Raw genomic sequence first — 143611 nt, forward strand, 5'->3', positions numbered from 1 at the left:
AAAGTGCAAGCATCTGTCCTACTGATGACATTCTAGGGAAGCACATTAGCATAAAATTTAACGATGTCAAATAAGTGGATGTGAAATAGGGACTGCGTAAAGACACTATTTCCAAGCCTGACAGAAACATCACTGTTTAGAAATGCAAATGAAACCATTATGTTCAATAATTATATGAAAATATGAACAGTTCAGCATGTTTTCCAGCCCTGATGGCGGTTAATGGGATGTACGCTTATGTAAATAACTACTATTAAAGCTAATGCTGAAAAAAACTAATAAATTCATACTAAAGCAACTGATTTAGTACGCTTTTAAACCCCAGCAGTGCTCACTTATTAGAAAGGAGTGCATTCTTATGTTTAGAACTCATTACTGTTACAAGTCACTGCAACTCCATCAATTACCATGCATTAATGAAAATGGGACACATACAAAAAAAAAAAATTATTGCCTCTCAGCAGTTTTCTCTAAAGACAAAATATAGGGGTATTACCATCATGGGGCCTTGAGGGGAACTTATCAGCAACATAATCTTTATTACTACAACTGTACTCCCTGTGCTATAACCCCGGGGTATTTTTTGTCCAAAGGGGCTAGCCTGTACATGAAGCTCTTGATACATACTTGATGAAAGTGACCATAATAAAGTGCCATCAATAAAAACTTAGCTTTTTCACAATTAAAAATGCATTTAAATAAACATATTAGTACATGAACTGAAAAATGTAGATGCGAAATGAAAAACTACAATTCCTGAAACTAGAGCAGGGAGGTGTAATGCACATAGAACTAAGGACAAAAGGTACAGGTGGAAGTCTTCCATGATGATGTTGTATCTGGATAAATTCCATCCAGTCTCACACTTACATTTTTAATGACCTCCTAGAAAGCCATGGAATTAAGACTTCAAGGATGCTATTCATTCCCCTTTGGATGTTTTCTCCAATTCCTAAGCATTACTTGAAAAATTCTTAGCCCTGGTTAAACACCACAATTGATAGAGGAAGCAAAACCAACACAGCGCTGTTATAGCAACGAATCCCTAAAGAAATTAAAGATGAGATTTATTGAATGTCTATAGCTTTACAAGTTACCCACTTTCATTTTCTAAGCAGCCTCTGAAATAAGATATTAACATAACACCTACTAGATCCTAAGAAGTTTAGCAAGGCTGAAAATACTTGTTTATTTGACTGGAAGTTTAAAATTGAGGGTGGGTTTGAACTGCCTTACAGACAAAGAACTGATGCCAAATGGAGAAGATTCACATAGGATAGTTATCTGTTTAGCCTCAGTTGCTGTAAAACTTCAGGACGGCATTCTACTATTAGAAGTCACAGCACAGACTTGGAACTCATCTGGCAACAAAAGCATTGTCAATAAAAACTATGAAACCTTATAACAATAGAAAGGAATAAATAGTTTAAAGTTTTAAAACATGCATGAACAGTGACATAATTCAAATAGACCAATTACCAGTGTAATAGACAATATTAAGTTAATTCTATGCTTAAGTGCAATGTACTTTCCACAGCAAATAATGCAAAAATAAAGGCTATCCCAATCTGAAAAAAATTACAGTCTAAAAGCTAGACTTTCAGAGGGCCAGCAGCTGACAGCATACAACAGCAAACACATGATGACAGTCACCATGACAAATGTTTGATGGAGAGAGGGGTGGTAGAAGAGGAAAAACCACAAAACTATCTGATTGCTTTCACTAATCTCTGTTGAAAGAGAGGTATGAAGTGTTTTGCTATCTAGACCATTAAAATTATTTCATGAGCAAAGGCCACTCTAAGGTTAAAAACAGTAAGACAAATTTGGTACTGATTAATAATAAAGCCATTTATTTTATTCCTCAAATCTAAAGTAATTACAAGCCAGAGCATGGCAAATGGATTTAGCAGAAGCCATTACGTCAGAAGAATCCTTTAAAGAAGAACAGTAATTTAAAAGACTAAACTGAATAATGAACTCTCCTGAACAACAATTATTATGAGATTGATTTATTGAAAGTGTATTTAATCATACGAGAAATGTTTAAACTTTCCAAAATAGTTCAGGAAGACAGAAAAACCAATAGCAGAGTCAGCCCAACGTCCTCATTATAGTTGAGAAGCTGAAGCAGATGGAGAATTCATTTATTTTGGAAGGATAAAGTACATCAATTTCTCTGAATCCACATTTCTAGTCAATTTGTTACAGTACCAGCTTCAACAATTAATGATCTCATTTTCCCATTTGTGCCTCCTTTTAAGAGATCTCAGTCTTTGTTTCCAAATGAGCCAAATGTCATAAAGGAAAATTTAACTCAAAACATCATTCTGAAAGCTCAGATGTCTAAAGCTAAATGTCTCCACAATTGCCAGAAAACCACAGGCTAGGTTCAGTCAGGTACCTAGCCTGATCAGTCTAAGTGCCTGAAAAAAGATCTGCCTTTCACATGCGACACATTTCCTTTTCATGAGCCTCATTTCTACAGAGGAATACCTTTTACCTGAGCTGTTTCAGTTTTTTTCCCCCAATGTCAATATATAAGATTATCATGGCTGAAGCTGCATTTCTAATGACAGGTCTCTCCCATTCAGAGAGGCAGCTCATCATCATAACTGGTTCAGAGATCAACACCAGTTAGTTAGTATAGAGAGTATCACTTCTGTGATTAAGATACCTTTCCTCCTCCAGAGACAGAAGACAGGCTGTTGGTAAAGCATATACCTACCAACAGCTATCAATAACCTGGCAAAGCATAGCTCTAGCTCTTTAGCTAAACTGAAGCTCAGAAACATGACATCATTAGTACCATGAAGAGATGACTGCATCACAACAATTTCATGAAACAGATAGGAGAATTCTGCTAGCACTCAACATGCAACTCAATGATCCTCCAAAATTCTGCATCAGAGATGCTGGGTGGGAAAGCCTTCTCCTCTTCAATCAGCCACATGCAGAACAACTTCATTCTATGCTTCACAGTATAAATTACAAAGCAGCTCTGCTTCTCTGACCCCACAGCTATACTTCTGTATTGACAGTACCATCTCACAGACAATCCTGCACCACTGAATTTGAAGCTGTAGGGCAAAAAGCCTACCTAGATCGCATTTTGCAGAGGCTAAGGTTGACTGTTTAGATGCTGCCTGTTGATTCTGGATAATTTCATAACACGGACAAAAATGCTAGCTTGTGCTCTAAAGGCACAAGCTAGGAAAAACCACAGAAAGCTGAGCTTTAAATGAATCTCCAGTCATTGATCCATTTGAACACTCAACACTACAATATGTTTCACCTTGTTTTAGTTTAAAAGTTCATAAAAAATTCAAAATATCTTATTTACCCAATAGTCCTTGACTGATTCTTCTACATTTAAGAAGTTCTTAAATACATACATTATTTAGCCAATACTGCCGTTACAGAATAGCATATAAATATTCAGAGACTTTTTAATAAGTTCAGCTTTTATTCAATCAGCCATAATGGTTGCTTAGAAACATTTACCAGTAGGATACCTATAAAAACAGTAAGGGAAACACCTTCAAAGAGTGAAGCAGTTGGATAAATTGGAAAAAAAGAGCCAAATACTCATTTTTTATTCTCCTCACATGCATTCAAGCAAATTATGATGCAGAGAAAGATATATAGTATGCATTTACATATGAAAAACGGGAAAAGAAAATATTAAAACAATAAGCTGAGGGAGTCAAGTTGAGAAATAAAAAGAAAAACAATTATGGTCATTCCAGTCCCTCAGTTTGTAACTTCTCAGAAACTATACTACCAGGAACCGCACTTCAGAAACTGTAAGAAAAGCAAAAATCACCCTCAGACTTAGCCCAAGTTAGACCTAAAACTGATACTGAGTTTTAAATAAATAGCCTGACCTTCAAAAGTACTAGGCATGAGTTTCCTGCAAATGGCAATTTTTGTCCTTCTACAGGATTTTTTTTCTTGCCTTTGATTAATTTCACGGACAGGGACAACAAGGCAGGGATCCAACTTTCATACATACTTGATTATCTATACTGTTAATTTCAATTTTCTTAAGACACTCCATGTTGTCATTCCGAGTTCAGGCTAACTGTCCTTTTCCAAAGGGCAGCCCTGGGGAGGTACACACACACCCCCCTATCTTAAGCAGGACACAAAGACCACACACTGAACTAAGTACATTGCCAAAGGCTTTCTATGCAAAGCCTTCTGGTTTGTGTCTTCACCTATAACAACAACCTGGTGGGTCAGAATAAAAAAAAGAGAGGAAATGGATGAAGTGCCTATTTCTCTCCCCATTTTCAGAAAAGAAAACACTACAGAGAAAAGTATGACAGAAAAAAAGGTATATTTTGTACTCCAATACCTGCTTTGTATCAGTTTGTTCTTTAGTATAAAGCAAGTCAACAACTATTTTTCTTCTGAAAAATATTAATTCTACATTCTACCAACACAGAAAGATAGGAAAAGGAGAAAATACATAAATAGCACTAATTTATGAGCATATACAAGTGTAATGTAATGAACAGTACTATGGCAAAACTAAAAGCATTTTATTAAAGACTCTAGATACTGCTTATAAAAAGCCCATTATTCTTCCAGCAAATTAATACTCTCTTACTAACAATATCAGCAAATGAACTGTTTTAGTTAAATTAATATTCATGTTAACTGCTTGCAAAATCAACTAATTGAGTAGTCCTAAGTTACAATATTAAAAGCATATGCAAACAGACTCTGTGATCAATTTTAAGACTAGCCAAGTAAATCAGATGGGATTTGTTGTATGAACACGACTGGGTCTTCAAATCGACAGATTGCGTACAGTCAGAAAATAATCCCAACAAAAAAATTAAGTAATGCAGGTACATTGTTAATACAAACCAAAACAGCTCTTTAGTAGGGCTGATGAGTTTAAATTTAAAGACAAAAAAGTTTGCAATGAAGAGAATCTCTTCATCCCTTTACCTCCCCATTCGCTGTGTCCAAAATTACAGTTTCAGCATGGCTTAGAATTCAGTAACCATCTTTTATAATTTAAAGAAATTTCCTCTCCCTCAGTTAATAAATCTTCACAGAAATGTTAAGGCTGCTTTTGCTTCTTCATTTAGTCAACATCATCAAACTTACATTAAAAAAAATCCCTAATGGTGGTAACAAGAAAAGCTAAAGACCATAACATAGTTTCTTTGGGCTCTGAAATAACAGTAGTATTTGTTTCTTAATAATCTCATTATTATAATTTCCTTTCCTAAGACATTTATCATAACAGTACTGGGGCATCTTACAAAAGCTATTTTCCTGTTTCTTAAATTAAATCATATTTGGGACCTAAATTAATAATAGGTGGTTGAAACTATGCCAGGGAAAAAGGAAAGCCAGAAGCTTTTCTCTTAACAGCTCCCAGCAGAAGTGGAGGAAGGGGCAGCACATGCAGCCTAAGAGCATAACGTGGTACACGCTGCTCATTCCTTATTCTGAAAAAGTAAATGGAACAACAAAACTAAGAACATTGAAGTTTCAAGTCAAATACTCCAAAGGCACTGCCAGAATTCAGATTGCTGCTAGAAGCATAGTTCCATCACCCAGTGTGTATTCATCATGATCTGGGAATACAGAAGCAAAGAGATGGCAAATACTAAGAGTGGATGCTGAGGAAGACGCAGAGGTAGGTTACATATAGCGAGCCTTCTCTGGAGTCACTGAGCATAGCCCCACACTCTGCTTCAAGGTTTGGAGGGTGCTTGAATACACTGAGCAGACACATCCCTGCTTTCATCTGGTGTCTCACAATCATCTGACTGATCACAGTCCACCTGCCTTTATCCTGGATCTTCCTTAACTTTGTCTGCTTAACTCGTGAAAGAAGTAAAGCCTGTGACTGACATCAGCCATGCCCATCCCAACCTCCTTTTCCAAGTCTCTCCTTCCAGCCAGGTCCTAGTTCTCACTTCCCCAGTATAGCTTCTGTATGTTTTCCCCTCTACTTCATGTTTAATCTTCCCTTTCAGGAAATTAAATCTACCCCCCGTATTCTCATACTTACAGCTAAGATGCTTTCATTGTGGAGAGTACCAAAAGAATGGGAGCACCTGTTACTGGATTTTCCTGCTCTGCCCAATTGGGTAAATCTTAGTAAGAACAGCCAAAGATGTCATCACAGCATGCACACCTTAAACCTCTAAGCATCACATCTCCAACGAACAGCAGCACTAGAATTTTTTGGATAAAAGGCTACAAGAGTTTTATATAGGCAAAATAAAGATTTGATCCTCTTTTGGGTTTGGAACTGGTTGAAACACTTTAGATCATGTTCCTTTTGAAAGAAGTTCAAACAGGCTTCAAACAGGAAGGCCCTATAAGAAGCTAAGCCAACTAAGGCTGGCTTTCATAAGCCAACCAAGCTCCATCAAAATACCTACCTCTGGCCAAATTATAAGAGAATGACAGATGTAACTGAGTCAGGGAAAAGGCCAGACAACTACTTTAAATCCCTAATTTTCCTTAGTTCTCTGATAACAAATATTGGGCAACCCTGACAACAAGCTGGCCTATTTATGATTTAGAGCGAGGTGTCCCTGCCCATGGCAGGGGGGTTGGAACTTGATGATCTTAAGGTCCTTTCCAACCCTAACTATTCTATGATTCTATGATTCACAGTGTGCTCATCAGGGTTGTCCTCCATTAGCTGCACACCCTAGTAAGAACTACTCAAATGCAATGGAAGGATAGAACAGACTTTCAAATTTGCATGAAATTTCAGCTGTTCTATATCCAGACAGCACTGATCGATCCCAAAGCAAATGCAAGCTTAGGCTGCAGACACTGTTTTATCAATATTATTAAGTTATTACAGTGAGATCACTGCATTCCACCAATCCCCTTAGCCCCCGGTGCTTTTGTCATAGTCCATCAGCACTTAATTCAAATAGATGGGTCCACATAGCTTCTCAAAAAAAGAAAAAACAAGAAAACAAAAAAACCCACCAAACACAACAAAATGAAGGAAAATCTGTCTTTAAAGCAGGGAATTCAAGCACATGAAGTGTACCTTCACTGCAAGATACTCAATAAGAAGAAACTCAAACAACAAAACGCATGTTGCTGAGGAAAAAAAACAAAACAACTCTCGTCCCCTGTGCTATTCAATTTAAACCTTCGCCAAGCTGAAACTGCACTTCACCAGATAGCTGCTGTTATATCAGAAGCACCAATTTATTATTGTAGGATAATTTTAAACACTGGTCTAGATAAAGTAATTTTACAGAGAATAAATTAGCTTTGGGAAACCGGGGGGGGGGGGAGGGGGGAGAGGAGGGGAAAGTAAATAAAATTGATTTTACCAGACTAGGTTTTTTCTTGTGTTATTATATTCCTGCTATCTTATTTGCAAGTGAACTCTGCATTTCAGAAGAACGTGAAGAATTTCAAGTTGGCTGTACTTGAAAATAACCAGAATCTGTATTCAACTTCGGTAAGTCATTTTTACCATTTCTTGTCTCTGCAACAAGTTTTAAGATAAAAAATTAACTGATCGGAGGTCCATTGAGGATCTTGAATCATCCATGTATGATAGGCAAGTATTGCAGTAGTTAAAATTATATTGTTTAAAATTATAACCTTGTTTTATATTTCTAGGTTTGCAGTTTTATGAAGTGTAAAATTGCATGCATTAACCTTCTGCCATGTCTACGAGACTTCTGAAAAAGTACTCATGCTTATGCAATCTATTTCTAGTAAAGATGGAAAAAAAGGGGGGGGGGGGCAAAAAAAACAAACCATGCAAAAAAAACAAGCAAGCATGCCAACTTCCCAGTAGCCAAATAAACCTCAGATGAATTACTGAAAGCTTTATGTGCATATATTAAAAAATATTAATCTGGAACATACATCCCACCCACATTCATGAGCCGACTGAATGCACAAGATGTAATACATGACAAAATACTGGCTTTAGTGAAATCAGTGTAAAAGAGCTGTAGCCACATTTAATGGCTCTTAAATACATCAGATTTAGTATTTTCCAGGAATTGTTCCACGGCTGGCTAAGCTTGTTGATGTGTATATTATTTAGTACAAACAGATCAAATTCTTTCTATCAATGTAAGTGCCGTTGCGCTACAAGAGATCTTCTGGGTCATCAAGGGCGAGACAAAGTATCACTGAATTCCTTTCATAAGCCAACCAAGCTCCATCATAAAAGCTGTTTCTGTGTTAAGTTTTCACATGTTGACTGTGAAATATGATTGCTCCAAATTCTCAAGACCCCACCTCTAACTTCATGGTTATCTCCATATATATTTCTGTTTTAAGCCAGGCCTATACCTTGAACAGCTCCTTTCTGTCTCAGCGTTGTCTCTCCCCCTATTCACCTTACCATGATCTCAACTTAAGTCCATATGGCCAGTCACTATTCATAAGCATACATACAAACACACTTAAGTGTCTTCCCATAAAATAGCTTCAGCAGGCTTTCTCCATCTTATGTGCCGTTCTTCACAACTGTTCTCACTAACTTCATTTTTTACTTGAACAAGGAATTACTCAGGACTGAAAATGTTATTAACACTAGGTTTCATCTATGCTTTTTTAAATGGCATTAGTATCCTCCCTACTTGAAATAAAATTACTGATGAACCACATACTATTTGCAGCACTGCCTCTTCCATGTCCCACTGTAGTCAACCATTAGCCTTATGAGGAATTAAACAAGGAAGCACCAACATCAAAGATGTAGAAGAAAAGTGAACAGGAGGATTTTGCAAAGGTTTATCACACCAAACTGAGGGAAAATTGCAGTTCCTGCTACACTGACTTTGCATGTAATATTCCAGGACTGGAACTAAGTGTATGCATCTTAATAAAATGGAAGTCACAGCCTGTAAGAAACTATACTTGCCTAACTTTATATAAAAAAACCCATCAAACAAAAACTACACCAAAAAAGTCTGAACTGGCTAAATTCCCTAGTATATGTATACAGTTTATATGTTTTCATATAAGTTATCTTTCTGTGGACATGGAGAACACTGGAATACCATGCAAGTTTTAGAACTCAATCACAACAACTTAACAGGATTAAGTAAATTAATAAATAAATCTATAACCATATTTTAATGCACAAATTACTTATTGTCAGTTTTAGTTGACAAATACCTATTTCATAGCAAAACAACATCACAGGAACAGCTGGATGGCAGTTTTAAGCTCAAATGAACTAGCATCACAGGCTGACAAGTCATCTCTTTGATTGCTTTTGAATGGCAGCACATGCAGATTTATTCTCTGCCATAAATTAGAACAATTATTTCTCTGCAGTTCACTTTTTATTTCAGACAGTGAGCCCCCGCACATATTTTTAAAGGATATCTTCCCTTTCCTTGATGATAAGTTCATTCTGCTCCTCTAGCTGTCTGATCTTCTTCTCGAATGACTCCTGTTCAGCTTTCAGCCGTTCTTCTGTCACCTCCTTTTCTTCACTTACCCTGAAAAGAATATGAGAAAAATAAAATATACGCCCATAACCACAGTGCCTGACTTACAACTCCTCTGCTTCCCAGGTAAATGGATGTCACCCTCTCCACCTTTAAACAGGTGAGTTCCTCATAATGTTTATTTTATTGTATTACATTGGAAGATGCATATGACTTTATGCAATACATTATTTTTCTGAAATCAGTGGTCTCACTAGAGTACATGCACATTAATGGGCTCCATGGAACAGCAAAGTAAGGACCTAAACCCACAACAAGATTTGTGCAATTTGGTTCCCTGCAGCATAATGAAGAATCACTGGGATCTTTGCAAGCCTAGGGCACGTAGACAAGCAACCCAAATGGGAGAGTTTAGCTACCAAGACAGGAAGAAAACTGGAGCACTCTTCCATTTCCTAGTGCATAAACTAATTCTTTCATATTTACCGGTCAAATATAAGTCCAGGAAAAGAATAATTATTTTTTTTAGATTTCTACAAAAGAAAAAGTCTGTCCTCTTCCAAGAATTTTTAAATATCAAGCTGCAGGAGTAAATTTTCCCTTATCTCTGGGCCATGGCACCCTGTATCTTGCTGCTCAGTGTAAATAATTGGATCAAGATTAAAAGATGACAGTGTGAGAAAGGTTTACAATGATCATTTATTCTGCACCTCAACAGCAGGCTGCAAAAATAATTGTTCTGGTACCACGTAGGCAAGACGACCATTATGCACAAATGATCCTGTAACTATGCTAAAAAACAAGGCTTAGAAATCATGGTTCTATAAAACCTCTACAAAAATATTAAGTAATGAGCTTAGACTAATAAATATTATTGCTCTGCACTCAGGCAATTTCTGTTGCTGAAGGCTCTTAAAGTTCAGTCTCTTATGATGAAACAGCTGCTACAACACAGGTGACATGAGACCAAACTAGTACAACTCTTGGCAAACTTCAACTTTAACTTCTTTTAAGTGGAATAATCCTTTAGGTAGAGTAAGGGAGGGAAAGTATAATACATATCTATATAATACATACATACTAAGCCTTCTACTCACTCATTATACTCATTAACATTCTTAACAGAGAATTTCCATTCAAAGTCTGAGCCATCCATTTGACATCATCACATTTCCCTTAGGAGGACACAGATTTGTTTTGATAACCCAGTAGAAAAGCCATAAATACCACAATTGGGTCACCCCTCTGGGGGTGAACTATAAACAGGCAATATTCCCCAACTGTAAGATCAGCTCACAGCCCTTCCCACAACAGTTGAAGCAGATTACATGAAGTTGGAAATAATAATAGCAAAACTCACACCTTTTCTCTACAACCCTGGAGGCAGAAAAGTAACATAAAGCATACAACCAAATTCTGTCAATTAGGACAGTTGGAAAGTTTGGAACAAACTATTAATTGGAAAGTTTCTAAATTACATAAAAAGAGACACGGATTTAGCATAAAAACATTACACTGTTCATGTGCCCATGGTCTCATTTACAATCCTGTCCCTGGAAGTATTCATCAACTCATTCTTAGGCCCCTTTCCCTTCACTCAAAGGTTGTCAAAAGTGGTGTGGACACATCAGAAAAACAACAAAAAGGGAACCAGCTGTATTAACTCTGGATCCATCCTAACACCTACATACTCCTTAGTTAAGCAGGCAACAAACTTCTGAAGACTATCTATTATCCATCTGTGCTCCCTGATGCATTTACAACAATACATATGCCACAGGCTGCAGGCTCAGGCTTTTGCATCTAACCACAACCAGTTTGATTTCTCTGAATCTACAGCAATCATATAAGTGACTATAGCATATATTACTTTCCTTCATGTAACCAGTGAAAGATGAAAGAATGTCTTCTGTTTCTTAGGGTAAAAAAAAAAAATAAATTAAGAAAAAAGTAGAGAACAGAGAATAAACCACATCATTTGAAAAAGACAATGAAGACAGCAATGACCATGTAAGATGAGACAGGAAGGAAACAAGAACAGTGGAAAATAAAATCAGAAGGGAAAGGCAGAACAAGCACCATCTCCAGGACACTATATAAGGAAGGAAACTTGCTTCCTAACTGCTGGAGTGATGCTGCACTATAAAAAGGGACAACTGAAACACCAGGCACCAAAGAATATTAAAATCCAACAACAGTATAAGAAAATCACAGACTAGTTTGAATGTGAAGGGATCTTAAAGCTCATATAGTTCCAATACCCCTGCCATGGGCAGCGACACCCTCCACTAGACCAGTTTGCTCAAAGCCCTATCTAACCTGGCCTAAAATAAGGTAAGAAAGAACAGAGCACTAGCGAAATTAGACTAAACCTAGCAGATTTTACCCATGTCCACATTCTCCGATTTGCGCCTTGAATCAGTCTGCATCACATGCACGTGCTGTGTTTGTATTTAACACAGATCACAGCAAGCTGCCATACTCCCAGACACATGAATATATTGTGCCACATATCTTATGCAGTAAATGACTGAGAACAGTAAGTGATCTTAGAAGAAATGTGGCAGTATGTGTTTATGTATCACAAAGCAGGAGACGGCCCATAAAGGGCAGGCAAGATACAGAAGACAGTTACTCACAGGAGGTGGCAAAAGGAAGTTAGAGAAAAGGAATACAAGAATGTCATCAGATTATGTTGGATTTGTGACACATCCTATACATAGATCAGTGAGATTTTTTTATATACTTATTTCTTTGCCTTCTGGCAGAAAAAAAAAAAAAAGAAGATTTTTAGCAGAATTAGGAAAAACGTCACTGATGCCAAAAAGAAACATTACAAGGCTCCTTAGAAGGATATTTTTACCTGCTTTTCATCTGCCGGTGGTCAGAAAAGAGCAGTGAAAGAATAAAGACATTACAATTACAAAGGGCACAACTGCTCCCCTGGGCAACACACTGATGTCCAGCTCCATTATCGTTGTTTGCAGGAACAAATAGAGGACCAATAGCAGAAGCAAAGATGACAAATCAGTAGAATTATTCCAGCTGTTCAGAATTATTCTAGCACCATTTTCTTACTTGCAATTTACATGCACCTATCTTACTTACACACCAACTTTGTTTGAGATTTGGTCTAAATTCAACACTTCAAAGCTTATGTAATTCTAGACATCCAAATAAAGATATTATTTTTATTTTACAGAAAAAAACCTCCTCTGTAGGAAATAAAAAATCATAATGCAGAGATATTGACAAAAAAAAGAATCCTCCTAGGGCATCAGCTTTAGGCTTCAAATTAATCCTAACTCACCAATTCCAGCTATTACAGTGTTCTCCCAAGTCCACCCCTGATACTAATAGTTGTTCTGTGTTATCTGAAGAAGGAATTGATCAACAAGCTTGCTGATGACACTGATTCATTCCACTGAGTAACACAGGATTGATGCTCTCAAGGTGGAATTCTTCAAGTACTGCACAGGTCAACAGCACTTCAAGTTTCACTTGTCTATTGAATAACTGGCATGCACAAGAAAGAGACGTAACACATTAACACTACGCTAGGGACAAAACTCAAGAGAACTCTTCCTGACTGAAGGCTCTTACAGTCTTTACAAAAGAAAAGAGCTGAAAAGGCAGATTAAAAATAGTGTTTCCTATTTTTTAAAAGTGCTAGAAAAAAATGAGCTTTTACAAAGGGAAGTCTAAATGCATTAAGAGCTGCAACCGAGCAAATTAAGCGAGAAGACAACATAAACAAAAAGCAGACACACTACACTGGGAAGTTCACTGATAGTCCTAGAGTTGTTGGGAACACTTATTTTTTAGGGAATATTCACCTGGTATTAGTCTGCCAACTAACTAGTAAAGATGGAAAAATTTTGGTGAACATTCTCAAAAATCAGAAATTTTAAATTCCAAGCAAAGAATGGCAACTGGAATAGGCATGGCCACAGGGGAAGGAAAAACGGAGCAAGGACTAAGATAAGAGCATCATCCAAAGTCCAGCACACACAGAAATCATGGAATGCAATCAGGTATTCCAAGGGAAAGATGCATTGCAGAAAGATGAAACAAGAAGTTTCATGCCAGAGTTGATCACAACATGCCTCTGGCAGAAGTGAGCACCAAGTGACTTTTAATACAAGCACTGCAGGAAGAAATAATGGCAGCAGTTTTGTCTAAGGACACTCCACAAATCTGATATATTTCACCCAAGTATCATGGGCACTTTGTGTAAATTAAAAAAATAAAATAACAAAACCCCTAACAATTCAAAGACATAATTAAAATTGCTACAGAATTGATCAATCTTATTATATGCAACTTGCAAAATACAAAACTAGATCTCACAGCATGAATTTATAGCTACAAATGACTTTTTAAGCACAAAAGGTAAGTGTGATTGGTGATACAATAATCCAAGGCATGCTTTCCCTATCAAGAAGAAGCAATTTCCAGACAAGCTTAGGGATATCTCATTTGCAGTCTCACTGCCTGACCAATTAAGAGAACGGCAGCACAATATTGCTCTTAAAGTAGCACAAAGAAAACAGAATAAAAGATCTTGACACTGAAGTTAAAGCCAGGTTAAATATGAGGTAGTATAACCCAGGAGAGAAGGTAACTCAAGAGGCTACACACTGCAGATCTGTAATACGGGCTTCCACAGGCAAGTTGTCCTTCAAAGATCCTAACTGCTGAAAGAAAAACACTTAAACAGCAGATATACGCTACAATAGTTTTACTGTCCTCCTCTGTAATGCTTTCAGTTCTGTAACCAAATTAACCTTCTGTTTTGATTCCTATTTTCACCTTTTGCTGAAAAATTTCAATTGCAGTTGGTCAATTTCATATCAGGATGAAAAGCAATGCTGGTAAAAAAAGACTAGCATCCCAGACTGCCAGCACCCTACAAAGGGCTTAGGAATCCAAGGACTTGGGAAGGAGGAAGCATTTTCTCTGTAAGAGACACAGGGCTATCTGAAGGCTGTTTAACAAGCTGCTGGGGGTGCAAGTCATTCTGGGCATGCCAGTGGTCTTTGCCAGACAGACACTAATCTTGACAGCAAAAACCACCTTGTATCTCATTTGAAAAGGGCAATCACTCCCTCCCTTGGGTGGATAAGGGCATTATGATACCTTTCTATCTAAATTGCTTTCAAAGATTTGTTTGCAAAGACAACAGGGAGCCAGCTTTCTCTGTGTTTATCTTATCTGAAGAAAGAAAGAATATAAAGTAGATAGATACCAATTCTCACCACTAAAAACAAAAATTAAAATTTCATGAACCATTCCACCTCACCTAGTCAATGCTTCTGTTCATTCAAAAGCAAACTGAATATGTGAGCTGTACAGGCACATGTGAACTGTGCAGCAGGGAAGAAGTATTTATAATGTACGTGTCATAGTGGGAGCTAGAAAATCACAGTACTACGGCTGTATATCAGTCAGGAGTGAAGTGAATGCTTGCAAGCACGCACACATTCACTCTCTCTGCAAAGGGAGTTATGACCCCCTCCATTCAGCCAAATGCTATGACAGAGAGCGCTCTCAACATCTGCATATTACTTCAAATATTTCATTCCACAATACTTCATACCCGTTCCTGGTATGGTGTCTAGCAAGTCCTTAATGCTTAAGAGCCAAATGGCTGGGTCTTAGAGGACCTTGTGCCGCTCCCTCTTGGAAGAGGCTAATGTGTGCTGACACTGGTGCAGAGTACAAGGGTAGGAATCCTTCAGCGTCTTCACCATGTCACTGCTCATTTCATTAAATAAGCTAATGACTGCTTCAGGAGTAGCCTGCAGTAATAAAAGCTCAGAGAAAGTATTTTTTTGCCTCTTAAAAGGACTCTGCTTGTAGGAAGAGCTAAAATTTGGTCTTACCATGCCTGACACTTCACCACCATGCCAGCAGCACCTTGGTGAAAACACGAAGGTGCCATGCCAGTTGTTTTTGACAGTAACGGCTCAATTTCCCATTTACCACAAAGCACTTTAGCACTCATAAGCCTGGCTCATTATACTCAGAAATTCATCTACAAAAACAATTCAGAAAGAATCTGCTAGCACAATTAAAACAAAGTTCAAATTTACAACAATCGAGCCTTTTACAGTTCGGATCCAGTTTGTCTCTCTTTTCACGTAAAGATAAACTGGATATAGAATTATAGAATACTTTGGGTTGGAAGGGACCGTTACAGGTCATCTAGTCCAACCCCCCTGCAATCAGCAGTGACACCTTCAATTAGATCAGGTTACACAGAACCACATCAAACTTGGCTTGAATGTCTCCAGGGATGGCGCATCCACTACCTCTCTGAGCAGCCTGTGCCAGGATTTTACCACCCTCATTGTAAAAAATCTCTTCCACGCATGCAGCCTGAATCTCCCCTCTTTCAGTTTAAAACCATCACCCCTCCTCCTGTTCAAAGAAAAGCAAAATAATGGTTACATTTACAGGTGGCAGCACAGAGCAGAAACTAAGATTATTTAGCCTAGACAGCAGGATTAGAAAGGATCAGCTGAGTTCATTCTTTCAACCCTGTCTCAAAATTGAATTCCATAAAGTCCCTAACAGCTAACACTGATGTCAGCTACCAGAAACCGCAGCACAGCATTACAGAACAGTAACTGATTTTTTTTCCAAGTGAAAGGTTAATAATATAGCCAGTATTGTAATTCACTCACATCAAGACAAAATCTAACACAGCAGCATATTAGCTAATGCACAGGCACACACCTTCCCAACGTTCAAAAGTATAAGAGGAATGAGAGTGGGAAGAAGAGAAGAAGAAAAAGGGAGAGAAAGTACATTAGGTCTCCTTCAGCAGTCACAGAAGCCAGAAGAAAGACCAATATCCTGAGCTGCTTAAGCAAGGGGTTAATCGTATTTTGCTACTGGTTTCCACAGAATTTTACAACTGTCTTCATGCAGGCATTTACTGACCAATCTATTTCTGCCCAGTATCCTGCAAAAAACATGCAGGAATTAGTCAGAACTACCCTCATTTTCATCATAAAAGTTAACAGCTTCAGGAAGAGTGAAGTATAGATCTGGTCAAGAGAGGTCTTTATTATTCCAAGTATTTACTGCATGACAGTCTTCCTGGAAAACTTTCAGCATCCTGCTGGTTCCTTTTCTTCTCCAAAACAGCAAAGAATGTTTTACTGCATGTAAAAACCCTCCATCATTGCACAACTAGGGATGAAAATTACGGAGAGTTTTAAAAATGTGACGAGGTGAGCGGAATTAAAGTTCAACTTCCCTATTACTCTGCAAAGGACTTCTAATAACACCCAATAAAAATAAGATTAAGTTTAAAAATAAAAGAGAACTAAGTATAAAATAATAGTGTTCCACTAATTTTACTTTTCAAAATTAATGTTGCTGCACTTTCTATTTTTCTTCGAAGAAATGTCAGGCAGAAATATCAAACTGTCCTCAGGGAAAAATCACAGCATCTGAGATTTAAGAAGAATCCCATGCTCAAATGAGTTAGTGTACTACTATTCACCAGGGAGCAGTGTATTATGAGGAACAATGTAATAAAAGGCTTTTTTTAATATGAGAATATACCTCTATATATCAACAGTGGCAACAGTGTCCGAATAGCTCCAACATCTGACAATTTGTAACCAGCCTTCCCAGCAATCTACTCTTTATGACAGCCTTAACTAGACACTTTCTAACACATAAGGCAGGATAAAATAGCGTTGCAAGCATGAAGAACTTCAGAAATTACTATAATACTGTACAGCAAGAAATTCTATATTGGTAAAAATTATTAGCAGGCAAAATGGTCCACTTGATGAGGATAATCAGAGAGAAAATATTCCTAGCTGCACCCAAGACTTATTGCATGACCTTGAGCAAGTAACTTAATTTCACTGCCCAATTTTTCCAATATAAAAAGGACAGTAACGCTTGCCAATTATTGCAGACATGAAATCTATGGCAAAATGCATTTCATTAATACCTGAGAACCTACATTTTGTTCTAGAAAAACTGTGCCTTTATAAGTTTTCAGAATTCTTTATAAATTCTTAGTATGGACACTAACTTTTAGACCAAAAGACCCAAGATAAGCTCACAAGACGCTCCCCCCTTAACGTGCGAAAGCCTGCTAAAGTCCCTGCTAAAAACTGAGAAGTGCTCCTTACAGCTCCTACGTAAAAAGTAGATTTCCACAAATTCTTAAGTGTTAGGGGCACACGAGGGAGAGGCAAAATCTCCTCTCTCAAATTCAATCTGTCTTTCACATCATTTATCTTTGTGAATGCAACTAGCACTGGAATGAAACGTCAAAAAAATGTTTGCTAAAACTGTGAAATTCGCACTGTTTCAGCCACTCCTTTCATAGTATAGGGAGAACTTTAATGAATTAATCAGAGCAAAAGAAAATTTGGCTAGATGAATTCAAATTATACTTCACTCTTTATTGCTCTACACGTGCAAGCACTTCAAATACTGATTAACATGTCTCAGCCACAAGATCACCAATCCACCTTTAACATGGCATGCCATTTAAGAGGTTACCCTGACAAATAAGCACTACAAATTTTCATATCAACAAAGCCTGTCATTTACAAAAGACAATATGTGTTTATTTAAAGCACATGATACAGCAGCAAACAAAACCCTAGCCCTGTGACATGTTTTTTATGGATGAACTACTGCAGGTCACAAAACTTTGGCTTTTGTACTCCATGCATTTAGAGGGGGGCTGGGTCAAGAAGCAAGGAAAAATGGATCAGGCTGCTTCATTACTCATATCTCTTCCAGCAAGAAAAATTACCTTATGCAAATATTCAGTTCCATAAAGCAGTTCTACATTGCTTAATGTTAATTACAGGAACGACTCTCCTTAAACATAATGCATTTTCAGGTGATGCATATTCTTACCTGGCAAGTTCTCTAATTAAGTTTGCAATGCGCCTCTTGTCCTCAGGACACAAATCCTTTAAAGAAGCACTCTTCACTCCTCCTTCATTAGTGACCTGAAAATTTAAAGTGACATTTTAGAAAGTACTCTTTAAAGGAGAACAAATATTTCATAAGATATTAAAGCATTTCAAAACCTAGTAACTAGAAGCAGACAAATTCCAACTGGAAATAAAACATGATTTTTTTTTTAATGTAAGTACAGTTCAGTGAAACAAATTACCAAATTGTGAAGAATTCTTTTAATAAACTCGTAATTCAAATGCAAGCTGCTAACTTTACAATTAAACATTTGGGTAAAGTTTTAAGACATACACTACCCATTGGTTCATACTAGAAAAAGGGCAGCAAGTTCTCCTGACTTGGAAATCTAGTGTAGCAATATCCAGATCTGAGTTCACACTTCATTATATTAGCAGCCTGAAAAAATTTAAAAAGAAAAAAAAATTTTTTAATAAAAAAAAATAAAATTCTGCCTCAGCATTTATGACCAAAACATTAAAAACAGCAAAAAAAGATATACAATATATCATTAGTAGATTGTGTAAGTCCTTATTTGGAAAGATTTTTTTAATACACGCTTTTTCACATGATTTTTCTTTTTTTTTTTAAGCACTTATTTGCTACCTTCGTACCTGCTACTTTTCAAACCGAACCTTTAACAGATTCCAGTACTTCAGGTCTTTTCATGCATTCCTTTAGCACACTGGTATTTGCTACCAATGTCCACCAGAGGGCACATTGCTGCTCGTGTTTGCAGCAGCTCCTGGGATTACCGAGGTTACTGACGTTACGTACTCAGGTGTTTCCAAACAGAAACAGTTCTAAACTCTAAACTGTTCTTCTTTATCAAACACTTTAGACACCAGTGACTCGGTTCTCCAGTGCTAGCGCTAACAAAAATCCCAACGTGAAAGCTGCAGTAAAAACTGCTATTTTGTCCAAAATAGTTTAAGCATTTCCACTTAATATGATTTACTTAATTCTCAGTTTAGATTTTCACAAATCTTCAAATATTACAAACCTTCTTGAAGGCATACTGTGCTTAATATGAGATCCAAGAATGCTATCAAATGCCTTGCAGGTTATTGCCCAGGTTATTCACGACTGTGAAACATGCTGCAATTAGGGAAGCATGCTGCTCTGGCTGGTATTCTTCGGTGTCTACCCAGTCATCTGGCCCACTATTTCTTTAATAGTTATTCATCAAAATGCTGATTTATTGGCTCTCAAAGTTGTTGCTCTTGATCTCACAGTTTCAGCATGTCGTACCTTACTTACAGCCAGTATTTGCTGGTTTAGTGTTTATCTGCTGGGGGGCCTGGGCTAAGGTTCTTGTTTCACTGTACTTCATGGCAATGACTTGTAATACAATAGACTCATTGATCATGAATCTGGGCTGGTATTTGCTCTCAGTGTGGTCATCACCTCTATACTTTGGGAGGTATATAATGGAAGCGTTTTAGCAATTACACATCTTTTTTTCCCTCCTCAGGTGGTCAGCCTATGAAGAAGACATTCCCTCACACCCTCCTCGCCGTGGGGCTGCCAGCATAGCTGCTCTGCCTCTGCAGGCATGGAAGGGATTTGAACCCACGTTTACAAGACTGATGCCTTATCACTTGGCCACCGCACCCGAGCCTGATTAGTTTCCCAGATCAGACGAGATCGGGCGTTTTCAGGGTGGTGTGGCCACAGGCTGAGTACGTGCACAACTAAGCAAAGCAAAACAAAGCAGAGGTGTCCAGGCTCCAAAAACAAGGTCTCACCAATGTGCTGGCCAGATGCACTGGGAGTCTTAGGAACCTGGAGATAAATGCTGCAAAGGTCCAGCTCCTTTAAATCCAAGGTGATTACATTCTGCTCGTCTTTTATCATCTTTGCAAGTCTTTGAGGCTGGTAACACCCCTGCCATCTTCAGTGAGTGGCTTTCAAGCTCTGGCATGATGTTCCCTTCTCTTTACTTCCAAAGACACAGTCCAGTAACTAAGGTGTAACACAAACCCACCACTGCTACCACCAGTAATAATATGGGAAATAACAAGGGAAGAGAATAGCTAACACAAGTTAACACAACACATCACTGAACCACCTCTGAGCATACAAAGCAAACACTGGGTAGCTCTCCCCTCATTAGCAGTAATGGCAGCTGATCTACACACATCAGGAAGGAAGTGCCCCCTTCCATTCTTTGCTAATTGCTTATTGGACAATAGTTTGAAATAATTAAAGAACTACATCACTTTTGAAAGAGATTTTGATTTTACACAGATTCATGTTACACCCGACTCTTCAGTACACTCTTATTTTAACTTAAGTGGATTTCCCAAAAGGATGGGGAGTGGTAAAGTAAAAGACTAGATTTTCCTAAGTCAAATCGTTTTTCAGGGCTTTTCTTGAGGACATTTGATTTCACAGTTTCCTCCCCAAAACATATGCTATTTACAGTCATACAAATGATGAGATATTAAAGTTAACTGAATTCAACTAAACATAAGGTTGAAGGATCTGCATTTCACATGCTAAAAATATCTGATTTATTTTTATTTTTAGCAGCCTGATGATGGAACTTCTTTAAGAAAAATCAGAAGTAACAGGACATTTTTCACCCACAAAACAGGCACAAGCTTGATCACATTAGTGAAGGAGATTTAAACAGAAGGTACTCAAAGCTATTACTCAAACTTATGTACATACTGTCAGACAAACATCAGTGGTATGAAAATTAAAATCTAAAAAGGCAGGCTTGTACCATAACACATGTCAAAATGAAGCTGTGGAATTATACACAGCAACAGCTCCACCATCAAAATAAGATGAAAAATGATACAGAGGCCAAGACTACTGTCTCCTTCCAGATTTCTGTCCTTTCTACGCAGCTCAGGGTAGAACTCACATTTCATAACTCAGTATTTTCTGGACGAAACACTATACATAAATGGGAGATTCTCTCATTTGATAAACCATGCCTTGGAAGATCACAATTTGCATGAAAGAAGCAGACAACTTCTGTCAAAAGGAAGTAGGAAGACAGAAAATTTTGGCCAAGACCAGTACAGCAAACCACTGATTCATTAAAATCACCAGAAAAGCTCCATAGCTAACAAGACCTTTTTGAAATCTTCTCCAAAATTCTAATTCACCTTTCTGGTACTCAAGTCCACCTGAATGAAGAAAAGGTAAATCAGTTCTGCCAAGATTCATACTAAAGCAAAACTCAGTCCATTCTCTTCAAAAGAGGATTCTGGTAAATCATAACGCTGAGCTACCTAGCAGTACAACAGTGTAAAGTGTGTTAAAAGTAAAGCAGCTCTCCCTAGACACAAACACACAACACCTTTAAGAGAATTAGTTGTGTGCTAACGAGAACTCCTAGCAAAAAGAATTTTGTGAAACGTTCTTCTTCCACAATAAGTAAAATGTACTTGCTCTGTTTGTTTCAAGTAATTCAGAGCTTATCTTCAAAGTCAGAATACAAAGTTTCCAGGAGGATTTGGCAAGATAAAAAAAAAAAAAAAAGGTTAAAAGAAATGGAAAAGAGAAAAAGCTTCAAACATATTTTATTGTCAAAAATATAAAAACATGTTTGAGTCTTCAATCAAGACTTCACATATGAGGCATTCTATTACAAAAAAAAATAAAAAAAAAAAAAAACCAAACCAAAACACAAAGACCATTGCTGTCCTAACAGCTCTCAGAGAAAGGGGAGTAAAATTTCTCTAAACAATGCTATCAACACACCATACAACAAAACAGATTTTAATGTGACATATGAAGGCATCTGACTTGTAGATACTTAGTAGAAAGAGATACTTCTACATGAAGATACTGCATAATGGGGGCTATTTGTGAAATTCCTCTGCATGTTACTTAACAGTATCATTTGCAAAGTGGGTCTATATACCAGTCTACTAAAAGCAAGTACTGATAAACAGAGGAATGGAAACAGGTAAGTCCAAGAAGGACCCTAAAAATGAATAATAGTTATGAAGATGTCATGCTAAAGGATGCGAAGGGCAGTGACACTGGCAGAGCAGTGACAGCTGAGTGATCTGTCTTCACATCAGTTTTGAACTCACATGTAAGGCACACAGCATTTACTCAGCACACAGAAGACACAAACAAGGACATCTTAGCCCAAACAACAAGATTTAACTGCATGATAATGCAACAGTGATTCAGAAGCAGTCAGAAGTTTTATATCCAGCCTGTAAAGTGAAAGCATACCAAATCCTAGTGAGTAACAGACTTGCCCAAGATGACTACAACACAAGGGAATTAACAGTACTCAAATGACTTATATAGTCCCTGTACTATACGAATCAGGTTAGAAAAATGGCACCTCTCAACAGATTTATGAGTATCACAGTACAGAACAGACTTCCAAAGGAAACCCCACTGCTCTGAAACTTATAATGCAATAAACTGTAGAAAAAGCATCAACTACTGCAGGAGTATACCAGAAAATTCAAAGCAAAGACAAAGACAATATCATCTGATAAAGGTATTTCTACTACTCAGAGTTATTTTTAAATTTTACTATCAAAAACAGAAAGTGATTTTATATACCTAACATAAGCAGACACACCAAAAAAGTCTCTAAAAAGAATCTTGCAAGTCTTGTTCCTAAGAATTATGATTACTTCAATGAAACTGAATAGACTGAAACAACCTCTTGTGTGTTTGGCCAGTAACATATAGATAGATATGGGGCTACTGAAAGCTACACTCTCTGTACATATACATACATAGAGAGATACATACTGTCTGCCTTACATAGCCCCAGTTATGTACCACTTACATAAATTTGCACGTTCAGCTTTTGTTCTGTAGGTGGGCAAGCGATTTCAGTGGAAAAGTAATTTTTGCCAGCAAGCCACCATGTAGGTAGGCGAAAAGTGTAAGAGATTGTAAAAATAATAGCACATTGAAACTGTTTAAGTTTTCAATCTAAAGATGTTCTGCCATTTTTCTACTATGCACACTCTTAAGAGCAAGAAAAATTTGCCTTTACTGACCTGCTGCCCTGTCAGATCTCCTGTGCTTCTAACGGGATCCATGGGAATGGAAGCAGCAGCCGCAGGCACCTTTAGTTCAGTTTCAGTTTTCTGATTTTTTGGCAAACACCTTGTTCTTAAATTTCCTTTTGTAGCCACTCCTGCAGGTGAAAGACAAGCAGAACACAGCGATTAGAAAGTCAAAATGGTCCTGTCTCTTGCCTCTCACAACAGGACTTCCACAAAGGCATCCGTGCCTTTAGCAGCATTTTTTCAGAATAATAAGCATTTCAGGTATATGTTTGCAATATTCCCCAGCCCTTCACTCCACACAAAATTTCTTTAAGATGAATATGAGCACAGCACTGAAGTGCACTCAGCCACATGAACATCAAAGTAAATTCTGAAACACACATGTTGTCTCTGACTGACCTTCAGTGCTAAAACCTGTGTTTAAGATGCAAAAGCATAAATTTGAGCTTCTGCTTATAGGCTTTAGCATGCCTATGTTCATACACAAGGGAGAATAACATTTCTGAAAGTCTTCCATGGAAGTGGAAGAATATCTCCCAGAATGAATTTTCTTTTCTATCACTTAGTATTGCTGCTTTCTTTCCAGGACAGAGCATAATGATCTGACATCACCTGGCTTGAGCTATGCTATCTACAAAACATAGGCAGAGATTTTTTTTTAATAGAACTGTTTGGCCAGTAATTTTGAACAGTAAACATGCTACTCCAAACCTAGACAGCTGAATTCCTTAAAATTTATAATTGCTAGACATAGTCGTGACACATACACCGTTTTACTAATCATCCCACATTATGTTTCAGGACCTGGTGTCACTGCAAAAGCTGTGTTTGAAAACAATTAGAAAATTCCTAAAGGGGACTAGTAATACCCATCTTTTCCCCAGAGATGTGCATAAGCATGCACTCAGTAAATCAAGGTCAAGAGAACGAATTAAAAAAAATAATAATAAAATTCTTTCTTTATACAATAGATCTTCATTTTAATTGACCTCTTCAAAATCTACAAAAGATCTGAACATCTACAATGCTTCAACATTCTTTAGAAACCACATTAAAAATTCAGCTTACCTTGTAGACTGGATAAAACTATGCTGTACCTGCAATTGAAACAACTCCCCTGAAACTGTTCATCTTACACTGGTACGCTTATCTAAGCAGCAGAGTATAAATCTACTATAGGCCTGTATGTCCTGTTACAAGTTGTGATGACTCTAAGGTACTCTCTGTACTTTAAATACTTAGGTACACAAACCAGGTACCTGAAAAGACATTGCAAAGTTTAGCATTCACAGGAAAAACCTTTTGTTTATGATTAGCAGGTCATACCTGAAACAGATACCATTCGCTGTTCTCCATCAGAAACTGCATGTGGCTTTGTTAAAGGTAATAAACAAAGAGAGCAAGCTTGGCCCATTAAAGGGAACTACAAAAGTAAGTATTTTGTCTTAATTTTAAAAGGTTGTTGATAAGAAAGCAAACTGGCAACACACTGGGAGCACCAAAAGCAAACAAAACTTGACAGGAGAAAACAAACACCACAGATGGCTAAACCAAAAAGCATTATTATTTCTTCACTGTGCATTAACTTTTAGTCTGTAATTTTAGAGGTCACCTTAACAAAAGATCCCACAGACCAGGCACAGTTACAAGTGCAATTAATAAGGTAATGAAGTAATACTATTTATTTAAATTAAGCAGGAGCCTCTTGATATGTAGGGAAGACAGATTTTGAAATAGTGTAAATTCATACTGCAATGAAATACATTTTGTATAAGATATTCTAAAAAACATAAACAAGGAAAAATGCAAAAGGTTTCAAAGGAAGTTGGTCATTCTCATCTGACCATCACATGGTGAGTAACAGATGAAAGCCTTAGGACTGTTTGTCTTTATGAAGTTTCAGGAACTTTCAAATAGCCCAGAGCTTTAACTGTTACATTACTTGACTGCAGAAAGCACTAAAATAAATAAATAAGTAAAATAAAATAAGTAAATAAATAAATACATACATACATAAATAAATCGCAAAGGACTGGGCACCATATTATTTGTGCTGTTAACAGCTACTGAACTTGAATCCTCGCCTCCTAGAAGTCACTAAAAGTAAGACTCAACACAATTCAGGGAAGAGTGTAAACTACAGCCTTTTCCTTCAAGCAACAGTTTCATTTAGCTGAGCATAAAGATTTTTATTCCCACATAAGTAATTAACATTATACTAAAGTGGAAAACAAAAAGAGAGGGCACAAAATATCTTTAAACCCCTTCACTTTCCTCAACCTGCTAAGGTTGGCAAGTTAACTCAATTACCTAATTCCTGTACTGTTTACAGTAAAATGTATTTAAGTTGTAGTTGTCTTCATGCAAGAAAGTCAAATTGTGGAAATAACCTTAACTAAAATTTGATTTTGATAGTACAATTTCAAAAACTTGATTTAATAAATTACCACATGGTGCAGAAAATTAGCAACAGCCTAGATATTTCCTTCTGTAGACAGCAACTTTAAACTCAATCAATACCCACTATGTTGGCACTGATCACAGGCTCACTTGTGATCTTGTTGATCCACTTTATCACTTGTAAACAAGTATCACCCATCAGTCTCACACCAGTTTGAGAATATGTTCACTTAGTACCACTAGCAGTCACCTCTTTCTCCACAAATGCCAAAAGCACTTTGGTTTTTATCGTGCGATGAACAAGGTGAGGAGCTAAATAAGCTTTGAAAGTAAAGCACTACATTCCTTCTTTCCAAAAACACCAAGGTAAATCAAAAGTCCAAGTCTGGGTCACAGCCCAGTCCAAATAGCTGTAAGAGCACAACTGCAACAGCAATCTCCAGGACACTGAGGAGACTATCTTCAACTCATTCTACTACGGGAAGTAACAAACTTCAGCACACGCGATTGCATTGTCAACTGACATACAGTTAACATGTGTGTCAACACGATGTTATGTAGGAAATAAAACAGATTTGCCTAAATAACTGTATTGAGTTTGCATGCCAATGTTTTAATAGCAGGGGAGCCACAGGGGTGGTTTCTGTGAGAAGCTGCTAGAAGCTTCCCGTGTCCAGTGGAACCAAGGTCAGCCAGCTCCAAGACACACGCTACTGGCCAAAGCCAAGCCCATCAGCAATGGTGGTGGCACCTCTGGATATCATGGTCTAAGATAGCAAGAAAATTGCTGTGCAGCAGCAACTGCACCTAAATAGAGTGAGAATATGTGAGAGCAACATCCCTTCATACACCAAGGTCAGTGGTGAAGGAATAGAAGAGAGGCTTCAGGCACTGGAGCAGAGATTCCTCTGCAGCCTGTGATGCAGACCAGGGTGAGGCAGGCTATGCCCCTGCAGCCCAGGGAGGTCCATGGTGGAGCAGATATCCACCTGCAGTCCATGGAGGAGCCTACACTGGAGCAGGGGGATACCTGAAGGAGGCTGTGACCCCATGGGAAGTCTGCACTTCCCCCAGGAACAGGCTCCTAGCAGGATCTGTGGCCCATGGAGAGAGGAGCCCATGCTGGAACGGGTTTGCTGAAGTAGCTGTGACCCCATGGAAGGGATGCATGCTGGAGCAGTCTGCTCCTGCAGGACTGCACCCATGGAAGGGAGCAGTTCATGAAGAACTGCAGTCTGTTCATGGAAGACCGTCTCCCATAGGAGTGACCCCACGCTGAAGCAGGGGAATAGTGTTAGGAGTTCTCTCCTGAGAAGGAAGGAGCAGCAGAAACATGTGATGAACTGAGTTGGACCCACATTCCTTATCCCCCTGTGCCACACTGATGGAGGAGGTAGAGAAATCTGGAGTAAAGTTAAGCCTGGGAAGAAGAGGTGGGTGAGGGGAAGTTGTTTTTAAGGTTTGGGTTTACTTCTCATTTTCCTATTCTGACTCGATTGGTAATAAATTAAACTGATTTCCCCAAGTTGAATCTGTTTTGCCTGTGATGGTAACTGGTGAGTGATCTCTCGCTGTCCTTATCTCGACCTGTAAGCCTCCCAGTTCCACCCATTAGACTCCTCTAGGTTGGAAAAGACCTTTAAGATCATCAAGTCCAACCACTAGTCTGGCCAATGGCTGGACTGCCACCCTAATGTCTTCAAGTAGCTGAGCCTCTAACTCAGCCACATGATCCTAAACATCAATGCCAACTCCTCCTGGTTCTCTGAAAATGCAAACACATCTCTATAGCCAGGCTTTTACAGGCTGAATCCCCACCACCACTAAACCACCACCTACTCCATCTACATGTCCAGCCCCACATAGTGTCTCACACCTGGAGCTTGCACATCTTCCACAGAGGAAGCCACCGCAACTTCTCACTTGTCCCTCACAGACCGAATCATGGATTCATAAAATAGTTTGGGTTAGAAGGGACCTTCACAGGGCACCTAGCCCAGCCACCCTGTAATGAGCAGAGACATCTTCAACTAGATGAGATAGAAGCCTCCAGCCTTCATGTCCCTCCCGGAGTTACCCTAAATCATAGAATCACAGAATAGTAAGGGTTGGAAAGGACCTTAAGATCATCCAGTTCCAAGCCCCCTGCCATGGACATGGACACCTCCCACTAAACCATGTCATGCAAGGCTCTGTCCAACTTGGCCTTGAACACCGCCAGGGATGAAGCATTCATGACTTCCTTGGGCAACCCGTTCCACTGCCTCACCACCCTCACAGAAAAGAACTTCTTCCTTATACCCAATGTCATGCTTTCAGTCAAGTTTTGACACCCGTCACAAAAGACATATTTTTTCTTGCTGCCTATTCAGTCTCCAGCCTCAGTTTCTCTCAACTCCCTTGCAAGTTTCCATAAGCTAAACCCAGTTTCCTCATTTCCTACATATATACCTCCCCACAGGACCTTATACCTAGGTCACAGAGGCAGTGGATACGCAGTCTTCTCTCCTCTCGGAGGCCACCTTTGCTTTTAAATCCTACATAACCCTCCCTTCACACAGATTCACACCCAACCCCTCTCCACGGACCGACCTCCCCACGCTCATAGGCGGGTCCCCCAAACGCCATGTACCACAGCCGCCATACCCTAGCCGCCCCACAGCCACAGTCCTTCCCACACCAAAGCCCCAACGCAGATACTCCCATCGCCTGCCCCACACAGCTCACAGGGCTCCCCACAACCACAGTCCTTCCCGCTCCTATCCATACCGCCCCCGCCCCCCCACGCAGCGTCCCAGCAAGTCACAGCCCCGTCGCGCCCGCCCCGGCCCGCAGAAGGATACTGCCCTGACTCCAGTAAACACCACCGCCCGGCCCACCGCCCGCCTCCGCCATCTTGAAACAACCGCCACTCCCAGAGTGCCCCCCGTCACCCCCCCATTGGCTGCCCGTGCCGAGGGAGCGGAGCATGCCGGGAGTTGTAGTCCTAGTGGCAGGTTTAGTCCGCCATTAGGGTGGACGAGCTTCTGCTGACAGGACTACAGCTTCCGGTGCACAACTCAGCACCGCCCTGGCTAAGGAGTGCGAGGAAGGACAAAAAGGATCCTCGTCGCACACGCCCCCATTGGTGTCCCTTGTGTGCCGGGGTGCTGGCTGTGAAGGCAGCCGGGTCCATCCGGGAGGATGGAGGAGAAGCCGTCCGCCAGCCTTAAGCCCTACCTGGACAAGCTCACCCTGGGGGTCACACGGATACTGGGTGAGTGGCGGCGTGCTGGAGCGGTGTGGGGTAGGCCGGGGGCGGGCGGGGTGGGGCGGGGCGGGGTGTGGTGTGGTGGTCACTTGGTTGTCACAGAAACCGCCCGCGGGCGGGAAGGGCGCCTCCCTCAGCGCCGCCCGCCATGGCCCCGCCGTCCCCGCCCCGTCCCGTCCCGGGCCGTGTGTGCCCGAACCCCCAGAGCCGCGGGGTGTGAGCCCTGGTGGGACCCCGGGCACGGGGGCGGCGAGGGCCCTCCTCTGGGATCACATGCACACACATCCTCCCTGTTTCTGTTATTTGAATAAACAGCAGAAGTCCTGATACTTAGAGCCCCGCAGTGTCAGAGAAAGCACAGAAAGTGGTGTTTTATTCAAAATCATGCATAATTCTTAGTTTCTGTTTCAGTGTATGGTAAGCAGGTAGCGCACCGAATGGAAGGGAGTTCAGCCTAGTGCACAGCTCTGGTAGGTTAATTTGTGGATCTGCTCAGGACCAGCGCCCCATAATCTGTAGCTATTCCCATACCATGGCACTTTCTCCACAGAATGCCCTGCTTGCTGTCTCCGGGTTTTGCTCAGATCTCGAGGCTTCTTGCATCCCTGTGGTTCGCTCTGAAGATCAGCTGCAGTGCAAGGCATTCAACACCTACAGGAAAGCTTTTCAGGCAAAACTTTGCTTGTGGCAGTAGAATCACAAGAGCTGGTGAAAGGATCTAAAGCCTACGGCCACACCACCCTGAAAACGCCCGATCTCATCTGATCTCGGAAGCTAAGCAGGGTCGGGCTCGGTTAGTACTTGGATGGGAGACCGCCTGGGATATCCCAGGTGCTGTAGGCTTTAGATCTGGACTCAGTAAAAGAGAAGCTGGTGGTGGGAGAGCCGGCAAGCACAGCAGCTACACCAGCCCCAGTGACAAGTACAGCAGCATCGTTTGAGAGTTCTGAAGGTTCTGAACGGCCTTTGGATACCCTTGGGACATGTCTGCTGATTGTGATGGGGATCAGCATGTTGGCACACATACAGAGTGTGTTTTACCCACCACCATTTTGTCTGATCCCGAAATTTAAGCAGAGTCAGGTTTGGGTCTTGTCTGGGGTTAGACAACAATATGGGAGGACCAAGAGGTTTCCCCCAAGGGTGGACAGCCATCAGTGGCAGGGCATGTGGGACAGTAAGGGCAAGTATCTAGTCCGCTGGGCCCCTCCAGTGCTTTGGAAGCATTGGAGATGGAAGGACAGTGAATTATTTTGAACCTGGTGGGCCCATGACCCTTAAGGCCAACAGAGCAGAGATGCAACATAGAGATGGACTCATGATCAAGGGGTGGGACCTAACAATGGACACTACTGCCCAGGTTATTCATGTGTGTGAACACTGCACACAGCCTCTCCTGCTCTGAAAGACTGTTACAAGAGATGGAGCCTGACATCATGGACCAGATGGACTCAGCAGCTTTATAGGGACTAGTCTTTGCACTAAGATAGAAGTGCACTGAGATCAGAGTGATGGTATATTGAAAATGTAGGATCTGAGCATGACGTGAATGGTATGGAATAAGGGGTGGATAATGTCCTGGGTTTAGCAGTAGCAGTCATTTTTCTCCTTGGTAGCTGGTGCAGTGCTGTGTTTTAACTTTCAGCTGGGAACAGAGCTGATAAAAATGATGTTTTGGTTTGGCCAAGGACTTTGTGGGCATCATGCTCTGCCAGGGAGGAGGGAAGCTGGGAGGAAGCAGAGACAGGACACCTGACCCAAACTGACCAAAGAGGTATTCCATACCACAGCACGTCATGTCCAGGATGTAACTGGGGAGGGACCCGGAAGGGGCTAGAGTGGACTGCAGGGTTGGAGGAGGTATCAGTCGGTGCTTGGTCTGGCTGGGGGGGCGAGTTATCGGTTGCCTGGTGATGAGGTGTTGTATTCTCTTCTCTTGTTATTTCCTTTATCATTACTATTATTGGTGGTAGCAGTAGTGATTTGTGTTATACCTTAGTTACTAAACTGTTCTTATCTCAACCCGGGGGAGTTGCATTCTTTCTGATTCTCCTCTCCGTCCCTCCGAGAGTAGGGGGAGGGCAAGAAGTGGGGGGGGAGTGAGTGAAAGCTGTCTGGTTGGGTTCAAACCACGACACATGTGTAAAGGATTTTAGCATCAGACCTTTCATCTCTCAGCAGCTTGGGGCACAGAGCTGTCATGTTTATATGGCTGGAAAGCAATACATCTCTGCCAATTCCAGTGTTGTAGGGTAGACAGCATCACAGATTGCAGCTCCAGAACTTCTTCCTATGAATTTTAAAGCCAGAAGTGACTGCTGTAATGCCCTCACCTAGCTGCTGTATTGCAGGACAGTGAGTTTCATTTGGTAACCGAAGAGTATTGCCAGTTGCACGTGTTTTTAGATAGCTGCTAAGGCAGACAAGATTAAAAGATCAAAGGAAAATTCTTCCTGGGGGCTTCAGTGAGGACAGGATTTCATCCTTAGTATCTGTTAAGCATTCTCTTACTGACTTACTATTGGACATCTTGGAGGTCCTTGTTTGTTTTTTCTTGTTTTCCAGTTGGGAGGTCAAGACAACAGTATCACTCTACTCTGTGAGGGTTAAAAAAGTGAAACTACTGATGATGAACCATCATGGCACATTCTTCTTTGAAGTATCTCTTTTTGAAAACTTACTAGCCCTGCCCACATTTTCACCACCCAGGCTGAGAAGTATGCAGTCTACATGATGTTATCTATGTCCAAACGTAATGTCACCATATAAACTGTTTTGGGTAGGTGTGTTATTTACACCAGCAAGGCTTGGCAATGCCAGCTGGACTCTGAAACTCCTGTAACATCCCTTTCACATGGAAGGTGTTTCCTGGTTTGTGTTTTTTTTCTTTGACTTTCTATCTATATCTCTGATTGCTTGTATTGTGCAATATAGCAATGCACACCCCAGTCTGTTGCAGTGATGTTTTACTCTGCTTCTTTTCTCTGTCTATTCACTCCCTCAGGGAATTTTGCACATTTTTTCCCAGTGAAGTAGTCCAAAGCATGTAAATTGTACCACCCTATTAATTAAAATTATTGAGCTAATTGGGAAGCATTACCCATCTGTTCAGTGTTTGCTTCTTCCAAATTACAAAGGGTATTTAATTCAGAAAGATGCCTTACTTGGTAGTTTGTGGCACTAGAAACTATCTTACTTTAAATCTTCTTTTGGGAGCTCTCATGAAGCCAGTAGATACTTTTCTAGCTGATATAACACAAAAGCAGTAATAAGCTTTTAACTCTGTTGTGGAACTTTTTTATCAGGAGATACCATTAAGTATGCAATGAAACTCAATATACTCTTCTTAAGCAAGAAAGTTTTGCATGTGTTGGTATATGGGAGCTTGAGGCCCCATTTTCCGGTACCTTTATAAACAAATGTTCATGGTACCATTTCAAAAACCCTCCTTTAAACAAATTCCATACATGAGGTTGTGGGGGAAGGAGGTTGTTTTGTTCTTTTTAACTTCTAGTCCCTGTGAAAGGCCCTACAAAGTGTCAGTTTTCTCACAAGCATTATGGAGGTTCTAATTTGAGGAGAAAAGAGAGGCATATTTCCCATTGCCACTAGGATTAATTTTGCTGTTGTTCTATGAGTAACAGCAAACTTCAGAAACACTGATTGCTCACAGCTAAATCTGAACAGGAGGTGTTAGCTGTTCTGGGCTGCCCAGAGCAGGACCATGCTTCACTATTTACAGTCTTTTATTAAATAAGAATGTAACTATTCACACATTTTTAAAAGATGCTGAGAGTTTATCCAACTTATAGACAGTATTAGCAGTACTGTAAGGACTAATAATGCTACGATGATTTCCCCTTCAGCTTTGTGTTATACCATTACATCAACTCTTTGCAATTAACACTGCAGAGCATTTTTGGGAGCTTCCATAGGAAATGTCCTAAAAGTAGCACAGAGTTTACTGTGATCTTGATTCAGGATAGTTACAGGGAGGAGTCACCTGAACTACTTAAGCTTCATCCTTTTGTCTAACCTAAGTGACTTATTTCTTCCATCTGAAAGAAAAAGCAACTCATGGCAGGCTTATTTTCCTCATTAATGTTTAATGGAGCTCTCACCCATACCTACACACATCTGTTAAACATGGTCATCAGTTTACTCACAGCATGGATATTTTTAATACAACATTCAGGCTTTTAAGACTGAATTTATCTTTCTTTTGATCTTGGATTTGGATCAGGCCTCTTCAGAAGTCGCAGTTTTTGCATTCCTAGACATCTTCTTTGACTGATATGATATATAATTTTCCATCATCCCAGCCAAGCTGTTGTTCATGGTGAATTAAACATCCTTGCAGTTTTCTTTGATCACAGAAATAACAATTACTCTGTTGCTGTAATTAGCTTGCATAGCTTAAATGGAAGAGACCAGTTAGAGTTCTTCAGAAGCAGAATACTTCTTTAGAAGCAGAATACACATGGATGGGTTATATTTCAGCAAGCGACAGATTCCCCCACATTGAACCCACCTCTTGGAAGTCCCACTTGGCCAAACATCAGAATCTTCTGTATGTTGGGACAACTCTTGGACAGACGGATTACCTAGGTGACTCACTGTGATTTTTCTTCTTTTTCTTTTTTTCTTTCTTCAACTTGGAGTTTGGTTTCTAGTGCCATATTTTGTCTTCTAAATTGTCTGACAACATACCCATCAATACTTCCAGTTAAGTGAAGTTTAGACTTCCTGAAACCGAGCGCTGCTTCTCCACCAACAGAACAGATAACACAGAAGGACAACGCTACTGCTTGAATTAAGAGCCCAGCACTAGAGATAAAAACAAACCAAAGCTCTCTAGTGCCTGTCTTTCCTGTCTAGTGCGCTGGGTATGTTTTACCAGAAAGCAATTATAATACATGTGACCGCTTTGAGAAGCTAATACTTTCACAGCAGAGCTGGTCTTGAAAGCCCTGCATAGGGATCACTTCTATTTCACGGTGGCCCTGTGTGCTGGGCTTGCACTTCCCACAACAAGAAGTTAGTAGTCTTTCTGGACCTGATCCAAAGTGAATGAAGTCAGTGGCAACTGTGTCAGTTGGCTGCAGATGAAGTAAAACATCATAAAATAATAAGTGCAAAGGAGACTGTCCTGCCATACACACACCCACAAGGATAGCACCTTGTAGATTAGTATTTGCATTTACATATCATTCTTTCCCATAAAATATTCAGATGACTTTTATAAATTGAGCTTAGCGCTCGTACCAAATTCATGCATGTCCAGCTGGGATCTGCATGAGCTGATGTTTGCTCATGCGCATCCCCTCCTCAGGATCAGACTCTGCTTCTGTTCAAGCCCACCGAATCCAGTGCTGAAGTGTGCAATCTTTGTGAAATACAGTTGTTAGCAATTCACAGCAACGCTTCTACATCTTATGTCAAACTAAGAATATCCTACACAACTGAAACCACAGGACACACTTACAAAGAAAGTGTTGCAGTTTGCTAGGAACCCATGGTTTATTTTCCCATGAATCCTCTGCAGAAGATCATGCCTTGAATATGAATTGTGTGTGTGTGTGTGTGTGTCTGTGTGTGTGTGTGTGTGTGTGTGTGTGTATGTCTATAAAAAACATCAAAGGATGACATCTTGTGCAGCCCTAGGCATCCTTATGCCAAGACTTGCCAAGTACAGTTACAGACAAAAGAAAGTGGCTGCTCAGTCACTAGCACAATGCTTGCAGTCATTAATGCCTTTTCCCCAGCTGTCACTCACAATCACTTGCAAGGTTGTCTGGCTCACAGTGCCAGCTGCAAACATGCTCTTCTTTTCCTTTTAGAGACTTCCCCAGGAGTTGCTGAGGTGAAGTTTGTGGAAAAGGAGCCAGCTGAACACCACACAATCATTTCATGGGAGCAAGTGAGTATTTTTGTGGTAATATTGCAGTGAGGTCTGTCTGAATGTACAGCAGCCCATGGAGAGTATCAAATGCAATGGCTGCCCTTTCTTTTATTGTGATACAGCCTGCTACCAAGTTTGAGGAACAGAGGAACCTAAAGAGATGTTATTTGTTTGTTTTCATGAGGTATTACCAATAGTCTTTTAGGCTATTGCATGTGCCCGATCTGTTAGAAAAACTTCTGCAGTGTTGGTATATTCAGAATGACAACTCCAAAAAGAAATGACATAGCTGTAGTAGGCAACAACAGTGGTGACTCAGTGAAGAACAAACATTGTTCTGACTCAGGTCTGAAACCATTTTCTTACTCCCTTTCAAACAAAATGGAGCAGCTCTTCATTATTCATGTCCATTAAAGGTAAAGTCCTCAAGCTGGAAAGTACGACTGAGCCACTCAGTTCATTCCAGTTATCTATTTATCTTTTCAGTCTCAACTGTTCACCTCCATTTCTCACAGCCCTTTCTTCCACCTCCTCTCCATCTAACCAACCCAGTCTTTTGGCCAAAGCATGTCCCATTGCCTGTTCTATAAGACTGTGAAAGACACATGCTACCTTCACATTAGCTGACCTCACTGCAACAAATGGTGTGACCAGAGGGCTCCTGAATAGTGTTCTGTGACTCTGCTGGGCAGAGATGGCATTTTTGGTCCTTTTTTCAAATACACATATGCTTATCAATCCCATGACAATGGCAGATGTCATGGTTTAACTCCAGCCATCAACTAAGTGCCATGCAGCTGCTCACTCACTCCCCTTCCTCTGCAGTGGGACTGGGAGGAGAATCGGAAAAAAAGGTAAAAACCTGTGGGTTGAGGTAAGAACAGTTTAATAATTGAAATAGAAGTACAATATAATAATACAACAATAATAATAGTAATATTTTTTCTTAAGGAAATAGAGGAAGGAATAAACCCTGTTGCCTCTACACCCTCTCTCTAAACCCCCCCCCCCCCCCAAAAAAAAACAAAGCACAACAACCAAGTGATGCACAATGCAAGCTATGGGATGGAATACCCCTTTGGCTAATTCAGGTCTGCACCCTCTGGGCTTCTTGTGCCCCTTCTCACTGGCAGAGCATGAGAGACTGAAAAGTCCTTGATCAGAGTAAGTGCTACTTAGCAACAACTAAAATACGGGTGTTCTGTTAGCATTGTTTTAAGGCAAAAGCCAAATACAGCACTGTACAAGCTATTAGGAATAAAATTTCAGCTGGGATAACAGTACGGTGGAATAAATACTTTAATGGTGTTACTCAGATGTAGTGAAGGAACAGCTCAGAAGCTCACTCGCCTTTGCATGGCAGAGGATGGAGATAAGCAAATCATCCTCCTCCTGCTCCAGCCCTGGCTATGCAGTAGTGCACATGCTGTCATGGACTGCACATTACCACTGCTTAAAATAACTTCCCCCTTTGATGACACCTTGCCCTTTACAGTTTTTCTTAAACAGTAGCAAAGAATCTTGCACTAGTTTTGGTAAAGCCCTATCCCAGTTAGTGATATGTATCAAGAATTTGTAAACCTGTCAGAATGCATATGATATAAACCTATGGTATTTACTGAAACTTGTACAGTAGCCAGCAACTCTGCTCAGGCAGAAGTGTCTGGTTTTTCAGGTTCATGTGAATTGTTTCCTGATCTTCTCCTGTAACTGTTGTTCAAGTGTCAGATTAACTGGTCTGGAAAGTCTGAGGCCTCTGACTGTGAGCCAGCCCAGGCCTGGTGGCAGCAAGAATTACATTTGTTTGTTCTTCTGTTGAGTGGAGAGGACTGCTTCTCCTGAGCACAGTACTGCTCTCATATCAGGTGCTCGTACTCCTCTGAACTAAACCGGGCTTGTTTCAAAATTGAGCTGTTCTTGTAAAGCCAAACTCTGAAATGCGGTAGCCAAATCAGTTGGCTCCAAAGATGTCAAAACAAAGCTTCAGCTCCATCCCCAACCCACCAGTGATGGACTAAGTTCATTGTGAAAGTAAATGGTGAAGATTAAGTAGACCAGTTGAGTAGACTGCTAATGGTGCAGGACTTTACAATCTATTTCTTTGTGTTTGCTCCCAGTTGCATTGACAAAACTCAAATCTACTTCTTGAATTAACAGGTAACTATTTTTTCCTATTTTTTCTTGCACTTTGGAGGTGAAGTCTGATATCTAACAGTCCATACAATTGCAGTACGTCCTGCAATGAAGATTAAAGGCAAAGCATTCAGCACCTCCCAAGGTCCTTCTAGGATAAACTGGTACCCCGCTTTTCCTCAAATTCATCCTGCTTGAATGTGAATACAAGTTTAAGTGTATCCAGCTTTCACTTTTATCACTGGGTTTTTTCATAGCCACTAGGTGGCAATACTTATGCACACACTTGTCACAGCCTGTTTGTAACTCACCTCTACGTTTTTTGTTACGCAAGTATTTGCAGGGGGTTTTGTATGATGTAGGGGAAAGTGGTTTCATTGACAGCAAATAAAAGCTCCACTTTTTAATTTTTTTTCTAGAAGCAATTTTTCCAGTCCTACTTCAGTTTTGCAGTGGAATACTATTCCTGCTAAGAGAAAATACATGGTATTCAGGAATTCTTAAAAGAAAGTCAACATTTCTTATGAATCTGAATCTTTCCAACCTTAACCATTCTATGATTAAAATCATGTTCTGATAGTGCTCGCAGTGTGCAAATTTTTTGCCTCTGTCAGCTGTGCTTGTTAAATTGGGCTGTGCTTGATTTGTGCTAGTATTTAAGTGAATGCTGTGATGGAGGTTTTAAAGTCCTAGATCAGCTAGTTGAATGTCCGTTAGCTGCTATGAGGCTTTGCAGAGGAAGGTGGGCTTCGTGACAGGAGACAAAGCAGTAAGACAGTAAGAGAGCTGAAGAGATTTTTTTCTCAGGCTTTGTGTAGAGGCAGAAAGAGCTGCTCAAGAAATCAAACTTGAAATTAATCATCAATATTTTATTGGAAATCAGCACACTCTCTAAGATACGTAAGGTATATAATTGTTACATATATACATCACTTCCCCAAAACTTTAAAGCAGTTCAAAATATTTAAATAAAAATTTAGGACTAGCAAGATGATATCTTTTCCTCAAGAAAGTAAGACAAGCAACAGAAGGGAGTAGAGACAGTTTCCAGGTCACTGGAACACCAGTGCTAATAACTACATTATCCTATGAACCCATTCCCACTCCTAAAATTAGGCTGGCAACTGCCCTGCTCCCTTCCATGTGCAGTTTTTAAAAGTAGGTGTTACACTAGAATAGTGATAGGAGGCATTCTGGTATCAGCTGTGGCTGTGTCTGAACCACATTTTCTTTTCTGCCTCAACCAGAAGAGAAGTAAGTCACTCACATCCTTGATTTTCAAAATCAGAAAATTGCATTCTGTTAGGGGGAGCTGGAGCACCACAGTGCTCGGCACCACAGCAGGCCAAGGAAAATGAAGGGGGTCATTTTACCCTTATTAGCTTGTTAGCAGTGTCTGAACTGCCCCTGGCTGGCTGTAAGCAATCCGTGCCCATCATGTTGCTGGAGCTTTGATGTTCTACATCTCTACAAGGGAAGTACGTTGTTTCTCCTTAGGCACTTTGTGGATGAAGATTTGTTTTTCTGTAATAAAACCATTAAAAAGCTCTTAAGCAGCCTGGTGCTTTCCTGTTGTGAGCTATCTTAGGCTGCCAGACAATTTGGAGACTCTCTCTGCATGCAAATCTCAGTGGAAACTGGTTGTTCCTGGCTGTTCTAGAAGTCTTCCTTTTTGCTTCTACCATATCTCTTTTGACCCAAAAGTATGCACATCTATAAGGGTCCTCTTGCTGCCCTCCTTGTAATGTCCTCCCTCAGCATTAGGAGGCCTTCCATCCTTGATTTCCAGTAGCACAGGATCTGCACATCTTGAGCCTGCCTTGTGGCCCTGACCATGAGAGAGGTGGGAAAGTGGACCCAGCAGAACGAGTGCAAGAGGAAAGGTATATTTCTTCAAACCCTATAATGGGGGAGAGGCTGGAGGACTATTGGGAGGTAGATAATGTTTCTGATACAGTGTTCCTCTCCTGTGAGGCTTCATAATATTCTGATTAGGGATAGGTCTACCCCAGCCCCTTGCCTTTCAGGGCAGGATATCTAAGCACCATGATCTCCTGGGAACCTCCCCAGTCAGATTTATAAAAAGTGCAACAAGAACATCTCAGTATGTTAAAAAAATGAACTTCTGCGTTCACTGGCAGCTAGGGCAGACCAGACATTAAACATTAGGGAGAGAGAAAGGAGGCTGCTGGTGTACTGTAGTACTTATAGGGCCTGAGAAGTGGCATAAATCGCTTCCTTCTCTCCCCAGAAGTTGGATAAAACTCATTAAGTTTTTAAAAGAAGTCTCTCTCAAGCTATAAGCTTTGACTGTTGTTCATTTCTTTAGGATATTAGGTGGGGAAGCCTTGTTTCAACAGTACTTTAAGTGAATTGCCATATGTCAGTGTTTTAGCTGTGGCTCCAGTGCTGGTGAGGTCTTGGCAGCAAAAATAATCTGGTTCCAATACTATTCTTTATCCTCAGTGGACTGTGCTTTCTTGGAAGACTTGGGAGACATAATGTTTGGGAATATTACCGACAATAAACAGAAGAAGTAGACCTCACACACCATATTGGACACTAGGGATATTTCATTTTATGAGCTGATGAGTGTAACCAGATGACTGTAGTGAAAACAGCTGCTTGCCAGGTCTGTGGTTAAGCTGCTTCTGGCACGTTATTAGGAATATTGTATTTTATGGAGCTGAAGATCACAACAGTGGAAACTACCCATTGAGCTGGAGGAACACAGAGCTTTAGAAGCCATTTTTAAGCTTGAGAAGCCATTTTTAGTATCTAATAGTAGCTTGTTTCTCTGACTGCTGTCACAAGATCACTGTTTTGACGCCATAGGGTCATGTGGCTGAGCGTAACATAACAGATCAATGAATCCTTTCTGAGAGATGGCTATTAGTGAAGCTTTCTATAGAGAGTTCTTTCGCTATAGACCGCAGATGTGCTCTGGTACAGCATTTTCTACCCATGTATTTTGCACCATTATTTGGGGAGTCATGCAAAGTGACATGGTTAGAAGAATCCTAAAATAAAGTGGGGAACACAGCCATTTGGAGAAACATGCACATGTTAATCTTTCCATCCAGAAAGGGAGGTTCCAAGCAAAAGACCTGTTCAAATGTGATTTTTCCATGTCCTAATCAGCTATGTTTGTTAAATTGAGCTGTGCCTGGTTTGTAGTACTATTTAACTGGATACCTCAGTGGAAGTTTTAAAAACTTAGATTTTGTCATCCCAGTGGATTGAGAACAGCTACTGAAGTCAAGAGAGCTGTTTGCATGTGTATTTTTACTGGTGGGATAGATTAATTAAACCTGTGGGGCTTGAAATGGACTGAAAGTGTTGCGTAAACGTGTGTACTCTTCTTAGGCCTTGACAGGCCCTCTGAGGTCTGTCATATTTTCTTTCTTCATAGTTTTAAACCCAGTCACTGAGCTTACAGCAGCATCTTGAAATTAGAAGTGGTGAAAGCGCAGCATGAAATTGTAAATATTTAGGACTGAGAAGAGCCCACAGAAGAAGGCGTGTTTGTTAGAAGGCATCTGAAGAACTTCAGATATGTACATGTGGCTTAGTAATCTCCTTACATTTACCAGGGCCTCAGGCATCAGCAGGCTGTTATCAAAGGACAATAAATTCTCCTTAATACAAAGTTTCTACAGTATCAGATACCCTGCTTTAATAGCTGTTGTCTCTGCAGATTTTCCCTGCCTGGCTTAGAAAAACACTATACTAGCAACCAGGCTGCTGATGGGTTAAGTCAAGTGACCTGGCCTATTGCAAGCCACAAAGCCATTAATATCTGGGACTTGTCAGTAGCAGTCTACTGGCATAAATGGATATGCTTAGAAAGTAAACATGCAGGAGTAGAGGTTATGGGTGTGTTAGAGGGTTCTGCACAGCGGATACACCACAGCTTAGGGGACGGGGACTGTAACAACTCAAAGAAAGTGGCTGAGGATAAAGATTTAACAGGCAGAAGGGCTGCCCTGATCCTAGGGGGAGGTAAGGGATGTGGGCAGGAGGAGGCCAGCACCTTCCTTTGCTTGTTGTGCCAGTCACCGGTGACTGAAGGTCAGCACTGCATTTGGATGCACAGCTGGCATGTAGGTCCCACTGATAGATGCATTGAGGCAACATTAGGGCAGATAACTGGACGTGTACAAGTTGCAGACATGGAGAAGAATCTGATCAACATCTCTTGAGATATTACAAATTCGTGTCACTAAATAAATCTACATGAACAGCATGTGCATGTTTCTTTTCCTTAGCTACTGGTTACTGGAATATTTTTCATTTTATGAGATTTTGAATGTTACATTTTATAGTAGCTGTGGGGAAGTTGTCCCAGCAGAGGCACAATATTGGAAATATATTGTCTCCAAGGGGCATCTTACAATAGGCATCTGCTACCTACCTCCAAACCAAGACAATAAGGCCAACGAAGCTGTATTTTGGTTACTTAAGCAAGCTTCAGGTCAACAGAGCCTGGTTCTTGTGGGGGAGTTCAGCTACTCAGACATTTGTTGAAATAATGCGACTCACATTCATCAAGTTCCTGGACTGCTTAGAGGACAGCTTCTTCATACAGATGTTAGATGACATTGGTCAAACCAGGAATGAGGCACAGCTGAACTGCATGCTACTCACAAACCAAGAAGACTTGCTTTATAATATGTCAGTGATGGCCTTGGCTGCAGCGATCACTATATTGCAGAGTTTGTGATCAGTCGAGCATACTGAAGTTTAGCACTAAGACAAAGGTTTTAGATTTTATAACTGCAAACTTAAACTCACTCAGAGTTCTGTTGGGAGGGATTCCAGGGAAGCTTCCATGAAGGATAAAGGAGCTAACGAGTGCTGTGAGATTTTCAAGAGCACTCCCTTGGAAGCACAGAACCAATTAATTGCATTTGAAGGTAAGGGAAGTAGACAGAGCAAGAGACCCCCTTGTCTAAACTGTGAACTTTGGAGTCTGCTCAAACACAGAAGATAAATATACCAGAGATGGAAAAGCAGATGAATACCTGTTGAGGACTTCAAGGGCCTTGCCAGGGTGTGCAGACACAGAAAAGCAAAAGCTCAGCTCGAATTTCAATTGGCCAGAGATGTCAAAAGTACAAGAAGGAGTTCTTCAGGTATGTGAACAACAAGCAGGAACAGAAGAAAAATATGGGCCCGCTGATAAGCAGCATAGGGGAATAAGTCACCAATAACACTGAAAAGGCAGAGGTTCTCTTCACTTTCTTCCCCTCTGTCTTTACCAGCACTTTTAGGCTTCAGGCCTTCGGAACAAAAATCCAGGTTGATGCAAACACAGACCAACCATCAATGAAGGAAGAGTTGGTACGTGAACTGTTACAGAGGCTTGACCCCTGCTAATCAGTGGGCCCTGACAATATCCACTCAAGGGTATTAAGAGAGCTGGCTGACGTCATTGCACGGTCACTCTCCATAATCTTATGAGAAGTCTTGGGTATATGACATGTCCCAGAAGACTGGGAGAAGGAAAATATCATCTCCATCTACCAGAATAGCTTAAAGGAGCCACACATGGGTGTTACTTCAGTCCCCAGGAAACTTAACAAATCTTCCTGGGGCCTATCACAAGTCAAGTTAAGCACAGATTCACCAAGGGCAAATTGTGTTTGACAAACCTGATCACCTCTACAACAAAGTAACATGCTTGGTTGAGGTGGGGTGAATGGTGGACATTGTCCTGAATTTCTCAGAGGTTTTCAGTATGTTTTCCCACAGCCTCCTCATAGAAAAACTGACACGTCACAGCCCAGACAAGTGGTCTGTGTGGTGGCTGCACCCAGAGGGTGGTGGTGAACAGCCCCTTTTCCAGCTGAGACCTGTCACTAGTTTTGGTTCCCACTATAGAAAAAAGATGTGGACAGGCTGCAAAGGGTCAGAGAAGGGACAGAAAGCTTCAAGACACAGAATCATTAGGGTTGGAAGGGACCTCTGGAGATCATCTAGTCCAACCCCCAGTGATCAAAGGACTGGGCAGCCTTCCATGTAAGGAAAGGCTAAGAGAGATGGGTTTGTTCAGCCATAAGAAAAGAAGGCCCGGAGGAGACCTGTTAGAGAGCAGTGTAGGGGAGAGGGACCTGGGGGTCCTAGTGGACAACAGGGTGACCATGAGCCGACACTGTGCCCTTGTGGCCAAGAAGGCCAATGGCATCCTGGGGTGTATTAGAAGGGGGGTGGTTAGTAGGTCGAGAGAGGTCCTCTGTCCCCTCTACTCTGCCCTGGTGAGACTGCATCTGGAATATTGTGTCCAGTTCTGGGCCCCTCAGTTTAAGAAGGACAGGGACCTGCTGGAGAGAGTCCAGTGCAGGGCAACTAAGATGATTAAGGAAGTGGAGCATCTCCCTTATGAGGAAAGACTGAGGGAGCTGGGTCTCTATAGTTTGGAAAAGAGGAGACTGAGGGGTGACCTTATTAGTGTATATAAATATATAAAGGGGGAGTGTCACGAGGATGGAGCCAGGCTCTTCTCAGTGGCAAACAATGATAGGACAAGGGGCAATGGGTACAAACTGGAACACAAGAGGTTCCACTTAAACCTGAGAAGAAACTTCTTCTCAGTGAGGGTGACAGAACACTGGAACAGGCTGCCCAGGGAGTTTGTGGAGTCTCCTTCTCTGGAGACATTCAAAACCCACCTGAACACGTTCCTGTGTAACCTTATCTAGGTGTTCCTGCTCCGGCAGGGGGATTGGAGTAGATGGTCTTTTGAGGTCCCTTCCAATCTCTAACATACTGTGATACTGTGATACTGTGACCTTCTCACTATGTTCCGGTACTTAGAGCATGGCTACAAAGAAGATGGAGACTCCCATTTTACAAGGAGTCATATGAAAAAACAAGGGATAATGGGCACAAGTTACTGCTGGGGAGATTCTAACTGGACACAAGAAAAATTGTTCACAATGAGAACATTCATCCATTGGAATAATCTCTCAAGGGAAGTGGTGGATTTCCTAATGTTGAACACTTTTAAGATTCAACTGGACAGGGTGCTGGGCTTGTGTCTTTCTTATGTTCTTGCCAAGAAAGGTTGGACCAGATGATCCTTGAGGTCCTTTCCAACCTGCTATACTAAGGTTCCATGGTTCTATTATGTGATTCAATATTCAGTTGTACTTTGGGTTTGGGGCACATTCTGCATTTTCCCATAACATTCTGATTGTTGTTTGCAGAAAAACTCCTGCATATTGCCAGAGGATTTAAAGAACTTCTATCTAATGACCGATGGCTTTCAGATGACCTGGAGTGTGAAGACCGATGGCAAGTCAATGTACCATGCACCAATACCCTCATTGCACTGCAGCCAGTCTTTCCCTTGCAGGATCTCTTTAATTTCATACTTACTTTTTGCACAGTCAGTACACATCTGTCAGCATCCTGCCATAGTCTGAGCAAAAGCACATGTGCCAAGTAATTTTGAATGAAAAAATAGCACCATTCCTTAACTTTCAAAACCAGGAAAAAAAACAAGAAGTAGTTTGTTTCTGCTAGGCAGCTTCATCAGTGACTACAGAAAACTGACCTCTGAATTAGTAAGTGGGTGTAGTCCTGTGTGGGATAGTAGACTATATTAAAGATGTGAGGAAAAAATTATGCCTGCAGATCAAGGATTCCTTCCTGGTGCAAAAGGAAACATGTTGCTTACGTGTGCTGGACTTGCACAGAAGAGACATGTACCCTGAACACTGGCTAGAAACCAAACAAATAAATACCTTTCTTTAATAAACTGGCCAGCTATTGACACTCAGATTTAGGTATCTAGTTTATATCTCATACCTACACTACCTCTATAGTTCTTGGAGAGAGAAGCAGCTCTAGCACATTATCCTATCAAAAAGCAATAGGAAGAGTTACCCTCTGATAATGCCTCTTTCCCATTAAAACATATATGTGTATGCTACAGCATGATTCTGCTTTCCGCCAGCTCAAGCCCATTCACTGGAGCAATTTCTAGAGTCTGTGGTGGAACTGAGTACAGGATCAAGCTTTATTGTCCATCCTCATTTGGCAAGAATTAGGCAGTTTCTCCTCTGGAGGCCTGCAACTTATCCTACCTCTCGTTGCCTTCAAGTGAGGTTGTAAAATTGGGCTGTGGACACTGCTTACTTCCACAAATGGGTGTGAAATACAGGGTTTTTCCTCAGGAAGTGAAATTTCATTTCAAGAAACAAGCTGAAATCAGGGCTCTGGCACCTGCACTGAGTCCCATCATGTTTCAAGTGGCATTTAGTGTGTTGTGACTTTGAAGACTCTTGTTTTCAGGGCACACAACTACAAAGAGACCAATGCAGCTCACATGACTGCCTTGTTTGAGCAAGCATCCAGTAGCACTTCACAGAGGCCTTTCACACTGGCATGTGGTGGAACAGGGTGGTCAGTGTCTAGTAACAGTACTAATCCTCAATAGAGACAAGTGATAAGCATTCATTCAGGAGCACCCACATGTTGGCAACACAGTTGGAGTGGGAAATAAGGGAATGCACCCTGAGCAGGTATATGGGGTGGAAGAGGATGAGCTACCCAATAAGCTATGAATGGGTGGAGTGGTTTCTGGTAGGAAGGACAGCAACAAGAAAGAGTTTTGAGGAGGTGATTGTAGCTAGCAGGATTTTTAATAGCCAGTTTCACGGGACTAGGCTAACAGCTGCAGCAGAGGCTTAGCCAGCAGCATAATTCTTGTACCTGCACAGCTCTGAGATGGTGTCACATCACCTGTAAGTGTGATTCTATGTTTGAAAAAGCCTAATATTTGTTCCTCTGGAGCCTGACTTGGTTAAGTGTCCAGCCCTGCTGGGTATTCTCACCTCTTGTCCCCATCTTTGTTTTAGAAGGGGTTGAGTTGATGCATGGAGGAAAAGAAATACCTCCTGACACTATATGTGATTAATGGTCAGTCTTATTGCAGATACACCAATGCCGCTGGGCTCCATGGTGATTAATAGTGTCTCGAAGCTATGTCGGCTTGGAGGTTCCTCTATGTACACTCTGCCTAATGCACCAACTCTTGCTGACCTGGAAGATGACACAGGCGAGGAAGGTAACATCCTATTAACAGGTAGAAAATGTTCTCTGTCTCATTGCTTTTGCTCTGTTAGGATGATGTTAGGATATAGTACATGGATATAGCAACAGCAAAGGTCATTCCCAAGTAGATGGGGTTTCCTTTGTCTCCCGAGCTGGACCTACTATATATTCCTATTAGTCCTCTATGGCCTTTAGAGGTAGGTCTGTATGCTGAAAATCTCATGAGGATTGTTAATGCTGCCAATTGCCAGTATTACTTGCATCCTCTTTTTGACAGTGTGGCAGGCTCCTATTCTGCCTTTTACCTATTTATTTTTTTAACTGAGGCTTCCTCCAGTGATTCACCTTCTAAAGTCTTTGTGTCCTTTTAGTGTCACATGAACAAAAGGTAAGAGTTTATGTCTTGGTAATAAAAAGGCAGCAGGATGTGCTCTTTGGAATTGGAAAAGTAGCTCTGGTTAATACATCTAAGTGTGAGGTGACACTGGAAAATCTGTGTTTCCAGACCACCTAAAAATGCTGGGCATACTGCAGTTTGGAGAGAAAAAGAAAGGCCCACTCCTTTTCTTAGACTTCTTACAGTCTAACAAGACTGGAAGAATAAAGAAGGTGAGAACAGAGGCAGGTGTCATGCTGACTCCTTAAAAAATAGCTATTTGATTTAAGTCTTGTCTCTGAATCTCTATAGCTCTTGTAGTTGCTAAATATGGCTGGAAGATTCTTTTTGCACATTCCAGCTTGGCTGCAGTCATGATCTTCTAGCCGTTGTAATGAAATGGGCCAAATTCTGCTTCCATTTAGCCACTCAAACTTCCACTGATGCACTTATAAGGTACACTGAGAAAAAGTTACATCCCCACAAGAGATCTTATCCTGACTTCCACGGGAAATTCTTCTGAAGAGTACAGCTCTTATGTCTCGAGCAGCTTTAAAATTCAAACTGATGTCCTGCAAGAACTTGCAGCTACACATCCCAGAATGGTCCTGTAGAAATACTCTGTGGTGCTTGTGGGTTGCGAGTTGAATATGAGTCAGACCATGTGGCTTTTGAGGACACTGATGTCACACTGGAATGTATGAAGAAATGTATTTGTTTCCAAGATCATCAAAGATTTCTGTCAGAGAAAAAGAATAAACTGTTCTCCCTGTCCTCCTTAGAAAATAACAAAGTAGGGCAAGAAAGGGAGGGGGGATAGGACACAGATAATGGACTTCAGCTGCAGCAAAGATTTAGGATCCACCTGAGGAACACTTCTAACAGATAACAATGGATTTGAGTTGACTGTCAGGAGACTGTGGCATCTCCAACACTGGAGAACTGTAAGAAAAGAGTAAGCAAACACCTCTCAGGAGTGACATCTGTAAAGCTGATCTTTCTTTATGCCAGGGAAGGACTAGAGAACAGCTTGATACCTTTTTTCAGTCAACTGATTTTGACTCTGATTTGTTTTCCTACCAGAGATTAACATTTTTCTCACTTTTTGTTTAGTTCTTTTATTTTTTCAACACAGGGAACTTAGTCAAGAAGTATAAATATAGATTTAGTTGTTCCTTGGCTGATTTATTAATAAATATCAAATAAATTGCCTTTTGGCAGCTGAGTCACAGTCAGTTTTCCAAATATGTTTCATCAAGTGTTTTTCCTATTTTCAGGCCATGGAGACAAACCAGAGAAGCCACACTTTGATTCTCGTAGTCTCATCTTTGAATTAGACCCATGCAATGGGAACGGGAAAGTTTGTCTTGTTTATAAGCATGCTAAACCAGGTAAGACTGAAAAGAGCAAAGTTAGCCATCTTTCATTGTGGATTGTATCTGCAGGCCACATGTGTAAAATCATCTTGTACTTCTGATCATCTTTGCAATTTGTAGATGAACATTTACTGGGATGTCCTGTCTCCATTGAAGTCAGGGGCTAAACCTCATAGAGACTTTACTAGAGCTAATGTTTTCCCCCCTTTTAATGTTGGAGCCTGAGTCATGATTTCTGCATACATACAAACAAGAAAGCATTCACATATGACCTACAGACAACCATGTTGAAATGATACAGAGCACCACTAACGTATCTCTGGTTACTTACATGTCTGTGAACAATTCCCTTACATTTTGATGACAAAGCCTGGAGCTGTTCTTAGAAGCAAATCTCTGAGATGCTAAAAAAGGTCTTGACTGAGACAGCCTTAGACTAGTTCTTCCACCCTGTGCATGGATACAGAGCCTCCAGATGCTAACTAGGTCAAAATTTGGTAGTAAGGGTTGAACAGCAGGATGGAAGATGTGAGCTGGGCTGTTTCTTCTGATAGATACGGAGAAAACCCCTTAGCAACAATTACTGAAACACCTGAGGCACTGGTAAAGCAGTTATCAGACACAATGCAGAGGTCACTAGGTGTACATGCATACGTGTGTGTTTACTGTGTAGGGGTGTGCAATTGTTATATATCTGTCCTTAACAAAACTCTGTGGTTGTTATCTCGTGTGATCATTGGGTGTGACTGCAGCTCCCAAGGCAGAAACTTACCTGACCTCTTTCCTTGCAGCATTAGTGATTTCAGCATATGCAGTGGGTAACCTGGGCAAGGGAAGGGAGTGTTGTTTCCCAGTGTTGCTGTCAGCGCAGGGGGCAGTGTGTTTAATTAGCAGTGTTCAGCATCTCAATTTCACAAGTAAAATCACGTCTTTTTATGTTACAAAGGATGTAGCCACCAGAGAAATACTTGATCACTGTGGAAAGGTTTTGCAAAATGTATTTTTGTTGGCAGCACACAGTTCTAAGACTTCCAGACTCTGAACTTTATTTAGTAATCCAAATGACTGACAATTGAGTTAGTTGTTTTTACTTTGTGGAGCAGATAAATGTTTGCCATAATTGTACTTTGAACTTAACACTAGAAAGTTGCTGATGTCCAAGCATATTCCATGCAGTGTACCAGCCCCAGATTGGTAAGGAACAGCACTGCATCCATTGTATGGTGGGGAAAGTCAGTGTAATGGCTGTTGCACAAGAATTTTTGGTAAAGCTGGGAGCAGAGCTACATCTTTTTCAGTCCCCGTGCTCTAACCATTAAGCCACATTCCTCTGGATAACCATCTGTGTTAGTCAGGGATGCTGCATTTTAGAAGCTTTCTGATATGTATGTTGTGTCTCCCACCTGACAATGGCCCACGGTTGGTCTTAGCCCTGCAAAGCAACAGTGTAATATGTGTTTGCGTTGTTCTAGTTGTCTCCTCAGACACAGAGATATGGTTCCTGGACAGAGCTCTATATTGGCACTTCCTCACCAAAACCTTCACAGCCTACTACCGCCTGCTCATTACTCACCTGGGTCTTCCACAGTGGCAGTACGCCTTCACCAGCTATGGGGTCAGCCCACAGGCCAAGGTAGGACAGCAGGATCCAGCTCATCAATATTTTGCGTAAGCATAGATATAAAAACATGTTCCCACCTTTTGACAAGCAGTCTGTAGGCTTGAGTGGGCCTCCTTAATGAGCTATGGTAGGGGCCATGAGTCTTTCATATCCTGTAGCACATTAGCAGTCACTCATTTATATTAGTAAATTCAATCACATTTTGTGTTAACCCTGCTTTCTTCACCTGAGTTGGACTCTACCTTTGACCTTTCATAGCAGGTAGTGAAACTCCAATTATTTCTTTGCTTTCTTGACTTTGAAACAAGCATTCACTTCCGTGACTGCTGGAAAATGAGGAGATGCAAAGCCATTCATCCCCACAGCTATGTAAGATTGTCTCTGGGCATAGCACTGAGGAAGAGCCTGCTGCTCTCTGGGTGAAGAGGAAAGCCCAGGTATAAATTAGATAGGAGCCCAGAGAAGACTATGAGCTTGAGCCTTGCCAAGAATACCAATTCCTTTGCGTCCTCCTCAGTCATGAAGGGATGCCTTGATAAAAATGATGCCAAAAAAAGGGGTAATTTAAATGCCAGCAGTCCTAGAAGTAGTTGTAGGAGAGATTCAGGTACAGCCTTGTGACCATTCCAGGCCTTTATTATTATTAAAATTGCTATTCTGCTCTGCCAGGACCCTGCTATTAGAAGCACCTGCCATTCCTCAGTGTCTGACTGGGCCCTAAGCCTGTCAAACCCTGATTCCACCTTGTGAGAGGTTGAGGAATGGAACTGATAATACTTCTGAACACAGCACATAAGTGAATACAATGTCTCTGCATGGTGGCAAGCCCAGGCAGGTCTTGGTGGGTGTCCTGCACTTCCTCCAGACATGCCAGCTGTCTTATCAGCATGACATTCCTTGGTCCTGCCTTGATCTCTCTGTGCATCAGAACTACTCACTAAAATCACTGCCAACTTTCCATCAGTGGCTGCAGAATTTTGTTCTTTGTATTTCTAGTGTCTTCCCTGTTAATACTGTGCTCTGCTTTGTCGGTGGAGGCTGTGTGCGGGGTCCTCTTAACATATGTCTGTGCTCTGCCTTTCTCTAACTTTCCTACTAGAATATTTTGTTGTGTTCAGTATATTCACAAACCTTAGTGAAATCATTCATGTATTCCCTAATCATTTGCAGCCTCTGCTGGTTAAAATCCTCCTAGTGTGTTAACCATTATCATTTTTAAAGGTCTTCAAGGGTGGCATATTAAAGCTGTTTTCCATTAAGCAGTACATGAAGAGATTGCCATCTACATTTTCATATTGATCTTTTGTTCATCTTGTTCAACATTTTGCTCACGGTTTCGGTGGGATTTGTAATACCATAATGCCCACAGTTTCATTTCCTGACTTTGTCAATGGAAAACTGATAGGAAAAACATCAAAGATGAGGACTGTGGCATCTGGGAACCAAAAAAAAAAAAAGACTTGTTGGATCACTTCTAGATGTGAAATCTAACTGAAGAGAAGCAAACACAAAATTCTTTGTGTAAAGAGTTAAAAATCCTGCATTATTGCATATGTGAAGAGAGAGAGGGAGCCTGTATCTTGAGAGTTCTACTAGTTTGGTTCCAATTTATAAGTACGTTTAAATTCCAAGGATTTTAAATCTTTTCTGCTTGTCTGAATCTAAGTAAGTGTGATTTAGTTTCAACCCCTCCCTTTGCTTTTCCTCCTGTGGTTTAAATCAAGAGTTGCTCTTGATAGGAGTTACACTGCAGGAAAGGTAGTTTTAGGTTTATGTCTGGTTCTCCTCTTCCATGTCTGGAATGCGGGGCAGTTCCAGGACTGTAGCTGTGCCTTGTGTATCCTTATCAAAAGGCACTCTTTGCAGTCCTGTGAATTGCAAACTGATAAGTGGTGTATGATCAAAATCAAGTCTCAGGAGGGAGGGCAAACAGGGTGTAAATGTCTAAGTGCAGTTTGATTTTAACCTCTTCCTTCCCCACCATCCTGCCTTTCAGCAATGGTTTAACATGTATAAACCCATAACCATCAACATGTCTCTCTCTGAAGAAGCTGATTTCTTCGTGAACAAATTGGACCCCAATAAAGTATTTAAAAGCAAGAACAAAACACCAGTGATCAAAAAGAAACAACTTTCTCAGCCATCAGGCTCCCAAAAGAGTCACACGAGCATGACCTCCTCCAAGACATCCTCGCTAGCTGGGAATTCTTCAAGGAAGTGAGACCCCCAGATCTGACCATGAACAGTATTTTCAACAAGCTTTGATGTTCTCTGATGCAGAGTCAGTGGTTCATATGGAGTTCCTTGTGCATTAATAGATGTGCCCATGGAAAACACGTTGCAGCATTTGCATGAAATAAAGCCACAATGTACTTTGACATGGGAGGGATGTAGTTCCTTGAGACTGGGAGAAAAAAACCTGAGACACTGATTTAATTTCCTTCTGCTACTTGCAGCATGTACTTTCCAGGGGGCATGAAGAAGCCGCTGATGTCACTGCTGTATTGGGAAGCTTTTGTTCTTAAACAACTACGGCAGTGAAATGAAAGCAGGTGTAAGTCACCATTATTTTAATAGACCTATGCTGAAATACAGCGTATGAAGATATTTTCTGCCGTCTCCTTTGAAAGAAACCTGTCCTGACCTTGCATGCTATGGATTAGGCTGGAACCCACTGAACAAAGAAATATCTTCTGCTTCTAACAGAATCAAACTCTGCACTTCCCCATGCTCCTTCCAATTTCTGCCCTCAGAGTCATGGTTCAAAGAGACCTTGGGCTTCCATGTCTCTGCACTGGCCTAGTTGCTTGCTCTACAGCCCAGACACTTAGAATCATAGAATCAACTAGGTTGGAAAGGACTTTTAAAATCAAGTCCAACCATTACTTCAGGACTGCTAAGACCACCTCTAAACCATGTCACTGAGGGTCTCATCTGCATGGTTTTTGAACACTTTCAGGAATGGTGACTCCACCACTGCCCTGTGCAGCCTGTTCCACTGCCTGAGTACCCTCTTGGTGAAGAAATTGTTCCTAATATCCAATCCAAACCTTCCCTGGCACATCTTGAGGCTGTTTTGTCTTGTTCTATCACTTATTACCTAGGAGAAGAGATTGATGTCCCCCTCACTCCATCCTCCTGTCAGGCAGTTGTAGAGAGCAGTAACATCCTCCTGAGCCTCCTCTTCTCCGGACTAAACCCCCCAGGTCTCTCAGCTGTTCCCCATCACATCTGTGCTCCAGACCCTTCACCAGCTCCATTGCCCTTCCCTGGCCCCGCTCCAGCACCTCTATGTCTCTCCTGTAGTGAGGGTCCCAGGACTGAACACAGGATTCGAGGTGCATCCTCATCAGTGCCCAGTACAGGGGTATGATCGCTGCCCTGGCCCTGCTGCCACACTATTGCTGGTACAGGCCAGGATGCTGTTGGCTTCTTGGCTGTCTGAGCACAAGCTGCTCATCTTCAGCTCTATCCATTAGCAGCCTGAGGTTCTTTTACACTGAGCAGCTTTCCAGTCACTCTGCCACAAGCCTGGGGCAGCACATGGGGTTGTTGTGGCCCAAGTGCATGGGCCAGCACTTTGCCTTGTTGAATCTCATACCATTGACCACAGCCCATGGATCTGGCCTGTTCAGATCCCTGTGCAGAGCATCCTATCCTGCAGCAGATCAACACTCTCACCCAAGTTGGTGTCATCTGGAAGTTTACTGAGGGTGCACTCAATCCCCTCATCCAGATCATCAATGAAGATATTAAACAACACTGGCCCTAACACTGAGCCCTGAGGGACACCACTAGTGAGCAGTTACCAACTACGTGTGACACCATTTACCACAATTCTTTTGGGCTCAGCCATCCAGCAAGTTTCCAAACCAGCAAAGAATTCACCTATCCAGGCCATGAGCAGGCAGTTTCTCTTGCTGTGTCAGACAGTGTTGAATGCTTTACTAAATCCAACTTGACAATGTCCCCAGCCTTTGCCTCATCAACCAGGCTGGTCACCTTATTGTGGAAGGAGATCAGGTTGGTCAAGCAGGACCTGCCCTTCGTTAGCCCATGCTGACTGGGCCTGCTTGCTCCATTTTGCTGCACGTGCTTTATGATCTCACTTAGGATCATCTGCTCTGTGACCTTCCCTGGTACTGAGCTCAGGCTGACATACCTGGAATTTCCAGGGTCTTCTGTCCTGCTCTTTTTGTAGAGAGGTGTCACGTTGGCCAGCCTCCAAACCTCTGGGACCTGCCCAGAGGACTGCTAGAGACCAGACTGCTAGACTAGACCAGGACTGCTGATACGTGATGGAGAGTGGCTTGGCAAACTCCTCTGCCAGCTGCTTCATCATTCTTGGGTGTCACCCGTCCGGCCCCATAGACATGTACATCTAAGTGGAACAGGAGATTGCTAACCATTTCTTCCTGAATTATGGGGACTTCAATCAGCTCCTCATCTCTGACATCCAACTCAGGGATCTGAGTACCTTGAGGGTGACTGGTGTGACTACTAAAGGCTGATGCAAAGGCAGCATTTCCTTTTTGGAAATGCTTTTCCTTTTTGACCTTTGTGCCGTGTCTTTTCAGATAGTCGAGTCTGTGTGATGTCCTTCCCAGTACGCCCTAAGGTAGCCAGAAGCTGCAAGGTCCCTCACTGCCTCTGATTTCTCCTCCTGCAGGAATTGCTGAAACACTGGGTCAGTGATGTTGAGAGTCCCATAAGCCAGGAGGACCCCTTGGTTTGTCATGCATTCATTTGCAAAGTTGACCATTCAAACAGCCTTTGTCACTTTTCAACTAGGCAGGATCTGACCTGGGCACACTGAGATCCTACAGCCTTAGAAGCTCCTGATGCTGTTTTAATAGTCTAAGTTGTCAGGTTAGAACCGCACTTTAACCCATCCAGTGCTGGTTTTTATTTACACCTGAAGGTTTCCATTACTTTTCTGTGCTATTCTGTCTTCTTAGGTGTGCTGGAAACACATGGTAGCCACCCACACATTTTGTGCCTAATTAGGGAAATCAAAGTCACCATCTTCAAGTAAGCATCAATTATTTAAACAATATCATCTTTTATTTGTGAAAGTCACATAATTACATAATACAAACCTACCTCACAGGGGTGTTGTGATGCTTTCACAAGTATTTGTATGGCCTTCAGAAAGAGGAAGCTTGTAAGTGCTTAGTAGTATTTTAATAAAGAATTTAATATTTTCCTCCAGAGTGACTGGGTATTTAAAGTTGCTTTGGGGAGCACATGTACAAGGATGTATGGTAAAAGCAGGGCACAAGCTGGATTGGTTTGTTGGGTTTTTTCTAATGCAGTGGACAATCTCACTAAGAAGGGATGGACTACAGTGTCTTTTAGCTAATCCCATTGTGAGCTACTGTGAAGTTCCCAGTTTAGTTCACATAGACCAAAAGACTCAGCTGTTTGACAGCTGTTCAGCACACCTCTGTCCTGTGCTCAGTGTTCGAAGTCTCTGCAGCAGTCAGCCCCAGCTCTGGCATGCTTTGATTGGTTTCCAGCACTGTCCAAGTGCAGTTTCTGTTGCTGAGGGCTGCCCTCTGCCACCCCCAGGTGAGAGGAAATCTTCTAATGCTCCTCAGCCCTCTGAAGCTGACATGCACCTTGTGCCAGGTAAAGATCTGTTGTAGCTGCTCCACTAACATAAGGTCAGCTCAAAAAGGAAGCAGAGATGTCAGTACCTATCACCCCACCCCACGCCACATTAGTGGTCCTTTTAATAGGATTGTAAAATACCAGGTTGGAAAGGACCTCAAGGATCATCTGGTCCAACCTATTATAGTCTATCTTATTATAGACCTATTATAGTCTATCTTATTATAGACCTATCTGGTCCTACTATATTAGTAGTGAGATGTGAATGATCATTAAAGCCAGTAAATGCCATTTTCTGGAATTCTGTGCAGTAGTGATGTTCTGTCACTTCCTGCTTATGGAGATCACCATATTGTGTGTACATGGCACCCCAGGACTGCAGTCATGTGCTTGACATGCATACCATACTTGCTTAAGCATTGCCTAGGAAAGTTAAGACTCTTGTTACCCCACTGGTGACAGTAAGCTTCTGATACTATTTTACTTTTATTCTGATACCTCAGTTGTGGAAGGCTCTTGCAGGTCCACTTCCGTATTCAGATGGAGGTGGCAGAATTCCTTCAGGAACAGGGCCTTCTTCCCACATTTCTTATGCATTCAGAGTGGGGAAAAGGGCTTCAATTTGGTTTTTTGTTTAATTGAGCATTTGAGTCTCAATCCTTTTATGGTGGTAGTTAAACTCCAGCCTGCTGGTAGCACACATGGGTCCATGACACCAACATGTTCCCGTAGAGCGGTGCCAGAAATCAGGAAACGTTGTGGTTTAGTTTACTGATTTTTTGGTGCTTCCTGAATGTTCAGATCAAAAAGGAAAAATCAAAAACAAGCACCAAAAAAAAAAAAATCAGGTTCAATTCTGTATTTCAGACTATCCTTGCTCTTTGTTCTCTGCCAAAACAGGTGTTTGTTAGGGTTTATCAAATGGAAGCAAGCTTAAGCCCCTGATCCATCAGTATTTACCTCTTACCAAAGAATATTCCAGATGAAAATTTCTTTAAGTTAATTAAGCTGTTTCTGCTGCTTTTATGTAATGTATTTTTGACCTACTGGAAAGTGTCACTGCCCATGGCCAGGGGTTGGAACTAGATGATCTTTAAGGTCCCTTCCAACCCAAAACATTCTATGATTCTATGAATGCATAGGTATCTGGAGTCTTGCAGCACTGCTTTGCTTTTCTCCAGAATGTGATGATTTTATCTTTGGTAGATGTTTATACAGGGAGACTGAATAATTTGTTCAGGTCACAAAGAGGTCTAGCCCTGCCCAGGTCTGCCCAGTGTTAAGAGACCCGGTTTGTCTGCTCAGGCAGAGTTTATTGAAGACCAGTCCCACATTTCTCCACCAGCAGGGTGAAGAACTGGTGTGCTCCGGCACCATTACTGCACATGCCCTTACCCACTTGTTTACCCTTTGACTGTCCATACATCCACATAGGCTTTGATGTCAAGGCCTTTCCTTGGAGCATGTGGCCATCACAGTGTAGAAACTTCCACCGCTCTCTGTCCTTTCTCATTCCCACATTCCGTGACAGGTGGGTTGTGAAAATCAATGAAGATTTTGTGGATGAAAACACCAATCAGGCTTCCCAGAATTGGTGCTGTGACTGGGACCCACCACCAGTGGTGTCCAGCCCTAAAATGAAACAGAGGAGAGGCAGCCAGTGAGCCAGATTGGAACCACTGCCCTGCCGCTGAATGGCTGCAAGAGCAGGAGTGAGCTGTGTGAGATGAGGTATCTAGTCCCACTTCACATACTGGGCCTTACAGCTGGCTTAGACACATTTCCTACCCACCAGCATAACTGCTGGAGGGAGGGTCATTTTCCTTGTCAACCTTGGAAGGTGTTGCTGCACTGTCTGCAGGTTTCTTGCTGCCCTACAGAAATGGTCTGTGTGATCCTGATGAGCATGACTATCAGACAGAGACACACACACACCTCTTTTGCCTCTCCATTTCCAGTAACACTGATGCCTCCTTTACCAAGCTCTCACTTATTTTCTGGAAATTTAATTAAACTAATGGGCAGGAGAGTCTGCTAATGCCCTCAACCACAGGAAAAGCCATAGCATGGCACCACTGCTAAGCAGGGGAAGGCGGGATTTCATATCCAGACATCTAAATTTAAGAGTATACAGTAATCCATCTATAAGTACCTGCTTTCATGTGAGCTGAATCAGTCTCTGACTTTCCATTCACTGTGATATAACCACCTAGACCTCCAGCTAAGAGGTGGCCAGTTTGCTGCCCAAATTGAGGTGTCCAGATTTCAAGGTGAATCCCATGCTGGAGAATTAGTGTGCCCCAGTTTTTGTGCCCATAATGCACCAGCCTACTCTGTGCACAACTTTTGCTGTCTGAGAATGTAGGATGTGCTTTGCACTGATACCGTCATCACTTGACCCAGAGAAAAAGTCTTTGTGGCCATTCTATCTTGGGCTTATCTGCTGTCATTGCAAGCTGAGCAGTGTAAAAGCAAAGAGGGTCACTCACGTGAAGACATCGGTTCCCCAACCAGCAATTGCCGTGAAGATCCTAGGGGGCAGGTCTCGGGAGGGGTTTATGGCATAACCTGTGTTCATCCCCATCCCCATGCCAATGCCCAGGACAAGGATACCCGTGAGCAGGGCCTCCGTGCCTCTCAGGGCCCTGTTGTTTTTCTCATCATGAATGATCAGAATGCCCAGGTGCAGCATTGCTGTTGCTAGAAACTGCAGGAGCACAAAAGGGACAAGAAGTCAGGAGGGAGAATGGGGAATGCAGAAGGATCATCCTCGGCAGAGAGGAAGAGACTTCACAGATTGGAAGAGCAGGTAACATTCATGCTCTGATCAAGGCAGGGAGGACCTTGTTCTTATTCCCACCTCCCAGGTGGATGGAAGAAAATTCTTGACTCATTTCCCAGCAGCAATACCTCCACCTCATCACCAGAAATGCCCTAGGACTGATACAAACTTCTCAGCACTGTCCTCTCCCTCCACCTTTCAAGTTAGAGACACATGTTATAGTAAGTACATTTCATCTGACAGAGGCAGACCCATAACAGACTGCTAAGAAGACAGATCTGTTCCTCCTTAGAGGGAGTGATGTTTTATATAGCCTGTTGCATCAGCCCTTTCAGGACTAGAAGCAGATACTAGATTCTCCTCTGGGACACTGAATTGCCCTTTTGTGACAGTACATAGCTAGAAGTTGTAGATCATGTAATGCCCAAGATGTCAGGAACCGTTGTTTGAATACAGGTGATTCCTGTCTTTTTCTGCTTCAGAACATGCAGCTGGAGAGCCTGGGACTGCTTGCAGAGTTGCCAGCAAAAGTAGAAACTCTGCAGCTCTTGACTGTCACTGTCATTTGCTTTCTTGTGTAGCAAGGACACTGCATGCTCTATGGGAGGCTGAGTCATCAAGTCCCCACCTGCAGGCTATCCAGCTCTCACTGCCATCCTCATCATACCCAGCAACAATTTTGTCAGAGACAAGTACAGGCTTCCTTAGATTTGAACTGGGAGTGAATCTTCCTTCTCCAGTGCTCCATGTCCACTGAAGCATCCCCTTCCTATTTCTGGGCATCTGGACATTGTGTTGTGTGCTGGGAATCAACTGTACGTGGTCTGAATTGGACTGTTCAAATGCCAGAGGTTAATCCAGACAGTCTATGGTCTGAAGGGGGCCTACAAAGATGCTGGAGAGGGACTTTTCATCAGGGACTATAGTGATAGGACAAGGGGTGATGGGTTCAAACTAAAACAGGGGAAGTTCAGGTTAAATATAAGGAAGAAGTTCTTTGCTGTAAGGGTGGTGAGATACTGGAACAGGCTGCCCAAAGAAGCGGTAAATGCTTGATCCCTGGCAGTGTTCAAGGCCAGGTTGGGCAGAGCCTTGGGCAACATGGCCTGGCGTGAGACATCCCTGCCCAGGGCAGGGGGTTGGAACTGGATGATCTTAAGGTCCTGTGCAACCCTAGCCATTCTGTGATTCTATGTGAAGGCAGCCGTGGGTGCTCTGTACTGGTGAGGGGCAGCAGGCAGAGCTGCCCAGGAGAACAAAGCATGTGTAGGATCCAGAAAAGGGAAGAACAGTTCAGAGAACTGCACAGAGCCCAAAGGAGATGCTTCCTGATACAGCTCAGCTTCCCATTGCCTGGGCTCCATGCAGGCAAGATGTTTGGAGGGCACTGGGACCAAGCCCACAGGCATTACCTTTTAGGCTTGCTCAGCCACCAAGACGCCTTTCATCCTACCTGTCAGGCACCTGCTCTTAATGGTGGGCTCCTTGGAGCAGAGGTTGTGATTGTGTCTGCATACTGTCTCTGGCACTCACACTGTTACCACCTGCCTTGCCCAGCACATCTCAGCAGTCCCCACTAACCTCTGTGAAGAAGCTCCCAGGCAAGGACATATAGGGAGCAGGGTAAGTGGAGAAAATGGACGCTGTGGCAGTTGGTCCTGTCACTGTGAAGTTCCCCTTGGAGTAGTCGTACAGAGCATCTAAGGAGAAATGGGAGTTAGAGGAGTTAGCAGAATTCATCATGGTACATAGGTGAGTCCACGCACTGCAGCCAGCATGGACACCAAGAGGAATAGAGGCAATGGGAGATACGGTGGAGGTGACACACCCCAAGCAGGGCATGATCTCACTGATATCTGTCACCTGCAGACTTTGGTCTGCAATCGCTTCCTTAAACCTACCGGCTCCATGCCCCTGCGCTGGGAGCCTTAAGTAGGCTGAATGCTCTGGATGCACTGGATGCCTCCATCCCCTGCCTCTTAGAGGATGAGACATGCTGGATCCAGTGAGTGGTGTGTCCCTCACAACTCAAAACCACAGATGTCTGCTGTACTGTTATACACGGACCAGCAGAGTCCCCAGAGCTCCATTTGTGCCTAGTACATGGTAGTTCCATTTAACTTCAGCCCTTGCAGACTCTTGGAAACAAAATGCAGCTCCTGGCCTTGAGCTAAGGACAGGTTTGGGTACTGGGAATACCATGAGCAAAAAAGGAGCTGTGCTCTCCAAGAACTTCTCACCCTTCCCACAGACATCTGTGCTCTGCTCTAGCCTGGAGTTGTGAAGGTCTGTCCCGCATGCCAGGAGCTCACCCTTCTCACTCAGACATCATGTTAGGTACTGCAAAAGGAAGACTAAAATGATGCCCACAGGAAAGCCTGAGATAAAACACACAACCGTACCATAGTAGATGCCAAAGACAGTGGCTGCTGCTGTAAAGGAGCCCAGAAACTGGCCGATCACATAAACTGGGAGCTTTATCCAAGGCAGGTTTCCTAGAATGCAGTGTGTGATGGTGATAGCAGCATTCAGATGAGCTCCTGCAAAGTCACAGCAAAAGAAACTGGCCTCAGCCCTGACGCAGCTGTTTTGGAGCATGTCCCACACCCCACAGCAACCACTCAAATGTTTGATCCAGGACACTGAGACTCTGTCAGGGCAGGGTCCCTCAAAACTGACCTGTTTTCCCTGGGCAACTGAATGATGCAGGACAGAGAGCTATTAGCTTTAGTCTTCTAAAAGCTCTGTAGACCACAGGCTGCTTTCAGAGAGTGGCTCATCTCAGCTCAGAGACACCTCTCTATATAGGTTTCACCCTATTCAGCTTAAGGGGAGCCCAGAACTTAGACTCATCACCCATCTTTTATATGGCTGTAGGTAGATAAGGTAAATCTTATTCCAAACAATTGCAAGAGAGGGCCTCATCCTGGCAAAGCTAAGCACCCCAGCTGATGGGGGCTGCAATGACTCAGGTTAGCTGTTAGATACCACTGCATTGAGAAGAGGGTTTCAAGGGTGGTCAGTCCTGCCCAGACCATGGTTGCTCCCACTAATGTGAAGCAGACCCTGTCCTTCCCTTGCAGAGTTTGTAATCTTCGACTGTATTTCTTTACATTCCTGTTTAGAGAGGCCACTTTCCATGGAGCAGGTTGAATGGTGCTCTCAGTGCAAGCTGCATTTGTTCTCTGGGCCTCATCTCCCCATGAGTCCAAAGGAAATATTTGCTTTTCCTATCTGGTAGGTGTAAACTCTGTGGGTCAATAGATGTTCCAGCCGTAGTGGCCATCTCCAACTCTAGACTCAGAAAGGGGTAACATCCAGACACACAGCACCTCATCAAAGTGCAGGACAGAGTGAAGTAAAAGTACATGTACTGCCACCACTGACATGGGGGGAGGTCCCTTTTTCTGTGATCCTTTGCCTGCATGACCAGCTATTTCAGAGAATCACAAGAAGCATCTTGTGACATAAATGGTACCACATTACAGTGACAGGAAGCCCTGAAGCTGGCTTTGGAACCAGACTTGCTGGCTGATCTGAGACCCTTTCTTCCACCTTCAATCCCTCCATCTCAAGTGTCAGCTGGAACTGCAGGGACCTGCTTTCCTCAGCCCACTTTCCCCAGGATGTCCTCACCTGCTCCAAAACGACAGGAAGACCATGAGCTGACCGCTTGCATGGGCAAATTTTCCCTACCAAGCCCCAGCCTTGGACATCTGTCTGCTCCAACGGTTCAAGAGTAAGGACTTGCTTTAATTTTCTGGCCTCTAGAGCGTTTAGTTTCTTCTCTTGGTGCAAACAAATGCAGAAATTCCACAAGGCAAAGGTAATGCTCTTGTCATGTGAGAGATACCACCCCATGGCCCCGAAACACCACCTCCTGAGCTCTTGCGGGGCGTGTGCCCAGGGATGTGGATGATAAGGAGAAAATTTGCATGCCATTCCTTGTTGCAACATCAGCAGTAAGCTCTCCTTTGCAATAAATTATTTACTTCCCCATGGGTCACACTGCCAGGGTGCTTTCAGACCTCCTTGTCTCCTTGGGCTGTGATGCTATATCCCAATGTGACTAATGGGGGCACTGCTGAAACCAGGCTCTGCTAACTACAGTGGGAGGGAATGGCTGAACATTCACCACTATCCCTGTCCCGCTTGCCCTGGTGTCATCAGCTCAGGACACAGGTCTGGGGTCAGCATTCTGTAGGCGTGCCATGCCTGCCTTGTTCCCTTCTTCTAACCTTGCTTCACCATTGAGGCACCTTGGCTTGAGCTTGGACCTGTCTTCCCCCTGCAGACTTGGCTGTGGTCACTGGGTCATGAGGCTGACCCTGGTTATGGTCACCAGACTTGCTCTGCTGTTCTTGCTTGGGGACCCTAGGACTGCCCTTCCTTCAGGTGAGGGCACTATGTCACCTTGCCATGCCATCACCCACCCCTCCGCATCCCGCTGCTGCTGCCCCTGATGCACGTGGCCTTTATGGAACACAGAGATGTCCCAAGCTTGAGTGTCCTGCTCACCAGAGATTCCTCCCGCTGCATGGATGCCCAAGGTAACACCAATGCCAAATGCCAAATTGATGCTGAAATACTGCCCAAAGTTTTGTCTTCCTAATACCACTTGTGCCACAGCAGACAAGCCAAAGACCTAGAGCATGGAAAAAGAAAGAAAGGAGTGTTAAAAGTACCTTCATTGATGTGGTGGACGGAGCTTCTTTACTACTTTTTATGCAATTTTAATAAACTCAAGACAGGAAGACTCTAAAGTGCCCATTGTCAGGAGATGAAGAATGTGCCTCCCCTGCACAAACTGAAGCAGTAGATGGGTTATTTCTCACTGGTGCCCATCACACTGACACAGGCACTCTAGTCATCATTGGCTATGGGGAGACAAACCCCAAACCCACACATCAAGATCCGGGGCTCAAGAGGGGTCACTCACACAGCCACGGTATTGTGTCTGTGCCTGAAACCAGGTACATGAGCCAGGGGGGCATCACCATTGACCATCAGGAGACAGTGCCCATGATGGGTGGAAGGACAGTGAGCAAATTCTTTTTGTCTTTCTTTCCCTGGTGTGCAATTTGTTCACTAAGAACATGGTTTGGGCAGCACACAGCTATTTGCCAAACCCAACTCTAATTTTGTAACTTACCCCAGCAAAAAAAACAAGGAAGGAAATTTTGTTTTGACTTTTCCTTTCAATGCATACACATTTGGTTTGAAAACAGCCAAAGTGTCAATATTTTTTTAGTGACTAAATGGGAACCAGGAAAAAAAATTAAGAAGCAAAGTAAACACTTTCCAGCAGGAAAAGGCATATTCAAGAAATTGCTCTGGCCTGAAATTAAATTCTATTTCACTTTTCAAATGTGGTCAGAGGGTGGAAAAATCAGTTCTTTGCACAGCTCTTACACTGAAATCTGGGAAGGACAAAGCTCCTCTTGAGGTCTCTGCCTCACAAACCGCTTGGCAATTGAAGAGTGTATCCTGCTTCTTGGACTACACTGCTGTTTATCCAGGGTGGCATGTCCCTCCAAGACAAAAATGTCAACATGTTCTCCAGCATCTGAATTTGTGCTCTGTCCTTTCTGACTGTGATCTTTTCTGTCTACTCTGCCTGGATCCAGAGTTCATCTCATACATCCACTCTCCCTCTTCCCATTCAGACATCACCCCTGTTCCCCAGAGACGCTATTCTTAATTCTCTCGTATACATAGAGCCCACTTTCTGTCAGTCTGCCTCAGCAAAAAACACCAAAAGCCCCAAAAAAGCACTGTTTGGGATCTGCAAAAGCCTTAAAAAAACTCTGCCTACTCATCTCTGACTTTCCAAAGCCACATCCAAGAGAAGCCAAATGCATAATGCATTTGTAGGTTTTGTAGGACAGCATGGAGGTGCAGAGAGAGGGGCTTGGGGCAGGAGACATGGCTGAACACCAATATCCTGAAATAGGTGTATTTCAGCACAGAACCAAGCCTCTGGTGTCTTTCTCTATTCTCACAGTTCCAAAATACTCTGTTTATTTCCCTACCTCCCTACTTCTGCTGCTGTTTACTGCTGCTGCCTGATTCCCTCCTTTGTGATCACTGCCTGCCCATCAAGGTAAAAAGCCTGGGCTAGGCACTGTTCTCCAAATAACACACATCCAGGCATCACAGAGATGCATCCAGTGCATTCCTGGCTGCACTGAAGGCCCTGGGGCTGCTGGATGCTACACCCTGAGTGCTGGATGCTATTTGTTGCCGGCCCATGATAAGGGTCCATATGTAGTGTTCCTCCTCCTACTTTATTCCCTTGCAGGGATCAGTGAAAGAAGAGCCAGTTTGAGCTGCAGGCTACAAAATCTGCCTTTGGCTGTCAGAGTACAGGGGAAGGACTGCTCCTCATTCTTCTTTCTCGAGACAGCTCAAGCAGGACACCTCTGAACTAGTTCCTTATCACCTAGGAACTTCCACCACCAAAGAGCAAAGGGGATAGAAAGGGAAATGGTTTGCTCACTCCTCCTGAGGAGCCACAGACGTCTGTGCTCTGACTTTCAATGTGTGCAAAGTTACCTGTGTAGTAGGGCTGAACTTCAAGGAGCTGGATGCGCAATAATGTGATAAAATGCAAGCATCCTTTGCATGTGCGGTTGTTGCCCATGAAAACAAGCACCTTTATCTGTCAGCAGTGTCAGAAGGTCCCCATCCTCACAGAAACCTTATCTTCCATTTGAGCAAATCTCTGAGTTTTTGGGGCTATCCCCATCTCTTCCTTGCCTGCCTCTGTCCAGTCTTAAGTGTCCCAGCCCAGGCTAAGCCCAGGTATAGTAAGTTAGCACAGACAGCTTCTGAAGCTTTTCAGAGGGAGGATGCTGTCTGTATGTGTTAGTCCAACACATGAAGGCTCTGGTCCTGGTCAGCACTGCACCCCAGCCAGGGGTCAATTCTGTCTGCAAAGCCTTCCTCACCTGCTCCCCAAACACCTCCAAAGCAGGTCAAGAGCTCAAAACCATGTCTTTTCTCTGCATAAAATAGATGAGTTTCTGTATGATATGGATAAACACTATCCATCTCCCAGCATACGAAAACCAAAAGTGAAATCCTAGCGTGCTTTACAGCTGTTAATTACAGCTGTAAAGCATGCTGTAATGGTCGGTTGTGGCTCCAGAGAGTATCACAGGTATTCATTACCTTGGCAGCCCCAAGAGGAAGACAGATGAATGCTGCTCTCATTTCACAGAGGCTGTCAGGAGTTGGGGTCTGCTCTGCAGACCTGTGCAGGACCTCCCAACCACACCATTGCCTATGGCACAGCAGGTAGAAAAGCCTCAATTCACTGCATGGGATCTCTCAGGGGGTTGGCACAAGCATTGTGTTGCCACATCTGACCAGGCTCTGCTCTTTGGTCTCATTCCCAGACTTTCCCTCCTTTTATTCAGAGAACTGTTTTCAGAGAGCTGAAACAATGGAGTGGCCAAAGAAGGGCAACGGAGATGGTGAAGGGTCTGGAGAACAAGTGTGATGGGGAGTGGCTGAGGGACCGGGGGGGGTTTGGTGTGGGGAAGAGAAGGCTCAGGGGGGACCTTGTTGCTCTCTACAACTGCCTGAAAGGAGGATGGACTGAGGTAAGGTTCTTCTCCCAGGTAACAAGTGATAGGATAACAGGAAATGGCCTTGAGCTGTGCCAGGGGAGGTTTGGGCTGGATATTAAGGAAAATTTCTTCACCGAAAGGGTTGTCAAGCATTGGAGCAGGCTGCCCAGGGCAGTGTTGGAATCACCATCCCGTTTAAAAGATGTGCAGATGTGATGATACGGTTTAGTGGTAGACTTGGTGGTGCTGAATTAATAGTTGGGCTCAATGATCTCAAAGGTCTTTTCCAATCTATTTCCAAGCAATTCTATGATTCTATATCCAGTTACTTCACAGACTCCCAGTGACAACCTCCCAGCCTTCACAATGCTTTTTTCCTCCATAAGGTTTAGGCAGATGTCTTCCTGGTGGGAAGCTGCACCCCACCAGAGCAGAAGGGTGAGCGTTAGCAACCAGATGCTGAGCAACCCTGAGGATGTGATAGGACACCACTGACCTTACAGCTGCTGAACGCTTACCCTCTCACCCTCCCTGCACACACACACACATACACATGAATATCTGTGCCCATCCTTTCCTTACCATGAGGATGTACATCCCCAGTGCTTCTGCCAGCATCTCCCTGATGGTGACACTTCGAATCATGAGCGCCTTCTGAATCTTCTCCATCATCTTGCTCTCTGGATCCAGCCTGCAGCCACAGCAGCTCCTGTTGTGACAGTACACTTACTGCTGTGAGCCAAATACCCTTTGAAACTTGGCACCCTCCCTTCACCCCCAGACACCTTCGTTCATTTGGTTAACGATGAACAAGCCAATAAACAAGCAGATAGCTTCAAAGTCTTCCCACACACAAATGCCATCCTTCTAAAACTATATGGTGAGGATGCAGTCCTTCTTCTACCAGGCTTTGCAAACACTGGGCCCCTGCCAGGGAGCAGCCTATCTCCAGGGCAGTGGAGCTGTGAATAGCCTTGGTGTGTTCCTAAAGCCGTCTTTCTCTGTAACCTTTCCCACAGGTACTGAGCAGGAATTTTGGCTCTGCTCTGCACTGTAACCCACTGGCTGGTGGTTTGGTACCATTTTTTGTTGTAACAGGTGAGATTAGGAGTATTTGCTTGTGCTTTGCAGGATATTTGGATGCCCAGCCTTTGGAAAGGATGCTCTCCCTAGAGCTGATGTACACCACTATCCGCAGTTGGGAAGAGCACAATGCCTTGAGTGTTGCTCCAGGTTGAGTATTTACTCTTGCTGAATGTACCTGTGTCCAGTCACACTAGTGCAGAGACTCCCTGCTGCCCACCCCTGTCTGTCCTTTTATCTGGGGCAAGGAAACACCCTTCTCAGCAATTGTCCCAGAGACCTTCAATCACATCTGTCTGCCAGAGTAGAGCCCTCACTGCCCTGATTAATCCTCCGTCTCCTGATTCCCTCTGCTTATCTCCCTGCTCACCACGTGCTCTTACCCCTCCACTGTGAAGAGGTTTTAATACCTTTGCTTAATCACTGAAAAGTTAAACCCATGAACACTCAAGACCCCTTCCTGTGTGCCTTGTCTGGTTCCTTGCTGCTTTTATTCACCTTCCTCTCAAAGCACTGCAGGTTCTCAGTGTGGCCCTGGAAAGAACACAATGCACAGCTCTGGAGGAGTTACAAGCAGCTTCCCTATGGGAATGCAGTGCTCTGCTCCTGCTGCCCCTGGGGTTGTCTCCATCTGCATTAACACATTGCAAATGTTCATGAGCTTTTCTTCCCCCCACAGGACACTGAGCAGATGTATGGAAGAACCTAGGAAGCCGATTTGCCTCTCTGCCCCGTAGAGTCATACAATCATAGAATGGTTTGGGTTGCAAAGGACCTTAAGATTATCCAGTTCCAACCCTCCTGCCATGGGCAGGGACACCTTACACTAAACCATGTACCCAAGGCTCTGTCCAGCCTGGCCGTGAACACCGCCAGGGATGGAGCATTCACAACTTCCCTGGGCAACCCATTCCAGTGCTTCACCACCCTTACAGTAAAGAATTTCCTCCTTATATCCAATCTAAACTTCCCCTGTTTAAGTTTTAACCCATTACCCCTTGTCCTATTGCTGTAGTCCCTGATGAAGAGCCCCTCTCCAGCATCCTTGTAGGCCCCCTTCAGATAGATAACTGTCTTATTTTATGGCAGGGGAGGGTTTTATGGATTGGGGTAAGCCCTCTTCAAGTGACAGATCCGCTATAACCTTAATGAACACTAGGCTAAACATGCAGTAATTCAGTCTGTCTCCTCCCAAAGGTCCATTTAATCATGATGGGTGATAATCTCACCCTCTAAAGGGTGTTCCTACAGCATGTTTCTAGGTGGGAAGGCTTTTCTGTGCTGTGAATCTGTGAGCATGCTGTGGCACAGAAAAAGTGGCTAATTAATCTTTCCAGGTCTTTTCTTTCTCTGCCATAGTAATGTTTATTGGTTGGTTATTACAGAAACATGGTCCCTGGAGAACCAGACTGGGGTGTTGACAAGAGTCTCAAGTTTCTTCTGCATGTGGTAATTTCCAGCTGACATGTAAAGGTCAGGTCCTGGCATCGGCTTGTATTGGTGCTCCCACAGCCTTCCTCACATAGATGAGGTGTGAGTGGGTCGATATTGCCCACAGCTGGACCTACAACTTTGTTTCTCACTCCTAGATCTCAGGGAGCCTTACAAGTTGATTCCTCCCCTGTGGGCACACAAGCTGCTGTGTTTCTAAAAGGTTTTGTCCCCTGCATTCAAACATTAACTATAGGCATCTCCATATTCTCATTTGGGTTGAAAAATGGAAACAGGTTCTTTCTGGGAACACCAAGCTCTCATGGACTTGCCGTTTTCTCAGGGAAAAAGGCAATCCCAGTTTGCAATAGAAACCTTTGGTTTGCTGATGGTATTTGCAGCATAATCCCCAATATTACCACTAATTTCCCTAAAACTCCACCATGCTTCTAGGATGGCATAATGGATACGTCTCTTGCCACTGCTTGTTCTTTTACACAGATCATTCCACAAGGTGGCACTGAGACACTGATTTCTCTCTTAAAAGTGTTCAGAATAGTTCCTCTGTTGGCTGCTGAAAGTGTGAGTACACACACTAGTTTTATGGTTCCTCTGGGCATTTTTAGACATCAAAGTGATCTGCCACTGTTCAAGACGTTTAACAACAGCAACACCTTTGTTTCTATAGGTCCTGTAGGGCAGCACACCTCCGGCCTGGCAGCACACACAACAGAAGTGTTTAAGCCTGCGCCTCTCACCCTCCTCTTTATAACTAGCAGAGAAAACTGCTCATTGTAAAGTGGAGCAGCTCCAAAGGGCAGTTCACCCCACCTGAAATAAGCATCTGAGGCCAGACCTGTGAGTCATGCTGGATGCTGGCACTTTCCCTGCAGTGTCTGCAATGGGGTTGGAGCTCCAGAGTGCACACCCATGTGGAGGTATCTCTGCTGGGCGAGCTGGACTTCCCATCCTCCCTGCATCCAGCAGCAGTGATCCTTGAGCAAGGATCAAGATCCTGAGCACAACCAACCATGTGAGCCAGCCAAGGGCTGAAGCACGGATCTGACAGTTGCTCAACATGACATGTTTGTACCTGCATGGTTTCACTTACCTGCAGGGCTGACCAGGATCTCTGGGTCACCAAATACAGTCCCCTATTAACATGGGCAGCCACACCACACCTTCCCTTTCATGCCTCCATTCTAGGGATAAGTGATTTTTATCTTAATTCCTCCTGCTGAAAACCTGTTACCAGAACTTACTGCTCTCAAAATTAGAGACTTTCTTCTAATTTTCAGCAGAATTCTCAAAGCCAGTGTTAGCCAATCACAGTCATGAGGTAATATTTCCTCTACAGGTGCTATCCCATTAAGTTTTCCTATGAGGTTTGTTAGAAGAGCACGAGTTGCTCGTGCTTAGCTCGCACCACCTCCTGATGTTTACCTAGACTTGCTCACAGATTGAAACTTCACTCAACATTGACCCTGCAATTATTTCCCCATGTTTTCCGCTGCACATTAAGCAATCACCTGCTAAACCAAAGCCATTTTCCTCCCTAAGGCAGGTGTGCCTGCAGCACCAGTAATAAATGCCTCTGGTTGGAGAATATTTTGGCACAGTCAAGGCCCACTAGCTGCGCTGGTGTTGATACCCATGGTAGTGAAGAGCTGGGGTAACAACCCTGCAAAGAATGAGCACCCAGGGACTTCAGGGCAGTCATGCTTCTGCAAGGAATAGCTTCTCTGACTCAACTGACTGCACACTTTTCGTCTGCACCCACAACCTCATTTATCTCTTAATTGTGCTAATCAACAGCTGGAACATCACCACTCCGTTAGCTTCAGCCCTGCTGGTGGATCATTAACTTCTTCCCAGAGTCTGAGAGGAGCATGAGCCGACAGCACAGCAAAGGACCTCCTCAGCATGGATGAGGACAGCTTGCTCCTCCATCAGGCCAAATGAATGTTTCCCCTTTAGGAAACAAGGCCAGGTCAGAGAGACCAAAACAGTGCTATGACCCTAGCTGTCCAAAACAGGCTCCACTCGACATACCCTGGAGCACCTGCACATTATGGTCTCACATTTAACGCTCATAGTCTATCTCCTTCTTTCCTGTGGATGGCAGGTACTGAGTGAGTCACAGACACCCCACATGGCTTTGCTCCCCATACTGTTACCCAGCTCCCCATTCCCAGCACACCACCTCCCACCAAGCACACCGTCACCCCTTGCCCTGAAGCCGGCCCAAGGTGCATTACCTGTACGTGTTCTTTTCCAGTGAATCCGGGGTAGCTTTCTCCGTGCCAGACGGAAGCAGGAACTGGTGGGACCAGCGAAGGGATGTGTAAGCAGTGATGGCAGGATCCTACTCCCGTTTGGAGCCCTCTGCTTTCCTTCCCTGTGTAATGGTGCCTCTCCCTGCCCTCCAAGACCGCTAAAGCTCACTCAGCTCAGGTAATCTGCAAGGTGATGGTGTCAGCAGGAGGGGGATTACATGGCTTTGATTGGTCATTATGGGGAGAGAAGAGCTGCCCAAGAAGGGGTCCCCACTGGGCAGCTCTGGCCCCATCGTTGGGTAACACAGCCTGGGCTCCCTGGCTGGGACCCACCCTCCTCCCCAGCCCTCATCTGCTTACCAAGCAGAATTGGGTCTGTTTTATGTGACAGGTTTTGAGGCACCCCAAAAGCTTTGGCGTGGGCAAAGCCCTGAGGAGTCTCCCCTGTGCATGGATACAGAGCACGTAACAGAGAAACAGAGGCACAGGAGCGCTTCAGGTCCCAAAGGAAACTTGGGGCACCTGTGAGGTTTCCACTAAGGTGCTGCCAGCTCCTCACCTGCTGTCAGACCCCATTGCCTATCCTGTGAACATCTTGTTCTCCTGACATTCTCCTACCATAGCCCTGTATGTAGGAGCATCCCCTTTGTCCATCCTGGTGGGCTCCCCCAGACCCTGATAGAGAGCAGCAGGCTCTGTGGGTGTAAGTACTCCCACCAAGCTTTGAGATGCCTTCTTAGGTCTGCTTTCAATCCACAGATAAGGCAAATCCAGGGAACCCACAGGGCTCACAGGACATCCTCACCCTGGAGATAAGGGGAGCCAGCCAGGCTTTCTCTTGGAGGAGTGTGAGCACCCATGCTCTGAAAGGAGATTAAAGGGGAAAAGCTGCAGGCTGGGTAGGAGACACTGCATGAGCTGGGTGAGGCCCTTACTTTGCAGATCGTGGTAGAGCCACTATGCTGATCTGCATGTTTCCCTGCCTCTGACTGTACCCCAGAGACAGCACAGCATGGCTATGTCCTCCCTTCAGAATGCAATGAATCAGCTCTTACTAAATGGGGCCACTCAAAAAACCTCTTTTACTTCATCTCATGATGTCTCCTCTGCCTCATCCCTCCCCAGGGCACTCCAGACAAAGACCCAGTCTCTTTAAGGAACCCCAAAAAGGTACAAGCTGTGTTAACTGGTCCGAAGAGCAAAACCAGGGCAGGGGCTGATGACAGGAACATAGCCATCCCTGTTTCCTCTGCACTGCTGGAGTGAGGCTGAGACAATGGTCAACACAGTCCTTTCACAGCCAGGAGCTGTGTAAGGGTGGGCTGCATCCATACATGCCACTTGCCTGTGAACCCTTCAAGAGGTGATGCTGAACCCATAGGCAGACCACCTTCACTGATAGCTCTGACACAGGTATTTTGTGGAGTGAGGAACCAGCTGGTGACACTAATCACTGCCCATATATATAATCAGTTCCAGTCACTCAGCCGTGTTCTCCCATACCATACCTGCCATGGGGTAGGACCAAAGACCAGCAGTGAACGGTGAGCAATGCCTGCCGCATGGGATTAGTCATTGCTAACAGGGTGGAGAAAGACCAGGATGCAGGCAGTGGGGTTGTCTTTCTCAGGGACAGCCCGCTTTAGCCCAGAGGGCTGCTGCTGGTGTGGACGTGAAGGCATCCAAAGGAAACCCTTGATAAGCTCCCACTGTCATGGCAGGGAGGAGATGCCACAGATTCCTTGCAGATACCTGCACAGATCTCCCCGGACACTGCCCAGGAGCTCCACAGGCATTTGAGTGGGGGCGGAGGTTTGCTCCAGCATCTGCCAGACTCCATCACCCTCATCCTTCCTCCCCCAGCCCCTTTGGCCTCTTGTGCTGTTTCAGGAAAGAGGGGCTGGGTTTATCTCGTGGCTTCCTGGTCATTCCCATCCTGTCAGCTCCTGTGTGAAAAGTCATTGACACAGAGAGACCCACAGAAGCTGAAAACCCATCTGTTGGTGTCACCTGGACAAGAGTCCATTTCCATTGCTCACGTAGTTTCCTAGCACAAGTCCTGCATGACAGAAGTGAACGTCATTTGTGAAGATGACATTCAAATGGGCCCATGTTAAGCAGAGCACCAACATGCATCCATTTCCCTAAGCACAGGGCAGCACATATCAATCATTATCTGCAGTGCAGATGTTTCTAACCCATGGCAAATACTAAATATCATCACTGGTGTTTATTGGCCACACACACATCCATATCAGCCACTTCCTAGTGAAGAAGTAACTGTTGTAACCCACCTCCTCAATTTTGACTTCACAGAAACATCGTTGGGGTCAAAATATCAGTTTATAATCTCATGAGACTGGCAGAAGGTCTGTTACTCCTGATGTGAACCAGTTAGAGCTCTCCAGAGCCACCTCAGGATCTGTTTGCACAGGACCTGAGGAAATGGGCCTCTGGTCACAACACAGTCTCCACTCTCTTGCCACAAAATCAACATATACACAAAACACAGCAGGTCTGTGAAGATACAGACACTGATTTGTGCACCTGAAATGTTCATTCATACGTCAAACTGCAGCATTACGCAAATCAAGTGCCTGGCTGGAACTCCCCCTTACAGGAACAGCCATTCCAATTCATGGAGTCTACTTGGAAATACGTTGTTTTGACATGGCTTTCACTGCTCACCCTCACGATAAGCTCAAATTGCTTTTCATTCTTCATGCTAGGGTATGTAGACGTTTTTGACACAAGATGCTGTGGGTGCTAAAAACGGTTCTAAAAATAGTTAGACAAATTCATGAAGGCAAAAATCCACCAATAGCTATTAAACATGGACACCCTTCTCTCACAAATGACCCCTGGGCTGTGACTTGTTGGAGCTTGTAGAGTAGAATCATAGATTCACAGAATGGCTAGGGTTAGAAGGGACCTTGAAGATCATATAGTTTCAACCCCCAATATTCCAATTGTTCTCTTCAGACCAAATAGTTCTGTTCCAAATCCCTAATTTGTTTTGTTCACACACTAGTCTCCCATCAGACCTAGGACCTCCTCCATGGGTCCAAGTCCATGGGTCCTCCATGGGCCTCTCAATGGCCACTGTGATGTCCAGTGGATGTCCATCCCTTCAGCCACAGGAACAGAAGACTTGCATGTTCTTGCACTGCTCCATTGTCCTGAGATGACATGACAATACTCAAAACATATTACCAGCTCTACTGCTCACCATTGTGAGTCCCAAGCACCCATTCCTCCTCCCTGCACAGTTCCCCATCCCCAGGGGGTGATAAAGACACCTTGTTCAGCAGCAGCTTGGGGTGGGCAGAGGAGACATTTGCAACTGCTCGGTGTGCTGTGCGATCTTTGCTAAAACTCCTGCCCCTGCTTAGTGCTGGAGGCTCCTGGGCCATGCTGAGTTATCCACCTCCTTACTGCTCTCTCCTCCTCTGTGCAATGCAGGTAGTGACCTTTTCCAGTCCCAGAACAGCCAAGGGCTTCCACTTCACCACTGGTGGGGCCAGCAGTCAGAAGAGCAGGTAGGGGCATCCTTCACACACACAGCAGGTCAAGCCAGAAGAACCTCACTGTGGTGCGTGCAGCTGTGCCACAATTCAATGGCATTTTAGATAGAATAAAAGCTTTAAAAGAAGGAGACATGTTGCACTGTGGTAGAGCCTTCCTTCTCCTTCCCCCCAGGAGCTGGAGGCAGCCATACCATATGCATCATTTAAAAGCAGACTAGAAACAAAAGGCACTTAAACACTCGCCATGAGGAAGAGTCAGGCCCTGCTTTAGGACAGTAAATAATTGACTTTGTCTTGTTCATCTCATATTGTATCGCCTCTGCTGCTAGTGATTCACTGGAGAAAGAGAGATAGTGAAGCCTGCCCCCTCCCCAGCGCAGGCACCATCTCCCCTCTGGTGCTTTCTGTTCTGCACAGCACCATGAGACAGCAGCTTTGGGTATGGCACCAACACACACAGTCACACATCTCTATCAGCAAGGGCCTGGGGGAGAAAAAGCAGTGCCAGAGCCATGGGAGCACTGCAGGACCCCCAACAGGCACCCTCCTCTGTGCTCAGGGTGAGGGCTCGCACCTTCCTCCTGGTTAGCCTTCCTCCTGGTGCATGTGGGAGCTGTGGTCTGTGGAAAGGGAGCCTCGGAGCAGGGTCTCACTCCCTTGCACATGCTGTGGGATTTACCATGTCCCATCCAACCACCCATTCCCTTATGCTGGTGGTGTCTCTAAATTCAGGACATGAACAAAATCCTCTGAACTTTCAAGATCTCTTTTAAGCCCGCATCAGCAACCACCTTAGAAGCAGCAAAGGGGAAATCTTATGTGACACGAATCATAGTGATTTTGAGGAATACAGCACGTCTGTTGTATGTCATTACAGGGTGCTATAGGGGAAGAGAGATACCCAGCTTCATAACAATCTTCTTGGACTGCAGAGCATCTGTTTCTTCAGGAGCTTTAGTTCTGCTTATTTGTTATTTCTGCAATACAATTACCCCATGTGTTTTTGGACTCTGATTTGTTTGGAAGCACTGCCAAAATAATCCATTACAAATGCCTTGTACAAGTAGGCAACAGCCTGATGGAATACATTCTGCCCTGATGGGCATGTGCACAGAGCAAGATAAGAGCCAGCAGTGACAAAAACATGTTTTGCTCTAGACTGTTGGCACTGAGGAAAAAAAACATGCCCATAATTTGCATTTGTTGCTAACAAGATAACAAGATTGATCAACACAGAGAAAGCGAGGTTTGTAAATCATAACCACCTAAGGTCTCAACAGGCTGACCTTAATCTGTAACCCAGGATCCAAGTATTCTGTCTATATGTCCGTACTAGCTAACTCTGTACCCATCTATCTCTTTAAATGAGGATATATCCTTTGGTGAAAGCAGTTCTGCTGCCCGTGAATTCTCCCTGCCTGCTGACAACCCACAAACCGGAAGAAAACTGCAAATCCCATGGAAGAGTCCTACACTGTCAGCTTGTGATTGACTTCCATAGCCACAAATACGTAATGAAAATGGTTCACTCGTGCCCAGCATCCCAGCCAACCAGCTCTGTCTAAAACCAGTGCATCCCTCCCCAGATGCTGTCACCACTTGCTGTAGCTCTCAGTTTTAATCACAGGTTTCCCTTTCAAGCGTTGACCCGTTCTGCCGGATCAGTCCTGCTCAGCTTTCAGCACCTGATAGGATCATAAGACAAGGCAAACGTAAGCAAAGGATAGGAACAGCGGATAGAGATCTAGAATCGGAATTACACACACACAGTTATGCACAAAGGTGCATGAAATATGCCTGAGAAGAAAAAAAGTATTAACCTGTATAGATAGGAGAGTTGCTCAGTCCAGGATGTTATCAGATCTGGAAAAACGCCATGTCAGTGAGTCACTGGAGCATCAGTCAGTGGCCATGTACAGAAAATGCCACAAAGCTGGCTGTCTCATTCCCTCTCCAGCGTTCATACAGTATCGTTTTATGGTTTCCGTAAATGATTTACTATAATGTGCCATGGGCTCCTTCATTGCACTGTAGTTATCTGTCCCAATACCTTGCTCTGGCCCAATCCCTTCTCACACCCTCCTTCCTTTTAATAAAATGTGTTTTAATGAAACGTATTTCTCAGCATTGGGGAGCAAATGAAGGCCCTTTGGAAAGTATCTTGCATGTTCCTTCCTCACCTGCTCTCCAACCAACCTGCCAGGTCATGGAGCATCCAAGCAGGGACACCAAATGTGACTGACCCAGCAAGTTTATAGATGCCCTCTTCCTTCAGGAGCTGGAGCAGAGTCCCTCAGCTCCCCTGCATTTAGGACCTGCTCAGCTTCAAAGCACAGCAGATCAAGTCTGGAGTCCTGCTGCCACCAACAGGTCCTGGGGCACAAAGAGCTTGTATATCGGAGATGGTGCCTTCAGCACCAGCTAGAAGCAGACAGGGAGATTGCAGAGATCCCACAGCATTGGTATCATCCATTGTACATGCAGCAGCTCAACACACAGGTCTTGGCTGCCTTTCTGCTGCAGGGTTGGTCCCTGCTCTGAGTTCTGCCCTGGGATGGCCTCAGACAGGCAAGGACCTTCACAGCAGGGCAGTTTCTGGCCCAGCTCCTGTGTCAACCACCCCAGATAGGCACAGGTCAATAAAATGAGACTGTGATGAAAACAAAAGGTTATCCAAGAGGTACTGTCTGAGGAAAGGCTGCAAAGCAGGAAGTCCTCATGCCCAGGCTCAGTTTGGTACCACTTGTGCAGCAGCACAATGGGAGGCAGAAGAACACGGTCATAGATGGTGGCTTCCAGACCCTGTGCTCTGTGCTGGGAGCTCTAAGTTGTACTGGAATGCTTTTGCTTTGAGTCCTACAGGAGGATGGGTGGGAGGATCAACAGAGTGAGATGCTGCCTGAGTCTGCCACCACTTTGGGTGGCATAGGTCAGGTGATACCTCTTATGCTGCTCCTCAGAGCCCAGAATTACTGTTCCCATCATTACAGCTTGACTCTGAAGGGGGTCCAGGAGAAAGATCCCTCTCCCGCAGGCCCATACAGTCCTTCCATGCCTGTGTCCCACTATGGGAGAGGCAGAAGGGCAAGGTCTGTTCTCCATTCTGCATACAGCAGTATCTCACAAAACTGGAGGTGCACTCCTCCACAGGGTCTTCTGGCCAATGTATCTGGGAAGACCAGCTTCTGGCCAATCTCCTGGCTCCAGGACCCTCTTCATGACTCGAGAGGAGTATCTGGTGTCAGCATGCCTTTGCACTCGGATTTTTTACCATGCTCAGATGGGTTTAAATGACTGTTTGGCAGCAAGTTTCCCATGCAAACGTGGACATGGGCATTCTAAATGCCAACCTGTCTAGCCCTAACTCTTGTGCCATGGCGACCTGGCCACTCACTCAGTCACCCTGACCATCCACACCTTACTGCTAATCAGCCCAGATCACACAGTGGTAGCCCTGTGTCAAGGCAGCCTCCCAGCCAGGACCTGCGTCACGTACATCTGACATGGACTGGGAAACCAGACCATGCCCAGAGGCAGAGATGGGAGCAAGATTTCACATACACAAGTCAGCTGCAAAGGCTGCCTCGCTGTTTGCAAGGCAGAACTGGTCTACTGGCACTAGGAAACATTTAGACAAGTTTGACTGGAAAGTACCTTGATGTTATTTGCACAGATTTCCTGCATATTTTGCATCTGAGCCTGAGCCACAAGAAGAAATATGCAAAGCTTACATGTTTACACACAAAAACACAGGGCAGTAAAGGAGCAATTTCCATGACTGGAATACTTTTATCTGCCTGATTAATAAATACGTCCTTCATTCTTTACTATTGTAAATTCAGTGGATGGAGAATTCATGTCTTGTCAGAGGATCTGCCTTCTATCTCTGTATCACAAATTGGTAGTAATAAGCTCTCTGGAACAAGGAACAGTTCTCTTAATGCATGTGTGTAGGTCTGGCACGCTCAGGCAGGGCCTGGAGGTACTGCTGCAATAGCCATCTGTGCCAATGTGAATTGTAGCAAGGAAGACGTACAAAGAGATTTTTGCATCTGTTATCAATGGGTGAGTATGCAATCCATGGGTTCTGTGTTTAGCACGCTAGAAGAGCCACAGTACACCCTAGGAAACATGTTTTGCTGCTGTGGCTTTGGATGCTGGAGGAAGACCCACATGTGCCTCATCCTACTGGCACATTATTTCCCCTCCACGTGCTGCTGCAAGATCCCATCAGGTGATGCCCACCAAGTGTGGTTTTCAGGTTCCAGTCAAGTGCCAGCTTAGCTCTCATTAAGCCCAGTTGAAATCAGCTTTGGGCACTCGTGAGTCTAAGCATGCCACGTGCTCTCCCAGCTCCAAGCCTCGCACAGCTGATGAGCAGTGCCACTCACCACACTTTGTGTTTGCACTAGCCTGTTTATGATAAGGAAAGGCAGAACAACACCACATGCCATGTGGGATTGTCCAGGAAATGAATCCATGCTGGGATCCTGCAACACTCTGTCTTGCCGCCAGGTCCATGTGCTTTAACCCTTAGGGCAGTTGGAGACTCAGATGTACCAGGACCTTCTCTACCTGTCCAGCCCAGTTGAATGCCATGTAGACAAGACTCACAAACTGAGCCAGGACCCGTCTTGCCAAATTCCAGTCCTATTTTGTTGCAGTGAAAGTCAGATCATTTATACCTTATTCACCAACATTTCCTCTAAATGAGTATCACAGGTATGTGCGTTTATAGGGCATTCGTGAGATGTTCCTGAGCTCACGTGAACAATCTGTTTAGGATGGAATGAAATAATTCATTAGAGTGTGGACTTAAAAGACATATGGAAAACTTCACGAACTTCACAGATGGTGGTGACCAAACAGGAAATATAAACAGCCTCCCCTAGCTGCGCAAGGAGAGACCCACAGTACAAACCGTACTGGAGAGAGGTTTGAACACCAGCTCCTGGCTCTGGTCTGAGTCAGTCAGACACCCCTCTTGATGACCAGGAGAGCGGATCACCCTCTTGCCTGTTGGACATCCTGCTGTGCACCCTGAGCTGTCTTCAGCAGCTCTTCAGGGTGCTTTGCTGCTTTTGTCAGTTCGGCCGTTGTCAGACCACCACCAACAGCTACATATTGCAGTGAAGCATCAACTCCTGTTGCTGAACAGATCACAGAGAATCAAGGATTAACTTGAGCAGCTAGAAGGTCACCTGCACTCCTTGCAGAGTATGAGCCCAGCCCCTCCAAATCCAACCTTTGCTCTTCCCAATTCAGAAACTGAAACTAACATTTGCTGCTGCTCCCAATTGGGCCAGGCTATGTGCTGGTGAGGGAAGGAGTCTTCCCTTCCCCACTCTGAGCCATTACTCCCAAAATAATTCAATGAGTAGATGGGCATAGAATCATAAAATCATAGAATGGTTTGGGTTGGAAAAGACCTTAAGATAATGTAGTTCTAACCCCCCTGCCATGGACAGGGACACCTCACACTAGACCATGCTGCTCAAGACTCTATCCAATCTGGCCTTGAACATCACCAGGGATGAAGCATTCACAACTTGGTTGGGCAACCTATTCTAGTGCCTCACCACCCTCACAGTAAAGAACTTCCTTGTTATATCTAACCTGAACTTACCTTGTTTAAGTTTAAACCCATTACCACTTGTCCTATCACTACAGTTCCTGATGAAGAGTCCCTCTCTGGCATCCTTGTAGGTCCTCTTCAGATATTCTATGCCTGCATGGACAAGTTTGACCATGGTACCCTCCCTCTGTCCTTCTGTTTCAGAGGAAGAGTCTGTGTGGGGCCAGCCACACACTGTGGAGCAAAATTTCCCCAGAGCTAAAAGCCATTGTCAGCCTTTCTACCTGTTGATGTTCCCCCCTGAGTGCAGGACAGCTCTATGTGTGTGTTTCTGTGAAAAACCAAGGGAGGGACTTATTTGGTGCAATGAAGATTTCAAATAAAACTATTTAATTACACGTATTCTCACCCATGAGCAGGTTGAGAACTAAACATGTAACAGCTGTTGCTTAACGCATTCCTAGATAGCACATTGATATTATGCTGATAAGCACCACTTAAGAACTGAGATAGCAAAAAAGGGAGGAAGAGAAGTAATGATGTTAATTGCACAGAGAACAGGTCAGATCTCAGTGTGACTTTAAAACAACCTGGCTTCTGTCCCTCCATTTATCACAGCATTTACGGTAGTGCATATAGCAGTGAAGTATCTTAATAGCATTTTAGAGGCAGTAAAAGCTTCAGAAAGGTGACATTCATGGCACTGCTGTACAGCCAGCTCCAGAAACTGGGGAGAGACACAGCACATACACCCTTTAAAACCTGACTTGAAAAAGTACCCTTTGGAAACCAAATGTTGCTATGGATCCTGTGCTGAATGAGACTGGATAAATCACACTTATTTCAGATCCTTGGCTTTTACCAGAACACAGTTTACCAAGGGGAAAAGCATGAGCAAAATGAGGAGGTGACTATGCTGTGCTTCCCACACCCTGGCCTCTCCCAGTGCACCATGGTGCTTCTCATGCTGGGCTCATCCCTTACTCCAAGCTCCAAGAGGTGGCAGCAGCACTCCTGCCTTCGGGAAACCACTCCTGTGTGGGACCGGCATCCTCTGCTGCCCTTGGAGCAGGACTCACACCATGGGGAGATGCTTGTAAACACTGACCCACTCAGAGATCCTCAGCATCTCCAAGCTGAACCACCAGTAGGCCTAGTACTGTACACAAGCACAGGAAAAGTGCATTTAGAAAAAAAGTAAATTGCATCTGGCTTATTTTTTCATGTTAACAGAGAGGGAAAGCTCTTTCTGGGACTGGGAAGACCCCTGAGTATCTGCTCATCATTCCCAAGGGCAAGCTTGCAAGGACTGATCATTATAAAAACCCTCCCCAGACATCTCTGAGACTGTCACAGACAAAGCCAGAAATGTGTGTCAGAAAAAGAAGAAGGAATAGAGTAAAGAATATAGTCCTTGTCCCAAAGATAGTACAACCTCAACAGACCAAACAAAGGAGGGGGGGGAAAGATAATGAAGAGAACCAGGAATAGACAAAAGCCCCTTGCATCCTGGTAAAGAAAATCCCACCAGTTCTCAGTACAGCCTGCAGTGATGAGACTTTCACCTGAGAAAATTAGCAATGATGTGCAAGTCATGAGTGAAACCAATGATGACTCCATTACACTGCTGGGATGGGTGAGCAGGAACAGCTCTAACGTGACCACTTCCAAACACAGATCTCATAGACCCATCAAACAGGGTCTTGTGGTCACTATGTATAATGGCTTTTTGTGTTTGGGGCCTTCCTCTTGCAGCCAAAAGAAGGATACAACAAGATTTGAAGGTATATATACATATAAATACAATAAATACAATTCTTGAAATTGTTAGTGAAAGACACAGGTTTTAGCATCTTGGGGTTTCTCAAGGCTTATCTTGACCTGAGCTGGTGTTAGTTTACTGTAACAATTGCTTATGGTCAAGTAACTTCTGCATAATCTGCTCTAGATTTCTCTCTGTGATGCTATGTATGGTAAAACAACAGCAATCACTGCATAGTAAGAAATGGCCCTTTCTGTGAATTGAGGCTGGGGAAAGCTGTTCTGCAACTTTCAAACTTTTTTTGGAAACCATTGGGAAGGAAGGAGTGTGTGGTGAGAAAAAAACACAAAACCAGCCACAAACAGGCTTCAGGCCAGAGGAGGAAGTGGCAGGCACCACAGGCATTGTGCTTCTGGTGAACAACACAGGACACTGATGTCTCACATAGACAGCCCACCACCTCTCTGCTTGGAAGGACCAGCGCCGCCAACCACAAGACTGAGAGACATCAGGAGATGAGGACAACATGGGAGAAGAGGATTAGATATCAGTAAGTTTTATAAGGATTTTAAGAGTACTATTATTAAGGAGGCTTTTATGTATTAATCTGGGTAAGTGTTAGTATTATTGCAACTAATTGTTGCAACTAGTAATAGCTTCATTATGTCTTGATTAGGTTAAGATTTTAATTAAGCTTTTGGCTCTGTGTGAATATAATGTTCTCATCTTTGCCTATAACAGTGTTTCAAGTGTAGCACAAGAGAAGCTGTCAGAAATCCAAGATTCATTTTCAGGTTCTCTCATAGCTGAGAAAACCTCTCCAGACACTGACTTCAAAGACCTGAGTGAGCCTTACGCAAGAACTGGCTGGATGGCCACATGAAAAGAGTTGTGGTCAATGGCTCAATGTCCAGCTGCAGACCAGTAACGAGTGGTGTCCCTCAGGGATCGGTGTTGGGACCGGTCTTGTTCAACATCTTTGTCTGTGACATGGACAGTGGGATTGAGTGTGCCCTCAGCAAGTTTGCCAATGACACCAAGCTGTGTGGTTCGGTTGATATGCTGGAGGGAAGGAATGCCATCCAGAGGGACCTTGACACGCTTGTGAGCTGGGCTGATGCCAACCTCATGGAGTTTAACCATGCCAAGTGCAAGGTCCTACACCTGGGTCAGAGCAATCCCAGGCACAGCTACAGGTTGGGCAGAGAAGAGATTCAGAGCAGCCCTGCGGAGAAGGACTTGGGGGTGTTGGTAGATGAGAAAATGAACATGAGCCAGATTCAGTGTGTGCTCGCATCCCAGAAAGCCAACCGTATCCTGGGCTGCATCAGAAGAAGTGTGACCAGCAGGTCGAAGGAGGTGATCCTGCCCCTCTACTCTGCTCTCGTGAGACCTCACTTGGAGTATTGTGTGCAGTTCTGGTGTCCTCAGCATAAAAAGGACATGGAACTGTTGGAACAAGTCCAGAGGAGGGCCACGAGGATGATCAGGGGACTGGAGCACCTCCCATACGAAGATAGGCTGAGAAAGTTGGGGCTGTTCAGCCTGGAGAAGAGAAGGCTGAGTGAAGACCTCATAGCAGCCTTCCAGTATCTGAAGGTTGGGGGGGGGCTAGAGGGATGCTGGGGAGTGACAGGACAAGGGGTAACGGGTTAAAACTTAAACGGGGGTAGTTTAGATTGGATATAAGAAGTTCTTCACTGTGAGGGTGATGAGGCAATGGAACAGGCTGCCTAAAGACATGGTAAATGCTCCACCCCTGGCAGTGTTCAAGGTCAGGTTGGACAGAGCCTTGGGTGAGATGGTTTAATGTGAGGTGTCCCTGCTCATGGGAGGGGGGTTGGAACTCGATGATCTTGAGGTCCTTTCCAACCCTAACTATTCTGTGATTTTATGATCCTGACTGGTTTACCTGTTTGAGGATGCATAGAACAAGTTATCCCCACAACAGCTACCAGCCTCCAGATACCTGTCGGCAATCAGGAGCCAAATTTTCAGTGAACAACCTATAAAGAGATGCAGAGCTGCAGCTATTCAAGATGCTCCTGCTGGCCCTTTTCCGGCATCACTCTAAACAAATGCATCACCTGTTCCCAGCTTGTGCCGACACACACACACCTACCCCATCACTTCTCTGGCTGCCAGTTTGGACCTAGGTAGCATGCCCTCAACAGAAAATAAGTGTAATCTCCCAAGGGTGTGCAAGTAATTATTTCCTTCCCAAATAAAGGAAAATCATTTCCCAGTGACCCAAGCATGAAGAGCTGGAGCAGATTTCCCAAACTGATCGATTGCCATTCAGTTTGGCAAGCAGTTATTCAAAGTAGCTCAGCATCCAATGCCAAGGAGGGCCACAATGTTATCCTTTCATTTCCACTGTCTTCTTGCTAATCCTCTGGTTCTCTGCCCATCTCCCACTTTGCTGTGGATAAGCAGTGATTCCAATGGGAGCCAGAAACAACAGCAAGAGGAAGCAGGGATCAGCTCCAGTAACAAGGGGACATTTATAGCACCTCTGTAGAAGCCAGCTTCCCCCTCTGACTCCACTCCTCATATATATATTAATTACAGCTCGTGTCAAGCAGCAGCTTCTCCACTTCCACAGCTTTCCTCTGCAGCCTGTGACTGCTTCTGGCACCATGCTGCACACATCAAATGCAGTGTCCAAGAATTCAGAGCTGATGGAGCTGCTAAAAACATGAGAATTATGTCTAAAAGTGTAGGAAAAAAAGGAAAATACTCCTGGCCTTGTGGGGAAAAGATACTATTAAAAATGAGTTGTTCTGTAACCGATGGAGTTAATGATATGTTTTCTTACAGTTCCCTTTCCAGTCTCCTCCACCATGATAGTCTCAGCTACTAGTACAGCTGGAGATCTGGGTCCTGTGCTATGGTTGGCTTGCTTGGAGCTATGTTTGCATTGCTTTGTTAGCCAGGATATAAGTGCTCCTTGGCCAACAGGCAGCAGCTCCACAGGGTATATACATCATATATTGTGCTGAACTCTGCCTTTGGCTTGTGGGGAGGGAGCAGGGAGCAGCATTAACATGGATCTTCCTGCTCTATCCAGCTGCAAGTTTTCACAATTGTGAGCAAATTCAAATCCTGAGTTGTCTTACCAGATGAAAAATACGGGTTCAAAAGCTTTTTGTTGACATAGGGGGGAAATGGGAGGCAACTAGAGGACGAAGAGTAAATGCAAAGCTTTGTTTCCCTGGGTAATTAGGTTCTGAAATACTGGCAAATAGCACTACAATGTATTTGACACACTAATTTAGCACAGTGTAGTGAGCAGATTCAATAGGAAACCATTCAGAATACAGTGGACGTGTGAGGTCATGCTTTCTGAAACCTGTAACAAATCTGTTGGGCCCATTAAAGTCCCTTTCAAGCTGCTTTAACCAAGTGTGAGTAATTACCAGGAAGGCCAAAGAGGGAAAGGGAGAAAGAGAAAAGAAACACAATAATAAAATCTAGGCTGAAAAGCTGCTAAATAGTGTATGCTCCTAAGCAGGAAAGGATGTGGCTGAGACAAATGGCAATCACCTTGCTCATGAGTAACTGAGTTGGCGCTGGGCTGGGGTATTTATCTTCATGGGTGTCCAAGAGAGGTGGAGGTACTGTGTGACCCTGCCTGGGAGCCCACTTGATTCCCCAGAAACTCTGGTTTCCATGGCTGGCGGCTCGCTGGAGAAGCTCCAGAGAAAACCAGTGAATCCAGAGGAACTGCAGCTTGTAGCACTGCAGAAGGCTGTGATTTCTGATGATGAGTGAGGTTCTGACATCTTGTTTTTATGGGTTACTATGTGTTTTCCTGAAGGTGCTCAACGCTTGTCATTTGAAAAGCAACTCTGAATTGCTGGAAGAGGAGATAGCCAAATTGATGTTAGAAAGCTACTCCTTCTGCATCTTCTGCAGTTACCATTACAGTCTTTTGCTGTGTTAATCCAGGGCACAATAAGAAAAAGCAGAAGAACAGGGAAGGGACATTTATCACCCTTCACATGTGGCACCAAGATCTGCCAACTGCTTAGTCCGCATTAGAAAATATTGTAGATGTTAGGCTGATTTTATTTTTGTTTGAAATTTTGACTTTTTTCCAGATTTATGTCATGCCTTTGCCTCGGACAGTGAAATTTATTTCAATTATTTTACTCATTTTCACTTCCGTAAATAAGGCCTAGCTATTCTAGGAGGAGAATACTCCAGTTCAAGGCATCAAAGCTCAGTTTCTTTCTTTGAGATTCCCTGTGGGCCTTATGTCTCAGTGAAGAACTCCAGATATTTTTGAAACCCAAAAGCCAAAGCACAAAGGGAAAAGGTGAATCTGGTGCCAACCTGTGTCCTCCCAGAGAATTCTCCTGGAGAAAGCTGTACTCCTGGTTGCAGCCAGCTAAAAAACACATAGGTAGGGAGGTGCTGATACAAACCAGGACGAGAAACGGAGGGATGAACCTTCCCACAGAGTTGCCAACAATAACAAAAGAATTGCATCTTCTCAGAGAGAAAAGAAAATAATCTACTTTTCTCTTCCCTGTTTTTCTTAGAGGTGTTCTGCCCATTATTTCCCCATCTTGAGCTGCCAGTCAGCCCCCATTTCATAGAATCTTAAAACAGTTGGGGTTGGTTTCAATTAAGAACCCTATGCCAGCATAACTGCCTGGGTTTTAAATCATCCTTCCTTGTTCTGGCTCTTTCCCATGGGTTGTGGTGAGGCATCAGCGAGCTGACAAGCTGAGCTGACGTGGGTTTGCTGGTTTTGCAGCAGTGCCTCTCAACCTCAGTAGGTTTGCTCCAGAGCTGGAAGAGAAGCAGCAGGATCTGTAGATGTAAGGGAAGGAAGAGCCTGTGCTAGAAATAGCCACAGTGCTCCAGCAGGCCCCGCAGACCACCAGGCACACACCATCTTCTTGTAAACTACAGACAATGGAGCGCTGAGCAGTTCCTCATGTGGCCCAGATGGGCTGCGGAGAGAGGAACTGCCACAACCAGTGTGTCAGCATGGGTGGAGGCCGGGGAGAGGATGGGTATGTACCAGCAACGTGCCTCACAGAGCCCAGAAACTTCTGATCCCCTGTCAGTCCTTCCCCTTTTCTGCTAGGGACTATTCTGAACAGCAAGGGAGTCTCTGCAGGGACAGTGTGGGTCACCATACCTGTTGCTTCCCCAGCCAGGAAACACCAGAATAACTCTTCATGAAAAATGAGTGAGAAAGACATACGAAGATGCACAATTTGTGTCTGGTCCAGACTGATTGGGTTTTCTGCAGTGACTGAACTGCAGCCACCTAGATGCACGCCAGGAGCTTCCACAGCTGTCTGTCACAGCTTACCTTTTAGCCTTTCCCACCAGGCAATGCAAACAGAGCCCACAGGCAGGAGTTTCTACACAAAACTGGAGGGAAGAGAAGCTGGAAAGATGTTGCTTAATGGCCAGGTCTACTCCTACAGTACATGTCTTGTTTCTTGCAGGTTATTAATGTCATGAGCACCATGTGCATTCAGCCTGGGACCATTCATGGCATGTGGTACATGTTAGTAGTTTTGGCAGCTTATAGCTACCCTGGTGTGTAATTTCCAATATGGTCAGTTCCCACAATCTGATGAATCTTGTAACACTATAATGAATTTCTTCCAGCATCCCTCTTGCCATCATGAGAATATTCAGGACTTCAGCTCCCATTTCAGGGGAAGAAGAGTTTCCCACTCTCACATCTGCAGATTTATTGAATGAACCATAAAGATCTGAGACCACAAGGCAGATAAATTAAACCACAGCGACAGCCTTAGACCAAGGAGACCAACTGAGTCACAGTTCTCAGAAACTTCTGGCCAGCAGCACTGTGCATCAGACCACTGTCCCTGTGTGTGAGTACTCAGCCATGGACCCAGCAACACAGTAAAGAAAAAGGAAGGGGTAAATCAATCAATTAAAACATCTTTAATCCATCATTTTACAGAAACATTGTAAAGGAACTTAAGCACATATTAAAAGCCTGACTTCCTAAGCATAACCTGAGCCTCACACTGATATTATAGATCAGCATCCTGCAACACTACCTGCTAAAGCTCCCACCTCTCCAGAGGGGAATCAGTGCCAACAGCTTGAGCAAGCTCCCCCACTGAAACAAAGCTTCCAGACAGACATTTTGCATAGGCTGGGAGAAGATACTTCCACAGTTTGGATCCAACAAACACTACAAGATGGGTCCTCATCTGGGGGCCATAACAGGCTTTGTGGTTTCCTAGATCTATAACCTCTCAGCTCCTTCCAACCTGCGTAGGGCCCAATACCTACAACCAGCTAATCCTTTGGGAATCAGTTGCCAATTGTTTTCATGTGTTACCTGGCTATACTTGCACTGCTTTGTTATCCAGGATATAAGTGATCTTCTGCCAGCAGGCAGCAGCACCACAGGGTATACAACATATATTGTGCTCAGCTCTGCCTTAGGTTTGTGGGGAGGGAATAGGGAGCAGCAATAACAGAGGCCATACCATTCGAGGAGGTCTCCAACATAAACCAATTTGGAAAACATGTGCCACGATCTGATATTTCCTACTTGATTCTTCTGGAGCAGAAAAGTCTGAATTTGTCACTGCAACAGCGCTGGGCAGGAGGCCCGAGAGCTTGCTCCCTGGAGGTGGAATCACACATGAGGTGTGACTGTGGAAGGAAGGCAGTGAACCATGGAAGGAAACTTTCCCTCCCTGTGATCTGCAATATCCTATACACAACAAAGCTCTGTCTAGAACGGCAGCAACCGATTATCATCCAGTCCCAGCACTGAATTGGCACATCAGCTCTGGTCTTAGTAACTGGCAAATCTTAAAGGTATGGTTTGATTGGAGTGACTAGTCAGGTGATTCCAAAATAGTTGCAGGGGTGACTTTTATTTTCATTCACTCATCTGCATGACAGCTCTGATGGGTCCAAAGAAGATGGTCTACCACAGTCTGGATACGTATGTGGGGGAGAAATGTTTGCTCTATGTGCCAATAGAAATGGGAACCAAATGCACAACATGCAGTCCAGGGAAGGGCAAATATGCTTGCAGGTTTGGGAAAAGCAGGCTTTCATCCAGTAGAGATATCCAAGGAGTTAAAGATGAGACCATGCAGCTTTTGACACAAGGTTAGCTTAATCCTTAGTGCACTGGTGCATTTGATGACTGTGCTCCATAGCTTTTCCTTCTCCAAAGGGAAAGACAGGGCCCTGGGGTGGGATCCTCTCTGCCTAGCAGGAGATGTCTCTGTCAGTGGTGGGCCTCCCAGTACAAATGGGAACCTGCAGAGTAATTAGAACCAGAGAACCAGCTCTCCAGGGACTATATTGACTCAGTCAGCCCAGGAGTTTGACGACATGCTTGGATGGAGACACCTACCCACTGCAGAATCCCACATTTAGGCAGATGGCCCCTGTCCTGCTGTCCTTTCCTGAAAGAAGTGGGAAAACTTAATCTCTGCTATGAAGCAGGACATACGTTCTTCCTGTCTGCAAGAAGGATTGATTCTTGCAATCCTTCTGTTGTCTTCATTTTGCCTTTGAAGAAGCGTAATCCCCAAAATACCCACTAGAGCTGGTGTCCCAGGGTGCTGGACAAGCATTCTTATAAAAGCCCTGGTCTTTTATAGGGGTTTCTATAAAAGAAGCACAGCAAGAACTTTGCATTCCTTTGTAAGTACAAGACCAGGACATGCTCTGGCCAGATAAACTGTGTCCCAGTGTTCCAAAATCCTGGTGTGAAAGTGGTGGGGGCTGCAATGCTTCCTCAGAAGTAGAAGGAAAACCATTCCTTCCACCAGATACACTGGGAAGCTTAGGGGCCAAGGGGTCTTAATATGTGATAAGATTTGCCTAGCATGGTGTGTGGCTGCTCAAGACACAGCCCCTTCTCCCCAGCTTCTCCTGCTCTGCTCCTCCCCAGTCCAACCGAAGGGCTGTGTCCACCAAATGACAGCTCAAATCCCCACTTTCCCTCCACCCTACAAAGTCACCAGCCTGTTGGGCAAAATTCCTGAACGTCCATCTCCCTGTCTGGGATCAACAGCAGATCTAATGGCTGCCACCAGGCCTCCTGCGTTTGGGGAATGAACCGAAACTTCAGAGGAGAGGGAAGGGATGGGAGGAAAGGGCTAATTTTCCACTGTCTGGGGAGAGAAGACAGTGGTCTGAGTCCTCATTGCTATGCACTGGGGGAGATCAAAGCCGCTGTTGACATGGTGTGTATTGCGTGTAAGGAAGTCAGCGTCCAGCCATCAAGGGCTGTGAGCATCTGTATCTCACATGCCTGGTAGCTGAAGTATCTGCAAGATCTAAGGGAGGATCTGGTATTTACATGTCTCTGTGTGTGCGTCTGTGTGGGAGTAGTGTTTATATATATTAAACTGCAGACTGAAACAACCTAGATTGATGTCTAAGGCCTGGTTCACAGCTCATTAAAGTCAGCAGAATTCCCTCCACTTACTGTGATGAGTTTTGGCCACATGTCTCCTTGCTCCTCCCCAAAATGCCTACAACCTAAGGGCTGCTCCCTGTGGCTTATCCTCATCTAAACCCTGCAAGCAGTGGGACATCCCATGTTCACCTCAGGGAATCACTGGAGATGACCCTCCTGTGGTGTCCACACCCTGCAGATACTTAAGAGGCAAGTGTTGCTCATTCATCACTCCTTGTTCAAGATACCAAGATCCCATTGTTTGATTTGTGTTTGTAAATTGGCGCCACCAGGTTTCATTCCATCTTCAGTGTTGCTTTTATCTCAACACACTGCAGCATCATCTCTCCTCCCCAGCAGCCAGATCTGAGATCAGAAGTGCCCGCCAGCTCATCACCTTCCTCCATATCCCAGTCTATCATGTTTCTATCAGCTCTGCCTATAACCTGTCTGCAGTTATCCACTTCTGAGAGGCGTTCATGCTAAAATAGACATCAAAAGCTGGTGACCTCTTTGCTCTCATGGCTGCAGTCTGTGCACAGTGATAGTGTCACTTCTCCTTTGAATTTGTCAGTTTTCTGCTTGATTCTCATGGATGAAAGAGTCCTTTAAGATCTAATAATTTCCATGGAAGTGTGTTTATAGCCGGTAAACAAGCCACCTCTCTGTCTTCCTTTCAGTAAGATCACAGGTTTATGCTCTGAAGATTTTCACTGTAAGGCATTTCACTTCACAATTTCATAGAATCATAGAATCACAAAATAGTTAGGGTTGGAAAGGACCTTAAGATCATCAAGTTCCAACCTGCCTGCCATGGGCAGGGACACCTCACACTAAACCATGTCACCAAAGGCTCTGTCCAACCTGGCCTTGAACACTGTCACGGATGGAGCATTCACAACTTCCCTGGGCAACACATTCCAGTTCCAGGAAAGAACTTCCTCCTTATATCCAATCTAAACTTCCCCTGTTTAAGTTTTAACTCATTACCCCTTGTCCTGTCACTACAGTCCCTAATGAAGGGTCCCTCCCCAGCATCTGTATAGCCCCTCCCCCTTCAGATACTGGAAGGCTGCTATGAGGTCTCCACGCAGCCTTCTCTTCTCCAGGCTGAACAGCCCCAACTTTCTCAGCCTGTCTTCATATGGGAGGTGCTCCAGTTCCCTGATCATCCTCGTGGCCTCCTCTGGACTTGTTCCAACAGTTCCATGTCCTTTTTATGTTGAGGACACCAGAACTGCACACAATACTCCAAGTGAGCTCTCATGAGAGCAGAGTAAAGGGAAGGAAGTTGCCTTCCACACAATCGAGGAACCTCCTGGATTGCTTGTGCCAGGCCGTACCATCATTCCAACAGATGTGAGGGTGGTTGAAGTCACCCATGAGAATGAGGGCCTGTGAGCATGAGGCTGTTCCTATCTGTCTGTAGAGCGCTTCACCCACAGATCCCTCTTGATCCCCACAGTAATGTCCCCCATCACTGTTCTCCCTTTAACCCTGACCCACAAACTCTCTGTTAACTGCTCACCTGTCCCCAGACAGAGTTCCATACTCTCCAGCCTATCCCTAACATAAATGGCAACTCCCCCTCCCCGCCTGCTGGGCCTGTCTTTTCTAAAGAGCCTGTGACCTTCCATTCCAACACTCCAGTCATAGGAGCCATCCCACCATGTTTCTGTGATGCCTATTATATCACACCCCCGTAGATGTGCACACAATTCTAATTCCTCTTGTTTGCTCCCCATGTTACGGGCATTTGTATAGAGGCATCTGAGCTGAGCTCCAAATGAAGCCGGCTCATTGGCTGGAGCAGCTGGAATATCTCTACATTGCTCTGAGCATTCATTATAGGTGCTGGCAACTGACTGGGAGTGTTGGGATGGAATGATGCCCCCCTCCCCCAGCACATCTAGTTTAAAGCCTCCTTGACCAGTCTGGCAAGCCTCCTACCAAAACTGCTCTTCCGCTTCTTTGTAGGACCAGCTCCACCAGCCCCCGCTAGACCTGGCCTACAAACTTGGGTCCCATGTTCAAGACACCCGAACCCCTGACTGTGACACCACCCTTTTAACCATTTATTAACCTGGCTAATCCTCCTAGCTTTTTTAGGTCCTCCCCTGTATTCTGGAGATTAGACAAAAAGACTATCTGAGCTCCAGAGCCCTTAACCACCTCTCCCAAGGCTCTGTAGTCCTTCTTTATGTTCCCCAGGCTACTACTATCTAAATCCCTAGTACCCACATGTATCACCAGAAGTGGGTAATAGTCCATGGGGCTTACTAGAGCAGGCAGCCTCTCTGCCACGTCCCTGATCCATGCCCCTGGTAGGCAACACACCTCCCCTGAGACCTGGTCAGGCCGACAGACGAGTGCTTCTATCCGTTTCAAAGTAGAATCCCCTACTATGACACGCCACTTTTTACTGGCAGCACCAGTAGAGATCTGCTTTACCAGTGCATCAGCTGGCTGTTTCTGCCACTAGTGTGTTTCCTCATGAGCCCCCTGCAGGACAGCAAAGCGTCCATTTTTAACAGCCTTTAAAGATATGGATGCTGGAACAGGACCAAGCAGCAGTGTATCAGTAATAAAGATGCAAGGTTGCTTCCACTCATCACTCCTCCATTTACACAAGTACAGATTGCAACAGCTTTGTTTGCCACAACATCGAGTTAGAGGTCAAAACTGAGTTCCTTGCCCCAAAACTCTGCCAGAAACATTGCTGTCTGCTCTCCTTGTCCTCCCCTAAACACCACCCCAGAACTATGGCTCTCTGGACATGTCTCACCCAAGTCCTGACTAGACTGAACAAACCCATATAGCTTTTCCATCCTGATAACATCACAGGTCAAAGTGGAACAAACAGAAAGCGAAGGCTTGAGCTATCGAAGCGGATCGAGATCTGCCATGGGGGTGCCACTGACAGTAATGTAATGTTCTGCATGAACGTGCAGGAGATGTGTTCAGGGATAATGTACTTGCACAGATAGAGGATTTTTTTAATTCCAGGGTGTTATCAGATCTGGAAAAATGCTGAACGAGTGGGTCACTGCAGTATCAGTCCATTGCTACACCATGAAGGGGGAGCTGTATTCCCTCTCTAACTGTAATTGCACAGCCTCTGCAAATAATTAACTGAGCCTAACAAGACTCTTTTCCCTGCATTAAATCTGTATTATCAGTTCACTCCCCACCCTGAAAATTAACCTTCTTTCTCAGACCCACACCCCTTTATTATAACAGACTATGTGAAATTGTTTCCCAAATGATTTGGTGGGAATAAGAGGAAAAAAAAGTTTCAGTCTGTTTGGGAAGAAGAGAATGTCTGGGGGAGACAGAAATTACAAAAAAATTCAGTCTCTATGCTGCAAGTGAAAATCTGATCACATATATATTCACACATACAAGTGTAGGTGTAGTCATCTCACCACTGATGATGGTTTTATGGTCTGCTTTAAGCAGACAAGGCTTTCCATAGTGTTTTCTGCCACAGTGTTGAACCAGGAGGTAAAATTGTGTTGCTTGATCACTGTACCTCCATGTTCAAAGCACTTCATATTTGCACTGTGGTCCAGGGCTATGAAAGACAGACACAATCATGAAATTTACTTAATAATCCTTTAGTCTGCTCCAAGAATGGGCCACTCATTTGAGGATAGATGTATAGTGAAACACTGAAGTTAGCTAACACCTCTCCCACAGCATACACCCCAGCATCTCCCAGAGCTCCCACTGCTTCATTGTTTTGCCCACAGCCCATACTATCTCCAAGGTACAGAGATGTGGTGTTTGTCTTCCGTACCTTTGTGTGGGACTAACCTAAGGAGACCCATTCGGGTGAGTGATTGCTGAAGCAGAATAACCAGGTAGTGGTGAATGTAGAAGAGGAAGGCTACGCCAGCCATGGGTGTAGTTTGGCCTACAGAAGGGAAATAGGCACTGGGGTAAAGCTTGCTGTTACTTGGACTCCCAACAGGCTGTGACCGTAGAGAACTGATTTTTGTATGAAATTAAGCCCTCCTAAGGTAAGCATTTATTCCAGGTAATCATGAAAGCTATAGATAGAATGGGAGAGTGTCTGGTAAGGCAAGAATGATCACAACAAGAAAGGTTGTTGCCAGGAGAAGTCATACAACCATAGAATCACAGAATAGTCAGGGTTGGAAAGGACGTTAAGATCATCTAGTTCCAACCCCCCTGCCATGGGCAGGGACACCTCACACTAAATCATGTTACCCCAGGCTTTGTCCAACTCAGCCTTGACCACCACCAGGGATAAAGCATTCACAGCTTCCTTTGGCAACCCATTCCAGTGCCTCACCACCCTCACAGTAAAGAACTTCTTCCTCATATCCAATCTAAAATTACCCTGTTTCAGTTTGAACCCATCACCCCTTGTCCAATCGCTGCAGTCCCTGATGAAGAGTGGCTGTCCAGCATCCTTGTAGCCCCCTTCAGATACTGGAAGGCTGCTATGAGGTCTCCACGCATCTTCTGTTCTCCAGGCTGAACAGCCCCAACTTTCTCAGCATGTCTGCTTGTAACAAAGGGTCACTGACTCTCCTCTGAAATAGAGACTATGTAAGGGCTGCTCAGAGGCCACAGGCATCCCTCTGACCTGAGGGAGTCCTACTACCATGGACAAATAGGATATAAGGAAAGACAAAAGGGGCAAGCTTTTTCTCTCACCAGGATGAACCTCTCAGGAAGAAATCTCCAACCCTTTTCAGAGCCTCGAAAAGTGGCTTAGAAACTTATCGCTTACCATGAGATAGAGGATGCAGACTCTAAGGCTGACTTTAGAGCTCCCATTGCCTGTACAGTGTATGGGCACCCCATATAGTGTGTGGACAAAGCGCTCAGAGAATGCAACATGAAGCCCACCACAACAGAACCTATGAAGATTTCATTCAGACTAAATCAATGAGGAAACAAAAGCAATGTAAGCACTGTCTTTATTCTGTGAAATTATAGAAGAGCTAATCTGAAAATGAACACCCCACGCAGGTGAAGCCACAAACAGGACTTTGTGCACATCAGTGCTGGAGTCTGTCATGGGCTTTGCTTAACCCATTACCAGTGAGAGTCAGAAAAGTACCTTCTCCAAGATGAACCCTGCCAGGACAGGAAGGAAGAGGGAGCCTGAAGGGGCAAACCCAGAACTCACTCTGGTCAAAACAGCAGCTTGTTTGCATTGGAACCGCCTTAACTTTATGTCCATCATCCCCAGATTGTTTTTTCCATCTCCTACAATACTGCATTCAGAAATGGTGGTGCAGCCCTTCATGGCAGCTTTCAGAGACAGGCCACCTGCACATGAGAAGTACATACCATGCATTAGGAGAACCAGTTTCCATAGTTATTTGATCCCTGACCAATGATGTCCCCATTTCCACTCCAAGAACTGCCCATTCTTTATGTCCAGTTGGCTCCAAACCCACCAACCCATTCTTGTCTGTGCCAAACCAATGGAAAAACTCTGCTCACATGTCCTCTGAGGGAGTGACTGAAACCTCAGCTTATCCTTTACCAACACTGGAGCATCTACCTGAAAGAAAGACCTGAGAAGGTGCTGGGTGTTTAACTTCCCGTGCAGATTTGCTTGCTTCCATCAGTAGCTTTTGCTCACACTGCTCATGTTTCTCTGCTGCACAGGATATGGAAGTCTGGAATACTCTGATGGACATTTTTGTCTCAAATACAGGTAATGTATAAGGGTGCTTCATTAGATCCTCACCTTCCTTTGCTTCCCTATGCTGCTGCTTCCTCTGCACACCACACACATCTCCTCTATTCACAGCGGCTGATCAATCAAGTCAAGACAAGTTAGGAGCATGTTTTATTTCAGTGGTACACTGAATTAATTGCACCACTCTATTTCCATGCCTGTGACTAAGAAAATTATTGTTTTCCTTTATGTTGTCTCTGTGAAACACCTTCTAATTCAGGGTTTGGACAACACATCTATAAAGTGCATAGCAAAGACCTTCAGGCATCATATCATCACCTAGCAATATTGTCAACCATGCACAAGATCATTTTTTCCAGTCTGTTCCTACAGCAGCTGCCACTGCTCTTCATTTCCACGTTATTCTTCCTGCTTGCTGGAGCATGATGGGACTGACACGAAACCTTTTATCCGCAGAAGGGGGAGTTAAACCTGGAACTTGCTGTCTACTTTCCTCTATAATTACCACTCCTGAGGCAGGAAAAGTATTTCTGAAGGAGAGCATTATGTGCTTCTGCTGACCCCAATTGTTCAAAGGTTGGAGTTCCCTTGCAGGGTCTTTGGGTACCCCATGCAGCGTTCATGGGGAGGCACTTGTCCCAGGCTCTCTAGGGGCACAGGAACCACTACAACAGTGCCTTGTCCCCAGTGGCCAGTGTCACCTCATGAGAAAGCCAATGGCTCTGTATTAGATTCACCTGAATCTTCACTAAGTAGGCAGCCAGCTGAGATCCAGATTCATCCTCATGCATCTCAGCTAGGGCCAGCAGGTTCAGGGTGCTGGTCATATTTATCACATACCAGGATATCAGATTGCTTCAGGAGTCCAGTGCTGCCCTTGACGTCAGTTATGCCATGCTATGAGGAATCCCAACAGTTATCCATGCATGATGGAGAAGGAGGAAGAGAAAAGCACCCCTACCCTTTTATCAGCTTTAAGAATGTTCTGTGTCAGTTCTGTACCTTGTCCTATGTTTTTTCTTTCACACTTTTTGCCCATTTTTATTTCTCTGTGATGCTTCATCCCAGTAGGCTGGTTTCACCCATTTAACCAAAAAGGTGAAATACAGACACACTCCACACCACCCCCCCAAAAAAAAGGTAGTTACCAGAATTCATTAACCCAGCAAGGTCAACACACTGGGTTTCAGATCCAGTGCAGTTCACGATTTCATTACCACACTGAAAGGAGTCCACACTGTAGCAGGCAGGACACTGGTATCCATTGGGCACGTTGTCCTCTGGTGGCACTGGAAGGAAAGAGATAGACCATAACTAGTTTTAGTGAGAGAACACAAGGAACAAACCCGGTGATGGCTTAGCTTGGAAGGCCTCACCTCAGGCCATGGCAGACAGAGAGGGGACAGAGTATAAGGAAAAAGATAGCTTACATGAGACAGAGATGGTTCGACAGTCATCACCTGTGCAGCAAGCCAAGTGGCTCCTTGCTTTTACCTTCCCATAGTTCATGGTGATAGGGCCAAGGTGGCACATGCTGGATGGCAGGCAGGACTTGATGGATGACGGGATTGCCATCCCCCCTGTAACGAAGAGGCAGGCAGCAATAAGACATTAACCACAAGGTAACTCGCCTCCTCACACATTAGCTCCTGCAGCAGCAACTGCTAGGCAGCTGGCCTGAGGCCTGAGAGGTGTCTGTGGACAGCAGAGCTTCCCCAAAAAGCAGCACCGGTGGCTTTGGTGATGCCCTCAGAGGAACAAAGGTGCCATCACATCTGAGACACTAGCGAGGAATTTCTCCTTCTCCACATTGTGCTTAAAGTCAGGAGGAGAGCATGACTCCTCACAGGTGGCCTTGTCACAGATGTTCACCTTAGCCAGGATATCCTAGCCACAGAGCTTATAGGGTGACACATATGCCTCTGACCCGTGCTTCTTCATGGACAGGAGCACACAGTCCATCATAGCCACAAGCATCCTGACACAGGCAAATCTAGTCCTCCTCACCAACCAAACCCAAAAAGTGTAATGGACAGTAGAACAGTTACGCTGAGTCTACTGAGGCATCTCCAGCACTTCAAGCATAAAGGGTGGCTTTGCACAAGCAGAAGGAAGATATCCACTGCAGGTGCCAGCACCAAAGCTGGTAGGATATGAGCCAACATCCAGTCTAAAAGCCAACAGTCACATCACTGACTATGGGCAATGACTAGAACTGTGTCACTAACATAACCAATTGTGCAGTTATCTCAGTGCTCAGCACTCATCTTCGGCTTATCAACCATGGGGACAAGGTGATAGCTGAGCCCTGGTGGTGCCAGATAACTGCCTGGTGTCCCTTTCCCTGTTCAAGGAAGGGAGCCAGATGCAGTGCAATTTCTTCCTCCACCCATGGCCAGTGTAACCTCAATGCCAGATGCCAGCAGCCTCATGTCCCTCATGGTCCAGACTCTCAACCCAACCATTTAGCTTCACCAGAACTAAAAACCCATGTCTCCTCTCAGTATGCTGCCTAGGCCCTTTCCTCCACAACTAAGAACCCAGTAGGAAACTGTTTCTTGAGGTAGAGGCATAGAGAGCTTTTTCCATCCCAGACCATCACAATCCCTGGGTCCTCTGTCACTGAAAAGGAAAATGAGCAGCTTATCCAAAGACTCACCAAAAAGCCAATTACAGAAGTGGAGAGAGACACTTGTCTCCCAGTCCGACTCTAAAACATCACTGGCACACAGCCACAGTGGATGTCCCCCCTACCTATTACGACCTCGTGCAGAATGATGCCGCAGGTATCTTCACCACCATTACAGGTTTTCATGGGGCCAAAGCAGCTTTTTCCTATGCTGTGACAAACCTCACACTGAAGGGAAGTCCCTGGGGAAAGAAAGAGGACACATTTCTGGTGGCAGTCATGAAGGATCTCACTCCCGCTTTCATTAGACTACTTCAGCATTTAATCAGCACTTTTCATATTCCTCTTCCCTTATTTCCTCTGTTCCATTGCTCAACTTGTAGGTTCTCTTTTTATTAGTTAAATTATCACTTATTCTAGCATGAACTTGAATTTGGGCAAGTGAAGAAGGACATTTGGGGATATTTACATTAACCACCAGTACCAATGCAGCCTCATTTGTCTGCTGTACAATGGTGTTTGCTTGGTTTTCCTGGGATTGCTAAGGAGAGTATCCCCACCTTCCGTCATTGCAGGCATTCAGGTATCCCTGGATTCCAGGGCCCCAAATCCTCTCTTTGCTGTGAGCAGGGACACCCAAAGGTCTGGGTATCAAGAGGCTGCCAGTGGGTACTGATTCTATATTTTCAAACTGGGGAATGACATATCTTTTGCAGGCATTAGGGGAGACCAGTTTATCATCTACCTCCTGGAGCATCTTAAACAGACCAGAATATCAGGCAAAGCCCACTTAGAAAGGAATAAAGTGTTTATCAAAGAAAACAACAGCATGTCTTCCCTGACTCACGCTTAGTGGGACCCAGGGGCATGTGTCAGTTCCATAAACCCATGTACCTTGTAGTGACTGTGATATCTACATGGGGTGGCAGGTACAACACAAGATCTCCAAGACATCAGTGCTCTTCTGGAGCAGAGCTGAAGGACATACAGTGTCTAAAATATGACACAACCCAAGGCATGGATTAACGAGCCTATGGCCAACTGTCTGCAGTGCAAATCCTCCCAGATGAGGAGTTCACATGTCTCAAAAGGAAGAACAGATCCACACACAGAGCACCCATTCCCAGACCCCTTCCATGTCTCATAGCCCCACAGGTCCCAGTGGAAAACTCACCTGGGTCCAGGAAAGCCAGGAAGAAGCTGAAGACAATGGATGCTTTCATGCTGGTGGGATGTAAGCAAAGGCAGCTGCCAAGTCCTGCTGAACACTGCACTGTGTTTTATAAACCAGAAAGAGAAAGGGTTTTTTGTTGGTGTTGCAAAAGTGGTATTGAGGAAATGCTCTGAAGAATATACACACTGCAGAAACACAACCAGTGTTTGGTTTTTTTTTCATTTAAAGTGGAAGTTCTGCCTTTTCCTTCAGATCAGCATTGCTGTTTGTCTTATCCCAGTCTAGAGTATGCAGCCTGTGGGGAAAGGCTGGCTTCTCTGGGGTCTATCAGGTATGTCTCTGGTGCACACTTTGTTTAATCATACAGCCTCTGCCATACATATGAATGATGGAGAAGAAACCATTTGAACAGCTCTGTTGTGCTCTCACTGTTAGGCCCAAAGAAGCAAAGTGCAATAAGAATCAGACAGGAATTCTCCTCATGGCTGAGCTTTTTCTGGCTGGTTTCCCATCTCCCTTCCCATCAGACAGTCAGGAGCTCTCCTGCCCCAAGTACGGCAGCAAAGCAGACAGTGGCAAAGCAGTGAGCTTCATCTCCAAGCTGGCTTGCAGCTTCTGTTTGCAAAATGACTGCCAGTGCACACCTTGGAGCAGGCTTAGTCAAGGATTCCTGGGATTGAATATATCAGAGCTGCAAAGTGGGTCCTCCAGGGTGGAGCTTTTGATATAAACCACTTGGAAGTTGATAAGAAAGTCTCCTATTTTACCTCTGGGCTTCAAATCAAACCAGCCAGCAGGGAGAAAGCATTGATGTGGCTGTGAGACAGCCTGGTCACAGTCTAGGTAATGTTATAGCAGGTTTTCAATGTCCTGAGATCTCACGATGAGCTAATGCCAAGCAGCAGTGACCAACTTGACGCTGGCCCAAAGGTTCCCTGCTCCATGTGCAGGCTTTATCAGGATGAACTGCCTCACTGAAACCATTCCCTATACTGAAAGTATCTTCTGAACTCCTCTTGTGTACCAAATCAGACACAGCCAGTTTATGGTCCTCCAGGACTTTTTGTACTGACCGCAAGGAAGAACTGAATTTCCTTGTACCCTCTTTCAACTGCAGTATGAGCTTTTTGGGCAAGATACTACTTTTTGCTGTGTAGCACATCAGGGTGCTAGGTTCATGTGGCCTCCAGATACAAGGGCAACACAAACAAGTCCTCCACAGCAGGCGCATGCACACCACAGAAGCAGAGGGGTAATGAATCACAAACACAAGGTTCGAGGATCTTCCAAGACTCATCTGGTCCATCCTGCTTCCCAGGACAAAGGCTGCCTGTGGGGATACATCATATAGCAGGGAAATCCAGTCTGGTGGGAAGGGAGTCTCACCTTGAGCCTGGCAGGGCTAAGTGCTATGTGAAAAGCAGAGGTATTTTCTCTGCTGAAGATTCCTATTGATGTGCAAATGAGCTCATTGCTGTTTCTGGTTCTACCAAAGACTTCCTGCAAAGCCATAGAGGAAAATCACAGATCTCATTGCTTCCCCTCCTTTGCTTTGATTTTCTGTTTCTCTCTCCCACCTTACTATCTGCTTCTCCCATTTCCAACTAGCCTCTTCAGAGGAAAAGTAATCTTGTGACATTTACAAATAATATGAGTAGTCTAAACTAAGCCCACAGCACTATGAGAATGGAAATTAGTGCAGTCACACTGAATAAAAGCCCGAGTCCCTCAAAGTCCACAAAGCTGGTACCACAAGAAGAAAAGGGAGAATGATATCATCACCTTGAATTTCCTTTTCAACTCAGAAATGGTCTCATACCCCTGTCGATATGTTAGAACGAAGTCAAACTTCAACTGGCCTGGGGTTAAAATGTGTCCCTTTTTTGTCTTAAACCTCAGACTGAATAAAACCCTATCAACAGGCAGGCTGGGGTAGTCAGATGGGGGTGATTGTGCCATTTAACTACATGTGGGTCTGCAGACACAGACAAGGAGATGTGGCTGTCTTTGGTGATTTTATTTCCATGCCTTTTCATTTGATTACTGAAGTGCCTGAGGGATCTTCCCTGAATGACATGACTGCACTAGCCCCACTGGATTATATTCAACTCACCTGTTTCCCACCTCTCGTGGTGGGAGGGTGTGAAGCTGCAGCCTTTTCATGTGCAGTTTTAGAGATGAAATCAAGCATAACAAGGAGGAGCCACAATCTGCAGCAGTAAGAGACCTGGAAAATAAGAGTTAGGAGAGAAGGCAGAGACAATAAAGGTGTCACCCAGCCATATTTGTATCTGCAGAAACAAGAGCTGGGTAAGAAAAACTACCACAGAGGGTTTACACTGGGAATTGGGAAAATTGTCTAAGTGTCAGTAGTGAAGCTGATTGCCTGGGAAGGTGTGGATCCTCCTTCCTGGGTGGCTTGGAAAAACAGGCTAGACATAGGTATTAGGAAATTATTTAAGCTGATAGGATCCTGCTCCAGGGCTGAGGGATGTTCTCTCTCAAGATCCTTTCTAAATTGGTTCTTATTCTTTAACTTCACGGTGCTCATGAAGCCCCCGTCTTCTGCAGCATGTCCATGTTCCCAGGAGCAGAGGATGGTGACAAGGACTGTCACACACACAGGGAGGTGAGCCAGAAGGTGGGTAGGTCAGAAAAATCTGTGAGGTGAGAAGGCAGAAATCCAATCCTGAAAACAACATTGACCGGAAGGTGAGAAAAAGGGGATATGTTGAAGAGAAAGATGTCCAGCAAAAGAAAGATGCCCGTCTAGGCTAGAGCTTGGATGAAAGTCATATATGAATTTGTCATGCAAGTTCATGGCAGAAAATGATGGTGGAAATCTATGATTTTAAAGAATCATAGAATCATTTATGTTGGAAAAGATCATCAAGTCCAACCATTAACCAAACGCTGACAAGTCTACCACTAAACCATGTCCCTAACCCCCTAAAATACCTCCAGGGATAGTGATTCCACCGCTAATCTAGGCAGCCTGTTCCAATGCTTGACAACCCTTTCGGTAAAGAAATATTTCCTAATATCCAGTTTAAACCTCCCCTTGCACACCTTGAGGCCATTTCCTCTCACCATAAGAGCCCAAACATAAAGGTACATCATCAAATCTGAATCAGAAAGCTCTGAAAAAAGGAAGGAAAGTGGCAAAGATGTAACAAAGAAAGGAAAATACAGAAAGGGATGGGAGTTCATAGCTTTGCAGGACTACAAGAAATCTGAAGGGCCTGCCGGAAATCTGTAGAGGGGCTTTTTCCATGGACGTGTAGTGACAGCAGAAGGGGGAATGGCTTTGAAGTGACACAGGAGAGATCAAGATGAGATTTTAGGCAGAAGTTCTTCCCTGTGAGGGTGCTGAGGTGCTGGCACAGGGTGCCCAGAGAAGCTGTGGCTGCCCCATCCCTGGCAGTGTTCAAGGCCAGGTTGGACACAGGGGCTTGGAGCAACCTGCTCTAGTGGAAGGTGTTCCTGCCCATGGCAGGTGGTTGGAGCTGGATGAGCTTTAAGATCCCTTCCAATACAAACCATTCTGTGATTTTATACTGGGGAAAAGCCTTATACTGACCTAACTGGGGTTGAAATGGAAGGGGATGCTCAAAATGACAATGACAGTTTTAGGAAAGAAGCAGTGAGATCCAAGCTAAGGATGATCTGACGGTCAGATCAGAGGGGGCTGGGCTGAGCAGCCTGTTCCTGTGGTGAAATACTTGAGAATGAGCCAGGAGGACGGGACGTCCCCGGGTTGAGGGTGAAGCTGACACAGCCCTGGACCAGGCAACTGGCTGCAGCCGTCATCCCACACAGCAGCTGGGGCCCTGGCAGCTGGGAACACCATGACCAAAATTATCCTCCCAGCCCCTGGGAAGCCAGCAAAGCACTTTTTGCAACAGCAGGCAAAAACAACAACCCAGGCAGAGCCATTGGCAATGCAAATGATCAGTTCCAAGGCACAGCTCACACGGGCAATCTAAAACCAACTGATATGTCCCACTACATATCTCGTTTGCAGCTATCCTGGTCTGCAGACATCCTTTGAGGAACTTGTCATATGTACTTGGGATTTGCTGGGATTCACATCTGATTCAAGAAGTCCCAACACTGCAGTAGCTAAGGCTGGCAGAGTAGTACAGAGACAGGACTTTCTTAGATGTTTGCTCTGCTCTTCAAATCTCTGCTTACATCCACTGTTCTGTTGTTGCTGGGGATGATTTTTTGCTGATTTTGAGGATTTCCTGCCCATCTACTCTGCTCTCGTGAGACCTCACCTGGAGTATTGTGTGTAGTTCTGGTGTCCTCAACATAAAAAGGACATGGAACTGTTGGAACAAGTCCAGAGGACACAAGGATGATCAGGGGACTGGAGCACCACCTGTATGAAAACAGGCTGAGAAAGTTGGGGCTGTTCAGCCTGGAGAAGAGAAGGCTGCGTGGAGACCTCATAGCAGCCTTCCAGTATCTGAAGGGGAGTTATAGAGATGCAGGGGATGGACTCTTCATTAGGGACTGCAGTGACAGGACAAGGGGTAACGGGTTAAAACTCAAACAAGGGAAATTTAGATTAGATATAAGGAAGAAGTTCTTTACTGTAAGGGTGGTGGGGCACTGGAATGGGTTGCCCAAGGAAGCTGTGAATGCTCCATCCGTGGCAGTGTTCAAGGCCAGGTTGGACAAAGCCTTGGGAGACATGCTTTAGTGTGAGATGTCCCTGCCCATGGCAGGGGGATTGGAACTGAATGATCTTAAGGTCCTTTCCAACCCTAACTATGCTATGATTCTATGATTTGCCAGGCTCCTATCCCCAGCAGAGCATGGGTATTGCACCCTGAAGCCAACTCTCCAGGGGAGCATCTCTTGGGTGAGGGTCAGCCACACACCGGCAGCAGCTTGATGGGGTTGGGATGGCTGGAGAGGAGCAGAGCAGCTCTCATTGCACCTGCTGCTACTGTTTGTAGCTGAGTAGAGACAAGGAGCAGGTGGTGCTCCAATCGAATCATAGACCTGAGGAAGAGTATTGTCATGTGCATGCTCCAGGTCATGGATGATATATTCAGATGCATGTCACCATGTCAAATTGAAGCCCTGTACACAGGGTCCTTGCATGGCTTTGTGCTCAGCTGGGGCCAGAGGCTAACCCAGGCTGGTGGTAGCCAGCAGTACTGTCTCTACATTACCAGGACACAGCTCCAGCACCAGGATGGAGTGGCTGTCATGTCCTTAGTAACCGTTTTTAACCATAATCTGCCTCTTCTTCTTCTGCTAGAGGACAGTCCTGACTCTTAAGCCTTATTAGGCTAACACTACACTAATACAGGGCTATCTGTGGCTGCAGGACCCTGTCCATTCCCAAAAGCTCTAACACCATCAGCAGGAGAGAACAAATCTAACAGTGTCCCCAGAGCCAATGGACACCTGCAGGAGCAACAGAGCAAAGATCTTACCTCCCTTTACGTGCAGTGCAGGATAACTTGTTGGAACATTTCAACAGTGAAGTCAACCACAATACATAAAAAGAGCTATGGAAGAAGACTCAAGCCCACCCGTTTTCTGAGCCAATTCCTTGTTCTTCAGAACAGTGACTGGCAAAACCTGCCAGTCTGGTTAACCAGGCACAGAAACATAAAACAGCAAGCCTAACAACATACAGGGATAAGTATGCCTGTCCCAAAGGGTGAGAACAGCAAGAGTCCCACTATTTGCTTGCTGGCTGCAGGCTGAAGAAGCTTTTGACAGTCATTTGTTTCAGCTATGATTGCACAAATTAATAAGCCAGGCAGGCGGTGAAAGATCAATATAAATCTGATTTCTACTCCTGATCAGGATCTTTCCAACAGCCCACAAGGCACCCCCTCTGCTGTGTGCCCCCCAGTGCTTTGTGGCTGTGTTCAAAGGATCAAATGCTGCCTACATGAGTGCTCAGAGTCTCAAGGGTCTGTAAGTGATGTCAGTGTGTGTACGGAAGAGCAGTGTGGCTGCAGCAAGGTGCTAATCGGCACGTGTTAATTTCCCCATGAGCATTCCTCCATGCACAGCCATGTACACACTTTGAAAGTGATGCTGCTGTTACTAATGGAGCACAAGCAGCATGGCAAGGGGGAACCACACTCCAAAATGGAGCTCATGCAGAAACTTATGTGGAGCTGCAACAGGAATGGGGTAAAGGGGGTCTCCAACAGCTTGGTGCCACCATTGGCTTCAAGGGGCCTGCTCTGTCCTTGCTCCTGTCCCCACCCAGAAAACACCCCTAAAGGGTTGGTTTCCAGCCAGGTCAATCCCCTGAGGGAAGAGCTTCTGTTGGCAGAGGATTCGTGAACCAAGGTGAAGTTGAAGGCTGGAAATAATATGAAAGTAATAATGTAAAACTGCTGCTTAAATGTTCTCTTCTGTGGCTAAAAAAGATGGTATTTAACATTCTGTTGCACATGTGCAACAACACGCTTGTGAAAATACACACAAATTACTGAATATTATCAAATCATATAACATTGTTTTTCAAGAAATCAAGATTTTTAAAGGAGTGCAAAGGACACTTCATTTTACCTTTGATCCTACACCATTTATGGCAACAATGGCATTAATACTGATGAATTTTTTGTACCCTAGCCAGTAATTACCTTTTCAATTGAAATAATTGCCAGGGAATCCAGCTGCTTTTCAGGCATTGCGGAATGAAGATAAATTTGCATGCACATTAGCATGTTCAAGGAGGTTTCTGTTCTGGCATGAGTGATCTGCGATGTCATCTTCAAGCAATCAAGACAATAGCAACTATCTAACCCACCAGTGGATGATGTGAAAAGTAAGTCCTTATTAGATGTAGTCCTTATTAGACATTCATATTTCAACCTCCTCTTCAGTGAGTTGCTTCAATATGTGACACAGTTAGCATCTGCCAGCAGCAGAGTTTGTTTGCTACGATAGCTCCAGGCTGGTAGCTGGAGCAGACCCGTTTACCACTTTTACTGGTCCATTAAGATAAAGCTAATGCTACCATGGGCTGGTGTCAATAGACAATGAATGTATAAGAGGAGGGGAAGTCTTATAATGTTAATGTCTACACTTTTTACTTAATGGCAATAGTTAGGAACCTCAAAATGGAACAGAAATTCAGCATTTCAGGAATCACTTCTAGGTTGTCACTCAGGTGATTTGTGTCTGCTCGTGCCTTGGAAAACTGGCCTGACCCCATCTCTGCAACTTGACTCAATGTTCCTGAAAGTCTCTGCATCTTCTAAACGGCTTCCTTGCTTGCTGACAAACAAGACCCTCCACTTCCATACAGTTGAAGCTTGGGGTTGGTGATGAAGGCCCCAAGTCCTGGGAAGCACAAGTCATTCCTTCTGCAGCATGCTGGAATTTGTGAAGGAAGCAATGAAGAGAACTGGAATTTATAAACTACCTTTAAAAGCCTCTTTTTTGTGGGCAAAAATGGAGCCAGCCAAGTCAGCCTGGAGATGAGGCACCCATGGGTTGCAGATGCTGGGCTGATCTGGGTGATATTGGAGAACAAGGAGTCATTCAGTCCTTTACTCACCTGCTCCTTCCCTCCAGCTATGCACTCATCCCATCTGGGTACCTCTGGCATGGGAAGCCTCCCTAAAACAGATGGCATGGTACTTGGAAACAGGAAATATGTAATGAGTAAATGGATTAATTTCTGCCCTTGATTGATTTTATTCTTAAAAACATGACTTTATCACTTTCCCACCCTCTCTTCCCATCCAGTCAATTGCTAACCAAGTCCCACTGGCAGGAAACAAGATCTTATCATGAAAATGATAAGTCATGGCTGAGCAAGACCTGCCTTGGAAATGGGCAGATGCAGCCAAATAACTGAAAAAGAAACAAAACCAAATGTTCTACCAATAGGCCTAAGACAAACGGCTAAGTTGTGGCTGCAAACTCTCCTCGTGCTGGGAAGCTTTTGCATGCAGGTATTTCTTTGCACCATCACACAGATGCAGCGGCTGTGTTTATACCAGAGGCATTTGAAGATCCAGACAACCTTATTTACCACGTTTTCTTAAGTTAGAGATCTGTAACTGACTGAGCCCTCATTACAATTTTTGGCATCCCATCTCTGAGATGTGTGACTTCACTCCATCGATACCATTGATTTCTGTTGTATTTTTCCTGTGTGTGCAAAGCACACATCATTCCTAATAAGCCCAGGTGTTGTGTGTTTATCAGTGCCAGCTTCAGCCTCCTTTCCACCCCTTTATTGAGAAACATGTCCCATTGCATAAGGAAGAGCCTGGAAAGCCATGCCCTGCAGCACCAAGACATGATCCCAGCTTTCCAAATGATGCTCATCTTTCCCAATACTTTCCGATCCAACATTATTCATTGTGTGATAAGCATCATAAAATAAAGCTATTCCCAGACAAGTGTGTCAGACAGTACTAAAAGCACATTTGCACAAAGCCAGCATTGGTCTGGGTAGATTTTCCAGTCAACAGTCACATTCAGAATGCAAATGGTGTTGTGTGTTGGCCTGTTTGGTCTTAAGAGCTGAAAAAGACATGGTCTTTATTGTATTTTCTCACACATTGATAAGGAAATGCATCTATTGCCCAATGCAGGGTTAAACCCCGAAGCAGAACAACTGCTTGATAAGTTGCAATACTGTGGGATGTGCAAATATTACAGCAAACATCAGGCAAATACCCAGAAACAGCAAACAACTCATGCCAGGGAAAAAGGTCCAAGCAAACCTCCACAGAGCTCAGTGTGGAGACATCTGTGGTAGCTCAGCATGAGGTGGTGCAGCTCATAGCACAACCCTGTGTGGAGACACCAGCTCAGGTCCTGGAAGCAGATGGGTGTTGAAGTTCCATGCTGACCTCCAGGATCTAGAGCAATAGAAGCCGCCCCGTGCGTCATGGAGATGCTCACACAGCATCCTGCCACCTGGTTGTACTGGTGACTGGGGGTCAGAAACTAGTGGTAGGTTTGCTGGTCAATACACAAGGCTGTGTATGCAATGAGAGAAATGGCTTTGACATTGCTTGTCCTCAGCTGGGCAGATTGGAAAGAGCCAAGCAGAAGTTTTGAGCAGAAAAAGATGAACAGCCTTGCAAGGGACAAACTGCTGCCTACTGTCCTGGTTTCAGCTGGGTTAGGGTTAGTTTCTTTTCACAGAAGCTAGCACAGTGCTGTGTTTTCGACTTTAGTCTGAGAATAATGCTGGTAACACAGTGATGTTTCAGTTGTGAAGTAGTGCTTATCCTAAATCAAGGACTTTTCATTCTCATGGCCTCGACAGTGAGGAGGGGCACAAGAAGCCAGGATAGCGCACAGCCAGCTCAGCCCACCTGAACTATCCAAAGGGATATTTCATAGAACATCATGTTTAGTATACAAACTGGGGGAGCTGGCCAGGAGCCACCAATTGCTGCTCAGGGTAAGCTGGACATCGGTTTGTGGGTGTTGAGCAACTGCACTGTGTGTGCATCACTTGTGTTTCTTGGGGTTTATTCCTCCATCTCCCTCCCTCAGTCCCTCTCCTTATCCCTCACACTCTTCTCTTTTTCATTAGTATTAGTATTAGCATTAGTATTACTACAACTATTACATTTTGATTTATTTCTATTATTAAACTGTTCTTACCTCCACCAATGAGTTTTACCTTTGTCCAATCCCTCTCCACATCCCACCAGTGCTGGGGGGTTGGAGTGAGAGAGCAGCTCTGTGGTATTAGCTGCCAGCTGGGGTTAAACCATGACACCTACTCAGCCCAAAAGGATGTGAACCAGAGTTTTCCCTCCCTAAAATACACCCTGGTTGTGGAGATAAAAACATTCTGGCACGGAGCTCTCTCCAGGGTAATGTATGATAATACATGTATTTTCACACATAGGCTCTCACTCTGCTACCACAACCAAAAAGTGACTGGTTTCAGGAAGTCAGGAGACTAAGCTACAGACATCTTGAGGTCCTTTGTAAAGTGTTTGTTTATATGAAATCAGGTTTACAACAAGAATATGTGGCAATAAAAAGTTTATTAACATATCTATCAGTGGCATAGATGCAAACAAAATTCCCCCCAACACAGTCTCTAACAGGTTTGCCTCACATCTTCAGACCTGGGATATTATAAATATACCTGATAGGAGTGATATACTGATAAATAGGCAGGGTTTGTGTGTCTTTTAGACCTCAAGGGATCATCTGGGAAACCACAAGATTTTAATGAGCCTGCCCCAGAAACATTAGGTTTTATGGAAACAGATTAAAAGAATTTTACTTAACAGCTTAATTATGAAGTATAATGAGTAAATTAAAAAAATAATATCATACAGATAAGACATGGGAAATTCCAGTGCTAGTGGTATGAAGTGTGTGGAAATGATAATTAGGTGGGTGCAGAATGAAAATAAAAACAAATGTGAAAGAAGAAAGGCAGATACATAAAAAGAGAGATTGTAAGATTATTAAGAGGCTAGGGTAGTTCCTTATTAGGCCAAAAAGTCCTCCATAGCATAACTTTTTTCAAGAAAGTTTTTGTCACCTTTATATTTGAATGATTGCATGAACATAGGGTGAAAGATTGAGGAATAAACTGGGATCCGTATCTCTGTGTTGTCTTAATGAGGTCTTTCAAGTATCTATATCTCAGTTTGAGGAATGCCAGAATTACATTCACTGTTTACGTTAAAAACCCTAATGTGAGGATGACACAAAACAAAAACCTTGGTCACACTGGTGCTGCCTCCTGGAAAAGCACTAGGGCAGATCTGGGGTCTACAAGAGGGGTTGTAGTGCCAGGAAGGACCTTGGTGAGACAATATTCCTCCTCTCTGTGACAGGGCCTTCTCAAAGTCATGATCCTAAGGAATACCTGCTGACAACGTGCAGGTATCTGATGTCTCTTGGGCCATGCCTGGTTAAGAACAAGCCAGTAATGCAACTAGTGAAAAGGCTGATCATTCTACTCTTTCACTTCATTAACCAAACTGATGAAAATAGAAAGCAGTGTCTTTTGGATCTAGGGAGAGATTCAGTTTCACTTCAAAGAACTGTTTTAACACTTCTTTATGAATGAAAAACACATTTCTCCCCTGGGACTTTTATCTAATGCCCATGACAACTCATGTACTGGGAAGTCTGCAGCAAGCAGTGGGGAGTTCTGAGCAAGTGCTTTGAAAAGCAGAATATATCAGCATTTTAATAGCTTCTGAAGAAGGCCCCCAATTCCCCTCGATGGAAAGACAGGCCCCACACAGGTCCATTCACTAAGGTCATGTAGCCAACCCTGTAAGTGTGTGGAGTAAAGGCAAACAAGGGAAAAATTCATGAAGGGGGTTCATTTTCTGCCTCCAGCCTGTGGTCACAGGCGGTTAAGAGAAACAAATTGCATGTACTGGGCAAAGGGAGCTGGTGTATTATCCCTTTTCTGTTGCAGAAGGAAATGGTCACTGGAGGGAAAAATGGGCCTCAATGGGGCAGTCCCACACTGCTTCATGAGATGATAGCAGTTCGGGAGCTCTGGCCATGAACAGGGTGTCAGAAATTACCATAATGACCCTGTTGCCAGGCAGATCAGGAACAGGATCCGTGCCTACCAGCCAACCAAAGACAGGCCATCGAGTGTCCAACACTGCACATCCAATAGTCCAGTAGCTGAGCTTGTGCTGTGAGGCACAGCTCAGGTCGTGTGGCCAGGGAGGAACTTCTGAGGACTTGTCTCCAATGAGACCGAAAACAGAAATGCTGCTTCCCTCCTTCCTACTCACCTGCCTGACTCAGGCAGAGGAGCTCAGTGTAATGTAAGTGGGCAATAGGCTCAGAAAACGCTGGCATGAAGCACCACTGCTTTATGATCTGTTAATTATGGACGCATCTGCACTTTAAGGAGCAGTCTGAATACAGCTGCATCCTTAGAAAAGAGCGTGACATCAGTGGTGAGAAATCTGCACATGCAGCTCCATGTGCAGAGGCAAAAGAGGATGCAAATAGGCTTGAAAGGAAAGATGAAGCTGGAGCTTTGAAAAGGCTTACACACTCTTCCTATCAGACATCCCAAGACCAAACAGGATAAAGCATCGACTCCGCACACCCCAGCAGTGGGATCTGGACTTCCCTGTCAGTTTTGTGGCTGAAGACCAAGATAGGTGCTTAATTTTGGGGCAGCACAGTAGCAGAGTTGGGAACCTGAGCAGAGGTGTTGAGGCAGGGCTCAGATCTGCTGAGTGCTCCTTTCTAGATGCTATGCTAAGCTGCTGATATGGGATTGCTGTAGTTCCTGTGTCAGGTCTGAGAGTGACACGAGGACTTTTCAGATCCCGTAGGGCATTTCCAATGACATCTAATGCATGAGCCTTAGCCTGCAAGCTGAATCCCATCTGAGGAGCGTGTGCATTGCATTATCCCTGGAGGCCCTACACCATTGCTCATATCAGGTGATCCAAAGTTATTAAACCCACAGATTCACAAGACACTCGAAGTGTTTTGCCTTATACAATCTCTAGGGAAATATAACTACAAGATCTAGTTATGCCAGCTCTGTATGAAGGCATAGAAAGAGGCAACAACAGGTCCTAAACGTTTTAGCAAAGAGATCTGAACACAGAAAACTGACTTGCTCATGGTCTTACAGACAGCATAAGTGCCCTGCCAAAAGTGATCTTGGAAAGGTTCTGCTGCCTATACTTACATCTCTCAGTCCCCATGACAATCCCATTGCAGTGACAACCCCATGTGACAGAGTTAGAGACAGCAACAAGCCTTTGTTGCTCTGAAATCAATGCACAGGTGAAGCAAGATACACAGCATCACACTAGGCTTGTTCCAGATACTGTGTTCCAAACACATCTCTTGTTATACCACTGTTGCTAAGGGAATAGCTTTTGTGTTTCGCACAGGTTTGCTTCCATCAAGGTCTGCTATTTATAAACCAGGCAGAAAATAGCTGTGGGAGCACAGGTCTTGACCTGCCTTTTGTCCGTACCAAGGAATAGACACTTCCTGCCATACTGGCCTGTCAGAGCTGAGTTGTCCTTGAGGATGGAGGTGTGTAAGTATAAAGCTATTGCCCTCTCCATATGCATCCAAGGATTCAAGAGGGCTCTTAGTACCAGAAAACAGAAGCTAATTCCAGTGCTTATGTCTAACTTGACAGGCTTTGTTCTTGATCAGAACCAGCACGGTTCGTACTATGCTGTTTTTAGCTCAAATCAGATGTCATCTGACTACATTAAGCTCATATAGTATCACACAGTGGGAGTTAAGCCAGGGTCACCACTTCCTTCTTCCATATTATCTGCTCCCTATGTCCTTGTCCTTCTCTTTCCTTCTCCTTCTTCTCCCTTGCACCACCATGACAATGCTCTTGTGCTCCCCTAGCAAGGCGGCTAAGGGAGCAGATCCATCTGTCAATCACTCACCCAGCAACAAAGAGGGCAATATGGTCAGGCCATGCGGCCAAGCTGGCAGGGACAGAGAGGACAAGGTGGCAGCAGTGCACATTTGGCTTGGCTGACGTTGGCAGGGGCATACTAACCCCTGTCTTTGGCAGAGCATGTGCTGGGTCGGGCACATACAAAAGCACACCTGCTGCCTCAGGTCTGTGTTATGCATCCTGGCTGACTGAATTTAAGTCTATTCAGGATTCAAACCTGTTTTGTTTCCAATGTGTGTTGTGACATGACCCAGCAGCACACACACCTGGAACTGAGGATTGTGGAACCACAACCCATCTCCATCATTTCTGCAGTCCCTGGTGTTTTTTTTTCGCTGGGACCTCTTGCAGGGTCCCAGGTTCGTCCTTTGCAATGTGGGTACGCCTCCATCATGGAAAGAACAATTCAGTGGCCCTCCTGCAAGTGAACCTAAGGAATTAATTCTTCATCACATGGGGCTACACTGAAGTCACTCAGTATTTGGAAACTCAAATATGCTATAGAACTCTTATGACATCCCCATTCCAGGAATGAGCTGGTGATTCCAATTTCCTAGACCTTCCTATGCCCCAGGCTGTCCAGGGTTTGGCTTCCTATAGATTCAAAACTAAGTACACAATACTTAAGCTTGTCACCAATAACGCAACATGCGTGTAACATAGAATCCCCCCATCTGCTGGGCTGGCTGTGCTGACATTGACACCAAGAAGGAAAAGGCTCTTCCTTCTCCTTTTGCTCTCCACTATGAATCCATAGTGTCAAACCAAAGAACATTGTTTCCAGGAGCTGGAAACTGGTTTGAATCAGGAGCTTTAACTGGTTTCCAAGAGGAAGGATGAAGAACATCTACATAAAATCAAAGCCAGAATTAAAACAGAGAAATTGTGGACAATAGGCCAGTGCCTACTGATCCAGACTGCCTTTGGTCCCAAAGAAAATGACTGTCTAATTAATGTCACTGGAAGGAAGGCATGAGGATTGGTCGTACGTGCTCTCTGCCAAGGTTAGTTGACAAGAGCACAGTTTCTCAAGAGCAGCCTGCTGGCAAAGCACCATTGTTTTCCACAGTCTAGATGAGGTCTCTCCTTATATTTCAGAGGTACCTTCCACCACCAGTAGACTGTTCCTGCTGTTTGGAGAGCACCAGCCCAGCACACTGACCCCTCCAGAGTTAGCTTCCATTAGGGAAGGGCTCTGAGTCCCTTATGCAATATTTAACAAGCCCTCAAAGCTAGAGATGCTTTTGTCCCCATTTCAGCCTAGAGCATGGGTGCAAGACTGAGCTAGCCCAGAACTTTAACAAGGCATCACCAACATGAATCATTACTACCAGTTATGTGATTACTTAACATTCTGTATGCATAACTGGATGAAGTCAGCTCTCTCCCCTCTCTTCTTTCTCCTTCATTCAATCCCCCCAATTATCTTCATCTGCTGAAGCCAAGATCCTTTCAGTACCTCCAGCTTGCCAGCAAGAGCTGCCCCAGCTTGCTAGCTGAATTATAACACACCCTCCAAATAAGACTCTGGCTCAGAAATGTCTTAAGTGAGAATATCCCTTAGGTGTATAACAAGGAAAGCACAGTTGGATGAGTAATTGATGAAATTTGGATTGAAATGGAAAAATCTAGTTGGGTCCTATTCTTAGTTTCCCTCTCCTGTACTTGCACAGATTCCAGCAGGTCCATTCTGGGGCCCAGAGATGAGTTGAAGGCTCTGGGGTAACTTTCCTGCAGAGGTTTTCTGGCTCAGGGTCACTACCTGATACTCACAAGCATTCTCTTAATGCTAACAGAGAGCTGGAAGGGGGAACCCCATGGCCTCATGGATGGAAAGGAAGTAGCTCTGCTTGGGAGCTTATCTGAAGGGCTGTTTTGCGGTGGAATGATGCTCAGACATTGAGTACTTGACTGTAAGATGTAGGGTTGGGAATAGTCCCAAGGCACAATTTAGACATGGTTATGGAAAGGAGAGGGGGTTCTGCCAACAGAGGAAAAGAATGGCTAAGAGGTGGCTCCCAGAGGACAAAACAGGAGCATGACAGCACTGCAAGAAAGCTGAGGAGATCTCCAGCTTTTTATTCAGGAGAGGAACTGTAGTGGTACAATTCTTCGCACTAATGTTTAGGGGAGGTACGCTGCACTTACCTGTGTCCCCGTGCAGCACCCAAAGTGGCTAAAAGCAAACATGAGAACCCAGTATGGAGCAGCTACCATTATCATCTTGTCTTGCCTTGTCCTACGTGGGGCTGTAGGATCTCTGACAGATCTTTCATTAAATGCACGTGCAGCTCCTGGCACAGAGGAACTTGGAGCCCAGCAAGGCTGCGAGTGTGTTAAGAAAAATAATAAGAATAGTAGATGTAATCTCAAAGAATGCAGAGCAGAGAGCACAAGGCCCTGCCAGGGCAGGGACTTTTCCTTCTGCACTGCAAGGGAAATCTTCAGGAAAACCAACCCATTTCAGTTCTCTTAATGTGTGGGGAGGAAGTACTCTACAGGAATATGCAATACAGGAGGAAGTGCCAGCTTAGCCATGTCTAAGACAGGACAGATCTTTTTGTCCCTCTGACACACCTGTCTCCAGCTATCCAAGCAGTATTTCCATTTTCCTTTGCAGATAACGCGTTTGGGTACTTTAAGATGGACAGAGGATGTTAATGTTGTCAGCTCTGTACTCAGTCTGCACCAATAACCCCATAACAAAAGAGCTGTATGCTCACATAATTGCTGCACTTCATTTTTCCCTACAAGGGACAGCAAGCACATGGAAACAAAAGTCCATGGTCTATAGAACACCTGCTAACAAGATCTGGAGAGAACACGGGGATCTCATCATGAGGTTTGTAAAGGGTTTTGCAGAACAAATTGTGGCATCATTGACGGCACCATCCACGATGTAATCCTTCATGACACCACCCTTCTAGAAGAAACACAACCCAAGATTTCTTTCCACACATTCAGGCTGGAACAGCTTGAAGCAGGAAACTGGCTCAGGACTTCCTGGGGCAGGGGAGGAGGGCTTTTCCTCAAGCATTGATTCTCAATGGATTTCCATCTCTGCTTCTTAATCTTCTTTCTGTGTACTCTTGATTCCCACTGCTCATCTATCCTGGGGGCATTCACTTGAGTGTTGCCACTCTGTTAGATGTGAATTGAATTAGGCAGGAGGCAATTATCTGTGCTGGAACTTTCCCAGGGTATCAGAGCTAACATCCTCAGCAATATCTGATGAGATCCTTACAGACCACAAGCAACACAGGCATCATTCCCACACTGCTCCTTAGTATGCTTTTGGGACGCTGCACCAGAACAAATCAGAGGGAAGAGTTAAATCACACCCTCTTCATGAACGACTGGGATTTCCTTTGAGATCCCTTCGAATGCAGGTCTTCTGCTGTGACTTTTTATTCACAGGAGGCTGGAAAACAATCCTCTGGCATGAGCCATGTTGTGTGTGCAAACTGAGCACCCAGGTCATCACACTGTGGACTCTGTGGGGAAGCGTCTACCATCAGTGCAGGTACTTGTGAAGGATATTCCTGCCCTGCTACGATATCGTACCATATAGTTAATGCCAGACTGATTACGAGCCAAAGAAGCGCTCCCATTGCAACCTGGGTAAACCACATGCTGGGCTACATTAGGACAGTTGTGGCAAGCAGACTGAGGGGGTTACTGCCTCCATTGCTGGGATCCTGGTTCAAGGTGGCTTTCAATGAAACTGGAGGAGTGGAGAGGTCTACCAAGATCAGGAGGCAAAGCACGTCCCAGAAACAGATGGAAGGAGCTGGGAAAGTTTGCTCTGGTGAAGAGGAGACAACAACTAGTTGAAGGGTAGCTACAGGGATAGTGCAGCCCATCTCTTCTCATCAAAGGGCAGGTGATATAACAAGGGGCAATAAACTGGAGTTTGTGAGGTTCAGGCTGGACATGAGGAAAAGCTTTGTAGCTGAGAGGACCTGCCCTAGGTCTGGTCACCGGTTGTCTCCTTCCTTAGAGCTTTTCAGGACACAGGTATATAAAGCCACATCCAGCCTGATGAAGCATTTGGGATAGCCTGGCTAGTCAGAGCAGGGCAGATTTCCAGATACCTCTTCAGACCAAAGATCCTGTGGTACAGCCCTCTCATCAGCTTTGCCAGCTTCCCGTGTGGCCAAACAGGGAGTTGGTGAACTGCTTTAGTTGAAAAAGGAGCCAGAAAATGATTGCTTATTTCAGGCAGATGCATTCTAAGAGTTCCCATGCCAGCCCGGGAACAGAGGTGAGTGGTCCCCAAGTTGCCACCATTGCCAACTAAATGTGTATGGGACCATTGGTAATCTAAAGTAACATGTATCCCAGAGAAGCTGGGACTAACACAGCTCAGCAGCTTCCCAACTGAAGCAGTCTCATGTCCATGTAGAACATGAATGGAGGACAGCAGCCCTTAAAACTTAGGTTAGAGATCAGTCTCCTTCAGCTACATCATCCTTGACCCACTATTTGTCAGTTTCAATCCAGAGCTCAAAATGTGCCACATGTGTGAGTACATGTAGGAGAATAAGAGTCCCATCTCACTGTACAATAACAATACAGCATAAGTAATTTTGCAGGGAAAAGACTGCCTCCTAATCAAGCCAGTAATGACAGAGGTCGTTTGTGGGAAGTGAGGTTTGAATCTGAACAGAACTTCACATTAAGTTTGATTAGAAAAGGAAGGTAAATATTGAAATGTACATTTGCTCCCATGAAGGACAATTCAAGGCTGCAGAGACTGCATAAGAAAAGCACAACAGGACAGGTAGAGGAAAGGGTCTTGGGTTAGCTGTGTGATGTACAGCAAGATTGCTTATGCAGGCCAGCCTTAGGACTACTAGCACAAAGTGTGGTTTTCTCTTACTCATCTCTTCTTCCAGCATATTCAACTCTTCTGTTTGTTTTGCTTTCATAGACAAATTCTCTGTTTATTTTTCTTTAGTTTGGCTGTCATCGCAGTTCTTGCTGAAGTAATTGCAGTTCCAAGAAGACCATGCCAATGGGTGTGATAACTCTCCCTCCTGTCCTTGGTACTACAATACCCCAGGAAACTAAAGGGTGATAGGCTGTACTTCACCCACCTGCATGGACTACGTGATGGGGTAGATAATGCAGAGGATCTGAAAATTACCTGTTAGCTAGGAAAGCTCAGTGCAATGTTGCAGTACAGTGGGGAGAGCTTCTGAGGCCCCTCAGGAAGGCTGTACTGTGAGTCTTACAGTAGCTGCAGTAGCTCTGGCTTCATCTGAACAGCATCAAGATACAAAATGTGGGTTTCTGGTCTCACACCATTCCCCAAATTAAACCAATTGCTCCTCTGTTTTCCTCCTTTTGCATTAGAGCATTGCCTAATCTGGGAATAGTGGATTATTTGTAGGTATTGTGAGTTCAATAGAGTTCATCACCAAAGAGATGGTGACAAATGATGCCTCAACAGATGGGACAGACTAGGGCCATGCAGTTCCTGCAACTCCACATGACTTGTTATGCTGCAACATCTTGGTTGCTACTGTTCACGTGCCCATAGTCCACTGAGTAAAGAGGGGAAAGAAAAATCAGGAAATCAGGATCCTTATCACATCCCACATTCACTATCAGACCAAAAGCACAAGCCAATGTCAACAGAGATGCACTATACAGTGTTAATAACTGCTGAAGAAATCACTGAACCATTGAATAGTTTGGGTTGGCAGGGACATCAAAGGTTGTCTAGTCCAACCCCCCTGCAATCAGCAGGGACATTTTCAACTAGATCAGGTTGCCCTGAGTTTTTCAAGCTAGATTCCATAGCAGCAAGGGTGTGAAGGGCTGGAAGAGCAAAAGCCAATGGTGAATGAATGGTGCCATACAAGTTCAGCAAAGTCTTCTCACATTCTGGCTGCACTTTCAAGGACCTTGACAACCATCATCCCAAGCACTAAGCACAGAGTGGAAGGATCTATCAGACACTATGGCAATGAGGAGCTATTGCAGTCACCGGCACGTGCGATCACTTCCTCCATCTGGTCAAATCCCATGCAGGAAGCCACCAGTGATCACCACAAGGCTCCCAACCCTGGGTAATTCAGGTAGCCTGTGTCACTGCCTGCTGGTTTTCAAACATTTCTTATTACCTTTCATCCTATGCTCCTAATTCCTGAGGGAATTTCTGCAAAGACAACCACTGAAAGCCTCACACCCCCTGCCCCTCACCTTCTGCTACCACTCTGTGTTCAAACCACCATTTGTCAGGCTAATCCTTAGGGTCTTACTCCCTTCTTCTACCCCATTGGTTTTCACCTAGGTCTTGATTCTTTTCTGACATTGGCTATAATCGCTGTGAAATGGGCATGTGAAGCACTGCTTCAGACACAGACAAGGCTGGAAGAGACAGTGTAGGTTATCTCATAGCTGTCTCTAGTTGAGTCTCTATAAGGCACATTCATTTTCTGCAAGACACAGAGCTGTAGCAGCTGATAGATCAAAGTTGCTCAAGAGACATATTGACCTGCTCCAATGGGAGACCTGTGCAGCCCCAAAGGCAAAGAATAAGAAAAGTGATTAGCTAAAGAGGTGAAAAAACAGAGAGTGAAGGGAAAGAGGGGGGAGCACAAATAATAACTGCTACCTTACACCAGAAATATAAAATAGACTATTCAGTTGGAAGGGAGCTACAGTGTTCATCTAGTCCAAGCACCTGATGAATTCAGGGCTGACCAAGTTAAAGCATGTAATTAAGAGGCATGTCTAAATGTCACTTAAACTCTGATATGCTTGGTGCACAGACTGCCTCTCTAGGAAGCCTGTTCTAGTGAACACCTTCTCTGAAAAGAAATGCTTCCTGCCGTCCAGTCTAAACCTTCCTTGGTGCAATTTTGAACCATTCCCACATGTTCTATCATTGGACACCAGGGAGAAGAGCTCAGCACCCTCTTCTTCACTTCCCATCCTTAGGAAGCTAAGGAGAGCAATGAGGTCTCCCTTCAGCCTTCTTTTCTCCAAACTAGACAAACCCAGAGTCCTCAACCATTCATCCTTGCACACGTCTTTCAGCCCTTTCACCAGCTTTGTTGCCCTCCTCTGGACACAGGATCCATCCATCAAGGATCTATCCATCCTTCTCACATTGTGAGGCCCAGAACTGCGCACAGTGTTCAAGGCAAGGACACGCAATTGCTGAATACAGAGGGATAATCACCTTTTCTGACCAGCTGTCACGCTGTGTCTGAGGCATCTCAGGATGGGGTTTGCCGTTTAGTTGCCAGGGCGCACTACTGACTCACATTGAGCCTGGTGTCAGCCAGCACCCACATGTCCCCTTCTTCAGGGCTGCTCTCCAGACTCTCCTGTCCTAGTTTATAATTGTGTCCAGCATTACTCTGTCCTAGATGCAGAATCTGGCATTTGGACTTGTTAAATTTCATTTCATTAATCATAGTCAAATGTTCCAATCTATCAAGACCCCTCTGCAAGGGCTATTTTCCCTCAAGAGAGTCAACAGCACCTCCCAGTTTGGTATCATCAGCTACCTTGCTCATGGAACATTGAACTCCTACACCCAGATCATTGGTAAATGTATCAACATTCCTAGAACTGAACCGTGAGGAACACCACAGGTGACTGGTTTCCAGCCAGAGGTAACCTCATACATTAAAACACTTTGAGGTCTGCCCTTCAGCTAGTTCTTCACCCACCATGAACCCACTAATCCGACAGCTGGTCAACATGTCCAGAACTGAGAGACAGTATCAAAAGCCTTACTAAATTCCAGAAAAACACTTCATCTAGCATGCAGGTGAACTTATTGTGGAAAGATATAAAATTAGTTAAACAGGACTCTCCCTTTGTAAACCAGTGTCAACTGTGCCTCCCCATCCTTACTGAACCACAGCCACAGCTGTCAGCCAGTAACAAACCATAGGCATCGCTATGTTTTCCCACATATGCTCCTTATTACAGACTTAAGAAGGCCTTTTGGCCAAGTTACCCCTTGAGTTGTGAGGGGGAGGACACATCTGAGGCGGTTGCTCAAACCTCTGGAGCAGGAGGCCACAGCTTTTGTACCTTGGGCATAAAGACTGAACACCCTGGAGCTGCAGCTCTGCAGGGCATTAGCTGAGGCATCCAGTAATGGGAAAAAAAGTGTGGAATAGGCACATACCACTTCCCCCAAAAAGTCTTCTTCTGCTATAAATTTAGCTGAGAAATGGATGTGGTTTATATTAATGGCTTTTATACCTTGGAGACATGGTCTAGGGTGAGGAGTTCCTGCCCATGGCAGGGAGGTCTGAACTAGATGATCTTAAGGTCGTTTCCAACACAAACAAACCATTCTATGATTCTATGATTCTATGACTGCAGTGCTCTAAAACTAACCATGCATTAGCCTAAATACTAAATTAAAGGTTTGCATTACCCCAGCTGCACTGAAAAGCTTTGGACAACAACCCCAGAAGAGTGACCCATCAACACCACAGCTCCAAGTCCCTCACGTGAGCATTGCAGCAGGGCTCAGATTAGGAAGCAGCAGCAAGAAAATCACTTTCCTTCTCTATTCCGGGGCTTTGTTTCACTTCAGCTTCACCAGACAGCTGGCCCCTTCCCTGCATGATCTCTGCAGCACCCTGATGACATGATCATGTTTGCCTAACATCTGGAGAGGATCCATGTGATTCACCCACAGTGCCCCAGGGCCTCGAAGCTTTGATCCTTGTCCTCACTGCTCATTTTTGTTCTCTTATGAGAGAGAAAATAATGAAGATGACTGACAAACACAAAAGTCTGCTCCATGGTCACCAAGTGCCAAGGATACATCATCAAACAGCACTGGGTGGTGGGCAGGCAGGTGCAATGCTATGCCTTCATCTTACACCAGTATCTACCATAAGTCAATTCTATTACCTGGAACAGCACACATTTTCCTTCAAAACCAGAAAGACCAACATGATTGCTTTCTCCTTCCCAGGAATGAGTAATACCGCAGAATGACAGACACTATACGAGCTGACTTAGAGCAGTGATTCAAGGTTTAGTGTTTTGGCCCAGTTTGCCCAAAGGGAAAAATGATGCCCCAAAACAGCCAGAAGGCTCTGGGGATAGGAGGGTTTGAGCCCTGATCTGGGGAAGAGCAGAGGGCAGCCTACTCAGCACAGACCCTTGCTTTCATGGCTAAAAGTAAAATGAAGTCTTTAACTATTAAAATGAATAGAAGTCAGCCAGCAGTTTTAATTTACAGAGCTGCCAAGAAGCTGTCATCATAATTTTGCTTTCCTTTCCCTCACCCCCATAACTATCCCTTCTCTTTTCTTTTTTCCTTTTTTCTTTTTAAATAGGTGTACTTCCACATAGGGTAAAATAAGCAAGAACTGAGCTTCAGCACCCAGCTGCTGAATATGGAGAGGACTGTGCCTAACCAGACATGTCTTGGTGACGGAACACTGGAACAGGCTGCCCAGGGAGGTTGTGGAGTCTCCTTCTCTGGAGACATTCAAAAACCGCCTGGACACGTTCCTGTGTAACCTTATCTAGGTGTTCCTGCTCCGGCAGGGGGATTGGACTAGATGATCTTTTGAGGTCCCTTCCAATCTCTAACATACTGTGATACTGTGATACTGTGATGTCTAACCAGACGCGAGCTCTGCAAGACTATCATGCTTAGCCAAAACAGGCTTTTCTCTTTGAAAAACCTAGTCACCTTTTTGCCAATTCAGTTTTAAACAGAGGAAGCTTTGAAAACCAAGTTTGTATTCAATAAATGTATGTATCTTTCATAAGTCTAGGATGCTGTTAACACAGGTGACTGCTTCACAATACCATCCTAGGAGACTTATACAAGTGCGATGTGATTACTTGGTCCTGCCAGTTCTCCATCAATTTAGGAGATCCAGTGTCCCTGACTGAAAATGAGCTTTCCTGTGCATGGCAGTGACCTGTTTTCCCATGGCTTGCATGCATGTGGAATCTCTGTCATCCAATAAATGTAATGCTTAGTAATATCTCCCTCAGTGGGGCCAATAACACCATCTCAGTCCTTTGTCCAGGAATTCTTCACTCCTATTGCATCTGCCGCTGCTCCATGTTTGCCTGTAATAGGTCGAGTGGTTCAGAGGTGGCAAGGGAGCCAAGAGATGCACACACTCACCCCCTTGCACACTCAGACCACATGATGACATAGGCCTGGTCTCCACGGGAAGCCAGACAGAAGCAGATAATCATCTCCTCGTTCTATGTATCCAAGAGTAAATTATCCCCTGCAGGAGAGAATCCTTCTTGTGTGAGTAGGTTTTCCTACCTGCAGATAACTCATATGCTAAAAACATGAGATGAGGAGCACCGTGTGAGCTCTGGACCGAACGTAGACATGAAGCTTATTTTGAAGCCTCCAGCTTGTTCACACACAGATCACGCTAGAAGATTTTCCTGGGTTTCCTTTGAAGAACCTAAACAAAACCCCATAGGAAAAATTGCTGAGAAATGTCTGCCTGTCTACCTGGTCTGCAGCTGATACTACAGGGTATAGCCAAGAGCTCATCTGCAACCCAAATACCTTCTCCCAGAGACACCTCTCTGCTTCCTTTGACATGGGGCATTTGTAGTGCCGGGAAGGAAGAAAATAGAAGACCAAAACTACTAGAAAGGGCATATATCATGGAATAAGTTCCTCCCTGTTTCCTCTTCTCATTCATTTCTTTGTTCAGGCTTTCTCCTGTCTTTGAAGTTGAGTTTCTCAGTGTTGTGCTTCATGATGTTCCCAAATGTGTACAAGGGAAAGAGAGTAAGGAGAGGAAAAGAGATGACGCAGGAGAAAATAACAGAGGCTGTCCAACCTGCAAGTCCTCTCAAAGGACCCTGAGAGCCTCCTGCTGCTGTGCTTATATGCATTCAATACTTGTAGACATGGTGATGGGAAGACATATCTTCAGCAGGAATAAATGAGTTAGAAGATGGCCTGGGGGTTGAGAGAATGTGGGAAACGTGTTAGGAAACAAAGGTAATAGCACAAGTGCAGCAGCTCCTTTGAAAAAACTGTGAGGGTGCGAAGTGACAGCACTGCACACCGAGGGTGGAGAAAAAACATCCAGAAGGCATGGGGTGAGGAAGCTCTGATCTCAGGCTCACATGATGCCCCAAGCAACGCCATGGCATGGGTCCATGGGACAAAGGCACCAGCAGTCAGAAACTCACCTGCCTCTGTCCCTTCATCTGCCTCCACGATGGAGAAGTTCCTCGATCTCCCTGCCTGGTGAAATCCTCACTCACCCAGGCTTCAACAGTAGAGGAAAGGGGAGGATTTAGATAGATTTGCTCAAAGCTCAGCTGAAAGGGCTGAGTGGTACACTGGGTGGGAAATGAGGAGACTGTGAGGACCCCTGCAGAGAGAGAGGTTTGGGCATGGTAGGAGGAGAAGCCTGGTCAGAGCCAGAGACCTTTGAGAGAGAGGAACATGTGGAGGAACAGAGCCCAGAAGGTCTATGGGACAGCACATAGCCTTTGTCCCTGATCTGCTGCCAGTGCTCTTTCCTCCAGTGACCAGCTCTCAGCTCAGTGTCCTTGAGGGCTGAGCTCGGTTCCCACATGTTTAGGGCATAGGTGACCATAAAGCTGAGTTACCTTGGCTCAGGAAAGGTCTCTCATTACCCCTGTTCCCTTTGTAGCTTGCTTTCCTCCCAGGGGCTGACTGAGCTGCAAGCATTTCCTTCTCAAAAATGAAAGGAAGAAGCCGTGAAGAGACCAAGCCCTGAAGGGAAATAATAAACAAATCCATGACAGCATCACCTCTTTGATAAAATGCTGGGAATATTTCATGAGGGCTCCTTGGAGAAACGTGTCTGGACATTAGCCAGGAGCGAGAGTTCCCACATGCCCCATGCCCCAGGATTCCCAGCCTGTTTTATAGGGGCTGGTCCTCCCCTCCCACCTCCATGACCCACAAGTATAAATGCAGCTCATGGGGTCTACTAGGATGAGGGGGGAGGAGAGTAGAGGGGAAAACACTGAAGAGGAGGAAGAGTGCCTTAATGAAAGAGAGGAACAGGACAAAACCTGGAAGACAATCTTAGAGACGCTGAAACGCGGAAGAGGTGCTTAAAGGGGCTGAGTGGAGAAGAGGTCATGGGAAGCAAAAATACTGAGCCACTTAACCGAGATGATTGAAGAGCAAATGCTGTGTACAGGCCATCTCCATCGTGCACAACACTGTATTCAGCGTACACCTTCTCCCTGCCTGCCCAGGGGCAGGGTGTTGTTGCTCATTTGATTTTAAAGGCACACAAAGGCTCATGCCCAGACCAGCAAAGGGTCTCAGGCGTGGGAAAGCTCTGTGTCGCCACTCCTCACTTCCAAGCACCTGGCATGCACACTGCAGAAGAGACATTAGTGCCTGTAGCATTAGCAGATCCACCCCTCCCAAAACCAGCTCCCATCTCCTGAGACCAAGGGTGGTCCCAGAGACTTTCCATCTTGTGTTATCCTCCCCTTGGTTATAGACACAAAATATAATTTTTTCCCTTGGTTCTGCAGTTCAGGAGAGACCCAAGAGCCCTGGTTTTTATCTATTTTATTTGACTCAAGGCTTTAAAGCCAGTGAGCTAAAATCAAGCAGAATGATTGCTGCCCTCTCACCCTCAGGGCCAGGGTCCTCCTTGTTTTGGTATTTTCTGTCCCTCCAGTAAGCCCAGCCTCAAAAGGAGCGGAAGTGGGAGACCACGTCACCCAGAGAAGAGTCTTGCACACAGAGCAAGTAGGAATCACACAGCCTTTCACAAGACCACTTAGCTTATGAATCTCAGCAAGACTGGTATGCAAGCCAGCTTCTTCCAGCTAGAGATACTTCCGATGTGCTGGAGCAACAAGTCAAGGAGCAGTAAGTCAAGGAGTAGGAATTTATTGAATTGCGGTAGTCCTATGGACCAGATGCTAGTACTTCCGTTGCGCTGGCTCAGGGGAGGTTTATCAGCATGGTTTCTCCTCTACAATCGACTTCTTCCCTCCTGAAAGGCCAATACAGCTGTAAACATTTCCTGAGTGCGCACAAGGTAAATGAGAGGAAAGGACTCAGACACGCAACAATTTGGCTGGAGATTAGCTAAACCAATGCAGCGAGAAAGGGAAAGCAAAGTTAAAGGGCAACAGCAGCTTTGCTGTTCTGTGCTGGGTGGAGTTTAGAGGTTGTGAGTGAGCCCAGGAGGTTTAAGTGAAAATGTAATTGTTTCAGGGACTGAGCTGACGCCAGCGATGGCACAAAATTAACTATTACAAGTTGTCTCGGTGACTCATCCCTGAGAGGTGAGTGTTGCTCAGATATTAGCCATCTGAGTTACTTTTGGGGTTGAGGCTCCTGGACAGGGACAGGGCACAATCGCAATAAAAGTCTGATATGCGAAATGACATGTTTGCAAGACTGACGCCTGAGTGTGCTCTGTTCAGATAGGACAGGGAAACCAGCCTATTTGACTCAAACAACGTCTCTTTCAGCTCTGATAGCCCAGGCTGAGCCTTAGCTGCTGCCTCTGGCAGGGAACGTTCACCTTGGGCCATTTCTCAGAGATGGGAGCCAGAAACTCCAGCATCTGGAGTGTTCTATGGTTCTACGTTTCCCTGCAAGGCTGTCCAGAAAGGGGTAGCTATATGCTGAAGTACAACTTAGAACAGTTGAAGATCTCCTTGGACAAGACAAGCTTGCCTGGCAGGGAGGCTGTCTCCCAGTGTGAAAATTAAAGAAATAAAAGTGTTAATTATGAGACAACATCAGTGTTTCTCCTTGGGACAGTGAATGTGGTTGGCCCTCCCAGTATAAACCAACAAATTCCTTTCAGTTGGCATGTAAGTGCAGTGTTACTCCAGCTCCTCAAGAGAGCTGGTTTCAACCAACTCTGTCACAACTCAAGCCAAACCAAGAATAGTGTTTGGGAGCTCAGAAGACACCTCATCCATGTTTTTTTATTGCCCTCTATTGCAGCATTCCTAAAGAGGGTAGGGAGGTGTAAGTGGCTGTTGCTGGAAGCAGGGCACGGGGGCAGGCAGCCATTTCATCTGTTCCCTGTGCCATTCTTAAGCCTTTGTGGAAATGGGCAGCCTACTACAAAGGAAGCAGAAATAGAGAGATTTGTCAAGTTTTGCCTCTGCCCGGGCCTAGTTGCACACACATAGGACACTCAGATGTACCTACATGGGGTTTGGAGTTACGGCCTACAGGAGACCTCAGCCCTTCTGGAGTGGCAGCTAGAGCCAGGCAGGACTTCACAGGGCATCTCACATGGTTCGAGACTCAACTTAAGCATCTGAATTGAACCCACAGTCAGCACATTCAGTGAAGCAATTTAGTTCTTTAAAGATGGACTCAATCGAAGCTCATGCTATCACTTCCTAGTCTGATCAGAGTCACAGGCTCTGAAGTCACAGACTTCCCTCAGCTGCTGTTTGTCCCTCTTGCATTACACTTGTCTCATGGGCTGCTGGGCTCAGGTATGACCACCTTTTGCCCCTGTGCTGGATCTTCAAATACTTTTGCACATTCATCCCTCCACACTCTAGTCCCTGAAGGCAGAGGTCTTCTCGGTGTTTCAGCATTCAAGCCTGGAGGCTTAAGACACCATTGTCTTCATCTCGTGTCTGGAGGGACAAACATCATCCCAATATCAGGAGCATTCATCACTCCAGTGTGTTTTTGAAGCTTGGTTGTCCATCTGCGTAGGCACAGGTCTGTGCTCAGCACTGCCCTGACGTCTGCTTAGCACTGGAAGACAGCATGAGATGTTTGGCAAGACGTCACTTCATGTCCCTGCTGCTCAGAGATAGAGGAGACTCAGTTATCTTGCATTTCCACCAGGGAGAGTGATGCATTTAAAGAGTTAGTGGTGTTGCAGGCACTGAGAAGTAGGTAAATGCTGAATGTCCCACATTAAAAAAGGGTAAATCTGTCCGCAAATATACACGTTGGGTAAACCTTTCCACAAATATATACCTACTCTACATTCGGTACTTCTCCTGGAGCAGAAGGGATTTTAGGACTAAAACACCTCACCAGTCCCATATCTATCTCTATATCCCAGCCCATTCATCTCCATTACAACCATACTGCATATGATGAGGATCACAGGACGCAGAGACACATTTTCCTTCTTGGTGATGGTAGGTACGAGCACACTGGCCATTCTTTTATCTCATGACTTATAATGTGTTTTTATATATTCTGCATTACAGCTTTTCAGCTGCACCAGAGTAATACACGAAGGGCACCAAATCACCCCACAATACCCACATAACTACTTGTGGGCACCCATGGACAAGCAGGGGCAGCAGGTAATGAGCCCTTATCTGTCCTGGAGGCAGGAGGAAGGTCCCATCCCAGAATCCAGGCAAGAACTATCCTCCTCTACCCTTAGGTCATTATGGTTAGCTGTATTCAAAGGATGCCTGTTCCCTCTTGTGCCACCAGATACAAAGCCTGGCATCACTTAGCCACACATGACCTGGGCTAGACTCATGGACAAGTACAGATAAGTTGTGTCTTGGTGCTTCAAATAAAATCTTTAATCAAGCAAGCAAATGAACTTAAAACACACTTTCATTTGAGACAATCAAAACACAGGTGAATGAGGGATGTTTTAGAGAGCATCTCTTCACATCCCAAGGGAGATGTTCCAGCCAGTTCCAGGCCAGCAACAGAAATCAGTAGAAAGCAAGTTGATAACCTGGTGAGATGGGGGGGAGCAGAAGATGGGGTAGATAGAAACCTCAAAATCCCTGCAAGGAGCTAAGGTAATTTGTGATCCTGCAACCAACGAGTCCACCATCTCAGGCAGCACATTGCTTGTCATATTTTCAGAGGTGTATCCCACTTGGCAGTCTTTAGCCTGAAAACTTGTTCTACTTGTTGTCCTCCTCCCAGTGCATTAAGGAATGTCCCATCTTGAGAAGGGTCCCCACGGTGAGCATGGAGAAGAGCACTGGCAGGGCAGAGAGAGGGCTGTCCCCTCTCACCCAAATGAGCAGTTCAGTTAGCGGGCCCTAATAAAATGCTCATGCTTACTGCCACAGAGTGTCTCCAGAGTAAAAAGTAAGAATGGATCAAAAAAAGACCCCAGGACAAAGGTATTCAAGGGCGGTTACTAATTTCCATGTTCTTGACACAACCTCTAGCTAAGAAAGTCCCTGTTATGCAGTCACCAGACATGGAGGAAGTACAACGATGGAGGAAGTACACCCAAAGGAGAGATCACACCATGCTAGTCTTACCTCCTAGGCTTTTCCACCTCAGCACCAGGACCTGGAAGCGGTGGCCCACTGTGATACACCAGGCTGCAGGAGATGGGGATTAGACTTTATGTCCTGGACGCATCCTCCAAAGCCACAGACAGTGATGGGGAGGTTGGCAAGATGAAGCTGCAGCCAGAAAGCACAGGCAGCTCAAGCACCAAGGGGAAAAGCTGAGCATGAGAGGGGAGAAACTCAGCAGATGAAGGGCAGACACTTCCTCCCATGTAGAAATGGGGATGTTGAGGGGGTGGTCTCCAAGGCAGGGTGCCCTGCAAGAAGGACTCTTTTAAGAAGGCATCTGAAATTCCCTGTGTGATCAATGAATGATGGGGGAATTAGAGGAAACCCCACAAAAACAGACTCCCCCATCACTTGCATCCAGGTTTACCAGGGTACGCTGTGTGAGCGCAGGCACCCACTCTGTGGGATGTGCAAGCACATCTAAATGGATACGGCCACACTCTCATGGCCTCCACAGGTGCAGAAATCTGGTGATGTTCTCCACTTCCCCACAGGTATTGTCAACATACCACTGGGCACCCTTCCTGGTAAGGGAAATGATCCAAATTTGGCTCTGTCTTCCCATTCATGTTGGTGGAACAGTTTTTATTAACTGCTGTTTATATTGGATGTCATAATTTGCATAATTCCACGTCATAAATATCCTTGGGTGTCTGGATACCTCATTCAATACCTGCTCTGTGCAGCTGGTTTTACTTACAAAATACCAGACACCTCTGAATGCCTACCACTTGTAAAAAAGAACCCAAACAAACAAACAAACAAACAAACCCCCAGACTCAAGGGACACAGGTATTGCAAGGCTGCCTGAAGCTATGGTAAATATGGGATCAAGGGTTTCATTCAGCAGAACAGCAGCTCTTGGCTCACATGTCTTTTGGTAGCATGTCTGCACAGATCTATCCAAATGTGAACGCAGACTCTGAGCTATCCATGCAACCCATGCTGTTTCACTTGCACAGGGAGGGCTTTGATGTTAGCAGAGACATGATGCTTTCAGCAAGCAAGACAATTTGATATCAAGATGGGTTAATGGAGACTGGGAGCTGATCCTTTTTAATTCTTTAGATACTTCAGGAGGAACAGATCAAAACCAAACTTTTGGCCTTAAGCTGAACACCCAGTTTAGCAACAATACTCTGCTTTTCATTCTTTCTTTAGACTGTCATTTGAGGGTTGGGGGGAAACCTTAAATAGTCACCCCAGTTCTGCAAATAAAAGAATATCTTGAAAACTTTATTGACTGCAGTTTGAACCCACCTTTGCACTCAGATAATGATAAATACACACCACAAAACTCTGATGGCAGAATATTTCAGCTGTTTCACAAATAAAAATGTTGTCCCTTAAAATGACTGAGTCTTTCTCTCTGTGGCTTTCACACCTTTATGGTATTGAACTTCCCTTTTCCAGTGTGGCTTTTTTGTTACCGTTATATGGCTAGATACAAAAATACTTTTAATCTGATAAGCTCATTTAGCTGTATAATAATTTCCAGCCCACAGGAGTAAGGTGGTTGTGCTCACTTCTCCAGCCAGATCAATATTTTGCAGCTGTGACAAGCCCCATGACAGCAGCTGGGTTGCAGACACATTTTCCTGGAGCTCCTCATGTGCAGGTTCTGCACCAAAGAAATCTCTTGAGGGACATTGTTCTCTTGAATGGGGAGCAATGAGAAGGAACCTTCTGCTCAACAAGGAGCTTGTAGTGCCAGGGTGGATCTTGGTTATTCTTTACAGAGTAAATAATAAACAAAGTAGTGTAATAAGGCATGTGTCCAAAGCTGAAATAAGGCTACAGAGGCTCCTCAAAAGTCAAATGCCCACAAACTCAGAGGCCCTGGGCACATCAGGACCACAGGCATGCTGGAATTGGGTGGTGGGCTAGGACTTCTTTCTGCCTCAAGATACTGGATAAGGACAAAATCCCTGCCTGCACAGGAGGGCTGGGATTACAGCATGACCTGAGCATGCAGAACTACCAAAGCCTTACAGGAGGCAGCAAAGAATACAACAGCCTTCATGGCCCAGTCTTTGCCAGTGTAGCTCCTCTATAGACCCCATCCCTCACCTTCTTCTTAGGAAGGCAGGCAAAAACCTGTCCTTCTCTTCTTTGGCCTGTTCTTAGATAAATCTCTTGCAACAGCTTCAGGGTTTCTCATAATGACCTTTGCCATGTTCCCTTCTCTCAGAGTTGCCTGGTGGCTCTTTTTGATGGAAAAGGATGTCATGAACCAAGGTGAAAGTGATGGGGAGAAGGGAAGAAAGGAAACATCTGATAGATCAGTGCTGATCTCCTTTGGGCACATCGTACAGCCCCATTGAACCTGCCTGGAAGTGGTCAGCCATGTGCCAATCAGCTCCTGCATCCCCAGCACTCCACACTGTCATATGGAGACTGAAAATCCCTTTGAGATAGAACTCCTGCACAAAGGGAGCCTGTGTTACAGGCTACAGCTGTTACACATCTACAGCTTAGTGCCCAACACCATCAGCCCTTTGATTCATGATGCCACCTTGCTCCCACAAGGTGAAACAGAGCAGGGTCTGGAAGAAATGGGCACTGCTGCTGCCATTTCATGGATAGACAAAGGAAACAGACCCAGAAGAGCCTGCTGAGTCATGCATCTCAACAGGAGAATGGGGAACCAAACGTAGGTTTTGCCAGGCATAACTGATACGCCACAGCATTACAGCACCTGCAGCAAAGAAGGAACTGAATATTTGGCCACTTGTCCTTATAAATTTCATAGGTTTTAAAGTCAGAAGGGGCAAATCCTGTCAGTTTGACCTCCTGTAATACAGAGGTCTGGGAATTTCCTCCAGCGGGACTTGTTCTCAAGAGTAGGCTTTGCGGTTTAACTGAGAGACCTTGTTGCAAGACAGCCAGTCTTAATCCGAAAACTTCACACAACAGAGAATCCGTAACAACTTTCAGCATTTTGTTCCAGTGACAAATTGCTCTCCCTGCCAAGCGTGAATAGTTTAAATTGTAGATTTATTTCTTCCTACAAAGTAAATATATTTCAATAGCTTGACAGCCGGAGTTAATCTGACCTAACACCCGTATGATTATATTTGGCCAGATGTGTTTTACCTCTCCAGTGACTTGAAAGCAAGGCATTAACTACAAGATGATTCATTGCCTTTGAAATTTGGGTATGATGGAAAAATAACTTGGAGTTTGCATGGGCCTGCCAAGTGAATAACACCCAGAAGCTCTCTCAAGGCAGCTAAGTTGAAAACAAACAGAACCCCAACTTACAGCAATGTAAAGGTGCCTGCTGCCAGGGAAAATGCCATCTGCAGTTAACTCCATCTTTTCCTCCCTAAACTTTAATAACACTTTTAGATCCCTTGAAATGTGCATATCAAACTATTCTCTGCATCACCTTCCTTACATAGTTAACAAAAAGCTGCCCAAATCATGCCACAGATGGGACAGACCCTTCTGGAAGGTCAAGTTAACTTCTCCAGTTTCCTATTTGATGATGGCATGCTGTTTCCTTTCCAAATGGCAATGGATTTACTCAGCAGTGCTTGGCACTTCTCCAACAGATCACAGAAAAGCCAAAGCTTTGCACAGGGGGGGATATTGTTAAGACACACACACAAAAAAAAAAAGCTGAAACTGGTATGGTATTTCATTGCAGTTTTAATACGGGTAATAGCATATACCATTGAGGCATAAGTAAAGCAAAAGTATAGAGAAAGGCAATTACTGCATGCCAGATGTAAACAGAAGGAACGTGGTAGGTAATGTGCCAAAGGAAAAAAACACCAACCCACACACACAGATAAAACCAAACCAAACAAAAAAACACCTCAAATAAAAAGTCTTAAGGTCTGTAGTAAGAATTTTAATATATGATCAAGTTATTAAAGATGTAATGTGGTGGAAGATTAGAAAAAGGACTAACAGTCCTGAAGGGAAACGGGAATTGTTAGTTGATCTGCACCTATGTTAGCTGAACACAGTACTATGCAAGACTTGACTTACACACACAAATTTTGAGGGATAAACTTTCAAGATAAAGATGTAGTAAAGCAGCATGCTGACTTCAGGTACAGCATATCAAACTTCCAATTTTCTCATGAAAAGCCATCTGATTTCTCGCTGGTGAATTGCAGGAAACCACATTCATCCAGACACCACCAAATTGTTCAGTGTGGCACCATATGGGAAGTTATGAGTTATTTTAAGGGAGTACAATTAATACAGGAAAAATACAGTGATACACAAATCAGCCAAAAAGCAATAATAACTATTTACAGAGGACACAGGCTAGAAGAAAGCTGTTTGTGTAATTCTGTGAGCCCTGGTTCAGGTCTGTAATACCTTTCGTTGTGTGGCACAGCTAATAAAAGTGACAACTGAAATATGCTGGGTGATGCTGGACAGTACACTGAATGAAGAGTAGGACTGCATACTCACAACTGTGTTAAGTGAGAGGGTAGTAAGAGAATAAACAGTACAAAAGGTAAGCGACAACTGCTGATCTCTTGGTTCTTCTGCCTTTCAGAAAGAGACACCTGGCAAAACACCTTCATACTGAGCACAGGCACCCCATCTCCTCCCACCTGCCTCTAAAGCCAAGCCAAGAAGAGAAAGGAATAAAATACAAATGGAACATAGAATCACACAATGGTTTGGATTGGAAGGGACCTTAAAGATCATCTGGTTCAAACCCCCTTCCACTAATCCAGGTTGCTCCAAGCCCTGTCCAACCTGGCCTTGAACACTGCCAGGGATGGGGCAGCCACATGTGTATGTATTGCCTGAAAGAGTTAATTCCATTTTCCTCCTATGGGCTGAAGAGGGAAAGGGTGAAGTTTATTGGCAGCTGCTTAATAATACAACGAACACTAAAGTTTTGCAGTGTGAGTATTGATATTTATTTTTTAAAAAGGCAAAAAACCCAAAAAAGAATACATCATTTTAGCGACCGGAAATGTGCACAAAGTTACAAGGAATTCACACATTAAAGAAACAGGCTTTGAAAGAGTTTCTTTAATGCATGTGACTTATAAATTCTTTCACAACCGATGCTGCTTTTTTCAAATACTCTGTAGTAATATGGTATTGGGAGAGCCAGAAATCCCCTAAGATGCCAGCACTGCTAGTACAGGAGGTGCCTGACCTCAGCCTCTCAGCCATGAGTACCAGGGGTACCCCAGTAACTCCCATAGGTAGAAAAAGAGGCACTCCAGCAACATAATGCCACAATCTAAGGCCACCCCGAGAAAAACAACAGTATCTCAAAGCTGTCAGAGACTAGGCAGCTCCCACGCATCTTTAAATGAGCTCATCCCAACCCTGGTATTTAGTAACAGCTTTAAGGAGTATATTTATATAAATCTATTAAAAAAATACCAAAACAAAACACTATTGTAAAATTCACATGAACACACACCACTGTAGCAACACCATGTTTCCAGTGGGACTTGGCTATTAGCTGCTTGCAGTTTATATACAAAGCTGATTAATTAGAAAGGCTGTTACAGGGAGCCAAGCTTTCTTTCCAGGTTAGCCTCTGGCTAGAACAATGATTTCAGATATCCAATGTTATCTTCTAGGAGCTGGCAATGTTAACAATTCTGATTAGAACACCAGGGCGCAGTGGCTTGTAAACACTTAATATTAAATTAAAATCCAGAGCATTCTCACTCTCTGCTCTGACACTATAGATCAGTTGATTGAAACGATGTTCTAGGAATTCATGGGAAATATAGACAGTTTGGCCAATAGAAATCCTTCAGACAAGTTCATTCCTGGTGCCAAGTTATTGACTTTAGAGCAACACCAAGCATGAATTTGATCCACAGTAGACTCACGGGCAAATTCTTTTCAAGGATGTAGGAGTTTCCATTCCATGCTAGCAGAACAATTTAAGTTTTGCGTGATCCCTACTCTACAGGGAAAAGCAGTTTTTCCAGGTTCACAGGCAAGGCCAGCAACACAGACTAAAAGAGCTCCAGATTCCTGAATACCTGGCCCATGTTGCAGGTGCTGGGCAGTAATGCCCACTTCTCTGACTCCTACAGTCCTCCACCCCCTTCTACTAGGGAAAGATTACATGATACTGCATTTGGGGAAACGCTCACAGGAAAATGCCTAAAGAAAATGCACTGGGGATATACACAAAAAAACTAAAATATCTCAAGACAGGAAAAATAGGTCTTCCTGTTGTTCTTGAAGCTCTTCTTAACTCCTTCCTCTTTGCCAGCTGCAGTCCTGAGTAACGAATATCTGCCAGATCTGGATGGCAGCTTCCTCAGACCCTTTCCTTGTGCTTTACATTAGACAGCTTGACTGTTTCCTGCTCACAGGCAGGTGGAGAAGGCTCATCATGACATCCAATCATCAGCTGGTAGACAGTCACTCCTGCAATAGCCCCAAGGAAAGGAGCAACAATTGGAACCCACCACCACTGATGACCAGTCCTGGAAAACAAGAAAAAGTGAATAAAGTAAGAGCCTAACCTTAGGATATTTATGTTTGGGACTGGAACAATGAAAGATCTGATCATCTCTAAACATCACCATTGACTTGCAAAAGACAACACTAATACACGTGCATGGCAATTTCCAAGGCAGATATTGTCCCCTCTGCTTCTCAAGGTGACAAGCTATTCAGAACAGCTACTTCCAGGACTTTTAATACTGTCTCTCAAAGAAGGAGAAGCATTTGCAGTGCCTGAACTATGCACATTCATTTCCCTCCCACTGCTTGCAGGAAAAACAGCCTTTAATAAAACGCTGTTTTGCTCTCAGCTGTCCCAGCAACAATAAAATCCAAGTATAAGAAGCACAGAATAATGATAGGCTTATGTTCAAGGTGTACCTGAACTTCTCATGGATGCTCTTAGATTTCTTCCTTGATAACAAAGTTGGGTCATTTACTCTCACCACTGGAAACTGCCCAGCTTCTGCAATTTCTTAAGTAGTTGGAGAGGAGCAATTGCTTTTTTAAAGATTTTATATGAACCAAAGATACCTCATGAGTGCTGAGACCCTTTATTTTGCCAGAGCTACCACCTATATGGACCCCTTGCTGCACAAGGTTTTTACTGGCCAAGCACTTACCAAAACACTTTAGTGCCCCAGCCAGCAATGGCTGTGAAGAGACGAGGCCCAAAGTCCCTGGCAGGGTTGACAGCATAGCCAGAGTTGAAGCCCATGGAGGTTCCAATAACGAGGACAACAAAGCCAACTGTGAAAGCCTCCAGCCCAGTGGGGACAGGGTTGTTGTAGGGATCGACAATAGCCAAGACACAAACGATCAGGGCGGCAGTGCCAATGAACTGAGGAGGGCAGGAAAGAAAAAGATGAATTCATTCCACATTAGTATTTTAATCAAGTTATTTAACTGCTCTGAAGTCCATTCATTTAGGACTTACTCTCTAAATTGTAATATCTTCACTAAGTCATTCCATGGCATTATCAGACCACAGTAAATTGAGCACCTATGGGAATGGGAGAGGGAAACATGCTCTCCTGGCAACCCACAGGCTCCATCAAGCCCACACCTTTTTCCCTACCCATGGAAGAGCTATGAATAACTGTTTGAGCACCCTCTTCTTGAACCTGCTTTGAACCTGCCATGGCTGCGAGGCTGCTGTCTCTTTGTGATGGATGGCAACTTTAAGGAGGAGAGAGTCATCTCCAGTACCAACCATCACTCCACACCCAGCTGACCTATGGGCTGTGCAACAGCCACAACAGTATAGTGGGAGAGAAAAAGAACCATTCTTTCTCATACCATGGCTCTTCAGAGCCTGGGAGCAAGTGATATCCTTTTCACTGGTATCCTGACCAGTGTAATACCACTTGCCTTCTGGCTGCAAGGGTCCTTTCTGGCATTGCTCTTCCTGTGAGCTAGTGAGATACATGTGCCTGCTCTAAAAACCTTTCTGGATATCCTCTCTTTAAATTGCAATGCATTCTCCAACTAAAGGAGAGGCCCATAACCAACCCAAAAGATCTCTCTTCCAATGTACCTGCATCCTCCCAGCTCCCTCTTACCTGGTCAAAGAATCCATTCACAAGGTTCAGATGCGGAGATGGGTAGGTAGCAAAGATTCCAGCTGTGCCATTCACTCCTACAGTCAGTTCAGTCTTGTCGAAATCCCAGATGGCATCTGAGAGGGATGGGAAGAAAGATAGGTCAGTCATTTTCCAACACCACTCAGAGACAGGACCCTGCTTGGAAGACACTACAGTGTAGGCTCCACAGAGCCATGAATACTGAGATAGAATTCCCCAAGTGTTCTGTGTTGCAAAATCATTTGCTGTAGGGCAAACACTCATTTGGAAAATTTAGGGTGTGATTCACCACAGCATTTTACCAGTCAGGCTCAGGTGCAGGTGGCCCAAGTCCCTGATGCTAATATTTCTTGTTTGTCATACACCAAACAAGAGTTAGAGCCAAAAAGTAAATACTAAAATTACTCCAATTACTCAAAATGCCTGTACTATGAGTCTTGGTACCAAGACATGAGGTATTGATGTGAGTATGATCTGCAGCAAATAAGAATTGGGGCTGATTATGCAGCTTCTTTTAAACCAATACACGATTAGTTTCACCTCTTGGGGTTGTCTTGTAGAGCAGTCAGCTCCTTGCCTATCATTACATGGAAGATGGCTAACTAACCTAGGTTTCCAAGGTGAAAACCACTTGTTGCTATCGCCTGGGTGGCAGTTTTCTCAGGAACATCAGTCAGAAGGAACAGATGCATGAGGAACTGGATTTCTACTATGCTTTCCAAGGTGCATAGATATAAAATATCCATCACTGTTAATGTTTAATTGGCTTTTCTGAAAGATCTGGTCTAGTGCATACACTAGATACAAAAAGGGCCATCCAAAAGCCCATTGATTGTTACCCAAGGACAAAGACTTGCATATTGACAATGCTGGTTGGCCTCCAGATTAATTGGAGGAGGCTTGAACCCAGTATCATGAGAACAGTAACACACCCCAGCCCACCCCTCAACCCCCAAAAACATGTTAAGGAGGTTTGTCCTATCTCTGCTCTGCAGGAAAACACCTCTCTGCTCTGCAAACAAGCCTCTTTGCACTGAGTCATGAAGAACAATAGTCTCACTCCAGTAAACACACAAGGTTTCTTCACTTACCATGGTAGAGCCCAAAGACTATGCCAGCTCCAAGGAAAGCCCCCAGGGTTTGAGCTAAGGCATAAATTGGTAGCTTGATCCAGGGCTCCCGGGCCAAGAAGCACATGGCAAAGGTGACAGCTGGGTTCAGGTGCCCACCTGCAGGGAGATTGGTCATTAGTGTACTTTTACAGGCAGAATTTGGGTCCCAGGGATGAGCCAAGGGACACTGTTTTCCATACCAGTGCCAAATAGGAAAGGTACAGCCATCTAGGTCTACACAACAATTGTCACAAGTGAAATCCAGCACACATGGAACACAACGTACCTGATACCTGCCCTGCGATCAGAATGCCAAGCGTTACAGCAAAGCCAAAGGCCAGGTTGACAGTCAGGAAGCCTCCATGAGACCCTCTGCTGAGGAACGTCTGTGCCACGGAGCCACAGCCAAACAGCTAGGAGAGAAAAAGGGGTTGAAATTATCGTCTCCGTTTCACATCAGGACAAGTTGCTAACCAATGCCCGCAAAAGCTCCACTTAGACCTGCAAGCACCGTCACAGCCCACGCATGACTCAAAGCCTTCAAAGCTTCAATCTTTGGTCAGAGTATGTAGGTGTTATTTCTAGGGACAGCAGGGAAGGAGAAAGAACACAAGACAAGCCTATCTCCTGTCAGGGGGAATCAAAACCAGGGCAAAAGCCAAAAGCAAGATTGGACAACGAAACTGGAGGTCTTTGTCCAATCATCTAATTTTAAGATAGTAGGCGAGAAGAATGAGCCAGAGAGTATCCTGGACAGAGATATTTACAGTGCAACTGTCCAGATGAGGGGTCTGGGTACCTTATTGTTAAAAAAGGCTAACAATTGTTTGACATGTAGATTGGTAGGGGATAATTTTGCTGATGCCTGGAAATACAGACAGGATGGAAGGACATATTCAGCCTGATATTCATGGAGTCTTCTTTCAGGTGGCACTGGCTGACAGTGAGGGACTGGAGCTGCCTCCTAGAGCTGAGGTGCTCACATTTGCCCCAGCCCCAAGGTACACTGCTGTGGCCACTCTGAGCACAGCCAACAGCATCCCTATGAGCACATTCCACACCACCCATATCCTTCCTATGGCAAAGTCATTTTACAGATGACCAAGGCAACACAGCTGACCTGTCTGAGCAGCACCAACAAGGCACAGACACCATCAAGAAAAGTCCATTTTCCAGACAGACCACCACCAGCACAAGGCTTGGCCTTCCGTTCAAGTGCAGGTGTGTACCAAGCACTCTGGGGAACAAAAGCTGCTTCTTTTGGGTGATAAAGGGTGTTATAGTAGCTAATGGAGGCATGTGCTCTTGCTGAAAGGCATTTGCTCCAAACAGGTGAACCTTGTCTTCCCAACCACATCCAAACACTATCTTCCTATGATTCAATCCAAACTAGAATCTTAAGAATCCAAACCAGTTTTCCCTGGCAGCTCAGTTCATCACTCATCCAGCTGGAGGCCTTCTGCCTTGTCAAGTCTTACCAAAACCCATCTGGTAATTTAAGGAGCCCTAATCCTAAAATCTGTATGCTTGTGTCTTCCAGTGACTCCGCCTGAACTGATTCTTGGTGTTCATCAGGGATTATCACATAAGCAGGTACTGAGAGCATCCCTGAACTGGAACAGGAGTTACAGCTTTTTCCAGAGATCCTCAAAACTAGGGTCAAGGCTTAACTTAAATCTTCTAACCGCATAACTATACCTATACACTCACAAGACTTTCTGCTCCTGTGAACTCCATCATCACAGAATTACTCCGTTGCCATAGAGGCAGTATCTGTTCTTAGGGAACAAGCCACCGAAGAAGCACGAAGGCAGCAGGGGTAGCTGTCTTGACCTCTCCTGCCAATACTGAACATAACCACTGAGTAACACACAACCCATATCAGGGACAAAGCCAAAGTATACCTAACTATTCCCCTCCCCTTCCCTTGACAACAGATGAATTAGTAACAAAGCAAACACTGCACACAGCCTACAGGGAAAGGAGCAGCCAGGTAGGCTGCTGGTTGACTCACAAGGTGGACACTGTACACAGGTGCCTCTTGACAGGAGGCCAGGTCCCCAGCACAGGACCTGACATGGAAAGGACAAAGGAACCTGTAGGACTTGTTAGTTAATGAGAAGAATGGCCAGCACTGCTTTATAAAGGGTGCAGTCAAAACAGGCCCTTCAGTGTCCTAATCCTGAGCTGCCCAGCTGGGAAACCATGGCAGAGGAGACACCTCAAAGGCAGAAAAGATGAGTCTTGTTGTGCAGCAAATAGAGTCATCATTCCCAGCTATACCCAACCACCAAAGGAAGCATAACAGCTCCAACTGATCAAATAAATACTGGCCAATGACATCCATTCCTTCTCTTACTACAGATGGGCCCCAGCATGCTTTAGACAGGTTTTGAGAGAGTACTGGGCCATGGTGTTTGCCTCTTTAAGGCCACACAACTCATCAGCCTGACCATGGAGGAGCGTGGGTCCACAAAAAGCTGCAGTGGACATCAGAGTTCAACAGGGTTGACCCCAGGTTCTTCCTAGTGATGAAGGTATTTGTGTTATTCACCCTAAAAGAACTGGCAGTTCTGCAAGTGGATGGTGGTTGGCTCATTAGCCACATACCTTTTGGTTGCAGAAACCACAGAGTAAAGTTTTTCCCCCCCTCCACTTCCCTGTTCACCCACAAAGGTCTTCCCTTAACCTGGAGGAATGCCAGCTCTGCCATTTCTTGAGAGGTTATTCCACATCCTCCTCTCCCCCCATTCCGCACTCGGCAATAGCTCTCCAGCTTTTCTGCAGAAGAGAGTCTATGGGCCGTGCAAAAACACCCCGGAGCTGCTCCACAGGAGCATTACAATTATTTATCAGATGAGCCCAGAGCACTATTTGGCTTAATTCAGTGTAACAGTAGAAAACTTGACCCTCAGCAGATAAAAAGTGTAAGGTGATATTTAGGAACAGGTTTGAACCTTGACATGTATGTCTGCAATTCCATCTCTACACCAGTGACGTCCACTCAGCATGAACGTACATTCTAATGTATGACATCCACCCATGGTATCTGACTTTTAAGAACCATTACAAATCATGCTCACCCCTGCTTTTGTGACAAGTGGCTTGGCATTACAAAGTTTTTTCGTGGTAGTGGTTATTCCAGTGTTTAACCACACTATTTCCAATTCTGTTATTTGTTAGTTTTCTTTTCAGTTCTTTTTCCCTCAGCAGAGAGGGACAGGAGACCCTCAACATCCTTTTCTTAAGTTCTCCTTCACCAGTGCTTACAGAGAAGTGTTTAGGAGCTGCTTGAGTGTTAAAGCAAGGAAGGCCATATAAAAGCAGTTCAGTGTTCATGCCAGTGGCTTTTAAGTGTACGCAACGGATGGAAAAGTCCTAGGCAATATTATACCACTATGGTCAGGGACAGTGGTGCACACCCAAGGGGAGGTGACTCATTTGCTCAGTTTTCTCATTCTCTTGATTTTAATAGTCTGCCTCCAACACTGGTATAAGGAAAATGAAATAAAAGACCAAACACATTACTGGAAGAACATCCCCAACAGAAACACAGGTTAGTACTTCTCATGGCAGTCACCTGTTATACTCCTGTGGTACACTAGCCAAGTTCAAAAGCACTTTTAAAGTGCTAAGAAAATGACTGCAACAAAACACTCTGATGTATTAAAACTACTCTCATAGGAATTGAGGTCAATGCATCCATTAACCAGGTTAATGGAAGCTTGCTCCCTAATTTCATCTTACTGGCTCTAGCACATCTAATGCCTTCCCTACCAACAGGAAAGCTTCTCACTCCTCAAGAGCTGATTCAACTCCTCATACTACAGAAAACAAAATCCATGTTCTGCACGATCCATGAGCTGAACTGGTTCAAGGTGAAGGGGCTGACAAACACCAGAGGGGAGCAATACCCCCCAGAACAAGGGAGGGGGCAGCCAGAAGCAGCAAAACCAGGAAGAAGTAGCAGGTCGCTAGGTGAAACTTCATACTCTGGGAAGCTTTAAACTCCCTTTGTCCAGGGCATGTTTGGAGAATGGCCATTTGGAGTTGTCACCAAGGTAAAAACACCCTGAATCAAAGACTGGACACGAGAAAGACCCAGAGGCAGTCAGGAAAATACCTCGAAGGACAAAGAAATCAAAAAAGCTAATGAAGAAGAAGCGTCATCTGAACTTATAGGCAGACCTTGCAGAAAGCAGCTGAAGAGGAATAAAATGCTCAGCCAGGTTTCTTCTCTTTCTTGCATTCTCTTTTCTTTGCCAATGCTTTTTCAGACCTTTGGGTGCAACACAAAAGGTCTGGATGCGTTTGCTCTCAGACTTCAGACAAACTGATCTGTGAATCAAGCTGGAAAAGTTTTGCTGGAGTAGCCCAGGAGGAGTGCTATTACCTGAATTACAACTTTCCTCTTCAGTCAGCAAATAAAGCACAGATTAGGCAAGAAACCTGCTGTAAATCTGCCCTAATCACATTGGTGAATTGCAAAGGCGCTTGTTGCCCCCTAGTTAGTGGGGAAGATGCCAGAAGGGCAGTCAAACCCTGAGTCTGCTCTGAAGGTTGCAGACCCTTGAAGGGAGAGACCCCAAGATATTGACGGAAGACTTTAAGCATCAGACACACAAGGGAGCACCACTCTTCATATCAGGGTGAAACTTAGGACTACCCTACAGTCCCTTCAAGGGGAGGCTGAGAGGGAAGGAACAGAGAGCTATCACTTCACAGTGACTTCAAAACAACCTCCCAAGTCCTCCTATGTAACCCAAAGCAAGAGGGGTTTAAAAACACTGTAAGTCTCCTTATGCCCTCTTGCTGCTCTCCCCAAGGAGCAGAACCCAGGTCTGGCTAGGTCTGAAGACACATCCATTGCCATTAATGTTTCTGCTCAAGCAGCATGCAGAGAGCTTCCTCTGCTCCACGGCCCCTGTGACTGGGATGACCAGCCATAAAGACAGTGCAAGGAGCACTGTCATTTTTGCCTTTCCCCAGAGCACCACTCCAGCAACCAGAGTGGTCATCATTTACAATTTGCAATGCAAGGAAAATCATTAGACCTCCACAGTCCATGTTTCTGCCCAGTATGGCTGAAGCCAGCTTGGACAGAAGCAGTCTTATAGGGAAGGGCAGCAGCAGATGGTCTGTCACGTTATGGCTCCTTCTGCACCACACGCTGTCCCAGAGCCAGGCAGGGCTGCAGGACTCAAGAGATAAGAGTGTCTGAAGAAAGTTGTGCCACACATAGTATCTCCTGCTTACAACGCTGCACTACAGATCCTTTGCAGGGATGAATCATCAGTGCTGACAGCAAAGCTTTCCAGCCCCTTTTAAAGCCTCGAAAAGCATTAACAGAGAAAATATGTTTTAAAAATTAAAAATACAATAAAAATCACATTCTCTGAATGCCACAAGCAGGAAAGTCTGCACAAACTGAACAGTGGCTGTGGGAACTGCTGTGCCTCTCTGGATGGCTGCAGGATGAGCGGCAACGTCAAGCTCTGCATTGCCAACAGTTAAATGAGGCTCCCTTAGCCTTGATCATCCCAGCCACTTTGCTATTCTGGTTTCTGTGGTCTGCAGCACACTCATACCCCAAACAGCTCCCACCCGGCTACAAAATCAAGGCAGTCCTGATTGGAAAGCAATTAGGAATTGTTTTGCTCTTTCTTTGTTGCCTCAACAGCAGTGAATCATTTAGTCCGA

General features: G+C 44.5%; 6 protein-coding genes and 1 non-coding gene across 11 annotated transcripts in view; 3 read left to right on the forward strand and 4 right to left on the reverse strand.

Moving 5' to 3' along the window:
* Nucleotides 1-9063: 9063 nt before the first annotated feature.
* Nucleotides 9064-28883, reverse strand: LOC133220724 (protein hinderin-like). The gene is made up of 5 exons (XM_061369022.1): nt 28645-28883; nt 24728-24763; nt 23390-23529; nt 18333-18427; nt 9064-9479 (listed from the first exon to the last, which is right to left on the reverse strand). Exons 1-5 carry the CDS (start codon nt 28769-28771, stop codon nt 9353-9355), a joined length of 525 nt encoding a protein of 174 aa, XP_061225006.1. The 5' UTR covers nt 28772-28883; the 3' UTR covers nt 9064-9352.
* Nucleotides 28875-52126, forward strand: TPGS2 (tubulin polyglutamylase complex subunit 2). 5 transcript variants are annotated; one of them, XM_061369020.1, is made up of 8 exons: nt 28953-29057; nt 29463-29521; nt 34892-34971; nt 44295-44392; nt 46017-46177; nt 47800-47913; nt 49371-49531; nt 51516-52126. In XM_061369020.1, the coding sequence occupies exons 4-8, from the start codon at nt 44340-44342 to the stop codon at nt 51738-51740; spliced, it is 714 nt and encodes a 237-aa protein (XP_061225004.1). In that variant the 5' UTR covers nt 28953-29057; nt 29463-29521; nt 34892-34971; nt 44295-44339; the 3' UTR covers nt 51741-52126. The 5 variants fall into 5 exon arrangements, with proteins under 5 accessions (XP_061225000.1, XP_061225001.1, XP_061225002.1 ...); XM_061369016.1 differs by lacking the exon at nt 29463-29521 and having other exon boundaries at nt 28875-29057; XM_061369017.1 differs by lacking the exon at nt 29463-29521 and having other exon boundaries at nt 28875-29057; nt 46017-46159.
* On the forward strand, nt 29775-29894 carry LOC133220733 (5S ribosomal RNA). The gene has a single exon (XR_009727777.1). It is a non-coding gene; the product is annotated as a 5S ribosomal RNA (ribosomal RNA).
* Nucleotides 52127-56424: 4298 nt separating the features above from the next.
* Nucleotides 56425-70520, reverse strand: LOC133220726 (aquaporin-7-like). The gene is made up of 7 exons (XM_061369024.1): nt 70261-70520; nt 66071-66197; nt 62433-62559; nt 60317-60454; nt 59496-59614; nt 57622-57839; nt 56425-56764 (listed from the first exon to the last, which is right to left on the reverse strand). The coding sequence occupies exons 2-7, from the start codon at nt 66158-66160 to the stop codon at nt 56605-56607; spliced, it is 852 nt and encodes a 283-aa protein (XP_061225008.1). The 5' UTR covers nt 66161-66197; nt 70261-70520; the 3' UTR covers nt 56425-56604.
* Nucleotides 70521-94467: 23947 nt separating this feature from the next.
* Nucleotides 94468-143611, reverse strand: part of LOC133220727 (phospholipase A2 inhibitor gamma subunit B-like) — a 141180-nt gene continuing 92036 nt past the window's right edge. Inside the window, exons 2-6 of the mRNA XM_061369025.1 lie at nt 99069-99167; nt 98020-98136; nt 96696-96845; nt 96414-96554; nt 94468-94886 (exon numbers count right to left, since the gene is read on the reverse strand). Of these exons, the coding sequence (XP_061225009.1) occupies nt 94663-94886; nt 96414-96554; nt 96696-96845; nt 98020-98136; nt 99069-99167 (731 nt within the window). The 3' untranslated portion in view covers nt 94468-94662. The remainder of the gene's footprint in view (nt 94887-96413; nt 96555-96695; nt 96846-98019; nt 98137-99068; nt 99168-143611) is intronic.
* Nucleotides 133666-143611, reverse strand: part of AQP3 (aquaporin 3 (Gill blood group)) — a 13133-nt gene continuing 3187 nt past the window's right edge. Inside the window, exons 2-6 of the mRNA XM_061369023.1 lie at nt 138198-138324; nt 137891-138028; nt 136779-136894; nt 135840-136057; nt 133666-135197 (exon numbers count right to left, since the gene is read on the reverse strand). Of these exons, the coding sequence (XP_061225007.1) occupies nt 135029-135197; nt 135840-136057; nt 136779-136894; nt 137891-138028; nt 138198-138324 (768 nt within the window). The 3' untranslated portion in view covers nt 133666-135028. The remainder of the gene's footprint in view (nt 135198-135839; nt 136058-136778; nt 136895-137890; nt 138029-138197; nt 138325-143611) is intronic.
* NUDT2 (nudix hydrolase 2) overlaps nt 139024-143611 on the forward strand; it is a 414951-nt gene continuing 410363 nt past the window's right edge. The window contains exon 1 of the mRNA XM_061369032.1: nt 139024-139034. The gene's annotated coding sequence lies outside the window, so the exon portion shown is untranslated. The remainder of the gene's footprint in view (nt 139035-143611) is intronic.

This window comes from Neopsephotus bourkii, unplaced genomic scaffold (assembly GCF_033783945.1).
Source record: "Neopsephotus bourkii isolate Nb327-2 ecotype Australia unplaced genomic scaffold, CSIRO-AGI_Nbou_v1 NB_1471, whole genome shotgun sequence".
NCBI classification, from domain to species: Eukaryota; Metazoa; Chordata; class Aves; order Psittaciformes; family Psittacidae; genus Neopsephotus; species Neopsephotus bourkii.

Excerpts from the sequence above, each read along its gene's own strand:
- LOC133220726 (XM_061369024.1), bottom strand. The coding sequence starts at position 66,160 with ATGATGGAGAAGATTCAGAAGGCGCTCATGATTCGAAGTGTCACCATC. Across the intron at positions 59,615-60,316 it reads TGTCTTTGGCATCTACTATG|ATGCTCTGTACGACTACTCC; the intron begins GTACGGTTGTGT and ends ATTTCTCCTTAG. Across the intron at positions 56,765-57,621 it reads TGGGGAACCGATGTCTTCAC|GGCTGGACACCACTGGTGGT; the intron begins GTGAGTGACCCT and ends GTTTCATTTTAG.
- TPGS2 (XM_061369016.1), top strand. The coding sequence starts at position 28,985 with ATGGAGGAGAAGCCGTCCGCCAGCCTTAAGCCCTACCTGGACAAGCTC. Across the intron at positions 29,058-34,891 it reads GGGGGTCACACGGATACTGG|AGACTTCCCCAGGAGTTGCT; the intron begins GTGAGTGGCGGC and ends TTTTCCTTTTAG. Across the intron at positions 44,393-46,016 it reads AAGACCGATGGCAAGTCAAT|TCTTATTGCAGATACACCAA; the intron begins GTACCATGCACC and ends ATTAATGGTCAG.
- LOC133220724 (XM_061369022.1), bottom strand. The coding sequence starts at position 28,771 with ATGCTCCGCTCCCTCGGCACGGGCAGCCAATGGGGGGGTGACGGGGGG. Across the intron at positions 24,764-28,644 it reads TGTTTACTGGAGTCAGGGCA|TTTCTGATGGAGAACAGCGA; the intron begins GTATCCTTCTGC and ends AGCCACATGCAG. Across the intron at positions 9,480-18,332 it reads TTAATTAGAGAACTTGCCAG|GGTAAGTGAAGAAAAGGAGG; the intron begins GTAAGAATATGC and ends TATTCTTTTCAG.